The sequence below is a fragment of the Vicia villosa genome, linkage group LG2 (genome assembly GCF_029867415.1).
Source record: "Vicia villosa cultivar HV-30 ecotype Madison, WI linkage group LG2, Vvil1.0, whole genome shotgun sequence".
Lineage (NCBI taxonomy): Eukaryota > Viridiplantae > Streptophyta > Magnoliopsida > Fabales > Fabaceae > Vicia > Vicia villosa.
Window position 1 is genome coordinate 168,653,845 of NC_081181.1, and position 125,490 is coordinate 168,779,334.

A 125,490-nucleotide genomic window follows, 5' to 3' on the forward strand; every position below is an offset into this window, starting at 1 on the left:
AGAATTCGGATATTGTGTGTATATGATAACAAAGGTGAATCTAGATTTCAATCTCTCAACAAATCACTAGAACAATATTACCTATATTGTTTATGTGTGTGTCTATTTGTGATAACATATAGGTGAATCTAGATTTCAATATCCGGACAAACTCCTAAAATAAATTACATCTATTGCTTGTATATATGATAACATAAGGGTGAATTCAAATTTCATTCTCCAGACATTCCTCTAAACAGTATTATAAATCCTTGGACAATATTATAACCATTCATTATTCACATAATAAACAATGCATAAGTCATTCATAACCAAGAACAAATTATCATAAATCATTCATAATTCATAACTCAGTTATTCATAAACCATACATCAGACATTCATAAATGATACATAATTTATACATGATTCATAACTCAACAATTCAAAATATTTACATCAAAATACAAATTAAAATACAACTACTAGGTCTAACACTCATATTCCTCCTTTGCCTCTTATACTGCAATGCATTTCGTGCCTCTAATAATATTTTCTATAAAGTGATCCTCTTATGAGTGTCTTCCTAAAACTCTCCTCTAGCTATGACATCTCTCCCAATAGCAACAATACAGGGACTTATAAGCAATACATCTAAGACATATTTCGCCCTTGTTTGAACCTCTCCTAGTATCTTCAGGTGAGTTGGTATCCTTTTGGCACTAGTTTCATATAAGAATGAGAAACTCTATAAAACCAAGATAGTTCATAAAAAATCACACCAACATCTCTACGAAGGACAGTGGCAAGAGCAACAATGCGGGTTCCATAATTATACCCAAATACCTAAACTGTCGTGGTACTCACTTAAGTAGACACGGGTATATAATTTGAGACGCGTGAACCAACCATCCAGGATGCCAATATATCACTTCCAAAGTTCATCTCTCTTTAGAGACAATGTTATCTCTTTCCAAAGGATTCTAAGGATTCTTCCTATCACGCTTCCATCTCTTTGTGAGGTAGAAGACTAAGGAGATTGCGATACTGTTAGCTGGAAATTTTGACCCTTGACCGAAGAAGATTTAAGAATGTCATATTCTGGATAAGTTAGCATGAAATGTGGCTTCATAGAAGCTATCTCTTCGTTAGATTCACCTTTGTGAACATTTAGTATGTCGAAGTGAAATACAACTTCAAGTGCGTAATTGGAATATTTTAGAATATGGAGGAAGTGCGCTTCGACAGCTGCGTTGGATGATTTCAAAAAGGGCTTCGAGCGAGAAAAGTTTGAAATTTGAACTTGTGTTTGTTCGCCAAGAAAATACGAGGTATCATCAGAAGATTTTTTTCGTTTGAAATATCGAACGTGGCACTCATTTGTGTAAAGACCGTTAGGGTCGAATCATTATAAATAGGAGTCTTAGGTTTTAAGATTGGTGTGTTTTGCATTGTATACAAAAAATCACTCAAATACTCGAAGTATCGGAGCGAGAGAAAAGAGTCTTTTGATTATGTATGTATGAAAACACCATTGTTTTCTTTATTTTAAAGTTATTTACAATTTCATTAAGCCAGTCTGTGGTCATTCGTTTCGCTTTACTTCAAATCATAACCTTTTACATTTCTGTCGAACCTTTACTTTTCTGCACTTTACAATTTCTGCAAACCTTTAAATTCAACCTTTATAATTTACTTAGTATTTACAGTCGAAAGTTTAATCTTTGTACTTAGACAATATTAGTTTCTTTTACAAAGGAATCTTATTTACCTTGATAAGTTAAAATCATGTTCATTTATTAAATGGACTTAGAGAAGACTAAAACATTAAGACACATGTCCTAGGGTCAATCTAGTCGATCATGTAAGTTACCAAATTATAAAATTTGGAAGACTAGCGGTTGTTTGTCAGAAATTACTGGTAAACAGATACAGAAATACTATAACCAATAGGAGAATCTTTACATCCCATTTTATCTTGAAGAGTATATTTGCTAGTCGTCCATGATTCAATAAAAAGAAACTAAGTAATAAAGGGAAGGAAGGATACCTAACACCGCATTACTAGAAACACATCAAAGTCAGCTTAACATTTGTCCATTTATGTACAAATCAACATTGAAGAATCGATAAGGCGCAACAAAGCACGCATAATCAAATAATTGGAGTAACTCTTAATCTTCTAGCATATAACTAAAAAATTGTTAGACAAGTGACTCCAAGCACAATATGGGGAAAGGGGAGGTGAATTGTGCTATTCAAAATTCACGATTCATTTCAAGTTTTTGTTACTTAAGAAGCACGATGTGTTAGTATTTTTAAGATCAGGATAAAAAAACCATGGAAAGAAAAAAGTGATAAAGTAAATAGTGAAAATAAAATACTTGTGTTAGAGAGATGACACTAGATAATTATCCAGGTTCGGCCAAATGTTGACCTACTCTTGTCCCAAAGAGATCTTCTTCTTGACATTTAACTATAATATTTGTGATAACACTTGCCAGTTAGATGTTTTGCATGATGTCAAAACTAGAAAAACTTTATCATTTCTATATATTGGACAGTATCTCTGAGTAATTATGTGCACCTTTGCATTAGGGATCTTAGAATGCATTCAAAACATCTTTGAAAAAGGTATCATGCATCAAAAATCAGTTTCATGGCATTAAAGATTAGTTTCATGCATTAAAAATCAACTTTTGCTCAAAACACAGGTCCATGTGTCGACACATACGTTGTATGAGTCGACACATGTGCTTCAATAATAAAGCATGTAGCTTAGAATGCATTCAAAACATCTTTGAAAAAGGTATCATGCATCGAAAATCAGTTTCATGGCATTAAAAATTAGTTTCATGCATTAAAAATCAACTTTTGCTCAAAACACAGGTCCATGTGTCGACACATACGTTGTATGAGTCGACACATGTGCTTCAATAATAAAGCATGTAGCTTTTGTTTTCATGTGTTGACACATACAACCTTTCAAGTCAACACATGCTGTAAATACTCCTATGTATCGACATATACGATTTACGGGTCGATACATGTGTTGCAATTTGAAAGCATGTAGCTTATATTTATATGTTAACACATAACCTTGCACAGGTTGATACGTGAATTAACATGAGTCGACACATGACTTATATGTGTCAATACATGTTGTAGTTATTTTTTTTTGAAAAATTGCATTCTTTTTAAAACTTCTGGGTTTCCCTTTTGCCTCCAACTTGTACACCTATAAATACTTCATACATGCATCATTTTCAACTTGATGAAACTATAATCACATACAAAGATTGTTCTTCATCTTCAACCTTACATCTGTGCATAAACAAAAACAAAATACACATAATCATTTTTTGTTTGAGTGTCATCTGGACTAGGTTGATAACATCCAATTTAGGTCAGTGTATTGGAATGCAAATCTTTGGGGGTTTCATTGGAACAATGTGACAGTTTATCCTCCAAGATCATGGTGTTGATTTGGAGGTTTTGACAAGATCTTTACAATTCAGATTTGATCGAGTGAAATCTTTGAAGAATGAGAGGTTCTTGCAAAGGAGTAGCATGAGACGGTGAATCGATTGGTGATATTAGGTGACAATAATTTGCAATTTGGATTCGACCGAGTGAAAGCTTTGAAGAACGGTGGTTTCTTGCAAAGGAATAGCGCGCGACGGTGAATCATATTGGTATTGTTGGGTGACTTAATCAAACTCAGATAAAGTGAAGATAAGTGTTACGATCAACATCAAACATAGGGTTTGTAGGGTTGGATTGCTACATTTCTATTGTAAACAACTTTTTGCAAAGTAAGATTAATATCTCAATTCCGATTGGAATTGGAGGCAGACGTAGCCATAACAAGGACGATTGGTGATCTACCTAAACAAATCCTTGTGTCCTCTCTCTATCTCTCTCATTTATTTTTCATAAGCAAATTATTAAAGTCATTTATTGAGTAATCGATTCCTAGAGATTTATCCTTTGATTGTTAAACATTAAATTGGTTTGTTGATTACATTACGATCCATTTAATTATAAGTGGTAATAAATATCAACAAACTCAAAAGAAAAAGCAGAAAAAATCAATCGCACGCCAAGTGTTCGACAATTTTCTATTTTATGTTTTTCTCACTAATTTCATTGAAAATAGGTAACCGTAGTGATCCTATTAAAACTATTGTTGGATAACTTGGTGTATTAGTTTTTTATCATAGTCATATGTTCCCTATGATATTGCACATATCTGAATTTCCAATAATCAGGTTCGATTTAGACGACTTGTTCGATCTAGGCTAAGTCTTTTGCTTGCCATAGTTTTCGCGTGTTTCAAAAATAGGTTTTAAAAAAGGAATTTTAATTTGGGCATATATTCACCCCCTATAGATAAGTTCTAGCTGTCTAACAAGTGGTGTCACGAGCTCCGGTTAATTCCGTGCTTCAAAACACTTACTAGATAATGGCTACCAAACCTAAAGAGGCGTATAATAGAGCGCCTATTTTTTCTGGTGAAAATTATGGTTATTTGAAAGCTTGTATGTGCATTCATATCAATTCATATGATAAAGGTGTGTGAGATGTCATTATGAATGGTCTAACTAAAGTAACTGTGATTGATGATAATGGTATTGTCACACCTAAATCGGAAGCACAATGGGATGATAATGATAAAAAAACTGGTCTTATGATTGGAAAGCACAAAATATTCTCATATTCGCTCTTGGTGTTGATGAATTTTATCGTGTTTCCCATTGCGAAACCGGTATAGCAAAGTGGAACGCATTGAAAGTTGCCTATGAGGGAATTAATGAAGTCAAACTAGCTAGAATTAATACAATGAATCAATAGTTCGAACTATTTCGCCTGAAGGATGGTGAAAACATTTCCGAAATGAAAAAGAGATTCTCTCGTTTCATAAATTGTTTGAATGCACTTGGGAAACCGGTTTCCAATGAAATTGCTACTTATCGTCTCTTTTTCCTTAACTTGTGCGCGAATGCGTACGTTTTCATTATATTTTTACATATTATATATTCTTCGAGTTTTATATTTATTTATGTACTGTTTGATAATTTTCTATTCATTTTGTAGGTATTCATTTTGTAGGTATTGATGCGTAATTGGAGCATGAGCAATAAAATGTCTAAGACACCGCTTCCACTAAAAAAACCGCCTAATTGCGGGGGTTATTTTAAGGAGGTTTGCAATAACCCCCTCAAATTGAATTATAATTTTATATTTGTTATTTCATGAAAAAATATTAGATTATTTTGGGACGGTTTTAAAAACCCCGTAATTTGTTGAAATCTCACCCTCACTATGTACGATACTTTAGCCATTTTTAGGGGCACACATTTTTTTGGAAAAATTTGAAAAATAATGTTTTTTTTTTCTTTTGACGTTTATTAACTCTAGTAATTTAATTAAAAAAAGGAGAAACTCTTCGTGTCTCAAAAAAACTCTTCAATGAAATTTAGCCACCACTAGCTTGAACCCTGGTACGTTGCTCTCTCTACCATCTCAATCTCTTCGTGTCACGCCACCTTGTTTGCCATCTCCATCTACCGCTTGTTGTCAATAACTTTATCACGATTAAAGTTTAGTTTCTCTTCTCCAATAGAAATTAGGGTTTTTTCTTAATACTTGAATCCTCTTTTGCATAACTCTCAGATTCTCGTAAAAATTGGATTTGATTTAATTGCAGAGCTTTGTTGAAAATTATTCAGAAAAACTGTTTTAGATCTCCTTTAAAAGTTAGTATTTTATGGGTTTCCTTCACTTTCTTTTATTCATTTGAAACATCATGTTATGTTTGATGCATTTCTTGCTTTGTATGCTTAGCTTATGTTTTTCAGCTACCTTGACACCTTTGTTTTTTTATGTGGCTGCTGTTATAGATTCTTGGGACATTGGTCAATATTATTGTTTATCATATTTCATTTGACTCTATTAAGCATCAAACAAAAATTTAGTAGGAAATTTGTTCAAGGTACCAGCTATTGTTAAAACAGATGAGTCTTGCGATTTATGTATGTAACTTGCTGGTGCAGAAATTAAATCGTTGCAATCTAATTTAACACTGGAACAGATCTTTGAAAAAGAAGTGGACCTGAGAATGGAGGTAGTTAATGTGCATTTTGACATTATTGAATTGGAGTTGGAGATTTGGAATGTTTCGACTAAGATATAGTTTTTGTCTGTTATCTTCTGCTTCAGGTTCAAGAATTGAAGAATAAGTTGAACAAGTTACGCAAGTGTTACTTTGGTGAAGCCAGAAGAATGTGAGTTAGTTGAAAGAATGTTGTCAGAGAAAATGAGTTCGTGGAGAAAGCGCAATAGAATGTTGTCAGAAAAAATGAGTTCATGGAGAAAGTGCAAAAGAATGTTGTCAGAGAAAATGAGTTAGTAGAGAAAACGCAAAAGAATGTTTAAGGATCACCTAAGGATCCCAAGGAATATTGCAGGAGGAGCTTGGAATAGAATATGATGAAGATATTGGGGTTAGTGTGCAGTCATACAATGGCCTGATCCCTCGAGGTAAGAAGTGGCCAAGGGGACATTGATATATTTATTGAAACTATGAAGTCTGTCCTTAATCAATAAACATAGGTACATAGATTATTTGGAGTTCTTAACTTACTGAACATGAACGCAAATTACATAGCCAATGTAATTAAGTCTTTATAAGTTAGACTCGGTTTTTGGGGTTTAAAACACTTTCCGTTACAAATGTAATACACTTGCGATTTCATTAGACATTGTACTTGAAGACTATAAAATATAATGTCACCTTGCATTTACGTATGTAACTTGCGATTTCATTTGACATTGTACTTGAAGACTAGAAAATATAACATTGTTTTGTGAACTTCATTCAATGTTCTACTTTTGTGAGAGGCGAGGATGATTCAAACTGCAATGTTTGAAAATTCTAACTCACTATTAATATGCAGTGATAAAGAGAAAATTGGGGCTGTTATGAAAGATGAGATTCAGCCTGATGTGATTTGGGAGCAGAAAGTGAAAGATGTTGAAGCGGAACGCAATTGGAGTGAAGTGAAAGATGAAATTTATTTGGAGTTCTTCTCTGCTACAGGTCTTCTTTTTTCCTTATCATCTCTATGTTTCTCATTTTCTTATTCAGAGTAGTTACAGTAAGGTTTGTCCATTTTTTAATTCTAATAATTAATAATGATTTAGTTTTAGTTTTGTTTATAAACACAAGCTTATAATCATTCAATTTGCAGATTAAGTTATAATTGTGATAAAAATAAAATAAAATTGACCATGGTAATAGAATTAATTTTTGACCATGGTTTCATGAAATTTGTTCACCATATATCCTGTTAATTTTTAAATGATTTGTGTTTTATGCCATCTAAAGTTTAAAATTGGAATATGTTTTTGTTTGGTGATAGCTTCTAGGCACTTTTGACACTGTATTTTTCTGTTGACATACTATGCATGTGTGTCTTGTGATTGCTTCTGCAGCTAGTATGTTAGAAGCCTTGAGTGCTCTGCTAAAACAATGCCTGAAGAATGTCTGAGTCTGGAGACTTTATTTTGGCTAGGGGTATGCCTTTGTTCTTGAACTGAAAGTACTTCACTTAGTTGGTCAATTCTTGTATGCCTCTGGTTTCTTGCCCATCTACAAGAATCCTACTTGAAGTGTGGGTAGTTTAAAATCTAATTTACTTTGTTTTTATTTTGTAACTTGAAATAAGGTCATGTGAAGTTTTGGAGAAACGAGTCTTGATAGATTAGGATTTTGTTATTTGTATGATTTATTAATTTGTTAACATTTCAATAGCTCAATAAAAATCTTTTATTTGTTTTCCGTTTGAAGAGTGATATATATATTACGATTTCATTATTGTATTTTATATGTTATTTGCTTAGCCTTTATCTGCAGGAATATAGATAGAAGTCTAAAGAAGTGATCTGTCTAAAAAATTCAGTTCTCTAATGACCATAGTAATGAATTTTTTTTTATTCAATTTAAACAATTTGCGGGGGTTTTAAACCTCTGCAAAACCAAATCCCGCTGTATGACACGATACCAGCGGTTGCTAAAAACTCCCGTAAATAATTTGTGGGAATCGTATAAGCGGCCGTTTTCATAACTTCCGCAAAATAATTTGCGGAGGTCCAAAACCCCCGCAAATTGGTTTTAAAACCCCCACAATATAGCGCAATTTTTTGTAGTAATTCAAACGGGCAATTTTGAGCAATTCATCAACGAATAAGGCTCAAATCAAAGAAGAGGAAATCATCAGTTTTGTTGATATTTAGTAATTTTTAGATAGGAAATTGAATAAGCTTTCCAACGCTTCGAACCGGGCGCAAATCGGAGTTACGGTTCTCAAGTTATGTCAAAAACACTAGTGTTGATTTTTTTCATGACAACATAGACCGCGCGAAGTGCCCTCTGAGAGCGTGAAGTATGCCTTGCGACTTTGGAATTCAATAAATAGGGGGAAATAAGATTTTTTTAGGTATGGGTTGAGTATTTTTGAGCCCCAACACCATCACAACCATTTTTTTAGTAGAGAGAGCTTGTAAACAACAATGGAGCTTTCATTTTGATGATCCGGAGTCAGATTGCTCATCAATCAAAGTTGACAATTTGGAAGATTTGTGATTCTTCTTCTCTTATCTCTATGTATTCTCTACTTTTGGGTGTGTTTGTAAGTTTACTCCAAAACCTATGTATAATTGTTACTCTATTTTTGTATAAAGTTTGCTTTACAAATCTTTGTCGGTGTTTCCTTGATCTTTTTGCTAAAATGCTTTGGATTTGTGTTGTTATAGACATATAGCTCATGAATCTTGATCAGGGGAATATCAGTTAGCTTTAAATTCTAGAGATAGGTTTAGGGTTAACATCCACATAATATCAGAATTTAATGCCTCTGTGTTGTTCGACTGGTTGAGACATCATCGAAAGAGCAATATGGTTGAACTCTCGTTGGTGTTTCAAAAATGGACATTGATGTGAGAGATATGTGGTGATTCTGATGATGAGTATTGTAAGTTGAGTGCGACAGAGTAATAGGTTTAAGTTTGTGACGAGTAGTTTACATTCGTGTCTGATTAGTTTTTCCTCTTGAAAGTGCATTTATTTTCTATTTATAATTTACTTTTCCGCACTTTACTTTAAATTCCATTTAACCCGAACTCAAGAACTAAGAATTCGTCGAAAGACAATTCTTTCCAACCAGTTCCTGTGGAAACAATAAATTCCCGGATAAATTTTTCTAAAATTTTTGTTGCTTGCTCTCTACCGCTTCAACAAAATGGCGCCGTTGTCGGGGATCGATTTTGGTATTGGATAGCATTGCGATAGTTTCTTTGTTTTTGAGTTTTGTAGATATCGTATATATTGATATTTGTATACTTGTGTCTAGTTATACATACTTCAACTTTGTTTGGTGAACTGACGAAACAAGTTGAACTTGGATTAGCTATTAAATTACAAATCTTCACTTTTCAACTTGTTTATGCATTTTCACAATTATGTTTTGTAAAACTTGTGTTTTTATTATTGTTCAAGTATGTGCACATATGTGTTGTTTACGTATTGTTGTAAATTATATTGTTTCGTAACGTTTGTTCAAGTGTGTGGTTAGGAGATTTTCTTTAGGCTGCGTTGATGCGAAAAAATTGGCGTGTTGTGGAGGAAGTTACTACCCGGCCACAATAAAGGCATCAAGCTAACGACGTAAAACAAACGCTTGTTGGGAGGCACTCCAACTTTTGTAAATTATGTTTAGTTGTGTAAGTGAGATGTGTAGGTGTTAAGTGAAGTTGCATCAGAACTGTTGTCTACTGGACTGATTTTTCTAGTTTTGATGTAGCGCGCTTAGCACGCCCTACAATGTAGAGCCAGTGAATTCTTTTTATTTTTTTCACTTGGCTCTCCTTTTTCTCACTTCCACCAAGACTTTATAGTATAGTAATTAGTAGTAATATTTTTAATTCTTTTTTGTTGTTGTTTGGACTCAAATTTTAGTCTGATCACTTAAAGTCGCATTTGGTGATTCTCCGAGTTTGGTTGTTTCAACATTGGAGTTGAAACTAAATTTCATTCTTATTTTTCTTTTTGTATTTATTCTTTATTGTTATTCTTATTCATTAGGCCATGGATTCAAATTAAATTTCATTCTTATTTTTCTCTGATTTTTTTTTGCATTTGTCAATTTATGCTTTTCTCTAAAGACAAGAGCTTTACTTGATTTGATAAAAACTTTCTCTGTGTTCATCAGAACAAGTTTCTTTCATCAGAGTTTTTTAATTTATTTCATGCCACAAAACTAGAAAAAAAACAAACAATGCATTACCATATAAATGACCGTGCATATACTAACTGGATAAAGAATATGCTAAGTGCATGAAATCATTGTAACATTGTTTACAATTAAATTAATATATGAAACGCACCAATTCTTCATAAAATAAAGTCATTGTAACATTTTTCTCAACTCTAACATTGTTCTCAATTACTTTCAAAATACATAAACATAGTCATTGTAACTCAATTACTTTCAAAATACATAAACTATAGTCATTGTAAAATTGTTCTGAATTTCTTTAAAAGTAACCATTAGGGGTGGAAATAGGCTGGGCCGAGCTAGGCTTTGTTAAGCCTAAGCCTGGCCTGTCAAAAAAACGGAAGCCTAAGCCTGGCCTGTAGCCTGTCGTAGGCTTATTTTTTAGGCCTGAGTCTGGCCTTTTCAAAGGCCTGGTTAGCCTGTTAGCCTACATAAAAGCCCATTTGTTTTAGACATATGTAAATAAGCAATTAAAAAATTGCTTAAATAGACTAATTAACTAAAAGAACTTATGAGAACAATGTTCATAATGTGTTTTCATCTTATTTTCACAAGTTCTTTAACATAACCAAGTTTCATTAATGTATTTTAATTCAAAGTACAAAACATAACATAATAATAATAAAAAAAGTATTTATATTTATTTAAATAGGCCGGCCTGATAACCTTAAAAGGCTTTTTTTTAGGGCCTGAGGCCTAGCCTTTTTTAACTAAATAGGCTTATAAAAAAGCCTAGGCCTTTACTATTTAAAAATAATGTATAGCCTGGCCTGAGCCTATATAGGCTAGCCTGTAGGCCCCTGTTATCGGCCTGGCCTACTTCCACCCCTAGTAACCATAAACAGTTCACTCTCTCAACACTTCAACCTCTGCTATGTAACCACCACAGGAGATTAGTCATTGAATCTTCAAACCCCTTTAAGGTTTTTATATTCTTCATTGCAACTTTTTTGTCAAAAATTCCCTGCAAGGCAAACACATACCCTTTCCATCCTTCATCAACACCTTCTCTTTTCAAAGCAGGCAATGCCCATTCAACAAGTTCCTTCACATACTCAACATCCGAAAACAAAACTTCCGAAATAGGACACAATGGTAAAACTTGAATACCAATCCTAGCTTCTCTGCACTCAGCTGGAGCAAACCATAATCCACTGTCTCTCTTATTAGACCAAAGAACTCCAATGATCCTATTCTCTTTTGTAAAACCTTTTTCATAGATATTCCCATCCTTCTTAACGTGCCACCACATTTTGGTGGCACAAATTTCCAACGCTGCAAGTGTTGATCCAATGGACACAACTTGAGCATCACCATATGCCATTCCAAACAATGCTGCAGCATAATATGCAAACACGGCTTCACTACTTCCCATTTGATTTCTTCCATCTGCAAATTCAGTTAACCCTCCAGCCCAAGAATGCAAATTATAAAGATCAAAACACCTCAAACGCGAATAGTTGGAGTTGAGACTTGTGCTCAAGTTCATAAAGTCTTCCAATAGTGCATAGGCTTGAGCCTTATACTTCCTGCCCCAAGCCGGATCAATCTTAACAAGCACTGCAATTGCGTAAACAAAAAATCCTAATGAATAATGATGATTGTTATAAATTCCAAAACCATACTCAGCATTAACATCATTACACCCTTGTTTAGTAACAATGCCTCCCCACTTTTTATCATACAAAAACCCATTTCCTTTGAAAGTTCCTTCAAGCCAAGGCTCAATAGTTTCCTTCAAAAACTTCTTAACCTTAACCTTTGGAATCACATCATAGAAAAAAACCTCTTCAGCAATCAAAGCCAGCCTTGCAGCTCTTGCAATCAGCTTTCCAAAAACATGACATGAAGTTGTTTCTATTGAGGACGAGTTCAAACCCTCAACATCCTTAAAAAGTGATGAAACAATTTCTTCATGATGTTTTTCTTTCACACCATTTTTAGAGTACCAAGTTACAGAAACAGGATCAGTTTTCAAAATCCATGAATCACCAACAACACCAACAAGGTCTCCATCAATGCTTTTATACTTGAAATCATTCAAAACAGTAACATTATTCAAATCATTCTCAGATAAAAGCTGTAGATGAAGAGGGTGTGCTAACATCAACAAATCACCCCAACCTTTTTTTTCCCATTTATACTCAACACAGAATGGTTCTCTAAGTATAGCATCACCTGACACAGGATAACAGAAACTGCACCTGTCAAGAACAGCCTCATGTTTCGAATCAGAATCCGGCAACAAAGCTATGCGAATGTTGCCTGAAAAGGCCTCAGAAGTGATCTCAGAACGGCTATGAGTCAACTTTATTTTGATCGAAGTGTATAGTATCCATGCTTGATTGTTGTTAAACCGGATAGTAAACTTTGTGAATGAATCATTTGAAGAGAAGTAAATGATATCATGGATGGTTGATATGGAAAGAGGGGTTGGTTTTGTTACAGAAAGAGTGACATAAGGACTTCCTCTAACAAGAAAGAAACTTGTATTGATACAAGGAATGTCTAAGGTGACACTGAGGTCACTATAGGAAGAGATGACATGTTTTCCATTGGAACCTTTTTGGCTATCTTTTTTTGATGAAGTGATTGTGATGTCGGGTTTGAAGACCTGAAATATCACTTTGGAGTTTGAAGAGTGGTTAGGATAGGAAATGGAAAGTGATGAGTTTGAGGATTTGATGAGGTAAGGGTGGATGTATTCAGGTTGATCACCATTTTTTAGAACAAAGTTTTGGAAGAATGAGTTAGTAGGGAGGGGTGTGGATAGCAGATTTGATGAGAAGAATTTGGAGGGGTCAGGGAGGACAGTGGAGTTAGCATGAGGGAATAGAAAAGGTTTGTTATTAGCCGTAGACATTGCAACTGAAAAGAGTGATGTTGTTGTTTTAGAAAGACTAAGAATGTTGTTTAAGGTGGTAATGGTTATGGTGATGGAGAATTTTTATAGTAAAATGTTTGAGAGGATTTTGTGGTTTGGAAGGTGAAGGGTCTGTCTTTTGTGTTATTGGATGGATTAAGAGGTTGGATGTAACGTGTATAGATAGGTTGAATGATGATTATGTGTTACTAGCTGCCCATAGGAGGGGCTATGCTTCAATTCAAGAGTTTCAAACTTGCTTTTTTACACTTCACGATTGAGTTTCTCTATTTTCCTTCAAATGTTATGCTTCAAAAGTTAGTACTCTGTCTACGAAAAATCTCTTGGAAAACACAATAAAACAGAGATATAGTACTTTGATAATACTTCAAATATTATGCTTCAAAAGTTAGTAAAGATTTACTACTGTCTTTGAAAATAGTTACAGTATTTTTAAAAAATTTATAGTTTTATTTATTTGTAATGTTTTTATAATTTATTTTAAGTATCTTAAATTTAAAAATTTATTATTATTTTTTTCAATGTTATTATTGTTTAATTAAAAAAATATAATAATTTTATAAATAAAATTGATTAAAGATATTGTTTGGTATATATCCTATTTCGTAGAATTGAGTTAGTATTGTTGACTCTTGTTGTGAATTTTTTAACTATGTTTACAAGTTTGAAGGAAAGAAAAATGAAGGTTTTACATTGTTAGGAGATCGGTATTTGGATGAATCATAATACCACAAATATTTTTATCGGAAACACTTTTTGGATATTAGAATTCGGACATTGTGTGTATGTGATAACAAAGGTGAATTCATATTTCAATCTCTGAACAAACCACTATAACAATATTACATGTATTGCTTGTGTGGGTGTCCGTGTAAGGTAACTGATTGGTGAATCTAGATTTCAATATTCAGACAAACTCCTAGAACAAATTACATCTATTGCTTGTGTGTGTGAGAGATAACATAAGGGCAAATAAATTATAAATCCATGGACAGTATTATAACGATACTTTATTCATATAATAAATTATACATAAGTCATTCATACCCAAGAATAAATTATCATAAATCATTCATAATTCATAACTCAGTCATTTACAAACCATACATCAGGCAATCATAAATCATATATAATTCATAACTCAACAATTCAAAATATTTACATCAAAATACAAATTAAAATACAACTACCGCATATATCTAACACTCGTATTCCTCCTCTTCCTCCTATACTGCAATGCATTTCGTGCCTCTGATAATATTTTCTATAAAGTGGCCTTCTCATGAGTGTCTTCCTTAAACTCTCTTATACCTATGACATCTCTCTCAATATCAACAATACGGGGACATATAGACAATACATCCACGACATGTTCCGTCTTTGTTTGATCTTCATCTAGTATCGCCCGATGAGTTGGTTTCCTTTTGGCACTAGTTTCATATAAGGATGAGAAAATATATAAAACCATGGTAGTTCATAAAACATCACATCAACATCTCTACGAAGAACACTAGCAATAGCAAAAACGTGGGTTCCCTAATTATACCCTACAGATACCTGAACTGTTGTGGTACTCAGTCAAGTAAAGGTGGGTACATAATTTGAGACCTGTAAGTCAACCATCCAGCGTACCAACCTATCACTTTCAAATGTTGCCTCTCTTCGGAGACAATGTTATCTCTTTCCAAAGGATTTTTTATCACACTTTCATCTCTTTGTGATGTAGAAGACTAAGCAGGCTACAATATAAAAATATTAATCAATAGGAGAATCTTCACGTCCCATTTTATCTTGAAGAGATACTTGCTAGTCTTCCATGATTTAATTAAAAGGAAGTAAGTAATAAGGTGAAGGAAGGATACCACGCATTGCATGGCTAGAAACACATCAAAGTTAGCTAAACATTTGTCCCTTTCCGTATAAAGCAACATTGAAGAATCAATAAGGCACAACAAATCACACCTAACCAAGGAATTAGAGTAACTTTTAATCTTCTGATATATAACTAAAAAATTATTAGACAAGTGACTCCAAAGACAAGAGAGAGGGGAGGGGGAGGTGAATTGTGGTATTCAATATTCACGATTAGTTTCAAGTTTTTGTTCTTAAGAAGAAAATTGTGTTAGTATTTTTAAGATTAGGATAAAAAAACCACGAGAAGAAAAAGCGGTAAGATAAATAGTGAAAATAAAAGATAGGTGTTACAGAGATGACACTAGATAATTAACCAGGTTTGGTCGAACATTGGCATACTCTTGTCCCAAAGAGATCTTCATGAGATTTAACTATAATATTGAACTCTAACAAGTTACGCCCCACAAACCTTTGATACAAGAAGATCTAGAGATTTTACACAAGCTTATCCTCAACCAAAAGAAAGCATTTACGTGGGCTGACCTAACAAACCGATTAGAGATTTTACAATTTGATATAAATAAATAAACAAAAAATTTCTAGGCTAAGTTCTAGAACTAAACATATTGGTTAATCTCAATAATCAAACTCTATTTTTCAAGAGTATCACATTCTTGAAAGTATCAATAGTGGCACGACACAAATACAATTCCTTCCTCAAAAGCAATTTTCTCTCACAAGTCACTAAGACAACTTTGGTGAAAAAAATATTTAGAGAGAGAGAGTGAAAAGATATAAATTGCAAAGAAATAGAGAAATTCTGAATTCTAGTGTGAAATGAAGGGAGGAGATGCCTCCTCTTTATAGAAGAAAACTTGGCTAAAAAAGGAAACAATCCATGTGACAACTACCTCACCTAATCGATTAGGTCTTAAGTCTATTCTAGGTGCCATGAATAATCAATTATTTGTGCTCATTTCAGAAAGTTTGTATTGAGAGTTATTACCACTCATTAAGACACTATCACAGTCGATTGTATAATTGATTTTTCTTCTTCTAATTGATTAGATCCTAAGGCTAATCGATTAGGTAGTTCAAAAATATCTTCAAATGAAACTGACAGTTTCCTAATCGACTGGCTAGAGCTTAAAATCATTTTTAGGTGATTTGTTATGAAAAAATGAGGTTTCAAAAAGTCTTTTGTGTGTGTGTGTGTGTGTGTCTATGAGTTTCCTTAGTATTTTAGGAGTTTCTCTTCTACTTTCACAAGAATCTGGTCAGTTAGACACAACTAGGCAAACTTTCACACTTCATCTCTTTCATAACTCTGAGGCTTTCATAATCCTTTACTAGATACAAAGATCATTTAAGCACTTCAATGGACTCTCGAGTCTCTTACTTGATGAGGCTTGAGATGTCTTCAAGTTAATCACCATCGTCAAGGAGTTGGAAGGATATTACTACTGCTTTCAGCAATCATTAGCTTTGTCGTCATCAAAACATTTAGGAAAGTTCTTATTCTGGGTTGGTCATATCCCTTTTCAGTCCGACCGCCACAAGAGGAAAAATCCTAGATTCAGAACAAGTGTTCACTAAAATTCTAGAATATTCTCCAGATCACTAGACCATCAGGGACCCAAAAGAAAGAGATATGTACCTCCAACGCTTCCAACAGTCCTCCGTATTCCACGTCAGAAACATAGCGAGACAGTTATTCCTCTTCCCTATATATACGGGATGACGCCATTTCAGGTAACAAGTTTCAAACATAATTTGAATACTCTTTCATCATTCACATACTGACTTGAGCGTTGGAGTTCTAACCTTACAAGTACACCCCACACTCTATCGCATCAGAATCTCTCCTACGCTGCAACTTCCAGAATTCTACAATTTTTTGTTTCTGGAACGGAACTGTTGTGTCGTATGTGGGAATCAACTTCTGATTCCTACATATCCATCAAGGATAACTCGTTCTCAACCTGAATAATGTATCATACCAAAATCAAGTGAGCATAGACGCTGACATTGTCAAAGATGTTCGAGAAGACATATCTAGAATCAATTCATCATGTATCATCGTCAATTGATATGTTTCGAAGTATCGCTGCATCCAACACTTTGTCACCTTTTGATTGCTTCTTGCTGAACATCAGTCCAAAATGATGATTTTTGATAAGTTGTTTATCAAGTTATGGTTCTTGGTATGTTACTTAAGTGATGGTGATTGATGTGTTTACTCAAGTGATGGTGTTTGAAAAATTGTTTATTAAGTAATGGTGCTTGATGTGCTTTCTTAAGTGATGGTGATTGATGTGCTTTCTCAAGTGATGGTGCTTGACAAGTAGTTTATCAAGTGATGGTGCTTGAACAAGATGGTTGATCAAGCTATCCTTTTAAATCATTCTAGACATGGTTAAAGTCCACACTGTAGTCCAACGACTCTCAAGTGAAGAATTAGGTTTCAAGGAAGTCTTTTGCGATAAATTTTTTTGTGAGTGAGGATAATTTGTATTTCCAGAAGGGTAGAACTGTAAAATTCACCTAGGGAATTTTTTGTATACATTGTGGTTGAATATGATCCTTTTCGGGATTATTTACGGGTTAGAAGCTAAACTCGTAAAAAGCTTTGGTTTGAGGATTATGTGATTAAACCCATGGTTAGGTTTGAGATAGCCCGTGGTAAAATCTCTTTAGGTTCTTGGTAAGCCCATGCTAAAACCAATATTAGGTTAAATCTTAGTCCGTGGTAAAAGCTTGGATAGGGTTCGAGATTAGCCCAATATTAAAATCTCCCAGGTTATTGGTTAGCCTGTGTAAAACCAAGGTTTAAAGTTCATGATCTCAACCCATGGTAAAAGCTTACAAATTTTGTTTAGAATATTGAAGACTAACCGCTCCAAGATTCTCGTGGAAAGAATACTGACCTCTTCGATCTTCCGTTTGTACAAAGAGGACTAACCGCTTCAATCCATCGTTTGGAAGAGAAGACTCAACTTCTATATTCCAAGTCTATTGTTTGGTTGGAAGTCAACCATTTTCCTTATATAAGGGGATTCGTGAGTATTACCTACTAAAATCTCTCAAAGTTTATTGGATACTCTTAAGATCAACTCTTGGGGAGAGGAGTAGGTCCTTTTGTTTTGACCGAGCCTCTATACTTTCTGCATTTGATATTCTGCAATTTATTTTCAGCTGCTTAATATTTAAAATATTTTTAAACTCTAATTTTTATCCGCAAAATTTTTCTGAACCACATAATTCATCCCCCTCTTGTGTGTGAAGTCACATGTACTACATTATAATCTATGAGATTCTAATCAAGTCTATAATTAATGATCGGTAACAAATCTATATCAAAACCTTTCATTTTTTGTATCAATAACCGGTTATTTGATTTGCCTAATTGATTAGATGAGTTAAAGAACCCATAGATTGCTTCCAAATTTATATCACACCTTGGCCTATAAATAAAGAGTTTCTCTATCACTTTTTTATATCCACAAAATTTGAAAAACTTCAGTTTTCATTTCTCTCATTACCTTTATAAATCGTCATTGTTTTGTCACACAACCTTAGTGTTTGGAAAGGGTTCTTGAGTTTTAGTGAGAAATTCTTTCAGATTAGGGTATAATTGTAAATTTATCAATTGTAAATTATTTTTTCTTGAATTAATCATTCTTTCTTAGGAAGTGATTATTTTGGTTGGGAGATAAGCCACTTAAATATCTTTTATTTATATTTTGGGAATTAATCTTAAGTGTATGTTTGATTCGTGAGCTCTACTAGTGAAAAAGCTCTCTTTTGGTTCGTGGAAATCAACCAGTAAAAATCTCCATAACATATCTTGACCTTAGCCAGTTAAAAGCTTTATTGGTTCAAGATTAGCCTTGTGGTAAAATCTTTATTGATCTATGAGTTCATCCCATTATAAAAACTTATTAGGTTTGAGAGCAGTCTGATAATAATCTCAATCAGTTTGGGGTCAACCTATTTAAAATCGCAGTTGGTTTGGAGGATAGCCAACTAAAAACTCTATATTGGTTTGAGATCATCCTGTGCAAAATATCAATTTGGTATGAAGACTAACATCTTCTAGTCTGTTCGTTGTTTGGATTAAAGACTAACTGTTTCAAGCTTTTTTTGTTGTTTGGATAGAAGTTATCCTGAAAATTGCATTTCCATGTATAAGGGAGTTCGTGAGCTTAACCTTTTAAAAACTCTGAAGTAATATTGATTATTGTCAATATCAATCATTGGAGAAAGGATTAAATCATTTCATTAGACCCGACCTCTATAATTTGTTGGTGTTATTTCTCTTCCCTTATCTCTTTTATTTCACTTAATTTCTTCATTTTGAATTCCCACTACATACTTATTCAAACATTTTTTATAAAATATTTTCAAACTCTAATTTCGAAAATAATTTTATTTAAATAAACTATTTTCAAACCTCCACAATTCACTCTCCGTCTTGTGTATAAAGTCACATGTCCAACAATTTCAACTACAAAGTCATAAGTTTTCTTAAAATATACTTTTGAAGATAAGACGATCTATTTTTTTTTTTGCCAAATCAACAATCTCGTTAAAACCCACCATCTCATTAACCAAAAGACAACCTTTAATAAAGGAAGACTGAATAGTTCATATTCATCACACCAGTTAGTCTCGATGTCAACACTTTAGCTACCAACAATGCAAATGAGTCTAAACTCACCTATAGAGGACAAGCACTCCACCTTTGAAATCAACGTAACAAAATAAGAAGTGAAGAACCTAGGTAAGGTGTCATAAGAAGAAAAAACCAATAAAACATTACCCCAACATCACCCCTAAGAATCTCCCAAAATCGCTTAAGAAAAGTAAAATTAAGAACATATCGACCCAAATTTTTATTAACCTTAGACTGAACTACAACTATGTCAATCTCTAAAAGGAGGAATGGGAAAGAAATGTCAATCAGATTCTCGAGAGGGATAATGTGAAAACTAACCCATCTAGAGTCTGTCTAAAGAGAAATCAAAAAATTAGTTGGTAAAAATCTAACTACCTCAACACGCACTTCGTCCATCTTTTCCAACCAATTATTACCTACATGAAAATTTTGAAAATATTAGGATCAGAGAATGGGCCAAATATTTCCAAGGTCTCTACTTCTGGAGGAAACATCTTCACCTAAATACGGAAAGGGAACTTCTTTCAACTTTAAGATCAATGACCTAAGATTCTCCAACAACATATTAAACTTCTCTTTAAGGACAAAAATCTTTCAACCAATAGAAACAGAATTACCTCAAAACTATTCAAAATGACTTTGTGGAAGACATTATGATCAAGCTAGCGATTGTTGAATTAAAAAAAATTTAGGACTCTAAAACTGATTAGAATACCAACAAACAATGACCAAACATCTCATGAAGTAAAGTCCAGTGAGAATCTACTTTTCATACACTCACCAACCCTCCAACACAAGAATCATATCCAAAGACTTTGCATCCTTAGATTAGTACCAAATAAAGCATCTACCCAAAAAGGTTAATCAAAAAGCTCCGTCTAATTACAAAAATTAGAAAATTCAATACTTAGATAGCTGGCAAGGTGTTGAGCTAATTATATCCATAACTATGATATACTCTTATATACTTTGTCTAGTTTAATAATCTATTTTCAACCCAACAATGCCTACAATCATGTGTTGTCATGTGTCACATTTTATATTTTCTTAAATCAGCATAATACTCTCCAAATATATACAATAATTAATTTCTCCATGAAATAGAACAAAAGCTACCGAGTAGTACATTCTACTAAGGCTCCTACTTCCTATTCAACAAAATCACATACATTTTGTTTCATGAATAAAGGACTTGTTGTGTCTATTATGTATTATTTTGTTCCTATTAGAGAATTAGTCACATTCATGTACCTTACTTACCTTCTACTTCAATCATTCATTCATTTCTCTTTACACATACCACCTTGTTATCTCATTTTAGCCGCCATCAACTTGTGCTATAATTTAATTCTCAATTTCAATATTATATTAAGCAAGTTGTTGATATAGTAGTTGCAAATGCTGATAATAATAATAATAATAATAATAATAATAATAATAATAATAATAATAATAATAATAATAATAATAATAATAATAATAATAATAATAATAATAACACTAAAATCAAAGTAAGAAAGAAGTTAACTAACACATACTCTATAAAACTCACAATTCATCACCATAATCATAAACCAATAACATTTCTATCACCAACAATGTCTACTATCAACAACAACAAACCTTTTGTGTTCCCACAAGCTAATTCAACTGTCCTCCCTGACCCCTCCAACTTCTTCTCTTCAAATCTTCTATCCACACCCCTCCCTACAAACTCTTTCTTCCAAAACTTCTCTCTCAAAAATGGTGACCAACCTGAATACATTCACCCTTACCTCATCAAATCATCTAACTCATCCATTTCTGTTTCATATCCAACTCGCTCTTCGAATTCTGCTGTCATCTCACAGGTTTTCAACAATGATCTCACCATAACTTCCAACAACAAACAAAGTACTGATGGAAAACACATAATCTCTTCCTATAGTGATCTTGGTGTTACCTTAGATATCCCTTTTGCAAGCCTCAGTGTCTTGCTTGTTAGAGGAAGTCCCTATTTGACTTTTTCTGTATCACAGACCCCTCTTTCCATTTCCACAATTCATGCTATTCTTTCTTTCTCTTCAAATGATTCCCTCACAAAATTCACCTTTAAGCTTAACAATGGTCAAACATGGATACTATATGCTTCTTCACCAATCAAGTTGACTTCTTATCATTCTGAGATCATTACTGACTTTTATTCCGGCATAATTCGGCTCGCTTTGTTGCCCGATTCCGATTCAAAACACGAAGATGTTCTCGATAGGTATAGTTCTTGTTACCCTTTATCAGGTAATGCTAAACTCAGAGAACCATTTTGTGTTGAGTATAAGTTTGAGAAGGAAGGTTCAGGTGATTTGTTATTGTTAGCACACCCTCTTCATCTTCAGCTTTTATCTAACAGTGAAAATGATGTAACTGTTCTTGATGATTTCAAGTATAATAGCATTGATGGTGAGCTTGTTGGTGTTGTTGGTGATTCATGGATTTTGAAAACTGAACCAGTTTCAATAACTTGGCACTCAAGCAAAGGTGTGAAAGAAGACTCACTTGATGAAATTGTTTCATCACTTTCTAAAGATGTTGAAGATTTAAACTCGTTAGGAATCACAATAACTTCGTCGTATTTTTACGGAAAATTGATTGCAAGAGCAGCAAGGCTTGCATTGATAGCAGAAGAGGTTTTTCACTTTGATGCTATTGAAAAAGTCAGAAACTTTTTGAAAGAAACCATTGAGCCTTGGCTTGAAGGAACATTCAATGGAAATGGTTTTCTACATGATAGAAAATGGGGAGGAATTATAACTCAACAAGGCTCTAATGATGGCGGTGGCGATTTCGGGTTTGGAATTTACAATGATCATCATTATCATTTAGGGTACTTTCTTTATGCAATTGCGGTGCTTGTTAAGATTGATCCATCTTGGGGTAGGAAGTACAAGGCACAAGCCTATTCACTACTGGAAGATTTTATGAACTTGAGTATAAAATCGAACACGAATTACACGCGTTTGAGGTGTTTCGATCTTTATAAGTTACATTCATGGGCCGGAGGGCTAACCGAGTTTACAGACGGAAGAAATCAAGAGAGTACTAGTGAAGCTGTGAATGCATACTATGCAGCAGCATTGATGGGAATGGCATATGGTGATCCTCATCTTGTGACAATAGGATCAACATTAACATCATTGGAGATTCTTGGAGCTAAAATGTGGTGGCAGGTGAAAAAAGGAGGGAAGCTGTATGAAGAAGAGTTTACAAAAGAGAATAGGATAGTGGGAGTTGTGTGGAACAATAAGAGAGATAGTGGATTATGGTTTGCTTCAGCTGAGGCTAGAGAAGCTAGGCTTGGAATTCAGCTTATACCATTGAGTCCAATTTCTGAGGTTTTGTTTTCTGATGGTGATTATGTGAAGGATCTTGTGGAGTGGACATTGCCTGCTTTGGAAAGGGGTGTTAGTGAAGGATGGAAAGGTTTCTTGTATTCATTGGAAGGGATTTATGATAAGGAAAGTGGTTTGGAGAAGATAAGGAGTTTGAAGGGTTTTGATGGTGGAAACTCTTTGACTAATCTATTGTGGTGGATTCATAGTAGAGGTCAAGGTGGTGATGATGATGAGTAGGAAAGATTTGTTTTACTACCATTTTGGTTTTTAATGCCAATAAGTAAAATGAGAGTGATGTTGTTTTCATAGTTTCATTTCATGAAATGTATCTTACTTTTGTCTTATCAATTGTTGTCTGGCTTTGGTGCGTCTGGATGAGATGGTTCAGGTCTTTTCAGTTTAATCTGAGATTTTTTAGTTATAATAATTCATGATATAAATAAATAATATTTGTGTACCTTTCATTCAATTTTGGTGCATGATGAGTTTTGTATTGATTTCATTGCCAGTTGTTTGTGGGGGATAACCGTGTAAGAGGAACAAGTTGTAGCTACCTTTGACTTTTTTGATGCTTTTTTTTTTTTTTAAATATTGATTTTTTTAATTAAAGCCAGCTGCTAGGGATATAAATAAATGCAACTCAAAGATATTGTTTAAAAATATTGAGTCAAATTGAAGAAAGGAAAATTCACAATAATATAGTATTTGATACTACTATGTTTACTATTACAAAAGAAATATCTTCAATTCCTAATCACTGCCATAAATAAAACTTAACTGTTTTTTTTTTTAAAATTATAGAGAGGGCCGAAGCCAAAATAAAGAAGAAGAAAAAATACACTACACAACTATTTTCAGAGAAACACAATCCCCTTTACATTCTTATCTATCAATTCTTTGATGAAATAAATATTTTCTTGAAAGACTTTGTCCTGCAAGTTATAAATACTCGTTTTAGCTAAAACATCTGCACAAGAATTCACTTCCCTATATGAATGATCTACTCTCACGTCCTCATGTAACTCCATGCATTTTTTAATTTGCTTAACCAGTGTGTACCCTTCTGTATCTTTCAAAGCTCCTGATTTTATAACTTTAACAACTGATTTGGAATCCACACAAAGCTCAACCTTTAAAAACCCAAACTTCTTGGTTAGCCTCAGTCCTTTCAACGCTCTCCAAAGTTTCTCTTGAAAAGAACTACACTTCCCAACACTTTTATAGAACCTTCCTTTACACTCCCCCTTCCTATCACGAATGATACCTCCACACCCTGCTCCTTTAGTAGCACAACAGGCTCCATCCATATTGAGCTTAATAAACACATCTTCTGGAGTTTTACACCCCTCCAAAATGGAAGTTCTCTCTCCACACATAACTACTTCTTTATTCCTTAAGACATGATCATACTCCTTAATTTTATCTTGCACAAAGTTGACTGGACTATAAGGTCTTTCATACGACTTCTTGTGAAATTTCTTATTGCGCGACCACCACAAGCTATGACAACCGACTGCCCAGAATATGCTCCAATGGTTATCCTTCTTTAAATTTAAATTAACCCAATCATTGAGCTCCATATTATAAATCTCCGACTTAATATCTTCAGAAATTATATTACTCTAAAGTTGTCTCAAAACTTAACTACTTTTGAGCCATGTAATAATATTATTTTTAATATACTATTTATTTAATTTAATGATGTTTAGTGCAAGGAAGGACCTAACTATCTACATTATCTCATCTTCTTCTAATGCTTTTTCCTCGGTTGATATTGGTGACTCTCCTTTAGGTGTAGGAATCAGATAGAGATGTTATATGGTCGCCCATTCGAGCAAGATATGATTGTCTTGATCTTCTGCCAACAACACATGATTTCATTACTCAACATATTTCTCGTCAATCTGATCTCTAGTAACCGGGGGCCCAAAAGAGACAACTTAGTATGTTGGAATAGTTTACGGATGCCTGAATTAACACAAAGCTCACTAAAAAAAGTAACAAATCATACATGATCCACATTTTACCCAATAAAAGTAGAAGTGTATCTCATCCAACAAGTGTGTCTCCCAATGATCGATGTAGGATTGAAAGAATACATCTTGCGATAGTAGACGTCCAAAAATTCTTGATACAATTATGGAATAAGATTTTGTTAAATCGGAATGAAACAATTAGCACGCAGCTCAATCTTAGTGTATGTCTCCTCATATTGTCGTCCTCTAATCCCAAAACAATTCTGAAAGATTCATGCATGCAACAACATATATTAATCAATAAACAACATTTAACATAATATTTTAAATAAATAATTAAATAATCATATGAATATGTTACCTGAAGAATGTCATATATCATGCCTATTGCTTCATCTTGAACTTAGATGTAGCCTTAAACTCCCTATATAAGAAATTAAGAGAAACAATGTCATAGACAAAGTCATCTACCATATAGATATCACTTAAACACTACGAACACACCACAAGAGTGTATGTGTGGCTCTAGTTTCAGAATATGGTCGAGCTCATCAATTATAAGAGATGAAATTGCTTTATCGGTAATAGTGAAACTCATCTGTATTTTGATGTTTTTGTCGCATTTTAGATATTGTCGATTTATCATTTTATCATTTTACTGTAGTATATGTACCTTTTAGCTATCCCTAATTCAATCTTAAGTTGAAACCTTTTACAATATTTTTTTTAAGCAATTGATAAAAAGTCAAATTTAACAATGTATGACTCGAGTCACGAGTTAGAAGGCTTAAAAACAAAGTACTTTTTGAGCTTGATCAGAGTTTTGGATTATTCGAACTAAGAGTAAAAGTGGAATTTGGAATTTGGCGTTGTGAGTATGATTCAAATCAAGGTTTTGTCTGATTCAAATCAAAGACACATTGATGTGAATCACAACTATGGTTGATTCGAATCATGCGTTAACAAATTTTTTTAGAAATCACATGTGATTGTGTGATTTGAATCAGGTAATTGATTGACTCGAATCATATGATTCAAATAATTATTTGAATCAAACAAGTCAAACCCAAATTTTATCATCTTAATTCAAGTCACTCTTTAATTTAGTTCAAATCAAGAGATATGGTACCATTAAGAACTTTGACATTCCCAACATGACAAAGAGGCCTAATGTGAACCTTATCGCCATACTAATGACATATAGCTTTAGATGAAATATTCTTTCTACTTCTTCTAGCAAATCGAGGGTTTATCTCAAAGCCAATACCTCTTTCACTTGAAGACATGGAACTAGTAGTAGATAGAAAAATAGCTTGTGTCAACTGTCCTTTGAGATTTTCATTTTAAAATTTTAAAATTGGACAAGTAACACAATCTATCTTTACTATCTTTTCAACTAAAGAATTAGAAGTACTAAAACGCTCATCTACGAGAGATACATGTTTTTCCTTTAAGGAATCTAAAGCACTATTAAGATCATTTATCTCATTTTCAAGTTTTGAAATAAATTTTATTTGGAGAGAAATTTTCTTAAAAGCATCTATAGCATCGACATGCATTTTTCTAAAAGCTTTCGACACTTGCTAATAAGATGGTTTAACTTTATGATCAAAAGTAATACCTCAAAGTCTTCACTTTTCTTGTGTGCCATTATCGGATATTCAAGATTCAAGATGAGTGTAGTGAAAAGGGGAGATCAAAGAAATATGCGGAGATATGTCATCCAAAGACATCATCCTTTCATATGTCCTTTGGTGAAATGTGTGGAGTTATGTGTTTACAGGTATAATTGTGAATAGGAATTAGTTTAAATGTAATTATTTAGTGTAATTACCGATATAGCCCTGTAACCTTTATATATACGAGAAATAATAATGAGAAAAGTATGACGCCAAGAATTGTTGACATGGTATCAGTAGGTTTTCGATCAAACCTGTGAGTTTTAGGATAATCTTGGCTTTATTCAGCGACAACCCACTGGGTCGCTCTTGAAATCGTCTCGGTAGATCTCGTTTCTCGGTAATTGCAATCATCTCGGTTCTCGGTAATCTCTTCCAAGATTGCGATTCTAATCTCGGGTGCTTACAAATCGTGTTTGCTTTGATCGTGTTATCGTATCGGTGTCGGCAAGTATTCTGAATTAGGGTTTTGACTCGGTGTCGGCAAGTATTCTGAATTAGGGTTTTGACTTGGTGTCGGCGAGTATCCTGAATTGGGGTGTTGATTTGGTGTCGGCAAGTATTTTCTTCAGTGTTCCGTTGGTGTTTCTTGTTTCACGTTAACAAAATTGTTACGTTAACAAAATTGTTCTTAAGTCATCTCTGATATTATGGCTTCCGAAGAAAAGATAGATCATATTTGTGTTCGTTTTACCGGAAAAAATTATCTTGTTTGGGAATTTCAGTTTCGGATGTATGTCAAAGGGAAAGGATTATGGAGTCACTTGGACGATGTCTCTTTGGCACCGTTAGAGACAACTGACTTAGATGCATGGGAAATAGAAGATGCTCAGATTATCACTTGGATTCTCGGTACTATTGATCCTCACATGATTAATAATTTGCGATCTTTTTCCACTGCCCAAGAAATGTGGAACTACTTGAAGCGTATCTATAACCTAGACAACGCGGCCAAACGTTTTCAGTTAGAGCTAGACATTGCCATTTACAAACAAGGCAATCTGTCTGTTCAAGAATATTATTCTGGTTTTTTGAATTTGTGGACAGAACACTCTGCGATTATACATGTTGATGTTCCCAAGAGTTCTCTCGCGGATGTCCTAGAGGTCTACAATACTAGTAGGCGAGATCAATTTCTCATGAAGCTTCGTGCAGAATTTGAGGTTGTCAGAGGTGCTTTTTTGAATAGGAATCCTGTTCCTTCTTTAGATACATGTGTTGGTGAACTTCTCATAGAGGAACAACGTCTTGCTACTCAAGGATCCATGTCTCACGATGTTGTCATTTCCGAGTCTGCTATGTTTGCATATGCTCCTCAGAGTAGAGGTAAAGGTCGTGATATTCGACATGTCCAATGTTTCTCTTGCAAACAATTTGGACATTTTGCTCAGAGTTGCAGTAAGAAGTTTTGTAATTATTGCAAGCAGCGGGGCCATATTATCTCTGGTTGTCCCACCCGTCCTCCATGATCAGCACAACGTTCGGTGCAAGCATTTCCTGCTAGTACAAGCTCTGCAGTTGGTCCTTCCATCACCAATCCATCTAATGGTGGTGCTCTCCAACCTGAAATAATCCAACAGATGGTACTTTCCGCTCTTTCAACCTTGGGAATTCAGGGTAAGTCTTCGAATGTTTCCTGCCCGTGGTTTCTTAATTCTGGTGCATCCAATCACATGACAGCCTCTTCTGAATACTTGCACAATTTACATTCTTACCATGGTAATCAGAAAATTCAAATTGCGGATGGTAATGCTCTCTCTATCACGAATGTTGGTGACCTCAACTCGGATTTTCGGGATGTGTTTGTAGCACCTGGACTTGCTTCCAATTTATTATTTGTTGGTCAATTGGTTGATAATAATTGTAATGTAAACTTTTCTCGTGATGGTTGCCTTGTGCAGGAACAGGTGTCGGGGAAGGTGGTTGCGAAGGGGCCTAAAGTGGGAAGACTGTTTCCACTTCAGTTTATTTCTAGTCATTTATCTCTTGTTTGTAATAATGTCTTGAATTCTTATGAGGATTGGCATAGAAAATTGGGTCATCCTAACTCTGCTGTTCTATCTCATTTATTTAAAAATGGTTTATTGGGAAATAAAAATGTTGTTTCTAATGCCTCTCTTTCATGTTCTGTTTGCAAATTAGCTAAAAGTAAAACACTTCCTTTTCCGTCTGGTGCTTATCGGGCTTCCTCTTGTTTTGAAATGATTCATAGTGATGTATGGGGTATGTCTCCTGTAGTTTCTCATGCTCTCTATAAATATTTTGTCAAATTTATTGATGATTATAGTCGTTTTACTTGGATATATTTTCTTCGGTCTAAATCTGAAGTGTTTTCTATGTTTAAGAAATTTCTGACATATGTTGAAACTCAATTTCATGAAAATGTTAAAAATTTTCGCTCTGATTCTGGTGGTGAGTACATGTCTCGTGAGTTTCAAGAATTTCTTCAACAAAAAGGCATTTTGTCTCAACGATCTTGTCCCAATACCCCCCAACAAAATGGGATGGCAGAACGCAAGAATCGTCATTTGCTTGATGTGACCCGCACTTTACTTCTTCAAGCTTCTGTACCACCCCGATTTTGGGTGGAGGCTCTTTCCACAGCTGTCTTCTTGATCAATCGTCTTCCTTCTACGGTTATTGATCTCGATTCTCCTTTTTTTTCGTCTTTTTAAAATTCAGCCTAATTATAATGATTTACATACTTTTGGATGTGTTTGTTTTGTTCACTTACCTCCATTTGAAAGGCATAAGCTTGGAGCGCAGTCTGTTCAATGTGCGTTTATGGGGTATAGTCACTCTCATAAGGGATTTGTGTGTTATGATGTCACTAACCATCATTTTCGCATTTCTAGGAATGTGACATTTTTTGATAATCAATTTATGTTTCCATGTGTTTCTCCTGTCATGAATGATATTGTTACTCTTCCTAAGTTTTCTATTATGCCTCAATCTATAGAACGCTATAAACCAGGTCATGTATATGTCAGAAAACACAAACAGCAGGTTCCCACACCCCTTCCCGACGCTGAACCGCCACCTGATCCTGTAACGGTTGAACCACGACGTTCTGGTCGAATATCTCGAGCACCAGATAGATATTCACCAGACAGGTATGATTCCTCACATACTTCTCTGACTGCCACACTCTCTAGCATATCTATTCCTACTTGCTATTCACAGGCTGTTAAAGATGTACGTTGGATAAAAGCAATGGATGAGGAACTTCAAGCTCTTCAAGAGAATTTCACATGGGATATTGTCTTTTGTCCTCCTGATGTTAAACCCATTGGTTGCAAATGGGTGTATTCTGTGAAATTGAATTTTGATGGGTCGCTCAACCGTTTCAAGGCTCGCTTGGTTGCCTTAGGAAACAAGCAGGAATATGGAATTGATTATGATGAGACATTTGCACCGGTTGCCAAAATGACATCTGTTCGTACGGTACTCTCTATAGCTGCTTCTAACGGGTGGGCTCTTCATCAATTAGATGTGAAAAATGCTTTTCTTCATGGTGACCTGGCGGAAGATATTTATATGACTCCTCCTCAAGGTTTATTTTCGTCATCTAAGGGTGTGTGCAAGCTCAAACGCTCCTTATATGGTTTGAAACAAGCGCCTAGAGCATGGTATGAAAAATTTTTCTCCACTCTACTTGGGTTTTCCTTTACTCAGAGTCAGTACGACTCTTCTCTATTTATTCATAGAACATCTACTGGAATTGTCCTACTTCTTCTGTATGTTGATGATATGATTATTACTGGTTCTGATGATGCTTCCATTCAAAGCCTTAAACAGCAGTTACAAGCAGCGTTTCATATGAAAGATCTTGGTAATTTGCATTATTTTCTTGGTCTTGAGGTTCATTCTACATCCAAGGGCATATTCCTCCATCAACACAAGTATGCCACAAATTTAATTTCTATGGCTGGTCTGCAATCGGCTAATCCAGTGGATACTCCTCTTGAGGTTAATGTTAAATATCATCGTGATGATGGTGATCTGTTGCATGATCCCTTATTGTATCGTCAACTCGTGGGTAGCCTTAATTACTTGACTATTACTCGCCCTGACATATCATTTGCTGTTCAACAAGTAAGTCAATTCATGCACTCTCCTCGCCACCTTCACTTGGCAGCAGTTCGTCGTATAATTCGTTACTTGAAGGGAAGCTCTCATCGTGGTTTATTCTTTCCTACTGGAGTTCCTCCTAAATTGAGTGCTTATAGTGATGCCGATTGGGCAGGGTGCCCTGATACTCGACGATCTGTCACTGGTTGGTGCATGTTTCTTGGCTCTTCATTGATCTCATGGAAAAGTAAGAAACAAGCGAGAGTCTCTAAATCTTCTACTGAATCTGAGTATCGTGCCATGTCTGCTACTTGTTCTGAAATAATTTGGCTTCGTGGTCTTCTGGCTGAACTTGGATTTCCTCAAATAGAGCCAACTTCACTTTATGCTGACAATACAAGTGCCATCCAAATTGTTGCGAATCCTGTTTTTCATGAACGCACCAAACATATTGAAGTTGATTGTCACTCAATCCGTGACGCTTATGATGACAGAATAATATCACTTCCTCATGTCAGTACTCAGTTGCAAATTGCAGATATTCTTACCAAGGCTGTTCCGCCTCCACGTCATCAGTTTCTTGTTAGCAAATTGATGCTCATTGACAAGCAGCATCAATTTGAGGGGGGGGTGAATAGGAATTAGTTTAAATGTAATTATTTAGTGTAATTACCGATATAGCCCTGTAACCTTTATATATACGAGAAATAATAATGAGAAAAGTATGAAGCCAAGAGTTGTTGACAATAATAAATGCATCAAGCAGTTGACCTATAAGGTTTTGATGATGACAATAGTAAGATGTGAAGTATTCATCTGATGTGATGATCGAGTTACCGTGCATGAAGATTAAGATGTCAAAGACAATCTCTGAAAAACAACACCTAATGTCAAGTAGTATTCAGTGAAATTCCTGATGGTCTTAGTCAAGCACTTTTTAAAAAATAAAACCACTTTTAAAATTTATAATAAATCAACATACTCACAAATTTTTGTCAGCGACATCTATTTTGATTCATTTATTGTTGTACATTCTAGTTTTTTCATAAAAGCATACCGCTCTTTCAAGTCTCGTTTTTGAAAGATTGTGTAGATTCAAATCTCTCACTCAAAGTATGACGCCTCTTCAGACCTCGTGCTTAAGAGATTATATACATTTAAATGATCTGCTTTAATCTAATTCATTCACAGGGAAAGACCAAACCTGATCACTCCTAATGGATCAGGTCGAGCAGACCGACCCGAGTTTAAATACAACTCAGTTCTGATCAATACCCTTTATACATGCAGACAAAACAATTAAGATGTTAAACAATCTTAAATGATCGGTTAGACAAGAAGTCATGTATCATACTGACTAATAAATTAGTGATAAAAGACTCAATGCAAATGAGACCTTATATAAATTGACAAGCAATAGACGAACACTTCTCATACTACTCATCCTCTGATAAATTATTTGCTACAATTACTGATTCCGCACCGGTGGAGTTAATAATTAGTGTATCTTACACTGCCTATGTATTGATTGTTTATTGACCTAGTGGCCACCTAAGTGTCGTCACCCTTAATTTTATATTTTGGACACATAAAGGAGTATAATTTAGAGGTTTTGGTTTATTAATATGGTAGTCTTCAAGTATCTAACTATCTATCTGGGACATTGTAATATATAATATGATTCACTTCTCTTAAACTTTAATCAGTCTTTCAATCCTCTTTACTCCCACACTTCCTACTTTCCCTCCTTATTAAATCCATTTAATTGCCTATCAACAAACCAACACATTACTTAAGCAAAAGTTTAGTTCACAAACCCATTAATACATAGCCATCTATTCAACCATTCAATAAAATATTGCAAAACTCAAAGTCTTAAACCATACTCACAACAATTCAATAGTTAAACATGTTATAGAGATTGAGTAGCTTCAATTCAAATGTTGATAACAATCAAAGTTAATGTTGATTAGAATTGCACTCACTACATACCCTCAACTACTATAAAAACTCCCAAATTCATCACCATAAATATATATTCAACATAACTACAATCATTCATATCAACAAAATGAGCTCTCCTTATCCCTTTCCAATGACAGATCCAAGTACCACAGTCATACCTGACCCTTCCAACTTCTTCTCTCCTAAACTACTATCCGCACCCCTCCCTACAAACTCTTTCTTCCAAAACTTTGTTCTAGACAATGGTGACCAACCTGAATATTTTCATCCTTACCTCATCAAATCATCTAACTCATCACTTTCTGTCTCATACCCTTCTCTTTCCATCACCCCTTCTGCTATATCCCAAGTTTTCAGTGCTGATCTTACCATCACTTCCTCTACAAAAACTTCCAATGAAAAAGACCATATAATATCTTCTTTTAGTGATCTTAGTGTCACCTTGGATATCCCTTCTTCTAATCTCACCTTCTTCCTTGTAAGAGGAAGTCCCTTTTTAACTTTTTCTGTCACACAACCAACACCTCTTTCTATCACTACTATTCATTCCATTAACTCCTTTTCTTCAAATGAAAAATTTACTAAATACACTTTTAAGTTTGACAATGGTCAAACATGGCTCTTATACGCTTCCTTGCCGATCAAGTTAACTCATGGCCTTTCTGATATCACTTCTAAGGCCTTTTCCGGCATAATTCGGATCGCTTTGTTGACGGATTCAAACTCCGAAAACGAAGATGTTCTTGACATGTTTAGTACTTGTTATCCCGTGTCTGGTGACGCTTCGTTCAAAGAACCATATACTATGGAGTATAAGTGGGAGAAGAAAGGTTCAGGTAATGATTTGTTGATATTAGCTCATCCTCTTCATATTCAGCTACTTCAGTCTAATGGTACCGACCACAATGTCGTTGTTCTCGATGATTTTAAGTATAAAAGCATTGATGGAGACCTTGTCGGTGTTGTTGGTGATTCATGGCTTTTAGATGCTGATTCTGTTGATGTTACATGGCTTTCAACCAATGGTGTGAAAAAAGAGTTTCATGATGAAATTGTTTCGTCACTTTTGAAAGATGTGGAGGGTCTAGACTCATCAACAATAACAGCAAAAGATTCTTACTCTTATGGTAAGTTGATTGGAAGAGCGGCAAGGCTTGCATTGATAGCAGAAGAAGTTTCTTACTTAGATGTGATTCCAAAGGTTAAGAAGTTTTTGAAGGAAACCATTGAGCCTTGGTTAGATGGAACTTTAAACGGGAATGGATTTCTACAAGATGATAAATGGGGTGGCATAGTTACCAAACAAGGTTCTGTTGATTCTAATGCTGATTCCGGTTTCGGAATTTATAATGATCACCTTGATCATTTGGGATACTTCCTTTATGGAATTTCAGTTCTTGCTAAGATTGACACTTCATGGGGTGAAAAATATAAGTCTCAGGCCTATTCACTTATGAAAGATTTTCTCAACACGGGGTCGGGATCGGGCTCAGGATCGGGATCAGGATCAGGATCAGACTCTGACGACGACGACACGCGTTTAAGATATTATGATCTTTATAGAGGCAGCATGGTGAGTTCAGGGTTAGTAGTGAATAAAGATGGAAGAAACCATAAGAGCAGAAGTGAAGCTGCAAATGGATGTTATTCAGCAGCATTGATGGGATTGGCATACAATGATGCAGATCTTTATATCCTCGGATCGACACTTTTAGCATTTGGAATCAAAGCAACTCAAATGTGGTGGCATATAAAAGAAGGAGGGAAACTATATGCAGAAGAATTTACAAAAGAGAACAGGATCATGGGATTTCTATGGTCCAACAGAAGAGAAAGTGGACTTTGGTTTGCACCGGCCGAGTTTAAAGAAGCTAGGCTTGGAATTCAATTGCTACCATTGTTGCCTATTTCGGAAGCTTTGTTTTCGGATGTTGAATATGTGAAGCAACTTGTTGAATGGACATTGCCAGCTTTGAAAAGAGAAGGTGTTGATGAAGGATGGAAAGGGTTTGTATATGCTTTACAAGGAATTTATGATAAGGAAGGTGCATTGAAGAATATAAGAAGTTTGAAGAGTTTTGATGATGGAAACTCAATGACTAATCTATTATGGTGGATTCATAGTAGAGAATGAAAAACATGGCTGGTCTTGGTTTGATTATTACAACCAAAATGTATAAAAATAAATATTTCATTGTATAAGAAGAAAACTATGATAAAGTTGCAAGAAGTATAATCTTGCAGTATTGTATTTTACATCAATCTATATTTCTTTTATGAACTATTACACATTATATGGTGAATCATGTTAATAAACAGAAATAGCTTTATTAGAAACCATTAAGAATGAGTAAAACCTATTCTTTATCACTTCTGCTATGAATCCACCATAAGAGATTAGTCAATGAATTTCCATCATCAAATCCATTCAAGCTTCTTATATTCTTCAATCCACTTTCATTATCACAAACTCCTTGCAATGCATACACAAAACCTTTCCATCCTTCTTCAACACTTTCCCTATTCAAAGCAGGTAATGTCCACTCCACAAGCTCCTTCACATAATCAGCATTTGAAAACACAGCTTCCGAAATTGGAAGCAATGGCAAGAGTTGAATCCCAAGCCTACATTCTCTCCAAGCAGGAGGAGCAAACCACAATCCACTGTCTCTCTTATTTGACCACAAAACTCCCATCATCCTATTCTCTTTTGTGAAATCTTCTTCATAGAGATTCTCTCCTTCTTTCACATGCCACCACATTTTAGCACCAAGAATTTCCAATGATGTAACTGTCGTTGCATTCGCTACGAGTTCTGCATCGTCATATGCCATACCGATCAGCCCTGCAGAATAGTACGCATTCACAGCTTCACTAGTACTCTCTTGATTTCTTCCATCTGCAAACTCGGTTAGCCCTCCGGCCCATGAATGCAACTTATAGAGATCGAAACACCTCAAACGTGTATAATTCGTGTTCGATTTTATACTCAAGTTCATAAAATCTTCCAGTAATGAATAGGCTTGAGACTTATACTTCTTTCCCCAAACTGAATCAATCTTAGCAAGCACTGCAATTCCATAGAGAAAGTATCCTAAATGATAATGATGATCATTGTATATACCGAACCCGAAATCAGCACCGGTATCAGTAGAGCCTTGTTTGGTTATAATACCTCCCCATTTTTTATCATAGAGAAATCCATTTCCATTAAAAGTTCCATCTAGCCATGGCTCAATGGATTCCTTCAAAAACTTCTTCACAGTTGGAATTGCATCAAGGTAATTCACCTCTTCAGCTATTAATGCTAACCTTGCAGCCCTTGCTATCAATTTTCCATAAAAATAAGATGATGATGTTGCTATTGGTGATGACTTTAGACCTTCAACATCTTTCATAAGAGCTGAAACAATTTCATCATGAGATTCTTCTTTCACACCCTTGCTTGAGTGCCAAGTTACAGAAACATGATCGGTTTTCAAAAGCCATAAATCACCAACAACACCAACAAGCTCACCATCAATGCTTTTATACTTAAAATCATTCAAAACAGTAACATTAGAATCATTCATTGACAAAAGTTGAAGATGAAGAGGATGTGCTAACATCAGCAAATCACCTGAACCTTTCTTCTCAAACTTATACTCAACACAATTATTTTCTTTGAGCATAGCATCACCTGATAAAGGGTAACAAGAACTAAACCTGTCAAGAACAGCCTCATTTTTAGAATCGTAATCTGGCAACAAAGCGATCCGAATTAGACCGGAAAACGCTTCGGAAGTGATCTCAGAAAGTTCATGACTCAACTTGATTGGCGAGGAAGCGTATAGAATCCATGTTTGATCATTGTTAAGGCGAAAGGTGAATTTTGTAAGGTTGTCATTTGAAGAGAAAGAAATAATGGCATGAATGGTGGAAATAGAAAGAGGGGTCCGTTTTGTTACAGAAACAGTCAAAAAGGGACTTCCTCTAACCAAGAAGAAACTCATGTTTGTAGAAGGAATATCCAAGGTAACACTGAGATCACTATAGGAAGATATTATGTGATTTTCATTGGAATTTTGATTGGCTTTCTGTTCAATAGAAGTTATGGTGAGATCAGCATTGAAAACTTGGTATATGAAAGCTGAGTTAAAGTGATGAAAAGGGTACGAAACAGAAAGTGATGAGTTAGAGGATTTGATGAGGTAAGGGTGGATGTATTCAGGTCGATCACCATTTTTGAGAGCAAAGTTTTGGAAGAAAGAGTTAGTAGGGAGGGGTGTGGATAGAAGATTTGGAGAGAAGAATTTGGAGGGGTCAGGGAGAACAGTGGATTGAGTTTGTGGGAATAGAAAAGATGTGTTGTTTTTGGTGTTAGACATTGTAGTTGATAGGATAGTTGTGAGTGTTTGAATTGTGGTTATTGTAGTAATGGTGATGAACATGTATTGAGTTTTTATAGTTTTTTAGCACAAGTTATAGTTTTTTAGCCCAAATCACACTAGTTGAATTTTTGATTTGGGCTGTTAATGAAAATTGAATAAGATTATCAGGAGGAATTCGAGGAGCATGAAGGAAGTGTGGGAGTAAAGAGAATTAAATGATACACTCAAGTTTAAGATAAATGAATTTTGGGCAAATATGTTACGTAATGGGACCATGTCTAGAAATAAAACCAAAGTTATCTCCATGAGAACAAAATATCATAATTAAGTATCTTTCTGAAAAATAGTCTTTTTTTATTTATTTAATAAATCACCTTAACTTATGTTAATATTAGATGTGAATCATTAGATTAACTAAGAAAATGATTACTGTGAAAATAATATTACATTTGCTTGTGTGTTATGAAGATTAAAGTTTCATAATAATTTTTTTTAAGTTTCATAATAATTAATAATACAACTCATGCTAAGACACTTTTTCTCTTTCTATTTAAATAAATAAAAATTGGGAGTGTGAGAAGTTTTGTGTGTAGATAGAGATGGTAATAGCCAATTTTTTTATTTTTTTATTTTTTTATATTAGAATAAAAATACTACCATCTCAAACCGTGTGTAGGACAAAATCCAACTTCCTTTCCTTAGATCTTAATTCCTTAACTAAGAAGTGTTCCATAGATTTTCTTTCCTCTTGTTCTCCCTTAGACAAGTCACATCTACAAAAATTCTAACTACTCGTCATCATGCCATCCCTTCCTTGCAACTTCATATCCTAAAATTGATGTCTTTCTTGAAATGGCCACATTCACATACCTTGTTGGCCTAAGATACCTCTTTCTTCAACTTCAACCAAATCATTCAATTCAATCTTCTTTACTCCTACACCACAACCCCACCTTCCTAATCTCATTCATCAAATTCAAGTCCCCATCTCAACCCTAAAAAAAAAAACTCATCATCCTGTCTTCATCCTTATAAACTATTCAAACATAAAACTACGACTAAATTTCAATAAAACATCGGTAAACTGCGAGCTATCACGTCTAAACTACGAGTTGCGACATTTCAGTTGAACAAATTTCTTATCATATGATCAATTTTTATTGACTCTAAACCCTACAAGTTCACTCTACTATTTAACCATAATCAAATCAAATTAATAAGTTGATAAGGTAACCATATTTTCATCATTATCATAAGATTGAAATATTTTTTATGAGTTAATATTTTTGTCTTCTAGTGTAACACCAAGCAACAACAAACAATTTCGTGTCACCAAACCCAACATTATAGTCAACAAACTCACAAACAAAATGATGAAAAAACTAAAACACAGATTAAACACAACCCTTAGCATAAGAGGATTGAAAAAACCAAAATCCTCCAAATCCAAACCCTATAAAACCTATGAAACCGAAACCTCATCAACACAACAACCACCACAATTAACACCACCATTCCAATCACCACCACCATTTCAATCACCATCTTCAACAATGCATCATCAAATCATCAAAAACAAACCTTTTCAATTCCCACAGACTCATTCATCTGTTCTCCCTGACCCCTCCAATTTCTTCTCTCCAAATCTGCTATCCACACCCCTCCCCACAAACTCTTTCTTCCAAAACTTTGTTCTCAAAAATGGTGACCAACCTGAATACATTCATCCATATCTCATCAAATCATCAAATTCATCACTTTCTCTTTCATACCCTTCTCGTTTCTTCAACTCTTCTTTCATATACCAGGTTTTCAACCCTGATCTAACTATCTCCTCCATAGAAAAAACTGATCTTTATTCAAATTCCAATCATAAAATCTCTTCTTACAATGATCTCAGTGTTACTTTGGATATTCCTTCTTCAAATCTGCGTTTTTTTCTTGTCAGGGGAAGTCCCTTTTTGACTTTCTCTGTAACACAACCAACCCCTCTTTCAATCACTACAATCCATGCCATTCTCTCTTTTACTTCCAATGATTCTCTTACGAAACACACTTTCAGCTTTAACAATGGTCAAACATGGATTCTGTATGCTTCTTCACCTATCAGGTTGAGTCATGGTGTTTCTGATATCACTTCTGAAGCATTTTCTGGCATAATTCGGATTGCTTTGTTGCCTGATTCTGATTTGAGGCATGAGGATATTCTTGACAGGTTTAGTTCTTGTTACCCTCTGTGTGGTGATGCTGTATTTGCAAAACCATTTTGTGTTGAGTATAGATGGGAGAATAGAGGTTGGGGTGATTTGTTATTGCTAGCACACCCTCTTCATCTTCAGCTTTTATCTGAGAATGGTTATAATAATGTTACTGTTTTGAATGATTTTAAGTATAAAAGCATTGATGGAGACCTTGTTGGTGTTGTTGGTGATTCATGGATTTTGAAAACTGATCCTGTTTCTGTAACTTGGCATTCTACCAAGGGTGTTAAAGAAGAATCTCATGATGAAATTGTTTCGGTTCTTTTGAGAGATGTTGAAGATTTGAATGCTTCTGCAATAGCAACAAAATCTTCTTACTTTTACGGTAAATTGATTGCTAGGGCTGCTAGGTTAGCATTGATAGCTGAAGAGGTTTGTTTCCTTGATGTGATTCCGAAAATAAGAAAGTTTTTGAAGGAAACCATTGAGCCTTGGCTTGATGGAACTTTTAATGGAAATGGATTTCTCTATGATAAAAAATGGGGAGGTATTATAACCAAACAAGGCTCTACTGATACCGGTGCTGATTTCGGGTTCGGTATTTATAATGATCACCATTATCATTTAGGATACTTTCTCTATGGAATTGCGGTGCTTGCAAAGATTGATCCAATTTGGGGTAGAAAGTATAAGCCTCAAGCTTATTCACTCATGGCAGATTTTATGACCTTGAGTAGAAATCCGAACTCGAGTTACGCACGTTTAAGGTGTTTCGATCTTTTTAAATTGCATTCATGGGCTGGAGGGTTAACCGAGTTTGGAGATGGAAGAAATCAAGAGAGTACTAGTGAAGCTGTGAATGCGTATTATTCAGCAGCTTTGATGGGTTTGGCGTACGGTGACACTCATCTCGTTGCAGTAGGATCGACACTTACATCATTGGAAATTCATGCAGCTCAAACGTGGTGGCATGTAAAAAGCGGAGATAATGTTTACGACGAAGATTTTGAGAAAGAGAATAAGGTAGTTGGTGTTCTTTGGGCTAACAAGAGAGACAGTGGACTGTGGTTTGCTCCTGCTGCATGGAAAGAGTGTAGGCTCGGGATTCAACTCTTACCGTTGCTTCCTATTTCTGAAATCCTGTTTTCAAATGTCGATTTTGTGAGGGAACTTGTGGAGTGGACATTGCCTGCTTTGACAAGAGAAGGTGTTGGAGAAGGGTGGAAAGGTTTTGTGTATGCATTGCAAGGAATTTATGATAATGAAAGTGGATTGCAGAAGATAAGAAGTTTGAATGGTTTTGACGATGGAAACTCATTGACGAATCTCTTATGGTGGATTCATAGTAGAGGTAATGAAGATGAGGAGTTTGGTCATCATGGAAAACATTGCTGGTTTGGTCATTACTGTCATTAGGATTTATGTATTGTTTAATGATTTCAACTATTTAGTTGAAAATAGTTATAATAAAATTCATGCATTGTTATGTAATTAACAAATGTTGGTCTCTTATTATTTCATTGTGAATAAAGTGTGTTGTGTTTGCTTTTTAATTCATTCTGTGTTGCTTTATGCTGTCTAAAGTCATCGACAACAACGATATAGAACAAAAACAACCCAGCCTTATCCCACTAAGTGGGATCGATTACATGGATCAACTCCATGATTTTCTATTAATAGTTTATCCAAGTCATAGAAATTCGACAAAGCTTTACATTCGGTGTCGATAGCCTAACACAACCCTCTCTTTTTATCCGGGTTTGGAACCGGCTATGCACAAATCAAAACTACACTAAAATCCCTTTATTTAAAATCAAAATTATCTAACCTTGTTATGTAATACCTATAATAACAGAAACGGTAAGAAATTTTTATATGCTAGAAGTCATATATTAAGGTCAACAATCAAGTTTATAAGAAAGTTGGAAATTGGTGGATACATTGCACCAATGCATTGTAACAAAAAAAAAAGTTTATACTTCATGATCCAAAATCCTAAAGTACAATTTCTTTTGTAACGGATGAATCACCGACACTTCAAATTGAAGGCGTGTTTGGTTTCTAGTTGTTTGTGTCTTACATGACATCGACACATATGGTTATATTCAAATATTTCATTTTTTTTCAAATTATTATCACCATTAACGTGTCAGTGGTGTATTTAATATCTTAGTCTGAATCCATGCTTTATAGTTGGGATGCTTTTGTGCACTAAAACAGAAAATATTTTCCAATCATCTATTTTATGATGTTTTAATCAGATTATTGATTCTGGTTGATTCAGATTATATATTTTAATGTCATCTATTTTGATCATGCCAAGCCCTGGTTCTTGTCTTAAAAATAATCACAAACTTATATTTCAAATACTAGCTTTTGTCTTCAATCTATTTTCTTACAAAAGAAGATTTGATGTTGAGACTTTTTGCAGAAGCACACAAGGAATAAAAGATGAGGATGTTTATAGAATATTTGAAAGTTAACTTTTCCATAAAAATGGAAGAATAAGAAAACAACATTCTTAAAACTACAAAAAGATATATTTTTTCAAACAAGTAACCTCATAATATGCTAAACAGTTTCTTCATGTCATCTCTTCCTTGAACATTCAAGTACAGAAACAGATTTTCTTTCCTAGATTCTTTTTCTTAGGACTATATTTTCATGTTTTTGTTGTGAAATGCATAACTCATAAAGATCCTTTCCTTTCATTTTGTTCAATCAATTCCTTTCTTCATACAATTCCAAATTCTTTTCTTTTATGCTTAACTTTTATCTTCACTATAAAACACATTAACCAACCTTTCTATTTCTCTCCAACTAACTTTAACTGTCACATCCAAATCCAAACTACTTTGTCATATTCGAACTCACCATGCTGAAAAAACTTGGCAAAACTTTCAAAGGAAAACAACGGCTAAGACCAAGACCAACCCTTCTACCTCCACCTCCACCTCCACCTCCTCCTCCTCCTCCACCACCACCTCCACCTCCACCTCCACCTCCACCACCACCTCCTCCTCCTCCACCACCACCACCACAACAACCACCTCCTCCACCTCCACCTCCACCGCCTCCTCCTCCAAAGCAACCAACAAATACTCCTTTTCGCTTTCCTCAAGTCAACTCCACTGTTCTGCCTGACCCCTCAAACTTTTTCTCTCCAAACCTTCTCTCGTCACCACTCCCTACAAACTCTTTCTTCCAAAACTTTGTTCTGAAAAATGGAGACACGCCTGAGTATATTCACCCTTACCTCATCAAATCCTCAAACTCCTCCCTCTCCCTCTCTTATCCTTCTTGCACCTCCAACTCTTCTTTCATAGCCCAAATATTCAACCCTGATATAACCATTTCCGCCTCCACGAAAACCAACCAAGATTCACATCAAAACCATGTGATCTCCTCCTTTAGTGATCTCAGTGTCACTTTGGACATTCCCTCGTCTAATCTACGATTCTTCCTTGTAAGAGGAAGCCCTTTCGTGACAGCATCAGTGACCGGTAAAACGCCACTTTCCATCACCACCATTCATTCCATCCTTTCATTCTCGTCTAATAACTCCCTAACCAAGCACACCTTGAAACTCGACAATGACCAAACATGGCTCATATACACATCCTCCCCAAGTACATTCAATCATAGTCTTTCTGAGATTACCTCCGAAAGCTATTCTGGCATAATAAGGATGGCAGTATTGCCTGATTCTGATCCTAAGTACGAGGTAATCCTAAACCGGTTCAGTTCTTGTTACCCTACTTCTGGTAATGCAACATTCACCAAACCATTCTGCGTTGAATATAAATGGGAGAAGAAAGGTTGGGGAGAGTTGTTAATCCTTGCTCATCCAGTTCATCTTCAACTTTTAACTACAGGTGATGATTGTGATGTAACTGTGCTTCATGATTTGAAGTATAGAAGCATCGACGGCGAGCTCGTTGGTGTTGTTGGAGACTCATGGCAATTGAAAACTCATCCTGTTTCTGTTACATGGCATTCAACCAAAGGTATCAAAGAAGAATTCTATGAGGAAATTTGCTCAGCACTTTCAAACGACGTGGATGCTTTAAGTCCCTTAGGAACAGCCACAACGACATCATGCTACTTTTATGGAAAATTGATAGCACGAACAGCAAGGTTGGCATTGATAGCTGAAGAAGTGAATGACCTTGATTCCATACCGGCTATCAATAAGTCCTTAAAAGAAATGACCGAGCCATGGTTGAACGGAACTTTTAATGGAAATGGTTTTCTCTATGATGGTAAATGGGGAGGAATTGTTACCAAACAAAGTTCAACTGATTCCGGTGCAGATTTTGGATTTGGCATTTACAGCGATCATCATTATAATTTAGGATACTTTCTCTACGGAATCGCAGTGCTTGCTAAGATTGATCCGTCTTGGGGAAGAAAATATAAACCTCAAGCCTATTCACTTATGGCAGATTTCATGAACTTAGGTAGAAGATCATCATCAAACTCAAATTATACGCGTTTAAGATGTTTCGATCTCTACAAGTTTCATTCTTGGGCTGGAGGGTTAATCGAATTCGCAGACGGAAGAAACCAAGAGAGTACTAGTGAAGCTGTGAATGCATACTATGCCGCAGCATTGATGGGAATGGCGTACGGTGACACACAACTCATCTCAACCGGATCAACACTTGCAGCGCTTGAAATCCATGCAGCTCAAATGTGGTGGCATGTGAAAGGAGGAGATAAACTGTATGTTGAAGAATTTTCCAAAGAGAACAAAGTGGTGAGTGTTGTTTGGTCTAATAAGAGAGATAGTGGACTATGGTTTGCACCTTCTCAATGGAGAGAATGTAGGCTTGGCATTCAGGTTTTACCGCTGTTGCCGATTACGGAGGCATTGTTCTCTGATGTTGGTTATGTGAAGGAGCTTGTGGAGTGGACATTGCCTAATTTGAATAGGAAAGGTGTTAGTGAAGGGTGGAAAGGTTTTATATATGCTATGGAAGGGACTTATGATAAAGAAAGTGCATTGCTAAAGGTGAGAGGATTGAAAGGTTTTGATGATGGTAATTCAATGAGTAATTTGTTGTGGTGGATTCATAGTAGAGGTTATGGTGAGGAGGAGGAGTTTGATCATGGAAAACACTGCTGGTTTGGCCATTATTGCCATTAAGTTGGAAATGGTTTGGCTGTTATTTGAGTGGTTAAACTATGATTCGTACTGGTGTGGTTTTTAAAATATTGGCTAAGTATGTAAAATATATGGATTTGTGTGTTTAATTTTTTGTTGAGTTATTTGATATTAGTTGAAGAGAATGTGAGGTTTGTTATTTGATATTATTCAAAGAAAATGTGGGGTTTGTTCAATTATTTTTACATAGATTCCTTATAATGCACTCTTTATTTAAATTTTCAAATGGTGGATTTTTTTCTTGGCTTTTGTTCAACATTTACCATCAAGTTGCTTCTGATGACTCAATTTTTTATTGGTACAACTTTGAAATTGAATGGTTGGATTTTTTTTTTTAATGATAGACAAATTGAATTTACTAGTGACTCGTTGTCAAAACATTAAGCTCAAGATGTGAAAGTTTAGCATCATAGGTGATGTTTAGTTACAATGGAAAAATAAAGTAAAGAAAAATTAATTATTATATATTAGAAATTATAATATTAATAATTATTATTTTTTAAATGTAGTACTATATTAATAATAGTAATTTATTTAGGAAAATAAAAAACTCATTTAAATAAATCTAATAATTATCCTATTAAGTCAGCTGATATATGTGCGAAAATTTCAATTATGAATATATTTGTTAGAATTGCATATCTCAAGTATACATCTCACAAATTTTAAATTGAATCCATTAATGAATACTCACAATTGTGTGAGTTTTTAATGATTAATATAACTTTGTCCGAAAAAAAAAGTTTTATTTATGTTTATAAAGATATTACAAAAGAAAGAAATAATATTTAGAAGACTATGTTCTAATTTAATAGAGGTGTAGTTTAAAAATATCATTAGCAGTGTGAAAATTTATAAATAGTCATAAAAAATGATTGAATATAAAATGTGAGTCTTACAATTGAGGAAACAATAAATACATAAAAATTATATTTGTTAAAAATAAATAAGTTATAAGTTTTACATAAAAAGTTAAATTGAAAAATATATGATATTTTAAATTAAATTTTAAAAAATAAAACACCTTAGTTTAAATTTTAAAAAATCACACTTAGAGAAGAAGTGAATAGTGTGTTGAAAATTAGGTAGCAGAAAGAACCAAAATGGGGGAAGAGAAAGAAGATCCACAGAAACTGAAGCGATTAGCGGCGGATTCTTACGATTGCGACAACGACTCTCGATGGCCCGATTACTGGGCCAACGTTCTCATCCCTCCGCGTATGTCTTCTCGCTCCGACGTCGTTTCCCACTTCAAACGCAAATTCTATCAACGCTATGTTATAACTAACTATCACACGTGCTAACGCTATGTTCCTTCCAAACTATCACACGTACGGTACATCCATGTCCCATCTCCCCAAACTCAACCCTTTCAAACACCCCTTTCCCTCTATCACCAAATCCTTCTCGTTGAACCCGGTCCACTTCTCCCTCAAAAAACCCGGTTCACTCCCATTCTCCTCAACAACCGGAATTCTATCCTTCTGCGCCGCCACTAAAAACCTCCGTTTAGGAAAAACAATTCACGCTTCAATCCTCATCAATGGATTCAGCAAACCCGCTCTCAATTCCCTCATCAACATGTACTCCAAATGTAACCGAATCGAAACCGCGAGGTATTTGTTTGAGTCTTCTCATAATCATTTACTGGATGATGTTTCTTGGAATTCAATTATTAATGGTTATGTTAGGTTAAGTAGTAAGACTAGTTGTAGTGAGGCTTTTAAGCTTTTAGTTAGAATGCATCGATTTGGATTTGGTTTTAGCGATTATACTTTGAGTAGTGTGCTTACCGCTTGTTGTTATGTTGATGATAGTTTTTTTGGGAAATTGATTCATGGATTTGGAATTAAGCTTGCTTTGGATTTGAATGTTGTGGTTGGAACTGGTTTAGTTGATATGTATGCCAAAACCGGATGTTTATCGGATGCTGTTAGGGTTTTTGAGAGGTTTGATTGGAAGAATGATTTTATGTATAATGCTATGATTGCTGGGTTTTTGCATGACAAGAGTGGTGTGTGTTATGGAAATGCACGGGAAGCGCTTGGTGTTTTTAGGGAGATGAGGAGGGAGGGATTGAAGTGTTCGAAGTTTACGTTCTCGAGTATTGTGAAGGCGTGTGTTGGTGTTGGAGATTTTGAGGTTGGGAGACAGATTCATGGTCAGGTTTTTAAGCATGGTCTACAGGTTGATGAGTTTGTTTGCAGTTCGTTGGTGGAGTTGTACTCGTTTTTTGGTTCAATTGGAGATGGATTGAGGTGTTTTGAGATGACGCGTAAATTAGATGTTGTCTTGTGGACGTCGGTGATTGCAGGCTGTGTTCGGAATGGACGGTTTGAAAATGCTTTGTCTTTGTTCTATCGATTTTTGGCTAACGGGAGAAAATTGGATGAGTTCATTGTATCATGTGTGATTGGTGCTTGTGCCGATATGGCTGCCGCAAGGACTGGAGAGCAGATCCAGGGTTATGCATTGAAATTTGGTGTTGCAAATTTTACCATTGTTAAAAACTCACAGATTTGCATGTATACTAAGGCTGGGGACATAGATTCCGCTCGGATCACCTTTCAAGAGACAGAAAATCCTGATGTGGTGTCATGGTCTGTGTTGATTTGCAGCTATGCACAACATGGTTTAACTAACGAAGCTCTTAGACTTTTTGAGTCGATGACTATCTCTGGGATTGAGCCGAACCAGGTCACATTACTTGGAGTCCTAACTGCTTGTAGCCATAGAGGTTTCGTTCACGAAGGATTAAGGTACTACAAAACCATGAAGAAAGATTATGGCATTGCTGCTAATGTAAAGCACGGTGCTTGCATTGTTGACCTCTTAGGCCGTGCTGGAAGGCTAGAGGAAGCTCAGAGATTTATTATGGATTCCGGTTTTGAGGATGACCCAGTATTGTGGCGGGCCTTGCTCGGTGCTTGCAAGATCCATAAGGATACTGACATGGGAAAGTGTATTGCTGACAGAGTAATAGAGCTTGAACCTCATGAAGCAGCGTCTTATGTGCTTCTTTACAACATCTATAATGATGTGGGGGAAAAGAAACATGCTTTAGAGGTTCGGAAGCTCATGCAAGATCGAGGAATTAAAAAGGAACCTGGTATAAGTTGGATTGAGGTAGGAAATACAGTTCATACGTTTTTGGTGGATGATCGTTCTCATCCAATGAGTGAACTGATTTATTCAAGGTTGGGAGAAATGTTGGTAAAGATAAAGAAAATTAGCTTCCACGATGAGAAGCTTCCTTTGGGCATCTCTGAAACAAAACAAAGTGGTGCCATCAAAATGAACCACCATAGTGAAAAGTTAGCCGTAACTTTCGGATTTATATCTTTACCAAAATCAGCACCAGTGAGGGTGATGAAGAACTTGAGGGTTTGCTCTGATTGCCATACAACAATGAAACACATCTCCAATGTGGAGAAGAGAGAAATAGTTCTTCGAGATTCTATTCGTTTCCATCATTTCAAAGACGGTTTATGTTCTTGTAAAGATTATTGGTAACAAAAAAATCATTTCCGTTGATAGCATATTTTTTACAAAATATTTGGCTAATTAATTGAAGGAACATATTACCAAGCTCCTAAGCCATTATTCTCAAATCTCCTCTGCAAGACAAGATTGATTTCTAATGAAGAAAGGTATTTATGTTTCTTTATTGTTGTTTAGTTTTGTTCAATTATTCAGTTATTTTTGTATTTCTAATAAGTGTTAATAATGAATACATTGACAGGCATTAAAAAAAAAAATACAATTTGTAAGGTGAGGGGTGTCCTCCTACATAAACTCTTTTCACGCTCTATTTGTAACTAATGCGAGACTTTGATTCTCTTAATACCCCTTATTTGCTGCATTAGTTCTACAGACATATTTCTAAATTACTTTGCATATTGTGCAGATAGCCGGGTTTTTTTTTTATCTCAACACACTCATATAAAGAACAGAGCCAAGGTACTGAGCTCATTACTAATGTAAGTTGTGCTTGTCTTGTTTTATGTTTCTTATACAGTGCTTCTTATTGTGATGGCTAGTATCTAGTGCTTGACAGACATGTGAAACTTGTACATAAAAATATAGAATGAATTTGAAAACAAGATTACAGAGCTGAGTGTAACAGGTGGTTGAACACAATAAGCCATGTACATATCAGTGATGTCTTCACTAACTTCGGAAATTGGTTGTAACTATTGGATACCGAACAGGATCCTGATCTTGTGGTAGAACCGATGTCTTTTGGCAGTTTATCTCAGCCACCACGGCCGACGCCTACGCCCTCATCATCATCAGCACCACCCCGGTCAAATGAACAAGCTCGTGCTAGAAGCACTGGTGAATATTATATTTCTGCTAATTTCATATTTTTTTAATTGATTAAAGAGCTTGTGATGGATGGAGCACACCTTGGTTATCATATTCATTTGGTTTATGTTTCACGCTGTGTTGAGTCTACTATATCCGTTGGATTTTTATGCAGGATCGACTAATAGAACTTCTGGGACATCTGCAACTGCGGGTTCTAATCCAACTCCTCTGCGTTGGGATCGACAAACAATTCTATTCTCTGTTAATGCTTGGGTAAAGTCTTTTCACTGTTGATCATAACTTCCCACATAACATATTCTGGTTAAGATATGCCCTATTGGCGTATTGACAGTTTTGATTACTGTATTTGACTCTTTGTTTCTTCAGTTCTACTCTCACTTTTGTTTCTGATAACTTGATGATATTGTATTTATATTCTAATTCTAAAATATCTTTGTTCTTAAGAATTGTACATGTCAATTATATGCTGGTATGCAACTGCTGATTGTACTTGTTTTGATCACTATTCAGATTTCCATGTTGAGCACTTGTTATGATGGAAAGAGAGATGTAAATTTTAATTAGGGAGAATCCATTGAAATTTTTAATTTGGCAAATATACATGATAAATGATTCTTTCTATTTATGTTCTGAGTCACTTTTGTTGTTATCCATGAGGTGTCAAACTCAGTGGTAACGCAACATAATACAAACATTCATGTACTGGCAGGTTTGTTTCAATTTGATCTACACATATACATGCCGAGTTTTTTTTTATTGGTTTGAGTAATTTTAGTTGGATCTATTAAACTCCTTTCCACTCATGCGTCTGAAATTATCTCTATTGCTTGGTTAGGCAAACCATATTTAATTTGCTAGGCGGAAATATCTATAATCTGCTTGATACCTAAATCGCTGTAAGACTTGTGTTTCCAAAGAGTGTTTGGAAGAATTTATTTGCATTTGTACAAATATTCCGAAGAAAAACTTACAAGAAATGTCTTATGGTATGACCAGAAGCTGTTTTCATAAACCCTTTAATATACCTTAGACAAATTATTTCTTCAGGTCTTATACCAAGTTTACCTTTATTCACTTGTTAATCATAGAAATAGGTTTATATACAGGCTTTCATATGATAAGTGTTTATTGAATTAGCGTTTATTTAGCAAGTATTTAATGAAGTTGTCTATCTAAATATCTCCTTAATATGAATCCATTGCATAAATGTTTGAGAATAGAATAGAAAGTAAAACAAGAATTCAGGTGAGAAGTCACCTTAATAGATGAAAATTTTCTTCGCAACTACATGTTCATATTGAAGTTACCAATTTTATTTTTTTTTTTTTTTTGGTATCAATGAGCATTGTCCTTACTATAATATACATCAAGAAAAAAAACTTATTTGTGCTGATAGAATTCTCCTCACAAGTTAAATATTTAGATCCTTTATTGCCGCTGCACGGTGCAACAAGTTGTAGAGCTGTTTGATTTTGCGAGAGAAATATTTTTTTTCTCTTAATCTATCGGTTCTACAGGACGTTGTACTGTGCAGCAGCTCTAGATGATCCCATACATAACCTCTAATTTGAATTAGTAAAGTATTACCTCAGACATCCTGCAGCTCTAGATGATCCCATACATATTTAATTTATGAGTTTTGTCTTTCATCCTGCAGCTTTTGAAGCTCATGTATCACGTTCCTGTTACTGCTGCATACCATCAGAGTGTTTGGGCTAAAATTGGGAGGACGGTTCTTGAAGACTCCTCTATATGCAGTTCAAAGATGGTGGCTAAGGTAGAAGTTTGGCTAAAGTTGTTATTTTTTAATTTGAACAACACCAAGAGACATTTTTGTGTTTTCACCTCCAAATACAAATTGGTTACAGTGAACTGTAGTAGATATTGGGATGAATAATGATTTAGTTGTTACTGACTATTTGATTAAGTATTGTATGCATAATTACACTAGGTTTATTCCTATTAACCAATCATATCTGATAAACAATCTTTTTTTCAAATTGCTCTCTCTAAAAGCTGCACATTTGCAAGTTGCAAGGAAATGAGGAATTTACAAATCAATTGAACCATAAAGTTGGGTCTATGTACTTTTGTAAACATTGTTTGATTTCATTTTTATTTTTTAGAATAAACAATTTAACATTTTAATAAAAATGTGAGACTTTTGAAATGACTTATTATGATAGACAAAAGATGATTGCTAGTTAGGGATGATGCATTTCATGAAATAATTAAGTTGAGTACTTTGCTAAAAAAAACTACAATGAGGAGTAGCCCTGTCACCCTGTGTAGGGTTGTTCGAGTAATTAGGATGTTTAAGTGTGTTTAGCCTCTGCTCTCGTAGGATTTTGATGTGAGAGGCTCTCTGTTTTATGGAGAATTGGAGATCTCCACCTATGCAACTTGCAAATTCGGAAAACCATTTTGTGTTGAGTATAGATGGGAGAATAGAGGTTGGGGTGATTTGTTATTGCTAGCACACCCTCTTCATCTTTGGCTTTTATCTGAGAATGATTATAATATTGTTACTGTTTTGAATGATTTTAAGTATAAAAGCATTGACGGAGACCTTGTTGATGTTGTTGGTGATTCATGGATTTTGAAAACTGATCCTGTTTCTGTTACTTGGCATTCTAACAAGGGTGTTAAAGAAGAATCTCATGATGAAATTGTTTCGGTTCTTTTTGAGAGATGTTGAAGATTTGAATGCTTCTGCAATAGCAACGAAATCTTCTTACTTTTACGGTAAATTGATTGCTAGGGCTGCTAGGTTAGCATTGATAGCTGAAGAGGTTTGTTTCCTTGATGTGATTCCGAAAATAAGAAAGTTTTTGAAGGAAACCATTGAGCCTTGGCTTGATGGAACTTTTGATGGAAATGGTTTTCTTTATGATAAAAAATGGGGAGGTATTGTAACCAAACAAGGCTCTACTGATACCGGTGCTGATTATGGATTCGGAATTTATAATGATCATCATTATCATTTGGGATACTTTCTCTATGGAATTGCTGTGCTTGCTAAGATTGATCCAATTTGGGGTAGAAAGTTTAAGCCTCAAGCTTATTCACTCATGGCAGATTTTATGACCTTGAGTAGAAATCCAAACTCGAATTACACGCGTTTAAGGTGTTTCGATCTATTTAGATTGCATTCGTGGGCTGGAGGGTTAACCGAGTTTTGAGATGGAAGAAATCAAGAGAGCACTAGTGAAGCTGTGAATGCGTATTATTCAGCAGCTTTGATGGGATTGGCGTACGGTGACACTCATCTCGTTGCAATTGGATCGACGCTTACATCATTGGAAATTCACGCGGCTCAAACTTGGTGGCAGGTAAAAAGCGGAGATAATATTTACGGCGAAAATTTTGAGAAAGAGAATAAGGTAGTTGGTGTTCTTTGGGCTAACAAGAGAGACAGTGAACTGTGGTTTGCTCCTGCTGCATGGAAAGAGTGTCAACTCGGGATTCAACTCTTGCCGTTGCTTCCTATTTCTGAAATTCTTTTTTCAAATGTCGATTTTGTGAGGGAACTTGTGGAATGGACATTGCCTGCTTTGAAAAGAGAAGGTGTTGGAGAAGGATGGAAAGGGTTTGTGTATGCATTGCAAGGAATTTATGATAATGAACATGGATTGAAAAATATAAGAAGCTTGAATGGTTTTGATGATGGAAACTCATTGACGAATCTCTTGTGGTGGATTCATAGCAGAGGTAATGAAGATGAGGAGTTTGGTCATCATGGAAAACATTGCTGGGTTGGTCATTATTGTCATTAGATGTATTGTTTAATGATTTCAACTATTTAGTTGAAAATAGTTATAATAAAATTCATGCATTGTATGTAATTAACAAATGTTGTGTTCTTATTATTTCATTGTGAATAAAGTGTGTCGTGTTTGCTTTTGAATTCATTCTGAGTTTGCTTTATACTTTTTGGCATTTGCAATATATAATATAAGAAAATAAGTGGCTTTGGTTTTTACAAAATTACCCTTTCTTACTTTTTGTACACCTATTAAAATTGTTGGTTTTTTGGTCTATCCACACAATTGTTCATTATATCTTAATATTTTATTCACCTATTTTTGTACCCTTCCTTACTTTTTGTACCCTTCCTTACTTTTTGTACACCTATTTTCACCATTATTTCTCTCTCTTCACCTTTTTAGTTTTCTACCTTAATCTCTCTATACTCCATTTACTCTTTAAAAAAATGGTATTTATGATCCCCAAAATTTTAATAAAAAATAATATAAGGGAAAAAATTATTATTGATCTAAATATTTTTGTATACAAAAATTTACTATTCATTCATATATTTTTGTAAATGATACATAAACATAAATAATATATGTATCAGAAAAATCTATTATTGATTTAAATACTTTTATATAAGAAAAATATTATTTATGATTAAAAAAAAATTTATTCAAAAATGGTATATAGGAAAAAATCTATTATTTATATAAATATTTTTTATCCGAAAATTTACTATTCACTCAAATATTTTTATAAAAGATATCTAAACAAAAATAATATTTATATACGGAAAAAATTTATTATTGATCTAAATATTTTTATATACGGAAAATGATATTTATGATCCAAAAATTTTTATTCAAAAATGGTATACGGGAAAAAAATTTATTATTGATCTAAATATTTTTATATACGAAAATTTACTATTGATATAGATATTTTTGTAAACATTACTTAAACATAAATAATATTTGTATACGGGAAAAATCTATAATTGATCTAAATATTTTTCTATATGAAAAATGGTGTTTATGATCCCAAAAAGTTTAATTCAAAAATGATATGCGGGAAAAAATTTATTATGGATCTAAATATTTTTATATACGAACATTTACTATTGATCCAGATATATTTATAAACGATACCTAAACATAAATAACATTGTATACGGGAAAAAATCTATAATTGACCTAAATATTTTTCTATATGAAAAATAGTATTTATGATCCAAGAAAATTTAATTCAAAAATGGTATACGGGAAAAGATCTATTATTGATCTAAATATTTTTATATACAAAAATTTACTATTGATCCAGATATATTTATAAACGATGCCTAAACATAAATAATATTGTATACGGAAAAAAATCTATAATTGACCTAAATATTTTTCTATATGAAAAATAGTATATTTATGATCCAAAAAAATTTAATTCAAAAATGGTATACGGGAAAAAATCTATTAATGATCTAAATATTTTTATATACAAAAATTTAATATTGATTCAGATATTTTAGTAAACGATACCTAAACATAAATAATATTTGTCTACGGGAAAAAAAATTTATTGATCTAAATATTTTTCTATATGAAAAATGGTACTTATGATTCAAAAATTTTAATTCAAAAATGGTATACAGGAAAAAGTCTATTATTGATTTAAATATTTTCATATAAAAAAATTTACTATTGATTCATATATTTTTGCAAATGATAATGAACATAAATAATATTTAAATACGGGAAAAATCTATTTTTGATCTAAATATTTTTATATACGAAAAATGGAATTTATGATCCAAAAAAAATTTATTCAAAAATGATATACGGGAAAAAATATATTATTGATCTAAATATTTTTTTATACGTAAATTTACTATTCATTCAAATATTTTTATAAATGATACCTAAACAAAAATAATATTTGTATATGGTATATGAGAAAGAAATCTATTTGTATATTTGTATTTGTATTAGGTATTTAGATCCATAAAAAAATTTATTCAAAAATGGTATATGAGAAAAAATCTATTATTGATCTAAATATTTTTATATACAAAAATTTACAATTTATCCAAATATTTTTGTAAATGATACCTAAACATAAATAATATTTGAATACGGGAAAAAATATATTCTTGTCTACATATTTATATATAAGAAAGATGAGATTTATGATTCAAATATTTATGATCCAAGAATGATATAAGAGGAAAAAAATTATTATTGATTTAAATATTTTGATATACGAAAAATTTATTATTGATGTAAATATTTTTTCATTTTAAATATTCTATTTAAAATAAATATATTATGTAAATAAATGCGTGTATCAGACCAAAATCCGTGCGTATGCACGGGTTTGTTACTAGTTTAAGAGTAAAGGTAATGGTAATGCATGCTATCTGAAGTCATTGACAACAATTATATAGAGAATATTATATAAGTGAAGCACGGACACACCGAAAACATGACACCAACACAGACACATCGACACTAGTAATAATTTTAAAAAATAAATACATTAAACATAATCACAAATGTCGGTGTCAATTTCAAATGCGGACACATCTTTTTTTCAAAAATGTCGGTGTTGCATACACACAAAAACCAAAATTATCTATTCTTGATATGTAATACCTATAATTACATAAACATGAAGAGGTTTTTTACTATCTATTCTTGATATGTAATACCTATAATTACATAAACATGAAGAGGTTTTTTTTTTGCTGTCATGCATTAGTCATCTGGAAAATTGGTGATACATTGCACCGATGATATTTTGACAAGAAAAAATTGTACTTCATGATCCAAAATCCTAAAGTATAACTTCTGAAAATCTATATAGGAGTGACACTTCAAATTAAATGTTTGATCTCTAACACTCACGAATACTGACGCATGTCGTTATTTTCAAATATTTCACCTTTTCAAATTATTATCAAATATTTCACCTTTTCAAATTATTATCAGCGATAACGAGTGTCAGTTGTGTCTAGTATCCGTGAAACGTGTGTCAGTGTTGTATCTTGTATTCATGTCAGTATTCATCTATCCATGCTTTATATAGTAAGGATGCATTATGCACAAAGACAGAAAATATTTTTCAGTGAATTAGATGTTGGCTTCAATTCAGTACTGGTTTTTATATATTGTGCCACAAGCCACTCAATAGAAGTTTGAAAATTTCAAAATAATAACTATTGTCTTAAATCTATTTTCTAACAAAAGAAGATTTGACGTTGAGATTTTTTGCAGAAGCACACAAGGTTTTATATGTGCAATGGAAGGGACTTATGGTAAAGAAAGTGCATTGCTAAAGGTGAGAGGATTGAAAGGTTTTGAAGATGGTAATTCAATGAGTAATTTGTTGTGGTGGATTCATAGTAGAGATTATGGTGAGGAGGAGGAGTTTGATCATGGAAAACATTGTTGGTTTGGCCATTATTGCCATTGAGTTGGAAATGGTTTGGCCGTTATTTAAGCGGTTGAATCATGATTCGAAGGTTTCTTCGATTCGATCTCCGGTTTTTTTAAATATTGGATAAGTGTGTAAAATATATGACTTTGTGTGTTTAATGTTTTATTTTGAGATATTTGATATTAGTTGAAGAGAATGTGACGTTTGTTACTTTTGGGTGGAAAATAATTTATTTAAGAATATTATATGATTTTATAGACATTTAAAAGCCAACTTCAATTTATTTAAATTGTTTACTTATAATACACTCCTTTATTTAAATTTTCAAATGATGATGTTTTTCTTGGTTCCTTATCAACATTTACCATCGGTTGCTTCTGATGGCTCAATATTTTATTGGTACCACCATTTGAAATTGAATGGTTGGATTTTTTTTATTTTTTATTATGATAGACAAATTGAATTTACTAGTGACTCATTGCCAAAACATTTTTTTTATTATGATAGACAAATTGAATTTACTAATGACTCATTGCAAAAACATTAAGCTCAAGATGTGAAAGTTTAGCATCATAGGTGATGTTTAGTTACAATGGAAAAATAAAGTAAGAAAAAAATTAGTATTATATTAGAAATTAAAATACTACTAATTATTATTTTTTAAATATACTATATTAATAATAGTAACTTGTTTTTTTGGTAGCAATAATAGTAACTTATTTAGGAATATAAAAACTTAATTTGTTAAAGTATAATAATTGTCCTCTTAAACCAACTTAATTGCTAGATGCGCAAGAATATCAAATATAAATGTGAGTTTGAATGGACACATTATACATCTTACAAATTTTACATTGAATCTATTAATAAGGAACCAACTTTATATATGACTTTTAAGGATTATCATAACTTTGTTTGCAAAGAAAAAAAAATATTTTATTTGTGTTCTATAATAAAGATATTATAGAAGAAAGAAATAATATTGAGAAGACTATTTTCTAATTTAATAGAGGTATAGTTAAAAAAAATCATTAGCAATGTGGAAATTTATAAACAGTCATATAAAAAAATGAATATAAAATGTGAGTTTTACAATTAAGGGAAAAATAAATACTTAAAAATTACATTTTGTTAAAAATAAATAAGTTATAAGTTTTACATAAAAAGTTAAATCGAAAAATATATGATATACGACTACGGAATAAGTTTTACATAAATCGAAAAATTTATAAGTAAGTGCGGCTACGGAATAAAATAACGTTAAACAAAATAAACAGTGCTTCCGGAAGTATATATACGGAAGCACGAGAGTAATTTAGTCAATTCAATGGTAATTCGTAAGAGAGTCGTGAGGGTGAGATGAAAAATTGTCTTTTTTATTTATTTAATAAATCACCTTAACTTATGTTAATATTAGATGTGAATCATTAGATTAACTAAGAAGATCCCTAATTAACCCCCCGCTGGCAAACGACACATGGTTTTGCGTTTAAAAAGAACAGAAAAATATTCCCCCACTTGCGTAGAAAAATCAGAGTGAGAGAAGAAGTGAATAGTGTGTTGAAAATTAGGTAGCAGAAACAACAAAAATGGGGGAAGAGAAAGAAGATCCTCAGAAACTCAAGCGATTGGCGGCGGATTCATACGATTACGACAACGACTCTCGATGGCCCGATTACTGGGCCAACGTTCTCATCCCTCCGCATATGTCCTCTCGCTCCGACGTCGTTTCACACTTCAAACGCAAATTCTATCAACGCTATGTTGTAAGCCTTCTTTTTGCCCTAATTAGGTCACCATAGCAGAGCACTAATTCATTCTTGTTTATTTTAAATTAGTATTACATTTATCTTCACTTCAAACTTAGTTAATAGAATTCCATATAAAGTTGTGTATATCAAAACAGTGCACAACTGTTTTTTCTTTATGAGATTTCGGTTGTGTTAGTTTTATTGTGAGTATTTTGGAGGGTTGCATATTGTGTATTTTATATCAGTGATGTCTTCACTAACTTCGGAAATTGGTTGTAACTATTGGATACCGAACAGGATCCTGATCTTGTGGTAGACCCGATGTCTTTTGGCAGTTCATCTCAGCCACCACGGCCGACACCTACCTCATCATCATCATCATCAGCACCACCGCGGTCAAATGATCAAGCTCGGGCAAGAAGCACTGGTGAATATTTTATTTCTGCTAATTTCATATTTTTAATTGAACAAAAAGCTTGTGATGGATGGAGCTCATCTTGGTTATCATATTCATTTGGTCTTTGTTTCACGCTGCACTGAGTCTTACTATATCCGTTGGATTTTTATGCAGGATCTACTAATAGAACTTCTGGGACATCTGCAACTGCGGGTTCTAATCCAACTCCTCTGCGTTGGGATCGACAAACAATTCTATTCTCTGTTAATGCTTGGGTAAAGTCTTATCACTGTTGATCATAACTTCCCACATAACATATTCTGGTTAAGATATGCCCTATTGGCGTATTGACAGTTTTGATTACTGTATTTGACTCTTTGTTTCTTCATTTCTACTCTCACTTTTGTTTCTGATCACTTGATGATATTTTATTTATATTCTAATTCTAAAAGATCTTTGTTCTTAAGAATTGTACATGTCAATTATATGCTGGTATGCAACTACTGATCATACTTGTTTTGATCACTATTCAAATTTCCATGTTGTGCACTTGTTATGGTGGAAAGTGAGATGTAAATTTTAATTTGGCAAATGTACATGATAAATGACTCTTTCTATTTATATTGAGTCACTTTTGTTGTTGTCCATGAGGTGTAAAACTCAGTGGTAAAAGTTTGACCTTATAAAGTTATAACCTCTAGGGACACTGTTCAAATCACCTCAGATACGGTTGAAAAATGTTTATTTAGTGCCAATTTAATATATATAATAATTTTTTAAAAATCAATTTACACTTCTGTTGCTGATGTTTTTATTTGAACATTTTCTGCAGGTGTTTGTTGTGGCTTTCCTTGCAGCTGTTCCAGTGATACCTAAGCATCTTTCTCATAGGGCTTATCGTCTTTCTTTTATGGGTACTACATGTTCTTCTCTATACTCATTGTACTCACAATATGGGGTAAGTTTTGGTGTTTGATTTTACATCTAACATTATCTTCTTGATGCTTTGGTTCATCTATCTTTAATATGTTGTATGTTATTTTGTGCAATTGCAGAAACCAAGAGCGTGGAATATGCAGGCCTTGCAAGTTTACTTTCAGTCGATAATTGCTTCAAAGGATTTTATATACTTTGTGTACTGCCTTACATTTGTTACATCGCATCTTTGCCTTAAATGTGAGTATTCCTTGGTCTAATCCCACCATATTCTTATTTGTTTTCTCCTGAAGGGATGTAATATTATCACTCCTTTTTGTCAATTCCCCATCATGTATTCAATAACACGTTTTAATTATGTTGCAGTTGCTTTGATCCCTATCTTATGTTGGTCATTTGAACACGTTGCCAAGTTCCTTAGACGTAATTTCAGTCGCTCTACCTTGTACAGGTAAAAATAGCGTCACAGTTTTATACTGAAATGTAGCGACCCACAAACTGTAATGTGTCTAAAAGAGACATCAGCACTCTCCTTAAGCATAGGAGTGTAACGCCCTCTATATATGTTTATCATCACATCTATAGGCGTTATAATTGTTTATTGTTAGTCATTTTTCTAGACTTCAACCTAGCTCAACTCCCAATAGTGGATTGCATGCAATTTTTGTTTGGGGACACTATTTTTTGGTATGCATCAAATATTAAATATCTAACCTAAGTAGTTTATATTTTGCTTGAATAGGAAGTACTTGGAAGAGCCTTGTGTTTGGGTGGAGTCAAACAATACTACTCTCAATATACTAACATCACACGCTGAGATTGGACTTGGATTCCTACTCATCATCTCGTTGTTCTCGTTAGTTTCTCAAACTTTTCCTTTCCAACTTTTTCCTTAATATTCCCGTGACATATCATTTTTCTATTGAAGTTGTTGTTTGCTTCATGTAACCTTTATTTTCGAACAACACTTGCAGGTGGCAACGCAACATAATACAAACATTCATGTACTGGCAGGTTTGTTTCAATTTGAACTATACATATACATGCCGAGTTTTTTTTTTATTGCTTTGAGTAATTTTAATTGGATATATTAAACTCCTTTCCACTCATGCGTCTGAAATTATCACTAGTGCTTGGTTAGGCAAACCATATTTAATTAGTTTGGTGGAAATATCTATAATCTGCTTGATACCTAAATCGCTAAAAGACTTGTGTTTTCGAAAGAGTGTTTGGAAGAATTTATTTGCATTTGTACAAATATTCTGTAGAAAAACTTACAAGAAATATCTTATGGTATGACCAGAAGCTGTTTTCATAAACCCTTTAATATACCTTAGACAAATTATTTTTTCAGGTCTTATACCAAGTTTACCTTTATTCACTTGTTAATCATAGAAATAGGTTTATATACAGGCTTTCATATGATAAGTGTTTATTGAATTAGCGATTATTTAGTAAGTATTTAATGAAGTTGTCTATCTAAATATCTCCTTAATATGATATCCATTGCATAAATGTTTGAGAATAGAATAGAAAGAAAAACAAAAAATCAGGTGAGAAGTCACCTTAATAGATGAAAATTTTCTTTGCAACTACATGTTCATGTTAAAGTTGCCAATTTTATTTTATTTTTTGGTATCAATGAGCATTGTCCTTACTATAATATACATCAAGAAAAAAAACTTATTTGTGCTGATAGAATTCTCCTCACAAGTTAAATATTTAGATCCTTTATTGCCGCTGCACGGTGCAACAAGTTGTAGGGCTGTTTGATTTTGCGAGAGAAATATTTTTTTTCTCTTAATCTATCGGTTCTACAGGACGTTGTACTGTGCAGCAGCTCTAGATGATCCCATACACAACCTCTAATTTGAATTAGTTAAGTATTACCTCAGACATACTGGCATTTATTTATGAGTTTTGTCTTTCATTCTGCAGCTTTTAAAGCTCATGTATCATGTTCCTGTTACTGCTGCATACCATCAGAGTGTTTGGGCTAAAATTGGGAGGACGATCAATCCACTCGTCCACCGTCATGCACCGTTCTTGAAGACTCCTCTATCTGCAGTTCAAAGATGGTGGCTAAGGTAGAAGTTTGGCTAAAGTTGTTATTTTTTAATTGGAACAACACCAAGTAGACATTTTTGTGTTTTCACCTCCAAATACAAATTGGTTACAGTGAACTGTAGTAGATATTGGGATGAATAATGATTTAGTTGTTATTGACTATTTGATTAAGTATTGTATGCATAATTACACTAGGTTTATTCCTATTAACCAATCATATCTGAGAAACAATTTTTTTTCAAATTGCTCTCTCTAAAAGCTGCACATTTGCAAGTTGCAAGAAAATGAGCAATTTACAAATCAATTGAACCATAAAGTTGGGTCTATGTATTTTTTAAACATTGTTTGATTTCATTTTTATTAGGGGGTTAGTTTTTCCACCCTTAGGGGTGCTCTCCCACCCTTAAGAAAAATCACGATTGTTCTTATCGTTCAGAGGTCTCCGGTCGCATTTAAAATCACACCAACAAAGATATTGCAAGTTAGATTCCTCTATTTTTATCCGAAAACATGTTCGGAGATGTCTCTCCCACCCTTAAGAAAAATCACGATTGTTCTTATCGTTCAGAGGTCTCCGGTCGCATTTAAAATCACACCAACAAAGATATTGCAAGTTAGATTCCTCTATTTTTATCCGAAAACATGTTCGGAGATGTATCTCTGAAAAGGGTTATCATATCATCTCTGTAAAGTGTTGTCATCCCTAAAATGTCATTCAAGCATATGGAAATAGATATATTGTCAAGCTTTGGAACCAAGTCAATGAATGAATGTATGAGGATGCTGTAAAACTGAGATCGGGAGTAGATGGGTCAAGCTTTGAATAGGTTTTTTTTTTTATGTTGAGCAAACCATGTCATGAAGGTGATTAATTTCACAATACAAATACAAATTTATGAATATTACACTTTATTATTACTTTTTCTTTAATTTATAATTAAGTTAAAATTTTAAATTATTGATTCACTTATAATATTATATTAGTATATATATGTCGTGTATATAAATTTAATATTACTTTAATATGAGATAAACTCTATGATTTTATATTTTAATTTTAAGTTTTGATATTATCTAGACAAAACGAGACAAGGTAAAAACTCAATTCTGACAACCTTTATTGTAATTCAAGATGTTTGTAAAACTTGGTAGGTAGTAGGGTAGAATGAATATGTGTGCTTAGTTGTCTTAGACCATTTACAATGGGGGTGTTGAAAAAATTATTCAATAGTTGAATAGGTGCAAGGTGTTGAATAAAGAGTTGAAAGTGATGTGGATTAATATGTGTTGAAAACATTCAACATGTTGAATGAGAAAGTGTGGACCCACATATATTACTTTGCAAATTTTATTGGTTATTGTGATTGTTTAAAATAGTGGGATTGAGTGTTGAATTTTACTAAACAAAACCATTGTAGTGGGTAAAAATTAAATGAATGTTGAATTATTATGTGGAAGAAAGAGAAGATGATGTGGAGAATAAAATGTGAAAAAAGAGGGTGTTGAATATGCAAACCATTGTACATAGCCTTAGACTATTTACAATGGTTTCCAAATTCAACACCCTACTTTTTCACTTTTTATACTCCACATCATCTTCTCTCTCTTCCACCTAATAATTCAACACACATTCAACTTTTACTCACTACAATAGTTTTGTTTAATAAAATTCAACACCCTACCCTACTACTTTTATTTCATATTCTTATTTTCTTTTATATTTTTGTTTTATGATTATATATTAAAATTAATTATATATTAATATTATTATCAATTGAAATTATGAAAAATGATGAATTTTAATATTACTAATTATATATTAATATTATTATCAATTGAAATTATGAAAAAAGTGGAATTTTTTGGTGTGTCCAAATCAAATGAAACAAATCTCTATTTATAGACAAAAAAAATGATGAATTTTGGTGAAAATAAAAATAAATAAAAAATTTATTTAATATATAAAATATATGACATTAAATAATTATCATGAAATAAAAATATAAACACTCACACAACCAATAATAATTTGCCAAAAATATTATGTGGCCCCACTAATTTCTCATTCAACATGTTGAATGTTTTCAACACTAAATAATTCACATCACTTTCAACATATGATTCAACACACCATTGTACCAATTCAACTATTGGAAAAAAAAATTCAACACCTCCATTGTAAATAGTCTTAGACTATGTTTAGTTATTCAACACCCTACTTTTTCACTTTTTATGTTTCACATCATCTTCTCTCTCTTCCACCTCATCATTCAACAGACATTCAAATTTTATCACTACAATGGTTTTGTTTAATAAAATTCAACACCCTACCCCACTACTTTTATTTCTTATTCTTATTTTCTTTTATATATTTATTTTTATGATTATATATTTCTACTTCTCAATTATCAATTGAAACTAAATTAAAATAATTAAGATTTAAATATTTGATTTTAATTTTTTTTTTAATTTTGTAGAATTTTGGGTGTTAAAAGGATTATTGTTGGGATCTATTTTACTACAAAGATGTCTAGAGCTACAAACAAGAATTTTTTGAAGGCTAAATAGAAAAAATTGAGAGAAAAAAGTGAATTTTTTGTGTGTGTCCAAATCAAATGAAACAAGTCTCTATTTATAGACAAAAAAATGATGAATTTTGGTGAAAATAAAAATAAATAAAAAATTGATTCAAGGGATTTTTTATGCACATAATTGTTGTATGATTCAAATATAATGATTTTACATCAAGGATATTTTTTTTCTTTTCCTTCTTCTTCTTTGCCTTATTATATCAGTAAAGTTGTATTTTTCGTTTAAAACTGTTTGTCTTGTCGTTAATAGATATTGGCTTTATCATCGTTTCTTCTTGTGGCGGCGTTCTACAATAAGGACGTTCCTGATCAAGAATTGTCCTTTGGCTATCCCTAATTCATCATTTGGCCTTGGATTATGAATGGTTTCTTAACCTAGCCACAATTTTCAGATCCTCCCACTTTAGTCTTAAAATCGTTGAGCTGAGTTAAGAAGCCCTTCGGCTAAGCTAGTTGTGTTTTTAGTATAAGACAAAGATTACTACTATCGATGTTTAAAGTTTAGAAAATGATATCGCTCAAATTCAAGTATTGAACCTCAAAATCACTTTGGAGACGCGGGTCTAAATGTTTGTAAAATTGTGATAGATGGTAGGATCAAATGAATAGGTGTGCTTAATTTCTTTTTGGTAAACCTTGAAGATCCTTTTATAAGGTGCTTTATTTAGTATCTCGAACATGGTCCTGTGAAACTTTTTCAGGTTTATATTTGACATCTTACTTTCTTTTCTTGCATTTTTTTTGCACATAATTGTTGTACGATCCGACTTTTATGATTTTCCATTAAGGATATTTTGAGTCTGTTTGGTAAAACAAATTTTTGAGCTTATAGCTTATAAGCTCAAATGACAATTTAGACCCGTTTGGTAACAATATTGTCATCACGAGCTTATAGCTTATTTTGCTAGCTTGTAGCTTATTTTTCAGACGCTATTTTAAATAGCGTTTTAGCTTATAGCTTATATTTTTTCTTCCTTTTTTATCCTTATTATTTTAACAAAAATTCACTTTATCCTTTATAATTTATTTTAATTTAAAATAAAATAATTATGTATTAAATAATTTTTATGTCATTTTACATTTATAAGTTAGTTGAACCGCTAATTTCACCAAACACTTCAATTAGCTTATCAGCTATCAGTCTCAACTATAAGCTATAAGTTATCAGTCATCAACCATAAGCTTTAAACTATCAACTAACTTATCAGTTAACCGTTATTTTTATCAAAAGACCCTTTACCTTATCATTTTTCTTCCTTACCTTATCTTTTTATGAATGGTTTAGTGAAATTCAATCAAGTTTATTTTCATAACCTTTTAGAAATAACTTTTTCCTATATCCTCGTCACTGCAAGAGAAAATCTCTGACTTTTCAAACAAATAATCTTCACATGAATTCTATTAACAAATGCAAATTGATAATCCTATTTTAAAATCCTATCTTATTGTTCATCCGTCTCAAGATATTCTTTTTGCACGAAGACATTGAAATACTATGTTTTCTAGTTTTTTTATTTTGTGTGTGTGAGAAGTATCTAGTGTCTATAGAAAATAGAAATAGAACAAATGGATAATTCAAGCGGATTAAAAAGTTATTTAAGTGATTCTTCCTTTTTTTTAATGATATTTTCTAGTTAAGGATTTTTCCAAATGATTTAGGTATCTAATTATTAACGAAACAATTTAATTTGTAAGGTTTGTTTGTTTTAAATCATTTATACTATAAATAATTGCATTGCTAACAACATTATTCTATTATTACTACCCAAAAAAACACTGTTCTACTATTGGAGTAATATTTAGATCCACACGAATTTAACTTAAAATTATAGTGAATATTAATAAAACAGTATTAAAGTAAGTGTTAAATTGTTGGAAGTAACACTCATATTTAAATCATTGTATGTATTCGATCAATAAAATTAAATCTCGGTCATTAAATCAAAGTTGTACTTTGTTAAACGATTGAGATAACATTAAAAAAAACAAAAATTCACACGATGTATACATTTTTTGTTTCCTAACTACACTAAGAATATTAATTATTTGAGAAAAGACATGTTGTATAATTTTTTTTTTCTAACTATTGACACATATTTTTTTTATAGAAAATATGAACATTCAATAGATATGAAAATCCTAAAGTTTCACATTGGTTAGAGATAGAGCATTGAAAGAGTATATATAAAGGGACTGATAGAGAGTGGTTATTAAATATTAGTTATATATTTAGTTAGTATTTTAATATAATAATTAGTATTATTTAAGTTAGTTTATTAGTGGTACTTTTATTATATTTTAGTTGGGCTTTTCAATTATCAATTAAGTGGGCTTTTAGTGTTTAGGCCTTTTGTTAGATTATCCATTTGTGACATTATATAATGTAGTGTCTTTGACACATTCGAGATATCAAAGAAATCAATGAAGTTTAATTTTATTAGTCTTGTTTATCTTTTCTGTAGTGTAGAATTTTAAAGCTTTCTTAGGGTTTTGATAGTGTTCTCTTTTAGAGCCTATCAATTTGGTGCTTTCATCATGTACTCAAATCCTCCTATGGATTATCATTATCACACACCTTCATATCATCTATGGAGTATTCCTCCTACCTATCCCACAAACCCCTCTTTTGCATCTCCTACCACACCTTATTATTCCAACACTCATGTAGCTTGTTCATCACCAAGTTTGTATTTTAATCATGGGTATTCACCACATACACATAACTCATATCCATCGGATTTCTATACCACAACATCACACACAAACCCTAACCCCACATATATCAACACCCATCCCTTTCAACAACAAGCATATGACTATCACACATCTGACTCATTGGATTCACGGTTTCAACCACAAATGCACCACACATCTGAACAACTTTTGACCTCACACCAATCATTCACCCAACAACAAACTCAAATCTATCCAAATCATTTTCAAGAAATTTTTCAAGAATGTCTTTCGAAATTATCTCAAGCAGAAGAAAAGTATAAGAATGAAAAGAGAGCTATTGAAAAAAAATATCAAACTACTATTCTTTCTATCAAGCAAAAATCTCAAGAAATGTCTGATGTACACAGAAAATTGAGAGAAAAATATTCTCTTAAAAGAACTACAACAAATCAGCCAGAAAAAGAAAAAATTAAAAAAGTTTCAGATTCACAAAACCCATATCCGGCGACATTTCCGGTGACGATTCAGGCATCACTTCCGACAACTATTCCGACGACAAATCCGACAACAAATCCGGCGACTATTCCGACAATAAATTCGACGTTTTTTCTGGTGAAAAGTTCGGTAACACTTCTGTCATCATCTCCGGAATCATCTCTTCCGACGAAACTTGCAGATTTGCGACTACCTCCAACCAAACCACCCGATCAAAGAAAATTTCATCATTTCCGGCGCCGCCTCCGGCAAAATTTCTGGCATCACTTCCGGCGGAGTCTCCGACATCAACTCAAAACTTTTCACCAGAGAAATCATTAGATCTACTGTTTTTGTGGTCACCGGAAAATCTACTAGATAAACAACGACCACCGCCGAAACCACCACCATTGGATTGCTTCTATCATTTTGCTTTTTATTTAGTTTTATTTAAAAAAAATAAAGAAAGAAGAGAAACTGAAACAAGTTGGTGTTGAAGAAATAATGAAGAAGCAGAAATGAAAAGAGAGAAAGAACGGAAAAGAAAGAGAAAAAAAAAGAGAGAGAAAATAAAATCTGTCATTATTTTGTGCATCCCACTCTCTTTCCAATATCATCATTCAACGGTCGCAACACACAGCTGTCTTCAATACCACCCATTACCCCCACCACTTTCTCTCTCCCATCATCATCATGTGCTAGTATGTTTTTTATTTCAATTTTCATAATGAAAAAAAAAAGTGTCATAGCAGCCACTATTAAATTCAACTCTATTACAATTATAATTTTAAGAACCTTGAGGACAAGGTTCAAGTGAACCCCGCGGCAATGATAGAGAGTGGTTATTAAATATTAGTTATATATTTAGTTAGTATTTTAATATAATAATTAGTATTATTTAAGTTAGTTTATTAGTGGTACTTTTATTATATTTTAGTTGGGCTTTTCAATTATCAATTAAGTGGGCTTTTAGTGTTTATGCCTTTTGTTAGATTATCCATTTGCGACATTATATAATGTAGTGTCTTTGACACATTTGAGATATCAAAGAAATCAATGAAGTTTAATTTTATTAGTCTTGTTTATCTTTTCTGTAGTGTAGAATTTTAAAGCTTTCTTAGGGTTTTGATAGTGTTCTCTTTTAGAGCCTATCAGGGACACTCCTCACCTTACCAACCGGTTTTGTAAGGATGAGTTAGGTCAAACTCTAATATGGTATCAAAGCCTATCGATCAGACCATGGGCCGCCCACCGTTAATATCCACGCACCAAACCCAAAAAGAGTGTTAGGCGTGAGGGGGTGTATTAGGAAGATCCTAAAGTCCCACATTGGTTAGAGATAGAGTATTGAAAGAGTATATATAAAGGGACGCTCCTCACCTTACCAACCGATTTTGTAAGGATGAGTTAGGTCAAACTCTAATAAGATAGAACAGAAGTAGTAAATCAAAGTGAGAAACATATAAAGGGTATTTTTCATCCTTTTACTAAAATCAACACTAATAGTTTAGTCTGTTGAGATTTGGACAATAACAAACTTTGAGAAATTAGATTCTAATCAATTATTACTAATCAAATTCCTTAATCCAAACAACCAAACAACATTCTTTCACAAAAAAATAAATGAGTTTGGAACCACAATTTTTAACTCTATTCAGTTACAAATCATTTCTTTGGCTTTATCACACACAATTTAATTATACTGATTCTTCAAATTGATTAAACTCATCATCTCTAAAAGAAGCCTTTGTTGAAAGGAATAGAGAGTCTAGTTAGCAAAGACCGCACTTCAAAAACCCATTTCCATCATCCAATCCTCTTTGAAGCATTTTATCAAACACCATGAAGACACACTTAAAATAGGCTAAATAAAAGCACAACACACACAATTGAACCAAACAAAAACACAGTATCTCAGTAATTTCGAAATTTCTGGTGGTAGAGGTCTTTTCCATGATGGTTGTTCCAAAACATTGACCTATTGGTTGGGGAAGATGGATTCAGAAATGCGACTGTGAGCACATGGTAATTTTTGGTGGAGAGAATATATGATGGATGTTGAAGGTAGAATATGACAAGAATCCAATAAAGATGGATGGTTCAAATTAATGGAAATGATAGAAGGAAACCTACAAAGGGATAGAAACCTTCGCTAGGAATGAGGGAGCCTCCGTGTTAGGAGAGAAACTCTGAAATTAGAGGGGAGACAACGTCCAACGAACCCCTAATTTTAGAAGGAAGAGAGAGCTTCTCTCTCTAAACATATCTTTTAAGAGTGTAAGGTAACTATTGATACATCATTGAGAGAAGGTTAAACTCTAATATTTGTTAGAGCACTTAACAAATATTGAGATTTTAACTTGAATGAAAAGAATTCAACAAATATGACCGAAAAAATTTGATGTGACTCTTAATACGACGTTTGACGTGATGTTAAATCTAATGATTATAGTTCAAAAGTTAACACATGAATTGGAGATCACAATTTTAAACTACCCCGAAGAGGCTAACCATCAAACAATCAAAATTAAGAGATAACAATATAATTTAACAACAAAGGAACATTTTTCATGCAAAAACTAAAAGCAGATAAAAATAGTTATTCATAATAAAATATAAATTTTACATTTGTAAATGAATAAAAAAAACTTCTTTACAATTTTATATGAGATGTCTAATCCATATCTCAATTTCAATGCCTGGATGGAGTATACATCAACTTTCCGTTTACATGATTCAAAATCCTCTTAAAAATGTGGCTAATGGGCAACCCTAACTTGTAACAAATTATCTGAGCGAACTTTACTGTTAATAAGTCTCAAAACATGCATAGATTTGAAAGGAGGTCCATATACCAAATAGATTTAGCCCAATCAAAATCAAGAGAAATAGGAGATCCGACAACATATTGAATATGCCACTCAGCATTGATTAAAACACTCCTTAAATAGAAGAACTAGATTAAAAAAGTAAAATAGTTTGAAAATATTAAATAAGAGATCTCACAACATATTGAATATGTATCATTTATATATTTTTTTGGCTTTATTTATAAGTAAAAAAAATTAAATCTTTTTTTACTTCAAATATAAGTAAATGTTAAGAAATTTAGACACATTTAATATTTTTATTTTAAAATTATCCTTACTTTAATTGTGTTATCTCTCTTACATAAAATCAAAGAAATTAAATATATTTACCTATATTTTTTAATGAAAGTTGTGTTTTTTTATTATAATCAGACTAGAGTAGTAGTGTTTTTAAGATATTAATTTAAAAATATTTAATGATTTATTAAATATAATTTTAATTATTCAAGGATAAATAATTAATATTATATTATTTGAGGCGTGCCATAATTTAATTACAATTTTTTCATATTTTGCGGCTATATTTATAAATACCTATCGAATACTAAATATTCGCGCTACACAAAACGAGGCATGCAATAATTTAATTTTTTATTTTCTCGAACAAATCGAATCTCCTATTTCGTAGCCGTCGCCGGCGATGGCATCTCCCAACAACCACCGTGAACATCTCCGGAGACTAGCCGGCAAAAACAACCACCGCTCTCGCCCTGCTCGACAACGATTTTTCACCGGAGTTATTGAACACGTCGCCGCAGAGGCTTACTTGATCACTCACCTCGCCTTCACGCTTCTTCGATATCTCGGGTATTTTTATTGTTTAGTTTTTCGTAAAAATTATTTATTAAGTTCTTAATTTTCTTTTTTATGGTTAATTTTGGTTTTACTGTATCACGAAATTACCAAATTAAGTTCAGGTTTGAATATTTCACTTTTTTTTAAGAGAAAAAAAGTTGTTTTGTGTTTGGATAAGTTGGTAAGATACTAGTACTAAATTGAATTTATAGTGTATATCAATTTTGACTAATCTTAAAAATTGACTATTGTTAGATTCGAGGTCGATGTTAGGCTTTAGAGTTCGAACCCTGTACTTCACGTTTATGTGTGAATTTCTAATGGTTATTATATTTTAGTCTATCAATAAAAATATATGAAATGTCATAAAAAAATATTTTTAATTACTATTTATTTTTCGAATGTGAGATTAGAAATGACAATATTGAGAGAGTGTGTTGAGGTAGCACCCATAATAGAAAAGATGATGAAAAATAGAATTAAGTGGTTTAGGCATACAGAGAGAAAACGTATAGATTTTGTAATAAGAAAAGTGGATTAAATGGAGAGTAGTTAAAGAGTTAGAGGTAGAAAAAAATCTAAAAAAACTATAAGAGAAGTTATTAAAAAAGATTTAGAGATTATCAATTTGGAGAGAAACATGGTTTTAGATAGGGGTGGCAAACGGGCATGCCCGTCCCATTTAGGCCCGCCCCGCAAAAGTCCGCGAAAAAACGGGGCGGACGGGCTTTTTTAAGAGTGCGGGTCTAAAACCTTGCTCCGCCCTGCAAAAAAGTGAGGGCGGGGCGAGGAAGCTCGCGGGCATTCGGCTTCCTTTTGAAAATTCTATGAAAAAACAAATGCCCGCAAAAGCCCACAAAAAAACGGGGCGGGGCAGGGCGGACACATTAAAGAGAGCGGGCATAAAACCTTGCCCCGCCTCGCGAAAAAAGTGCGGGTAAAACGGGCTTTCCCCGCGGGCCGAGCCCGTTTTGCCACCCCTAGTTTTAGATAGAACATTATGGCAACAGTTGATTCATGTAGCGGTCTCACTTAGTGGGATAAGGCTTGTTGTATTTATTTTTATATTTTCAGTTAAACTTCAAGTAGCTCATGTACTATAATCTTATTAAAAACTATAAACTCATGAAAAAAATGGCTATTAAACATGTTTATTTTGACCCTATAAGCTTTCAGTATTAAGTTTAAAAGTTGATCTTGCCAACACTCTTGCGAAAAGAGTGTCTGCTTGAAACTCCCAAAACAGATTAACAGAAGTAAACGATCCTTTCAAAGGAATTAAGATTCCCCACCGGATGCACCAAAGTCCTGGTAGGCTCACTCTTTATAATGATAAGCATGAAGATTTTCTTGTTGTAGCAGAAATTAAATTCTGATTTGTTATCTGTATTCTGTGGTGTGTTTGATTTTCTATTGAAATTCTATTCAGGGTTGGTTACCGTTGGATTACAAAATTGCTAGCTCTTGGATGTTATGCCATGCTTCTTATGCCCGGTTTTCTACAAGGTTTGTTGAATATATTGTGCAGTTCTGCTGCTTTCGAATCTTTAGTAATGGTAAATGTTGGACTATGTTAATTTACTTTGGCTGCTTCACCTTCAGTGTTTTCTTACTATTTATTTTCTGCAGTTGCATATTACTATTTCTTCTCAAGCAAGGTAAAGCGAAGCATTGTTTATGGAGATCAACCTAGAAACAGGTTGATTAAAACACTAGTAAATCCGTCCTATAATATCGATCATTCCATGTGTATTGAATACCCAATTTAATGCAAATTATGGTTTTGCAGGTTGGATCTGTATCTACCTGCTGATGTCAGTGAACCTAAGCCAGTTTTGATTTTTGTAACCGGGGGAGCATGGATTATTGGGTGAGTGGATTGAAATATAAATATGGTTTTGCTTGAATTTAGGTGTTAGGCAAACTTAGTACATCCTTTTCCATGTTAAGCCTTCCCAACCCATCTCTGCATTGCCACACTGTTGATTTTATACGAAAACCATCCCAAACTTACCATGGACTTTGAATGTCAGAATCTGAAGAAAATTTGGGATAAAATTTTGAACGATTTCATCGCCTAGGCTATAGTGCAAAGATTTCTATATTGTTGGAAATGCCCTGTACCTTAAAAAAGTGGCATGCACTGTTCTTTGTGCTTGAAGTCTTTAATTGAAAATATTATAACTACATGTTATAGATGTCGATTTAAAACATACAACAGTACTCTTGGGTGTACACAAAACAACATAATTTAACTGGTTATGATTGTATAGCTTCTTCAATTAAGAAGTGTACCATGCCTGGTGGTTGAAATTGACTTTTGAAAATTCTAACAGACTTATGGGATGATTTAGTTTATGTAACAGTGAGTTTGAATTCTTTTGCACTTTCTCATACCAAAAGTAATTGGTTTGAACTTGAAGCACCATGACATGACAATAATTTAGTTTTGTATATGCATTTTTAGCTATGTTCATCTAGCTATTATCATTTAATATAAATTGATTTTTGTTGGATTTTGATTCAGGTATAAAGCATGGGGCTCCCTTTTAGGACTACAGTTGGCAGAAAGAGACATTATGGTGGCATGCATTGATTACAGGTACCTGGTCTAAGTCAAGAAGTGCAAGATTGAGTCTACAATTTACCTTTGGTCCGACTTCCTCTATGTTTGAGGTATTCTGATGGACAAATTGGGTGCTTTGTAGTCCACTACTATTTTAGGGCATCGAGTCCAGACTATTCATAAATTTTTCCTCATACTATTTCCTAAACTTAATCTTGCTCCGTGGCATATAAGTGTTATAAAGCATAAAGGGTAGAAACAACATATTTGATAGAATTAATTTGAAAAGCTTATGCTATCTTTAGCGGTTAAAATATTTTCTTTACTTTTGAATGCAGAAATTTTCCTCAAGGAACCATCAGTGACATGGTAAATGATACTTGTCAGGGAATTTCCTTCGTCATTAACAACATAGCTAGTTATGGAGGTGACCCTAATAGGTGAAATTCTACTACCATGCATGATTCTTTTTCATATGATATCTTTATACATTGAGATTGATATTTCCTTTTTGTTGATAACTATGTAATAGGATTTACCTTATGGGACAATCTGCCGGTGCACATATTTCGTCTTGTGCTTTACTGGAACAAGCAGCCATAGAATCTGAAAATCGAGATAGTGTTTCATGGAGCATTTCACAGATAAAAGCTTATTTTGGTTTATCAGGAGGGTAAGATACTATTTCAAAAGTCCCTGTCGGCATCTTCAGTCTTCTGCAATAATACTAGAAAATGGTCAATTTCAATAATATATCTCAGTTCTTTTTGGTTTGTCTAGAAAACAGACTCATTTCTTTCATATAATTTCATGTTATCCATTATTATTGTTATTTGTCTAGAAAACCTAGTTGGGGAATAATTGCTTACATGATCCAGTTGTTTGAAAGAGAACCTGACATAAAACGACCACGAAATTTAAACAAAAAAAGGAATAGAAATGACGGAATATTAGGTGATAAAGGACTAACAAGTATTTGAGATATAAGTGCTGTGGAGAAGAGAATATTGAGTTGGATAAGTGGCCACATTAAAAAAGATAAAATCAAAAACAAATGTATCCGAGAGAAAATAGAACTGGTTCTTATTGGGGAAAAGATAGTAGATTATGCCTACCATGATTTGAGTGCAAACAGAGTTTTAGTTAGAAATGTTGGTCAAATAGAGGATAGCCACATTGGGTCTATCAAGAACTAGAAAACTCTTATATCAAACAAATAGAAAGGATTTAGATCTAAATAAATTATCTGAAAAATTAGTTTGACAGAACACAACAACATTTGGACAGAACAATGAAGAAACTAGACATTAGCCCAACAACATCATGTGATCCATGAGCTAATACCACCTACTGGGAAACTTATTTGTTTTTGTCGTTGAGAAGTTTTCTGCCTTAGCTGACCATATTGCTGATTTGATACCCCTTTTCCTCTGTGAGCAGGTGTTTCAGATCCTGAATATATATTCAAAATCCCTTTCCACGATGGGAAACACTCGTGGTGACTTTTAATATCAGACCATTATGTTTTGCTGGAGCTGGTCGATTCTCCAACCTCCTATTAAGTTACTCTCACTATAGCTTGTTACAATCTATAACTAAGTGTTTACAGCATATTTGCCATACACCTAGATGTTCTAGAGTAGGAGTTTGATGCACCATATTTTAGCCGACGACTATCCTCGTCGAGGTGCTTAATACTGCAAAAGAAATCTTTAAGGGAATTATATTTGGGGACCATAACTTTGAAATAAATTTGCTTCTTATTGTAATAATCAATAGCATGTTACATGTTGCAACATCTTCTATAACTTTTAGACTGCCAAACTTCACCGAGTCCTTTTGACAACTGTCCTGCTGAATTTTGTTCCCTGATCAATTTGTTTATATATGGCAAAGGATCATTAGTTAACCCTTTCAACATATGTGCAGATACAACTTATTGGATTTAGTTGATCACTTTCACAATCGTGGCTTGTACCGTTCCATCTTTTTAAGGTATGTCCAAAATAACTTAGTTTCATTAAGACTGCGTGTTAAATTATTCTTCAATCCTAGTAACTTATTATCACTGTAGTATAATGGAAGCTGAACAATCTTTGAAGAAATTTTCTCCCGAAATCAAAATTCAAGACCCTTGCATCAAAGATTCCATTCCTCTATTGCCCCCTATGTTTCTTTTCCACGGAACTGGTGATTATTCCATACCACCAATTGCCAGGTGAGTATGCAGACTTGAACTTTATTGACGTCATGCGCTTTTACTTCATTTGAAAAACTATCATATTCATAGGTCTTAATGATGAATTTTTTAGCTGTATTTTCAGTGACATTGGTTTCACTTATTGATATTACTAAGTGATTGTTTGCAGTAAACGGTTTGCTGATGCTCTTACGAAGGCAGGGGCAAGAGCTGAGCTGATTCTATATGATGGAAAAACACATACAGATTTGTTTCTTCAAGTAAGTTGAAAATTATGCCAAATTCTTTTTGTCTAATTTTAAAATAAATAAAAATTCGTTGTCTTATAAGCTTCTTCTTTTCAACTATGCTGTACAGGATCCACTCCGAGGTGGTAAAGAGGACCTATTTGAACATGTAGTTTCTATAGTACATGCAAATGATAGTGATGCTCTTGCAAAGGACGCCGTCGCACCGCCGAGGAAACGGCTTGTTCCTGAGATTTTATTAAAGTTAGCTCACAATATCAGTCCCTTCTAAGATTGTTACTGGATGGATTATCATCCTCTATGTCTTAACTTTTTTATATTCTATTTTTGTATTTCTTATTCATAATCTTCTTCTCTGGTTTTAGTGTATATGTATACCTCAGACTCTTCATGTATTCTGTCACACACACCATATTTATTGGGAGATATAGGTTGAGATTCCTTATTAATGTAGCCTATCAGAATGCAGGGTGTTGCATTCATTTACTCTATCCACTTTTATATGTTAAATTTATTTACTAATTTGAACATAAAAAGTTTATTGTTGAAAAGTTTGCACTACTATTTTTTTAATATAGATATAGCAATATGTTGTGATTCCTTATCTATGTTGTGTTTCAAATAACTTTTATCTGATTTTCAATTTAAAATATTACAAAAGTTAATGCTATAATGGTTTAAGAATTTTAAATAGTTATCTTCTACCCATCAAGATTCCTCAAAATATATGTACAATGTATAACTTCATTTTCTTCGACGAAAAATATACAGCTGACATTTCTTTCGGGTCAAATTAAAAGAAAGATTTTTATAATGTTCTCTCATGCATTTATACTTTCAAAATTCTCAATGAGTTAATAATTTTTTTTCAAATAAACTTTGGTTATACAGTGGTAGTTTTGTTTTCATTTCTTTTTTAAATACATTTAATCAAGTTATTTGTTCATGGTTTAGTAACTTGGTTAAGAAAAAAAGATTTTGGAGATTTAAAGTAAGAAAAATTAATACACCTTTAGCATTTGACATGTTTAGACAATCAACATATTTTCATACTATTTGTATTTGACAGTTTGACTTTCTAGTACCAACTAGTAGTAGATCTTTTACAAAAGAAATCTAAAAATTCATGCATAATAATCTTGTCTCTCCATAAATATGAATGCTACATGTATATCATAACAAGTTTTTTTCATAAAAAAATTTAAATATAATTTATATTTACAAGAAAATTATCATATTGCTACTTATTAGTTACATGTATGATATTTATCATCTAAGTACATGGCTAACTACAGTATGTTACATGAATATATTTGCTACAACTTCCAAGTCAATTCACATCTAAAGCATTTGTGAAATACTCATCATTGCTTGAAGTTGATGTAAACTCTACCATAGGTGTTTTTCCTTTGTCCTTATCACATAAGTCTATTACCTCAAACATGTCTGTCTCTCCTTCAATGCTGCTTTCACTAGATGTATCACTCAATGTGTGAAACATTGTCACCTTCTGCTTCTCTTCACCTTGAAATGAATAGCTTTTTGCTTTTCCAATTTGTAAAGGAAGCATAGATTTTTGTTGTGTGTTAGTCCTCCTGTCCCTGCCTAAACTATATGTAGTTGATAGCTTCCTATCTATGTATTCCTTTTTTCTTACTGTATCACCCAACTTTTGGTAAACTTCATTGTCTACTGATTCCTCTGCAGCTTTTTTCTCAAGCTCAGAAATTGTCTTAACCAAAGCTTTCTTTTGGAGCTGAAGAGAACACTGAATGGTCCAAAGGGTACAAACATGTGAGTTATGAAAGAATTTGTAACTTGGTCTTTGAGCTCTAATTGAGTCCAAAAAGCTTAAAATACTTTTCATAGATCTCCAAAATTTGTAATTGAGTCCTTGATTTTGACCGATCCAATCATTAATTACTTAAAAATTCAGGATCTCAATTTGAAATTACAGACAAGTTCAAGGACTTAACTACAAATAATTTTAGCTCATGAAACTATTTATAATTCACAAATAATTTAGAGAGACCAACAAAGTAATTAAACTAAGAAAGAGCGGGAAGAAGGAGGAGAAGAACAAAAACAGAAGGATCTCGACTTACTCGCTTGTCAAGGAAACTTCCAAGGCCTTGATCTCGAAGTTTCTTTTTTGACCAAAATGTACAACAGAATCTTACGAGTCCAATTAGTAGCACCAACATAAATGACTCAAACAGCAGAAACAGTTCTATAGTCCTTTCATTGCCTATCCAAAAAAAAAAAGTCAAGTTATACTCAACATTTGTTAAAAAGATGTACTTACTCTCAAACTCTTTAATTTACAAAATTGTACATTACCTGAATAGATGTTGACAAGCTTATTCCTTGCTTGAGAGCAGCTAGATGCGAGCTTCTGACCTATGAAGTGATAAAAAACTACTTATACATAAATTTGTGTAATGTGTGTTTGGAGATTTGTGATTAAAGTAGTGGTGGTAAAAAACCCGACTATTTATCGAAAGGCAGTGTAGAAAAATCTTTACCAAAAGTACGGCATGGCAGCGGGGTACCCACCTCTGCATTGAATGTCAGGACCAAGCTGTTAGTTCATTCAAAAAAGAAAAGAAGAAATACAGACAACTTAAATCAGTGTTTATAGATTAAATGTTTATTGTATAAGTGTTTGTGTATTCGCGCGCTATTTCTATAACAAAAAGAAATAAATAAAGTCCAATTATGAATATTTAAGAGATTGGACTCTTACTTGAGGCAGCAAGAAATGTGAGAAGAATTTCCTCATTCACAACAAATTGGCTTAGATCACTCTTGGATAATAAAGTTGAAACTTGACCTGAATTGAATCAAATCAATCACTATGAAAATAAGAAAGGTTTCTTCTTTGCAATGAGGAAATGAAAACGAAAAACATGTACCAGGATAGACTTCAGACCAATAGATTGATCCAGTTGCAGGAACCAACATAGTGAAGATTGCAGCTTTCGGTCGAATTGCCGAAACAGAAGTGTATTCGCCAATACTGTGGCTAACTTTTCCTTCCATCTCTATCTGTGAACTGTACACAGCAAATCCGGAACAATCAAGAAAAGGACCAACTTGAACAATAGAGTTCTCCGTATTTCTTCTAGAGAATTTCTTGAGTACCCCAGTTGGCGAAAACGAGTAAAGGAATCCATCCAATGAACCAATAGATATCCATCCTGCTTCATGAAGTGTGCTTCAGTAAAATAAGTTGTTTATATACCAGTGTTCTCAAATTTATAGCGCTATATCGTAACATAATTTCAGCAAATTGTTATTGTTCTGTGATAAGCTATTCAGTACAAAATATTGTCAAATAGCGCTATTTTTAGCCACTCGCTGTTGGTAACACTATTATATACTATGAAGCATGGACTCCGACACGCATACAGGAAGTGGCTTACCATTAGAGTCCACAACAGGAGCACAGTCAACTTTGCTTAATGGCCCAACACTACCCTGCCACAAGATATTACCCGAAAAGACGTCGATAGCTAGTACAAGAGCTCTTGTTGGCACTGTTACATACAGATGACCATTGTTTCCAGGAGTTATGGTGAAGTTTTTGTCTAATGAACTAAAATCTTGTATCCATCTAAAGTCACGGCCACGGACCGATAAACAATATAGTTGTCCTTCCGTGTTCGCGATCTGCAAATGAAAAAACATATTCTTTCAAAGCGGTCATACCAATAAACCAGGGAAACGACATGAATGATTTCATATTTAACATGCATAAGCCTTACATAAATACTGGCCTCGCATTGATCAAGCACGGGAACTGATGCAAACGAACAATCTGTGAGATTTTTCTTGCATCCTTGACGGTAACCAAACTGGTAAAGCAAAGGTCCAACACTCCAAAGTAAACGTCCGTGTGGTAGATACGCAAAGAGTCCGTGATTCTTGATATTGATGAATACAGTTGAGCTTAATGTGCTTACTGAGAGTCCAACAATTTCAGATTCTGCCTTTTGTCCTGGTTCTGCGCCAAAGAAAACTTCTACTGTAGGCTCAGCAGTTTCTATGTTTCCATAATTAATCTTCAATATTCTATTTTCAGCTACCAAGTAAATCTGCAAGTGCCTTCCAATAATTAATAACCACCACCTCTCAAACATTAACACAAGCATCTTGCTAGTTTGATGTCCGAATAGATTCTTAAAATATTGGCCGCAAAAATTGAAGCAGACCCGAACATAACATTGACACGGAAACATCAGTAATAATTTTTAAAATAGAAGCAACTGAATCTAATCACACATTTGATGTTCGACACTAACACATTATTGGAACTTCGAACACGCTCCACAATTAAGAGAATCAAATCAAATGAAATCTAAATACTAGGACCATATTCAAACCTAAATTTAAATAAAAAATAAAAAGTGAGTCACCTTTCGATGACCAGCATGAACAGGGGCCATATCAAGATTACATGTGTAGTCAACACGAATAGACCAAGCAATAGTTCCATTGGTTTCGAATGCGAGAAAGGTTTTATGAGAACAAACGTAGATTCTTCCATCATCTCCAATGAGAGGTTTTGAAAGCCAATGACGTGTGGAAGCAGAACGCAGAGAAGGAACAGATTGTAACAATGCGAGGAGAAGAAGTAACAGAATCTTTGACATCGTGGTAATAAAGAACCGAAAATTTTCAACTCAGGGGAGAAATAATAGTTATGAAGCAGTTTCATAACTGGAAAAAAACGGTTGAAGAGAAAAATTCAAATATTTAAATAAATGGGTAAAAAGGGAAGGAAAAAAATGAAAACCTTGTTTCAAATGAGTATCGGAAGAGGGGGTGTCTTAATGAGAATTCGGGTGTGGGAAGTAAGTAGTGAAGTGGGAATGGATGTGTGCGATTTCAATTCAGTTAGAGGGTGCAAGGAGGGTTGTAATGAGAAGTTGGGAGTGGGAAGCAAGTCGTGAATGGGCCTTGATGACTGCAATTCCAATCCAGTCAAAAGTGCGAGAAATCTACATGCTACTCTCTAAATTTAACATATTTTTTGTTGCATAATCTTTTTTGTTAGTACATGTTTCGATTAGATACAAAAAATAAAATAACATCAATAATAAACAAATATAGTTAACAAACATCAAATGACAAACAACAAACATAAACAGTACTCCGAAACATGAAATCCTAGGTACTAACGGATGACTTCGGACGTTTAAGACACTTCATTATGTCGTCCACAGATCTTCGGATCTGCGCGTCCAACTCGTTCGGACCTTTAGTTATCCTACGGCGAAATGATTTCCACATGGCCTTCACATCTTCATCATTCTTCAACTCGATTAGGTTGTATTTCACCCTTCCATTTGTATCAATCCAGTCCTCCCGAAACTCGATCTTTGTCACCCTTATGTTATTAGAATCAAGCAGCAAATTATTCAACGTTTCTTTCAAGGTGGCGAAGGTTTCAGGCCCATCTAGAATTTCGGTTTCAACAGCAGGGTTGCAGCCATTGAAATACACTTCTACATTAATCAAATACTAAGGAAGAGACATTTTATTGAAATGATATGTTATCCAATAACCCTAAGACCCCTATTAATATATATGGTGGTGCATTTTGGACCACACATATGTGTCGGTGCAACCAATACCCTCCAAAAGTGTCGACAAAATTTCAACCATTGAAAAAAATCAAATGTTGAAACATACCAGAAATTTCAGTTATACCGGAAATTTCAATATAACTGAAAGTTTCGGTATCTTGTACCAGAAATTTGGCAAGGTATATCGAAAATTTCGTCCGGAAATTCTGTGTATCTCACCAGGGGTAAAATTGAAATAAAAAAATATGGGGGGTGTCATGTATAAAATGAGGGGTGGCATGTAGATTTCTCGAGGGTGCAGGGAGGGTTTAATGAGAATTTGAGTGTGGAAGTAAGTGGTGAATTAGGCCTAGATCTTTGCAATCTCAATCCAGTTAAAGGAGTGAAGGGAGGTGTTGAAGAGTACTTTTAGTGTTGGAAGAGATGCGCTTCGTGTTAGGCCAAGTAATGAAAGTCTAATTAGAGTTTTGTACTTATAGTTTCACATATTGCTCCAAATATTTTGGGAGTTGCTCATCCCAAATTTAGTGGTGAAAAGCTAACTTATGTAAATTCAAAATTTTCCTTCATGAATCAGGAACTATATTTCTTGATGCACTCTTATATACACCAAATGCATATGTAAGTGAGTCGCACTCATATTTTGTCAAAAAAGATATTGGAAATGCATCTCCGTAAAAGTTACGAATACTTTCGTAATCACATTTTAAACAGTAAAACTGGACATTTTAAAAAAATACACTGATGTAATAAACCATGTATAATAAGTATATTATCATAATAAATTTGTTATCAATTAAATCACACATTCATGTAATAAGATTAAAATTCCATATATTAAAATCACTCCATAATCCATATTACTATCAAAATGATAAATTATAAACCACAATATTATCAATAATTCCTAATCCAAATATTAAAAAAAAAGAATATACCAAAATCTTTATTCCCGCTCTGCCTTCTGTACCAGAATGTCGTTCGTGCCTCAAATTAGAATGACATATATAGTGGCTCTGGCAGAAATGCCTTTTGGAAAGTCTTTTCTCTCTACTCTCGCTCGCACAAACGCCTCAATACAACGACATGCAGGTTACACATCAACGACATGATCTTTCCTAGTTTGCTCCTTCTCTGATATCTCCTGATGAGTTGACCTAGGTGGATCTTTGTGAGCATCCACTATCATGTAAGGATGTGACTCTCTAAAACCCCATTGGATGTAGTTGAATGCATTATTCCATTCATGAAGAGCCATCACGCTTCGTGCAATATCTGGTACTAAATTATTATAGAAATCATCGAACATAACATCTACATCTTTGCAGACCATAGTGGGAGGAGCTGACACAAATGGGTCTCTTTGAACAACCTATAGATACCCAAACTGACACGTGACCCGCTCAGGCAGATGCAGATACATCGGACGTGACCCATAAGTCAACCATCTAGAGTAAAAGGTTATGTCATCCAAGGGACGCGTCTGACGGTGATCTTCATATAGTGTATAACATATATCATTTGTTGTAGTACGGTCAAGAAACACTTTGAATGGCTCGGTCGCCTGATTCGTTCTAAGTAGGATGAATGCACATGCACGTGGTTGATCCTCGAAGTAGTCGTCAACATATGACCAACCAAATATCTGTGAAAAGTGTTTGAGGATTCATGTCTGAAAATGGTACAAATGAAATATTAGTAATGGTGTAGCACAAGTGTTGTGAAAATGGTACAGTAACAATAAAGGTGCAAATATATTATCGTAAATAGTTTGCACCTTGTTCTCATCTGTCAGGTATTCCAAAGACAACCTTCGGGTAACTTAAAGTACATGTAAAATAAATAAGCGGCCCCCTAGTTGTACTCATGAATCTGCTTGAAGTCAATAAATTATGTGAGGTAATCCACATCGACTTAATAAACACTTTTGTCCATAATATCGACGTGCCAACCAAGTACATGAGGTGTGATCTTACTGCACATGCTCTATGATGCATAACATATGTATCATCACCATCAGTCTCCATTGCCGCAACCATGTGGTGTATATACAAATTCTCCGGGAATGCAAATATAGCATGACACTCTCTGTTGTCTTTCAGCTCCTTTAGGGCATCCTCTGGGTCACCCCTCAAATAAGTCACCATCATAATCCATTACATCAGGTCTGGTTATTTTAGAGTGGTCTAATAATCTTCCCCTGATCGAAAGATGTATGAATGACCTGTCAACTATTGTGATGAACATCTCATTATGCAGAAGATGAAAAGATGATGTCTCTGTTTATTAGTATCTTTAGTAAACAATCACGATTTTAGTTCGCTAAAGAGATTAACCCGAAAAAACTTAGATACATATTCTGCAAAGATGGGGTAATGAGAAAAATATGTTTGATTAGGATTTATAACGTTTGAATAATAAACAACTGGACGTAAACAATAAACTTTGAATAAAGATAATAAACAAGAGACAAAGTAAATGAAGTAAATGATATTTAATGTAAATGCTTTGAATACAAAAGGTTTGCAGAATGTTTAAAGTGTGGACGCATACTCACATATCTCATAAAATGTTTTGCTCAATGACTTGGTTATTTTAGTTCTATAGAGAACTAGTGAGGATCCGCGACCCCAGATACAATGTATAAGCCTGTATTATATACTACTATAAATATAACCATTGACAACGGTTCGATACTATGGATTTGACGCGTGTCCCACTACTTAAGCCTTCATGTTCTAACTTGTTTTCCACGCGTTTTCAAGGATATAATTGTTGATACATCAAGTATCATGCTGACAATTGTGTACTACTCTGAGTTTCCCAACTATTGTCTATAATATCTAATTCAGCTCTCTAGCACTTTGTCGAATCATATCTTTATTTAACTAATAGAAAATATACCAAGTCCCGGACACCTAGTGACCTCGTCGAATCCAACCATTATGTAGGAACCCCTTTTTGAGATTTTGGACATGTTTTGAAGAGAGAGTAATTCTAATCTTGTTGATTTGTTCTTTAGATTCTTCCAAATTATGCCCATCACGCTAGTCAAAATACTATGGTAGACGTGGCTAGTCAGTTGAAGCTTTTAGTTGAGATTTCTCGACACTTAGCATTTTCCAACGTGGCTATCAGCATTCTTCGTTGACTTTTCTCCATGTAGAATTTCCAAGATAATAGATCCCCCCCAAATGCTATTTTCGATCATATGTGCCGGATGGAAGAAAGATGGTGTTTTTCTTAGTCGCCTTCATAGCCATCACGACCACTTTCTACCAAAATTGTCACGTCACAGACATGCGTGTAGTTCATAATCATTTTCTTTGATTTCCAAGGATTTTAATGGTCCACTATATTAAATGGAATTAAGAGATCCATTTAATTTTATTTTTCCCAATGTTTAAAAAATTCATCTTGCAACTTGGACGTGCCACTTGTCCCAAGTTAAACGTGCTTCTTTTCTAGAACTTTTAAGACCCAACAGTGACTTCTAGTCGTATCATCAAGCTTACTCCATACTTTCCTTTTGCTCCTGACATCCTTGACCCTATTATCACAGACAATCACACCTATGTTCTAAAGCCTTCCATGTAAGAAAAGAAGAGAAAGCTTTAGTATTCTCAGGTACTGATTCCCTATTCCATTTCAGGTACTACTTTTGCTTTTATGGGACCCCTTCCTATGCACATTAAGAAACCCCAGGTTCTAAAACATTTCTTTCTCAGCTATCTCTCATGTGAACCCTTAGTATTCCTGCATGAACCCTTTGATTTTAGCTTTATAAAGAATTGTGTGTTTCGGTCATCTCCCTCGAGTGACAACAACTTTTCATATATTAATTGGATGGATATGGTTCAACAAAAGAAGAAACAAGTATGGAACAATCATCTCCTATTCCAAAGTCCCATTCCAAAGTCCCATTCCAAATCTCCTGAGAGCCCCATTACTACTTTAACTTTAGACACTTACGGGTCGACCCTTAGTCCAAAATAAATAGGGGATAATCAGGTAGAAACCCTAATCGAGGCTTTCAAAAAACTTTTGGGTAGACATTAAACCTTTTTTTCATGAATCTCCTGCCTCGCCTGATGCATGCATAGAGACTTCTAGTGACGATTTCCTGATTTATTCTAGTAATTAAAGTTAAAATTGGTGACATGGTCCTTATTTAGACCATTGAGAACAAATTGGTTGCCATATTTGAAATCCAGGGTTTGTTATTGAAAATGAAAAAACCGGCAGCGCAAGATATATTGTCGACTTTGTCTGGGATTTTGAGCCTTTCCTTGAATAGAATGTTGAAGTTGTCAATCTTAAATTGAAACCTGCTAGCCAAGTTAACCAAAAGACTAAACTCATGCTTCAACAATGGGATTTAGTTTATTAGTCTCAGCGGCGTAATGCTGAATGGGAGACAAAAACTAAAGATAAAGATGGGCTGGTGAGTCTCGAAGCAAACATACTAACCTGGACTCAGCAAATGAACTAGATGCAAATGAAGATTGTAGCAGCAAAGGAGGAGACAGTTGGGATTGATGTTTTTGGATTATCTTATATTGAGGAAAAATTAATTGAAGAAGCCAATGCTGGAATCAAACATGCTAAGATTGCTCGCGACTTGGAGAAAGATATGAGCAAGATAAAGGCTGAAGATATAATGAATGATATGAAGATTCCACGTTCTAGATACGCTTTGAAAGCATAAAGAATGAGTTGAAATATTGAATTTCTTGTTCTCTATGACTCTTCCATTTTGACACTTCTGAATGAACACCATTTAAGCAATATAACTTCCTGCATATCATCATCCTTCTGATGTCTTAATTTCTTGCAGCATAGGCTTGTACTTCTTCAAGAATTTTCCATTTACTCTTAGAATTCGATTCTCAATACCTAATTCCTCAATCTCATAAGCTTTATTTGAGAATACTTGGTTAATTTGAAATGGTCCTTCCAAGATTGGTGACCATTTTCCTAAGACTCTGTACTTTCGATCCACATGTAGAATTACCTTTGAGACATAGTCACCAATTGCAAAAACTTTTGCCTTAACCTTTTTGTCGTAAGCCATAGTTATCCGCTCTTTTTGTCTAGTGAGAACATTTAAAGTAAATAACCTCTCTTTTCTAGATCGACCAATTCGTCCATCATCATACTCCAATAATGGTGGACTGGAATTTCACCTTGCCTTTGAATTCTTATTGACTGTAAATATATCTTAGCAGACAAGACTGCATCATGGCCAAATGTTAATCGAAAGAGTGTAGAGTTAGTTGCCTCCTTATGAAATGGTTGACAAGCCTAAAGTGCTTGGTCCAAAGTCTTATGTCAGTTCTTTGGCTTTTGACCCACATGTTTCTTAATTAGGCCAATTATAATCTTATTCGCAGCATCGACTTGACCATTTTCCTGAGCATAGTAAGGGGTAGAAGTTAGAAGTTTGATTCCTGGTTCTGAAGCAAACTCAACAATCTTTCGACTAGTGAACACTGAACCTTGGTATGTGGTTATATTTTCAGGAATTCCAAGCCTACACATATTATGACTTTTAATTAATTGATCATAGCATCTTTATCAACATTTGTCAAAGGCATTACTTTGAACCATTTGGTAAAATAATCGGCGCCTACTAAGATGTACTTATGACCCTTAGATGATGTAGGTCAAATTTCCCCAACTAATTCTGATGCCCAACCTCTAAATGGCCAAGGCTTAATAATTGCATGTAACTCATTGACATGAACATGTTGGATCCCTGCATGCTTTTAACATTCTTGACAGCCTTTGGCAAACTCTATGCAATCTTCTATCATAGTTGGCCAATACACACCTTGTCGAAATAAAAGTCGCTTGGGCTCCAAAAGATCCACTATGGACATTGAAAATTTCCAAATAGGTTTCAACATCACTAAAACATTTCAAAAAATTCCTTCTGGAATCTTTTTGAACAACTCGTTTCTAATAATGGTGTAACTAAATGCCTTATATTTGATCTTCTGATCTGTTGTCCTTACTGGATTTTTCAAAAACTCTAAAATTGCTTTTCACCAATCATTTTTCGACAAGTTGTCAATGGCTAAAATTTCGGGATTTTGGAAATCTTCTAACCCTTTTGCCCCATCAGTTTTGACGTTTGATGATTTTAAGGGTAGAATACTGGGTGAACTCAACTTTTCTTTGACTTCAATTATTTATTCCAGTTTTTTCTTTTGAGACCTTAGATCCTGAAGCAATCTTAGCTAAGTCATTAGCTTCTTGATTCTTCAGTCGAAGCACGTGTTTGATGTTCATTGAACCAAATCTCGTAAATAGTGAATTAGCCGTGACAAAGTACATAACCAAATTCTCTTTGATGCAGTTATATTCTTTTGTCTACTTTTTCACAACCAATTATGAGTCGCCCTTAATTTCGATTGTTCTTGCCCCCAAGTCTAATAGTATCTTAAGGCATGCTATCAAAGCTTCATATTCAGCTTCATTATTCGAGCAACATCTTTGGATTTTGAAATTTAAACTTGGTTGAGATTTCTTTAGGGGAAATAACTAGAATTCCAATAGGAGTTCCATCTTTATGTCGGGAACCGTCGAAGTACAACCTCCAAGGCTTAAATTCCACATAGTTTTATGGTACTTCGACTATTGCATGATCTACAATAAAATCAACAACATTTCAACTATTTATGACCTTTAAAAGCGCATATGTTAAAGAATACTCTGTCAAGACTAAAGTCCATTTTCATACTCTACTATGCAAAATAGGCTTCGACAATATATGTTTAATAACGTCAAATGAAGACTTTTGCATAAAACTCAACAAATCCAAAAAATACATATTATTAATTCAAATTTTTATCCTTAAATCCATCACAAAAATTTAAAAAGAAAAATAAAGCCCAAATACAAAATATGAGAAAAAAATTGTTTTACGCCTATAATATACGACATCAACATTGACTAACGATCCTTTTAACTAACATAAATACTACTAAATTAAAAAAATTCATGAATTTGATTACAACTTTTTAAAATTTAGTAATTTATTTAGACAATATCTCAATCTATCTTATAATACTCTCAGATAATTGGCAAAAATTTATTTTTTTCTCTCCGTTTTCGGAGTTGTATTTTCAAAAACATATTTTTATTTAACGTTGAATTGTTCTGTAGATGCATGTACGAAATTGATTCCGTAGATGCACATACAAAACAAATCAATATTAAATAAAAAAGTGTTTCTGGAGATACACCTCCGAAAACAAGGAGTATTTTTGAAAATACACATTGTACGTGAAAAACCCAAGGGGTGTGTGATGAGAGAATTTCTTCGTTTATTTCATCGTGTATATTATTATTATTATTATTATTATTATTATTATTATTATTGTTATTATTATTATTATTATTATTATTATTATTATATATTCTTGATAATTTAAAATATTAAATATGTGTTTGGGTTTGGGGAGGTAATAACCGTCCCCGACCCACCCCGTTGCCATTCATATCCGGCGCAATTACATTTATGCTCTTTGTTTCCGCAGATATATCTCCGGAAGCAAATTTTGTTCACAAAAATTTAGATTTTTCCGGAGATGCATCTACGAAAGTATTTGAAATTGAGAAACATTTAAGAAAACTCCCAAATAATCAAGTTAAAAAAAGTTTCCTTAGATGTATCTACCGAACAAATCAACTTAAAATAAAAAGAAGTTACTTCCAGAGATACACCTCCAAAAGCACATTGTGTGTGAGAAACCTATGAGGTGAGATAAAATATTTTTAAAAAAATTAATTAAACTTTATTCTAAAACATAATATTAATTTACTTAGGGGTAATTAATACTAATATACTGAGAGAACTATAGTTAATTACCCCATCTAGTTCAATTTTTTGGATCTCACTTACCCCCCAAAAATTGAATTAGACAGAAACCAAAAACTGCGCAATCTTTCTAGGGTTCTTAACCCTTCACTCTCTCAACTCCGAATTTCACTCTCTTTGCTCATCTTCAGGTATCTTTATCTTTCCAATTTCACTTTCTTGTTCTAATTTCACTTTATTTTCTTGCATGTAACTGTGTATTAGAGAAACTTCACTGTGATTAACCGATAATCTTTCAATCTTTTAGGAATTATCGTTTGTGTGGAAATGGACGCGGAAGAGCATGTGAATGATGTTCCTTCTTCCGTGGGAATTTCTGGTTCTGAAGGTGAAAACAACAGTGTCAAGAACATGGAAATAAGTGATTCTGTGGTTGAGGTGGAAAAGCTGGAAGCTGAAAAGTCAGTTCAAGCTGAAGAAGAGAAGGATTTGGATTTGCAAGTGGATTTGGAGTTGGCCGAGACGGTTGTGAAATTGGAGGAGGGAGTAAGAGAAACAGTGCATGCTGCTGAGACTGTTAGCCTTTCTATCAAAGATGAAAGTCCCAATGAAACCGTTGAGATTGGTAGAAGAGGTATACTTTCTTTCTGTGAGATTCTCTTTTGTCTGTGCTGTTTTCTTTTGTGATTTGTTTACTGTAGTCTCTTTTAATTAGTTCCGCGATAATGGTGTTTGAGAATCTATCAGAGCAACAAGTCTGTAATTTCAGTGAAAGCAGTAGTTTGCTTATAGTTAACTACAATTTATTATTTCTTCCTCTATCTGAACTATGTAGGCGTCTTCCTAGTTCTACTTTGGTGTATTATGGATTGAGTTTCACAACTACTTTGGAAAAGTTGTATTGTATCCCTGGTTTTCATGTTACCCCTACTGTAGTCTGTTTCATTTATATGACATATATCTGTTTCAGGTGTTAAAAGAGCCCGGATTACTGTTGAGGATGAACACGAGCCTTCTGTTCATTTTATTTACAAGTCTTTGACAAGGTTTGTGGTATTGCCTTTTTCTACAGGTTGCTGCGAACAAATTCAAAGCAAGGGACATTATTGACTCCCCAAAATAATATGTATTTTAGTCCCTACAAAATAATGACGAGCTTTCGAGTTTGGTCCCTGTTAAATTTCAATTGAAATTTCGGTCCTCCATGATATTGCAGTTTGTAAAAATAATTATTTTGAAAACGTTTTACAAAAAATGGATATTTTTAGCCCTCAAAATAGTCCATATAAAATGCAAATAGGGACTAAAAGTGAAAAAGTTATTTTGAGGAACTAAACTCGAAAGCTCATGATTTTGTAGGGACTAAAAATATATTCAACCCTTTTATATTACAATAATATCCAACCTTTGCTGTTTGGTTTTCACTTGTTGAAATTTGGACTTGTGTTTGAACACTTTTCAGAGCTAGTAAAAAGAAACTTGAGGAATTACTGCAGCAATGGTCCCAGTGGCATGCTAAACATGTTTCCTCATCCAATGTAAGTCCAATTGATTTAAAATTTTTCAGTAGAGAATATTTCCTTTCCCTAGTAATAAATAAGTGAGTAAATAGAGGATACCAAATAAAATAACATGACAAGAAAACATGCAATTACAGTGGAAACGTGAAGAGTGAAGACAAGGATTTTAAATAAAGTTAGAGTCTGCAGTTGTTGAGCTATAATCCAAATACCTATGAGCGGCTTCTCTTGAAAAACCTTAGTACCCATGATTGACTTTCTGTTTCTAACCAAGCATGAAAGATCATTGAATATTTGGTGTTTTGTCAGATCAAACAGGCCCACTTGCGCTATTAAGAAATGGCTGAAATGCAATTTATGCTGTTTTAGTTATCCACTGAATTATAGAAGTTGAGAATGTTTTTCTGTGCAGGATCCTAGCACCATGTTGGAATCTGGTGAGCAAACGTTTTTTCCTGCTGTGTGTGTTGGACATGAATCGACATCTTCCGTGGTGAGTATTCTTGGTCTGTTTTTGTGAACTTGCATAGCTTCAGGCTGTGAACCTTTTAATTCCATTACTTGGAATTTTTGTTCTCTATCTCTAGTTTCAAGGTCTTAGATTGCTGGAGTTGTAGGGATGGTGTTTACAGTAAACATTACAGAGTGAAGCATGCATACACTGAATTTTGTAATATTTCCTTCATCTGTTATTAATACTATCTCTTGCTTAACTCTTGTTCAAGTTTGACATGCACTTTATCATTCTATTCATTTTCAGTCAGTATTCATACTATTGTATTTGTTTTCTAAGTGCCTTCATTTCTACATTCTAGTTAATGCATTTTATGAGATTTCTAAGGTAGTTGTTTGAAGCCTATATGCGACATAGTTATGCCAATAATCATTACAAGGATAATAAGCATGATATTATGTACTGTCTCCTCTTGAGGAAACAGTTATTGTTCACGGCATCAAATATATAACTTCCCCCCATTTATTTAATTTGCAGTCGTTCTGGATGGAGAATCAGACAATGAATGGTATTAACACAGATGTTAGTCCTATAGATGATAGTTCCGTGCCTCTATATGATCGCGGATATGCTTTGGGATTGATTTCAGCTGATTTTTCAAATAAAGCGGACAGGTATGCGCATTTACGTTGTATTATTTAAGGATGAAGTGGCATGGCTACTGGAAATATCTATTTTCTATTGGTATTAATACAAACGAATTTTCCCAAAAGCTTAAGCTGTTATTGCAATTGATTGAAAGTGTGTGGATGATATATACCCGCTCACACAAGATCCCTTTGGGCTTAAATCATGGACAATATGCACAGTCTAACTTGTGCTGAAAATTTACTTTTATCTAGAAGAACTAGAAGAATGGGGGTAAAAAGGATTGAATTCTAAGCCACAAGGGATTGTCATGAAAATACTATCCAAAAAGCTTTATTATTAGGCAAAAGATAAATGAATGTTTTATATTATATCGCTATCACATCCCCTGATACAATGTCCTTTGGGATCTGAAACATGGACAGTGCTGCAGGGTAAAAAGATCGAACTGGCAGTAAGGCTTTTATTAGAATAATGGTACGGCAATAATCAAACTGTAAAACCCATATTATCCCAAAAGCTTCTGCCATAGGGTGAAAGCACATGAATGGTTTATATCACAATTTTCCAGCCAGGTTGTATCTTGTCTGTCAGTAATTGCAATAATTGGTTTTCATGGAAAAACATAGTTTAGATTACGTGATGCAAACGCTAATTCTTATTTCTAATTTCTACTTAATGTAGATTAAACATTGACTAATCTATATATATCTCATTAGTACCTTATATTTTGGACAGTTGTGTTGACTATTTTATTAGGATTTTAGAAAGAAAGCTTGTTTTAATTCTTTATGGAAATGTTAATTCAGGTTCTATAGGATCTGGTAACTAATCCCACATGCTTGATATTATTAGGTATATGGTTATTATGGGAAAGTGAGAGAGGACATGCATTTAAAAATGGGAGGGAATAATAGAAGTGGTCTGGAAAATTAGTCATGGCTTGTGGGAGAGGCTAGAAATTCAAATTCTCTGGAGAATGTCTTCTTTTCTTTATTTTGTCTAAACTGCCAGGACCTAATATCACTTTTATACATGCTTTAATCTTTTTCTGTTAATGTGGTACTGGTATTTGTCTCTATTTATTTTTTTAAACGGCCAAACTTACAATTCTATGCAAGTCTACCTGAGTTTTAGTTTTTGTAACCAGACTGGACCGGACTAGAGTACTAATCACTTCCCGTGGAAGATCCACAGGGAGGTCCAGTGACACTTTTTTTTTTTTTTTTAAAATTTGTATTTTGAAATTGCAGCAACTAGGTGGCATGTTGTGTTTGAGCAGAGAAGGATATAAGCATTATCCGTGTTGTTGTTATGTGGTTATTGGGGCACCATAATAATGTTGTGTTAAGAGCACCCAAATATAGTTTTTGGATTATGAATGTCTATTATGGATTCTTATGGTCGGATATATTTACTTCCTTCATACTCCCTCCGTCCCACAATGAGTGACCCTTTTGGAATAAAATGATGTCCCAAAATGAGTGAGCCATTTCAATTTTCAATACACTTTTTCCAATTCTACCCTCTAATTATTAAAAAGTTCACCATTTCCAATACATAATAAGGGTACTATAGTAAAACCAATATTATCTCTCTTACTTTTTTACATTTTTCTTAATCTGTGTGAAATGGTGTGCCGGGTCACTCATTGTGGGACGGAGGGAGTATTTTGTATGTTTTGTTCTATCTAGTGTCTCAAAGACTCAAAGTACCTTTTTTCATGCATCTCTTGTTATGGTGGTATGTTTCTAATAGATATGGATAATTTAATTACGCATAAAAGAGTTCCTTTTCATTCATTTACTGTAACTGCCATTGCCACATTCCTATCTGGGAACAAATACCTCTTGCTTGCATCACAGTTTGTGCCGTCTTTGATTTTTTCTTTTTCTAATACTGCAGTGGTCTGGAAATCATAGATGCTCCTTCCAGGTGTTTCAATTGTGGTTCATACAGTCACGCTTTAAGTAAATGTCCAAGGCCTCGTGACCCCACCGCTGTCAATAATGCTCGCGATAAACTTAAATCCCGACGCAACCAAAATTCTTCTTCTCGTAATCCTACTCGATATTATCAGAATTCTCCTGTTGGAAAGTATGAAGGTTTGAGGCCAGGCGCTCTTGATGATACCACACGTCAACTCTTGGGCTTAGGGGTAAGAGTTATTGAAAATGTTATATATTTTATGTATTAGAATTTAGAATACATTTTTAATCGTTAATTCTTAATTTTTGAATGGATTGAGAAAGTTGTTTTATAGGAAAAGGAAAGATGCGAGGTAAAATTTAACTAGGTGATAATACTACTAATAGGATATCCTTAATAGTCCAAAGTAGTTAGAAAAATGATATTACTCAAGAACAAATCAACAATACACCAAAGCTGCACAATATCTACATATTGGACATATCATCTATGTTTAGATAATGGCATAATGCAGAACACTAAAGAGGATCTATGAACAGTTGAACTCAGCCTGCTGATGCCGTGTGTGTGTACACAAATATTGGATTAAATATATAGTATCATATGTAAAATATAGTAGGTTTAGCAGTGCAGGTGGTTTATGGTTCAACTGATATCTTGCCATTCTACTACTTTTATCACCAACTTATTATTAGTAATAACTAATAACAAGTTAGTAACAAAAATTTTCTTTAAAAAAGTTAGTTGCAAAATTGGTAGAATAGCAATATCGGTTGTATCTTTTTATTTGGGTGTTATACAGTTTGGATTTTGAAAAATGCTATATTATGAATTTCATAGTACTAATGAACAGTGAAGGAAGATATGTTTTGAGATTAATTGATTGAGTTAGATGAGTTCTACACATGACGAATACATGCATTCCCATGATTACTAAGGTTCGAATGCTTCTTGGAGTTAGTTATCTATTTGTTGATGTGTTAATTTCAACAATTACATTTAAACTACTCTCCCTCAAGCTGAAGCTTATATATACAAAATATTCAACTTGTCACCGATGTAAGCTATTCTTGGTCAGTGCCTCAGTGGATTGATAAGGAGATCAGCCATTGCTAATTTGAACTAACAAAGGAAGTAATAGTCTCTCCGAAAATAACGTTTTTTGGGATTAAAGACCGCTCAATCTCAACATGTCTGGTTTATCCATTGAAGACTGAATTTGAAGAAACATGAAGTATCTGCGTGATTATCTCACTCACTAGCATGATAGGGCCAATTTCACAAAATTTTAATACCTTCAATAGCCGCTCTAACCATGGGTTTATAAGTAGTGAGATTCATGGGAAGCATCTCACCCCAACACTAGATCTAGCTAGAACATTTTAAATATTAGATCCAACCCAATCAACATTAGAGTAAGCAACAGTATTCTCACTTTATTTGCTTTTTCAGTTTCTCTTATAAACAGTGAAGGAAGATATATTTTTTGATGAATTGCTTGAGTCGAAGTCAATATAAATACATTCAATTATTTACAAGAAATAATAAATGAATAGAAAATTTCCTAGACTACTAAGATTCAAATGCAAATTGGAACTAGTTTTCTATTTATCAACGTGTTAATTTAAAAAATTCCAACTGTTGTCTTACGATTTTACGTATGGTGGACTATAACTAAACTATCGAGAACAGAATTCTGTGGCAGGATTTTATCTTTATAAATTGTTCTTTCCGTGATTATGCAGGAACTTGATCCGCCTCCATGGCTTAACAGAATGCGTGAACTAGGATACCCACCAGGATATCTTGGTAAAAAACATTTCTTTGATCCTTAACTATAATTTGTTTGTGTGTTTTTTTAATTATTGTTGGAAAGCTAACTAAGAAAGCAACAATGCATAATAAATCCATTAGGCTAAGCTGTTTTTTTTGAGTTAAAACGAACACGAAACTTCATACGCAAGAGAAGTTTAAATGGTTGAATTGTTGTATTTAAATTGCATCTGATAATCTTTTATAGCTCTGAAAAATGTTGATTGCTTCTGACAGTTATTGAATTAGTCTTTAAACACTTACAGAGTTGTATTGTTATTTCTATATTGTTGTCTTTCCTATTTTTATTGTTTTTGGTTGATATTTGCTGTCTTTATATACCCGTCTTTGCTTTCCATTTTTCTTATTTGGTATTGTTATCTTAACTCGTATTGGAATTCAGATGCGGATGATGAGGATCAGCCTTCTGGCATAACAATATTCACTGATAAGGACATGGCTGAAGAGGAAGACGGTGAAATTGTTGGAGCAGATACTTCAAAGCCAAAGCAGAAAATGAGCGTTGAATTTCCAGGAATAAATGCTCCTATTCCAGAAAAAGCCGATGAAAGATTGTGGGCTGATAGAGCTGTAGTACCCTCAATCTCGTCAGATACATCAAGGAACTGGTTACAGCAGAGATCACAGAGTTTTGGTAGCCGAGGACATCATCATGAGCAGAGAATAGGCGACTTAAGGGATGATGGTCCTCCAGGGGACCCAGGACTCAGGTCATCACAATTTAGTTTTCAGCCTAGGTTTGGTAGTGGCCATGTTTCTCCGAACTCAATGGCAGACTGGAGTAGTAGAAGAAATCCTTTGCATGAAGAAGAGTCACCAATGCCATTTTCATTCCATTCTCAATATTATTCAACCCCAGAGAGGCATTTTTCTCCATTTGAACGAGATTCTGGTAGTAGCAGACATGGAAGCCGGAGTTCTGGTAGCGTGTATGACAGAGAGAGAGATAGAGATCTTTCATCTCGATTTAATGATAGGCGTCCGGAAGACCGTCATTATCATAGTCGAAGGTGATAGTTGAAATTGCATTAAACATAGCTATGCGTGAGTTCAGATTAGCACTTGTAGAGCAACAAACTTGATCGACTCAACTGGATAGATATATTCTTTACCATTTCATCCCATAGGATAAAGTTTCTAACAAACCAAGCATATTGGTAGGTTATGAAGATGCATTTTATCATTTTCAAACATTGGAATTGTTTACACACCTGTTAGGGACAATGACGTGTGCAGAGTTCTAAGCGAATTTTGGTAATTTTGTGTGCACTATTTTCTTTTGTGGTTAGTTGCTTACTTAACTCTCATTTGCTTATGCAATGAATTATCAGTTCTAGAACTGATGACTATATGATTAGCGGTTTATGTGTTTAGGCCATGTAGTTTGTGAGATATTTTTGCAACAGAATATGATTTTATTTGTGAAAGAAGAATTATAACTATGCTGTAGTTTTCTATGCTAGTTATGTATGTTAGCGAAGAATTTTTTTTTTAAATATCCAGTTTTTTAAAAAAAATTTCAAAAATAACAAAGTTTTCAAATAAATTACAAAAATGTTTTTTTTTTTTTTAAGATTAACACGTTGTCGCCTGGGGGGTGGCGACAACGTTTTGGGCCTAAGAGGTGTCGCCAGTGGGCCTGGCGCCTCCTTTGTATTGTTTTGGTGTTGTCGCCACCCCCCCGGCGACAACACCCCCCTTATTTTTTTTTCTTTTTTTTTTGTTATTTTTTTCTTGGCTATTTTTTTTTTCTAATTTTTTATTTATAATTTTTCCAACTATTTTTTTCAACATTATTTGTTTATATAATTTTTTTTAATTTATTTTCCATCCGTATTTTTTTAACTAATAATTTGATTTCATTTCATTGAAAAAATAAATTACAAAGACACATAGCACCTAAATACTATGTTGTGGAGCTAGCACCACGATTGGGACATTTGTTTCTATTATGTCCTACCTCACGACATATACTACACTTCCTCTGCATTTTTTCAGTGACATCCATCTCGGTTCTAATACGCATGCTGTTTGGTCGACCGCTTTTATTCCGACGCATTAAATCGTTATGCCAAACTGTTTCCCCCTCGTACACAGGCCAATATGCTTCCATTGCTACCACCGGAAAGTAATTGTCGTATACGTTGAGCAACGTTGATACCTTGTAAATTTCGGATACCAAAGATAATGCATCAAAGTGAGTATGTGAACATGCTGCAAGGACATGGGAGCAAGGCATGCGATATGCTTGAAATTGGCCACAGTCGCACCAACGATCTGGGATATTGACGCGATACTGTTGTCGTGGAAGTCCCTGGTTGTGGTCAATTGTTTCCTTTACACTGAAGGTGTGGCCATGACGGTCGAACTCGGTCACTCGGTGAGTGTTACCCTTGGCAGATTCTTGTTGTATATATTTCATACACACATCGCTGTAGACCTGTTGTGTTTGTAACACTGAAATCCACCGCTTACCTCTTGTGGCGAACAGAGTTGCCATCCGAAAATACGTAGCACTAACCAAGGCAGTTACAGGTAGGTTTCGAATGCCTTTGAAAACCCCGTTCATTGATTCCACAAGATTTGTAGTCATGTGACCCCACCTAGCCCCATCGTCGTATGACCTAGTCCATCTCGCTCTGTCAATGCTGTCAATCCACCTCCCTGCATCTGGATTTGTCAACGCTATTTCTCGGCGGTAGTATTGAAATCCAGGTTGGTTTAAGGCATACCCCGCGTTCACCAAGTGGTTCTTCAAAAATTTATCTTTGACCTCTCTCATAAAATTTTGTGCTATATGCCTAATACAGTAGACATGCTTAGAGGGGGGGTTGTGCCAACCATTTGCCGGATTGTTGTATGCGCTGTCAATAGAAGCGTGCCTGTCTGAAATCAAACAAAGATTAGGTTGTGGAGCAACTCTAGCTCGGAGATTCTTCAGAAAGAAACTCCAAGCAGCAGCTGTTTCTCCTTCTACCAGAGCAAAGACTATTGGAAAAATGTTGCTGTTTCCATCCTGCGCGACCGCCATCAGCAAAGTTCCCTTGTATTTCCCATATAGCCGTGTTCCATCAATTTGAATAATCGGCTTGCAAAAACCAAAACCGATGATGCATGGTCGAAACGCCCAGAACAGTCTATGGAAGATTCCATTACCTTCGAGAGGGGTTCCGTCTTGGGACTGTGCCGACAGTGTCTCCAAAATAGTAACAATCCCAGGTGAATACAATTGCAGTGGAGCCAGGTAGCGAGGAAGTTGTTGGTATGATTCCTCCCAGTTGCCGTAGACTTTTTCAATTGCTTTCTGCTTAGCTAACCAAGCCTTTCTGTACGAAGGTCTGTATTTGAACACAGAAACGCAATGAGAAATTATTGTCTTCACCTTCAGTGATGGGTCAGTTTCGACAAGAGGAATGATGGTATGACATATCATGTCATGACTGAGTTTTCGATGATCTTGCGCCATATTAGTGGTGACGCAGGTGTGGCCTTGAGATATCGAACGTATCACCCAAGCATTAAATTTCTTTCTGAATGATGCCTTCAGCATGTATCCACACTCCGGGTTTTTACACACCATAGTCACTCTCTCTGGATTTGAGCGATCAGCTTTAAAATCAACACAATTTGTTAAGTGCCAATTTTTTATAACCAACATACAATCATCCTTCGAGCGAAACGTGTCACCCTCTTTTAACTCCTCGTTTGACCGCATATATGGATTGTAGAACATATCGGACGATGGCTCGTCCTCTCCCAAATTAAGTGTTGTGAAATGTGCTGGAGGTGAGTATGCATGTGTATCTGGTACTGGATCCGGTACTGGAACTTGTTCGTCATCTTCGGAGTCACGATTCACCAACTCGTCAACAACATCTTCTATTTCAGTTTCTTCGTCCATGACATGTTCGGGCTGTTGTTCGTCATCAACAACAGGATCAATAATCTGTGACTGAGTCATTTGTGAAGGAACAATTTGTTCGACCACTATGTACAGTTCCAGATAATCGTAGCCAAAATACTCATGGGTAAGGAACATGTTTTGAACCTCTATGTCAGTTGTTATCTGTGATTGATAAAACTTGACCGAGTTGTTAGGTTCAACTAGGGGTTGTTGGTAAAATATTTGCGAGATTGGTTCTCTTATTTTGGATTCGATTTTCCTTTTTAGATAAGAGAAGTCCGCCTGTCTATTTAGAGCAAAACGTGTTGAGTTGGTGTTTCTAAAAAGAAAACCGTTTGTGTCGCACTGGTAAGTCTCACCGTTCATATGAACACAAACTTTGTATTGTGAGGTGGATGCCATAATTTTGATATGTGTTTGTGAGAAATAGGAGGGATGAATGTTTGTGAGGTTTAGGTGTGAAAGAAGAAATATTTGTGAAGTTTAGGTGTGAAAGAAGAAATGTGAAGTTTAGTTCTTATAATAGATGCACCACATCTTACACAAGACTAATGCATGCAAGAATACATGCAATAATTCTGCACAAGATTCAAACATGACAAGACTAAAGCATGCCACAATGGAATCTCTTACACACATCTTACACAAGACTAATGCATGCAAGAATACATGCAATAATTCTGCACAAGATTCAAACATGACAAGACTAAAGCATGCCACAATGGAATCTCGTCCCCACCTCTTACACAAGACTAATGCATACAAGAATACATGCAATAATTCTGCACAAGATTCAAACATGACAAGACTAAAGCATGCCACAATGGAATCTCTTACACACATCTTACACAAGACTAATGCATGCAAGAATACATGCAATAATTCTGCACAAGATTCAAACATGACAAGACTAAAGCATGCCACAATGGAATCTCGTCCCCACCTCTTACACAAGACTAATGCATGCAAGAATACATGCAATAATTCCTTTTTTTAGACCTAATGTACACAAGACTGTACGCAACAATACCTTTTTTTAGACCCACTAATATTATAAATTAGGGGCTCCTATGGTTGAGTTTACACACAGATACACAAACTCCAAATACCAAAAAATCACACAAACACAACCATGCCTCGCTGGACAACCATTAGGCCAGACGGATGTCACAGGACAACAGAGCTGCCGCCCCGGAGATCAACATGGCGTGCCGAACCTGAACCGGAGTATCGCAGAAGGAACGGACATGTCATATTCTCACCCGTCAAACCTCCCATGTCGGTTCTGTTTTGGAATATCTCTTCCGTCGAGCAACTCAAGAGGACTCTCATGACTTTTTTAGAGGGGGAGTACGAAGCCGGCGAACAGATAAGAAGCATCAAGAGGCTTAAAACAAGGGCCGATGCTGTGACTGGAGCAATGATAGATTTCTGGGATAAGGTGGAATACGACATTGATGCCATTCAAATGATGCATGGACCCAATGACATTGTTTTAACCGTAGTAATTTCTTAGATGTTTTATTTTTTTTGGAATGATTTAATGTTTTCCATGTATTAATGATTTGCATGACCTTTTAATGTACCTTTTAATTAATTAATGAATTAATGTTTTCCATGACATCTTTGCTATTTTAATATATATATATATATATATATATGTAGTTTAAATATGTTAAAATAAAAACAATTAAAAAAAAACAAAAATACATGCATGCAAGAGTACACACAATACAAAGTCTGAAAAGCAAATAACCATGACAAGAATACATGCATGCCACAATGGAATCTCTTACACACCTATGCTATTAAGGAATCTCGTCCCCACAATGGAGTACACCAAGAATACATGCATGCCACAATACACACCTATGCTATTAAGGAATCTCGTCCCCACAATGGAGTACACCAAGAATACATGCATGCCACAATGGAATCTCTTACACACCTAGTGCATGCAAGAATACACGTTATACATAGTCTGAAACATTTAAATGTGACAAGACTAATGCATGCAGGCTAGGGAATCTCTTACACACCTATGCAATAAATTCATCTCGTCCCCACATTTTACACCAGCATGCATGCAACAATACAAAGTCTGAAACATTTAAATGTGACAAGACTAATGCATGCAGGCAGTCGCCAGAGGGGGTGGCGACAACATTGATTTTTTATAGTTGTCGCCAACGGGGGTGGCGACAACATTGATTTTTAAGAGTTGTCGCCAAAGGGGGTGGCGACAACATTGATTTTTAAGAGTTGTCGTCACCGGGGGGTGGCGACTTGCTTCGTGTTAAGTGTTCAACCGTTGCATGCACTTGTCTTCTCACAATTAATTGTGGCAGACTTTTATTGCACCAAACACATTTAATTGTGTTTTGTTTTGGCTATAAATAGGTCCCCATACTTGTTCATTTTCTTCATCACCAAAGAACTATCATCAAACTTACTTTCATCAGAACAACTAGTTTTCATCATCAACAAAAATGTCTCTCCTAACAATGGGTGAAGAGCATCGAGGAACCATTGCAAACATCGCCGATTATGTAAGTTTGAGTAAATTCAATTTATTTATGTTCTAAACACTTAAATTTTCTAATAATATTTACTAATTTCAAACATTCAAATACTTATGGTTCATCGTTTTTTTATAGGATTTCACGAGATTTAGAACCCGTGCGGGATCGATAAGTCCACCGGACCCTTGGATTGTGCCTTATCTTGAGCGTGCGGGGTTTGGGAAGGTAATTAATTTAATAAGCACCTCAATCGATATGAAATTTATATTAGCATTGTGTGAGCGTTGGAGGTCTGAGACCCATACTTTTCACCTTCCAATCGGTGAATGTACCGTCACTCTAGAGGACGTGTACATGTTATTGGGTCTCAACACAAATGGAAAAGCTGTGTTTGGAAATGTCCAACAACCAAACGCTCTATGTGTAGAATTGTTGGGTGTTGATTTAATAGAGGGTGAGGGGCGACAAAGAGGTAGGGGCCAAGGTATAAAGCTTTCTGGCCTTCAACTAGCTTATCAAGGCCTGGTGTTGAATCGAGACTCTAGCGAGGAAAGTAAACTACAAAAAACTAGAATGTATATTATGTTGTTATTTGGTAGGTTTCTATTTCCCGAAGGCACGGGGAATAGTGTTAATTTTATGTACTTGTGTCTACTTGAGGACATCGATGCAATTAAGACGTATAGTTGGGGTTCGGCGGTGTTGGCGTACCTATATAGCTCTTTGTGCAAATGTGCAAAAAAGGATAGCTGCACATTTAGTGGATGTGCATTCTTGCTACAAACATGGGGATGGTGGAGAATGCCGGTATTAGCCCCAGCAAATCCGCACATTTACGTCTTCCCTTATGCGTCAAGGTAACTTAATGATCTTATTTTAATTACTTCATTTTTTTCCATTATTAATTGTAACTATATTGATTTTTATTTTTGAATGTGTTTAGGTTTAATGCCCTCGGGATGGACTACACCAAAACGCCAGTAAACAAAATCATTTTTTACCGCCAACTATTGGATCGATTAAGACCCCAAGATGTAACACCACTAAATATTTCCATCTTCTAAATATATTTGTAAAATTAACTATTTTATATAATTTGAAATTAATATTTTTTTTGTTGCAGTTTCTTTGGAGACCTTACTTGGGTTTGGACCACGTACCCGACCGTAAAGAGGCAGCTGTTTGGACGGCAAAAACACCCATCATAAGGTTCACCACTGTGGAGATGCACCCAAGTGACCGTGTGAAGCTCCAATTCGGCATGCATCAAGGTATCCCTGACCCCCCTGAGCCTGACTCTTTGGGACGTTGGCATCTGGCGAAGGTTAGCGAACAGTGGTACGTAAAACATTGGCAGACGTTTGCTAGAGATCAACGTAAAATATGGGCTAAACGTTCCAACACTATTTTACAATTTCCTGTGGCGCCGGAAGAAATGAAACCAACGCCTGAATATGTAAACTGGTACAGATCGGTCACAAATCCCGAAATGTTTGTGTCTGCCCCTTTCTATTTGGCTGACCCGCGAGAACAACAACCATATTTTGGAGGCCAACAACAACAACCACCTATTTACCAACAACAACAACGACAACAAAATTTCCATCAAGAACAACCACCACCGTCTTTCCAACATCATCAACCACCACCAAATTACCAACAACAACATTACCCACCACAACAACAACCACAACAACAACAACAAAATTACCACCACCAACCAATCCACCAACAAACGCCTTTTTACCAACAAGAACAACAACAATCCCAACAATACCATGTCGGTAGCTCTTCTAGATCACAATTCCTAGACCTCAATGTGGGGGGTTCTTCCACATCACCACCACTAACCCCCGACATGGGCATACAAGAAGAATACCCTCCTTACAACACATTCGACCAACAAACATCACAATACCCCAGCCAACCATCTAACTTCAATACACCACCACAACCAATCTATTTTAACCAAACCGAATCCACCACCAACTTCCAAAATCCAAACCTCCAGGCCGCACCCACTAGGAGAAATTTCAACCCACATAGACAAAGCTTTGACGGGCATGCGGGCACCCGCCTTTCCTATAGCGGGAATACTAGAGGTCAAGGACGGCTCACAGATTTTGTAGACCCGGAATGCATTGAGGGGCCGTCGACTCAAACACAAGAGGAACCAAATAGAGGGGGGCGTCGCAGGAATAGGGGAGCACTACCGACTCGTGACCCTTCTACGCGACCTATTAGACAACCTGATTGCGGATCGTACCATGGTCCACGTGGCGCTAAATAGGAATTTTATTTGTACCATTAATGTATTTTGTGTGGTTTTTCATTTTAATGTATTGTGTGTTGTTTTCATTTTAATGTATTTTGTTTTTTTGGTAATGTTTAATTTATTGCTATTATTTTTCCAACTTAAAAAAAAATTAAAAAACAACTAAAAAAATAATATAAAACAATTGGAAAAAAAAATAGCCAAGAAAAAAGATAACAAAAAAAATAAGGGGGGGTGTTGTCGCCAGGGGGGGTGGCGACAACACCAAAACAATACAAAGGAGGCGCCAGGCCCACTGGCGACACCTCTTAGGCCCAAAACGTTGTCCCCACCCCCCCTGGCGACAACGTGTTAATCTTAAAAAAAAAAAACATTTTTGTAATTTATTTGAAAACTTTGTTATTTTTGAATTTTTTTTTAAAAAACTGAATATTTAAAAAAAAAATTCTGTTAGCGAATGTCTCCAAGGAAACTAGTTGAAATACACAAATTGATAAAAATAAAAATTCTTATTTTTAGACTTTTAATTTTCTTTCATATCTCAAATTCATCACCAATTCTATATATTTTGTTAAAAAAACTAGTGGTTGAAGGATTATGTGAAATAAAATTGACAAGATTTTTTTACTTTTTGTTCTTATCACCAATTCTAAATATCTATAAAATAATAAAATCCAATCATTTAAAATAACGTTTTTTTGGACAAAACTAGTTAAGTAAGGTAAATGATGAATTAATACTTAAAATAATCCGTGTGTATTTTTTTTTTTTAATTTTAATAAATTTAAATACAAATTTACTTTATAATGACATGGTTTTAGTATAGTTTTTTTTCTTTCGAATTTGTTCTTTCTTTAAATTTTTTATTTATCATTTGATCATTGTTTATATAATTAAATAAATGTATTCAATCATAATTTGAATCAAATAACTTTTGATCAAATTCTAATTTAAATTTTAGTTCAAATAACAATTTTGGTCTTTTATTTTACTTTTTTTTATATAATTTTAATAATTAAATTTAAATAACTTCGATAATGAAAATTGTTTTTTTTTTTCCAAATAACCATGTATTAAAAAAAATTATGCAAATAACCACGTTTCAGAGAAAATTACGTAAATAACCATGTTTTAGAAATGGTTAACAAGAAGGCGCCATCTAAGATAGCGATTTCATATTTTTTTGGCCTTAGGCGCCATCTGACATGGCTCCTGCAGTACAAATAAGCCATGTAGGATGGCGCCTTCACTATCTTATGGGAAAGAGATCTGAGATGGCTCCTCCTTGTATATGTGTTTTTTTTATAAATGATACCCACTTTCTCCACCATTATTCACCCTTTCACACTATCTCATCTCATTTCCTCCCAAATTTTGTCATCATTATGGCTTCTGAGATTTTCACAAGAGATGAGTATGTATTTTTCTCGCCCCACAAATGATTGATTAAAATGAAACTTTGGCACATCCATTTCATGGAGCGTCTTAAGAGAGAGTTGAAACGCTGGTTAGACGGGGACATCCCAAATGGCGAAGAAATTAGAAGAATCCAGAGAAGAACCACCACCTTACTTGCAACTGAAACGTCTCACACTTGGTTGGAGGAAGTTGAGAGAAACAGAGACATAATGATGATGATGCACGGTTCTGATGACATTATTTTGGTGCTTGTAATTTCTTAGATATTTTGTCGTGTTGTTGATGTTTTTTTTATCCACCGTATGTTTTTTTTAGTCGTTATATCATTTTATTTTTAGCAAGCACATGTGTTATAACAAAGGTTCTTGATGAAAAAAGCCATGTTTAGATCTTACAAGAAGTGTGCATACAAATTTTAATTGGTTGAGCCACTAGCACGAGTGGGACAATTTTTTCGGTTGTGTCCGACTTGACGGCATAAACCACACTTTCTTTCTAGCTTGTCAAGCTCGTCCATTTTAAATGTGATACACTTGCTTTTGGGACGACCCTTTTTATTTCTTCGCATTTGGTCGTTGTGCCAAACAATTTCCCCTCATACGCAGGCCAATAATCTTCTTTTGCTACCACTACAAAGCCATTGATGTATACATGGAGCAAGGTCTCGGACTTGTAAAGGGGAGACAGAAGTGTTAATGCATCTATGTGAGAATGCGCACATGCTGCAATGACATGGGAGCAAGGCATACAAAATGCTTGAAACTTTCTGCAATCGCACCAATGTTCATATAGTAGAACCCTATACTCTTGTCTTGGTAGCCCCTCGTTGTGGTCGATTGTCTCTTTGATCATGAAATTTTGGTTATGACGGTCAAACCTTGTAACCATGTGTGTGTTAGCCTTCACACTTTCTACCTTGACAAATCTTCTGCAACATTCACTGCACAATTGTCCATATCGTAACAACGTGTCCCACCTTTCACCTCTTTGTGCAAACAACGAAGCCATTCTAAAATATCTTGATTTTACCAAAGCAGTTACAAGGAGTTTTCATATGCCTTGGAAGACACCGTTCATTGATTCAACAAGATTTGTTGTCATATGGCCCCATCATTGTCTATTGTTGTATGACCTAGTCCATTTCTCCATTGGAATATTATCAATCCAACTACATGCATCTGGACTTGAGAATCTGATCTCTCTACGATAATGTTTGAACGATGGTTGAGTTAATACATACCATGCATTCATAACCAATTTGCGAAGAGCTATGTCTTTAATCTCTCGCGTGAAATTTTGTACAATATGTCTAATACAGAAGACAGGTGTAGAAGGGGGGTCATGCCAACCATTAGTCGGGTTATTGTATGCACTTACAATAGAAGCATGCATGTCAGAGATCAAATAGAGACCATGTTGTAGAGCCACATGTGTTCTGATAATTTTGAGAAAGAAACTCCAACCACCACCGGTCTCTCCCTCGACTAGAGCGAAGGCAATTGGGAATACGTTACTGTTTCCATCTTGTGCAACTTCCATAAGTAGGGTGCCTTTGTATTTCCCGTACAACCACATTTCATGTATTTGAATAATGGGTTTGCAGAACGCAAACCCTCTGATGCATGGTTGGAGTGCCAAAAACAGACGACATAATATTCCATTTTTGCTGACAAAAGTATCATATGTGGCATACACTGGCAATGTTTGCATCATATAAACAGTTCCAGGCGCATATGTGCGAAGTGCATGTAGGTAGCGGGGTAACTCTTTGTATGATTCCTCCCAGTTACCGTATACTTTTCCAATCGCCTTGGTTTTTGCTAACCATGCTTTCCTGTATGAGGGCGTTTAATTGTAGACTTTAGTGATGTGAGAAATTAAAGTTATCACCTTCAACGACGGATCATTGTTGATGAGAGGTAAGATTTCTTGACATATAAGATCATAATTTAGTTTACGAAGATCTTGCGAATGACTAGAGTTGATGCAAGTGTGGGTTTGAGAAATAGAGTCTATCACCCATGAATCCCTTCTCATGCTGTATGAAGCTATAAGATTGAAGATACACTCATAATTGGTACATTTGTACCGTTCTGTTTTGATCCACTTTAAAATCCACGGAGTTTAACATGTGGAACTTTTTTATAGCTCGCATGCATTCATCCTTTGAATGAAAGATGTCTTTCTCTTTTAAAGTTGCATCTGACTGCATGCATGGGTTGTGGAATATGTTTGATGACGGTTCATCTCCTCCCATGTCAATGTTTTGACACGTGCGAAGGTGGTGTGTATGTTCCAGTTGGAAGGATTGCACCTTGAACATCGTCTTTAGAATCATCATTCACCATGTCATAAAATTCTAACTCTGGATCTTCTTCGTGTTCATCAACTACATCGACCTTAGCTTGTTCTTCTTTGATGGGATCAACAACCTGTGACTCGTTTGGTTGTTGGAGTAGGATGTACAACTCAATTGAATCATACCCGGAAAATTCATGATTACAAAACATGTTTTGTAGATCTTCGTGTCATACCCCAAAATTTGCCCATCATATTTATTCATATTTCAGTCCATCTGACTTTCAAATGCTCAAAGATACACAAGTAGGAAGCATGCAGTCTCTCTCCTAAACAACAACCTCTAAACTAGGGTTTTGTATTTCTCAAAGAAAAATCAACTTCATATGCCTCAAATGGAACACATGGTCTCTCATATGCCTCAAAGGATCCTCATGCCAGGTTTCAAACTCTGATTCACAAGATTGATCAGTCAACTGCTCAAATGGTCAATAGTTGACCAATTGGACCTAAAAGTCAACTATGGTCAAATTACAGTCAAAACTCCTAATTTTTTGGTCAACATCAATATTTTAAAGTCACATTCATCATTTGATCAAGGGTTGATCATGATTCATCAAGGAAAGATCAGAAATCCACAAATGTCCAAGTTACTAAATTAGGGTTTATAGAAGAAAGTCGACCCAACTTTGACTGATCATATCTCTTTCATACTTTATCAGAAATTCCCCAACCAAAGCCTATTCTCAAGGAAATTTCATTCTCTACAACTTTGATGTTGGACTCAAGGTCAAGAAATGCTTCCGCATAAGAGATATAAGTCAAAACATTACAGGTCCTTCTAGGAGCGCGCAAAAAGCCGTTTTTTCTCAGGAGCCATATCATAAGGATAAAATCCTCAAATGCAAAAAAGCTTCCAAAGTGGCTTGTAAAGGACATCTTGGACTTTCCAAAAAGTCCTAAAACACCTCCATATGATAAAAATTGAGCGAGTTATAAGTGGCACAAGTTGATTGATTTCGAGAAAATTCATGAGGACCAAATTAAGCAAACTTGGAAATTTGGGCTTTTGGGCCTAAAGTTTAATGTCCAAACATGTATGTGACCTCATATGGGCCTTCTAAGTTGACTCATAGTTTATCATGATTTTATTCTCCTATCTATTAATTTATTTTTGATTTTTAGGCATAAAATTCAAAGATAAATTAGATAAAATATGAAGTAAATTATTTAAAATACATGGGCTTAGATTCAAGTTGTATTTGAGGTCCAAAACAAGCAGCAAGTCGTGTGAAGCTTAGTCTCTAGTGAATCTTGGTCAAAATTAGCAAGTTTTCATGTGATTTGCAAATCAAATCTCTCTACCATAATCACAAGGATTGATCTCACAAATACTAACCTAATTCACTCCTAATATATATACCTAACATGCTTAACTGAAAAAGGGGAGGAGAGGAGGATTTTGCAGACAGAAAACTTGAACCGAGTTTCACTTTTTTTCAAAGAAACACAAAATCGTTTTGCAATTGTGGGAGGTTTAAAGGACTTTCGATCATATAAACGTGACCTTTGGGAAGTGGGAAAATGATTCACGTCAATTTCCAGAAGAACAACACGCTGAACCGCACACATAAGGTCACGGTTTGTCTCGACCAAACTCAATCTTGTTTTCATATATTTGTGCATTATTAATATGTTTTGATTGCTTGGTATGCCTAAGATGCTTGTTTCTAATGTTTCTGGATACTTTGATTTGCGATTCGTGGCAAGGATGAGGATCCACCATTGTTAGGTCACAAAAGCTTCGATTTAGAGCTTTAAGGTGCAGGCGAAATTGGACAAAACTAACGGTACCATTGAGTTTGGGAGATGATTTCTAGTCGAACCGTGTCATGAAACATAATTTATTTGATGTTTTCGTTGAGATAGAGTTTAACAGGTTTTAACTATGAAGGAGTTCGCAGCAAACTCAAAGCCAAATCGTAGCAAAGAAAAATCAGAATCATTGGAAAGGAAGAGCAGTAGATGGCGCGCTATGTTTCGTTTTAAATTTAAAAGGCTTTTGTTTAATATATATTATTTGGCTCTTGTTCTATTGACAACAAGCGAAACATGGTTCAGTGGCAAAAGGGCGCGTTTAAAGGTCTTCGTGTGCAAGGGCAGGGGCTCGATCCCTGCCTCTTGCAGATTGTTTTTTTCATAATTTTCTTTGAGTCATTTCCATTGCAGATCCAGTGTTGTGCACATACGCTAGCCCAAAATACATTTTCATCTCCCCACCACGAGATCTCGTGCAACGCATATCTAAGGGCCTTGAAGGCGCACGCCCACTGTGGACTCTCCTGAGGTCACCATAGAGGATCATACGCCCAGCCCTTGTTAGTTTTTCTCTTCTCCTTTTGTTTTGCGTTATTTATATATATATATATTTTTTTATTATTATTGTTTTTTTAGCCAATAGATAAAATTAGGATTAATAGTTTCAATTAACTTAATTAATAGATTTAATTTTAATTTAGGGTTCAGTTAGTATTCTCAATTAATAATTTTAACTAATTTTAGTTTTAATAATTAATTTTAGGTTAATTAAGTTAGGATAATTAGACAATTAATTTTAGGATAATTAATTATAATTAGGTGAATTAATTTTAGGTTAATTAAAAAAACAAATTAGGGTTTGTACAATCAATTTAATCAGGATTAGTCGAATTAGAATTAGTTAGGTTAAAAACCAATAATTAATTTTTAGGGTTTGTCTAACCTTTATTAAATTAAAACCTTAGTAACCCTAGAATCCTCAGGTAGGTGTTGTCCACGTTTTAAACCTCATAAACCTTTTGGGTCATAATAAGTTTTCTTAAATAAACCTTTTAGGTTCAGAATTAGGGTTATAAGTTTTTTGCCTTTATTATTTGTGCTTTTTACCTTTATCATTTTTACCTCCTTATTTGATTTTTTATTAATATGTAACTGCTTCGAGGTTGTAATAGTTTAAATTAGGATTTAATTTTCCGCAAATATTTTTATTTGTATCCGCCCCAAAGCCATGTAATAGTGATTAGGTTTATTTTCTTGCCTTTAATTTTCCCGCCCACAGGTGTTTATTGTAATATTGTAGGACTTTATATTTTCTGCCTTTTAATTTCCGTATGATATTAACTGCGTGGTTAGTAATCCTAGGGAGTGCAAGATAATTAATTGAATGTAGCTAACATTATTTAAAAGATAATTATCTGATTTGAATCACGTGATTGTGCACCCACACACCTTTTATGGTAACCCCTTTTGTTGCCTGTTTCCTGTTGCCTTGTCGCCTTTTCAGTGCAGAATAGTCAAGTCCCTCGGATACGAGGACGCCTCAGCAAATGTTGCCCTCAGTTCATTCTCATCACAAAAGATCATAAGTCCCAATGATGCTATCTTCGGTCAGGTTATATGATCTTGTCCCTCGAGGTTGCCTACAAGATGATGTGATAGTCCCTTTTGATTATTGCTGAGGTGTCCTATTGGTTGCCTAATAATGACTATTCTTATTCTTCCCTTAGACTACCTTCCCTCTCTATGGCAAGGGACAACCTTGTGGCGAACGATAATTTCGACGACCCTTCAACCTCCAAATAAAAGGACTTCCTACCCTCTTATGGTATGGATAGCCCTGAAAGGCTAAAAGAACTCTTTTACAATGTTAAGGTAGTTAACCCCTAACTGCTTTGCTCTGGCTTAAATCTTTTTCTTACACTTTTTCATAAAACCTTCAAAAAGGCTACGCTTATTTTACAAGCTAAAGTCCTTATTCAAATCTCTTCTTCTATACATTTCTAAACCTTTGAAAACTAAAGAGCAAAGCAATTAAGAGCCCATGAAAAGCCATGGATACAAAGGGTGCCTTACACCTTCCCTTTGTATAAATTACCCCCCGAACTCAAAATTTCTTTAAAGGTTTTTTTCTGTTCTTTTAGCCTTTCTATTTAATTTGGATAAAATAAAAGTCGGTGGCGACTCTTGCTTACCGCGACATTTCAAAAAAAAAATCAGTTCACCGTATTACACTTCGTCACCCTTAACCTCCACCTTGTAAAATTTTATTTAGTCTCCAGAAAAGACAGGATGTTGATAGAAGATGTGTACCACTGTATCTCTATTGAGTTTGATCTCTAATCGGATTTTGAAAATACGAAATTCGCTTTTCTACTTAAACAAAACTGGGTAAATGCGATGTTTCGAAATAAAAATCCGGATACACCACATTGGTAAGTCTCACCATTGGCGTGTGCATTAATAATATATTGTGGTGCAAAGGTCATGTTGTTGTTTGAGTGTTTGAGTGTATGAGTGTTTGAGAGTCTGAGAGTTTGCATGTTTGCATATTTCATCTGATATAAATAAGTGCAGATGAAAATATTCACTCAAAAACCATGTGCCACGCATAAGCCATATCGGAAGATGCCTCCATACAAAAAATACCCTTAGTCGCCATATGGTATGGCGCCTCCCAACTAGGTTTGTAACCTAGGTCTGAACCCTAGGCCCTACACCTAATATGTACACTATCTGTCACATAGTCTGCACACTAGCTGTCAAGCCTAGCCTTTCACAAGCCATGTTGAATGGCGCCTATGTGTTATTTTTGAAGGGAGGCACAGTCTCATATAGATTATGCATGACATGTGTTTGGCATGTGTAATACGGTGAATTGACTTTATTGAAATGTGCGGATAGCAAGAGTCCCCACCGACTTTTATTTTATCCAATTTATAGAAAGGCTAAAAGAACAGAAAAAGACCTTAAAAAGATTTTGAGTTCGGGGGGTAAGTTATACAAAGGGAAGGTGTAAGGCACCCTTTGCATCCATGGTTATCCATGGGCTCTTAATTGATTAACTCACTTTTGTTTTTCAAAATGTTTGATTTGTTTAAAAGTAGGGTGTGAACAGAAATTTGAACAAGAACTTTAGCTTGTAAATAAGCGTAGTCTTTTTGAAAAGATTCTTTGAAAATTAGTGGGAAAAAGAATTTGAATTTGAATTGAGCAAGCAATTAAAAGCTACCTACCCTAAGTTTGAAAAATCGTTCTTTTAGCCTTTCGGGCGAAAGGGTCTATCCATATCATAAGAGGGCAGGAAGTCTTTCAATTGGATATTGAAGGGTCATCGAGATTATCATTCGCCATAAGACTGTCCCTGCCATAAAGAGGGCGGGTAGTCTTTAGGGAAGAATAGGATAGTCATTTAACCTTTAGGCAACAGGCGAGGATACCTTAGCAATTGGGACAATCGTTATATTTTTATAAGGCAACCTCGAGGGAGTTTCAATAACTTTAAAGGCAACATTGCTTTAGGTATCCTCGGAATCGAGGGACTTTGACTATTTAGTATACTTAGAGGCAACATAATTATAAGGCAACAGGCAACAAAGGCAACAAGAGGGATTACCCTAAAGGTGTGTGGGTGCAACAATCACGTGGTTAACTTCGATGATATTTATCTTGTAAGTTAGTGATCTATATTCAGTTAATAGTCTTGCACTCCCTAGGGTTACTAACCACGCGGTTTAAAAATGCAGAAAAAATAAAAGTTCCTACGCTATTACAATAAACACCTGCGGGGATGGGGGAATTAAAGCAGAAAATAAGAGAGATGCATAATTAATTTAAACATCCTTGAATGCCTTGACCTTCCTTGAATCCTAAAAATTAAAAGGAAAATAACAAGGGTTAATGTATTACAGATTCCATGACTATTGAGGTAAACCCTATTAAAAGGCAAAATAAAAATAAAAATAAAATGATATTTAAACCAAAGAAATTAGAAACTTAGCTTTTGATCTGGTAGGGTGCATAACTGAAGGATCTTGGCCAACCCTGAAAAATGAAGAAGAGAAAGGTAGAAAACTTTTTGTGGCAAATAAAAGACATTGATAAGAAATAAAAGAGGTTCTGAAAAAGGAAAAGGTTTTGAAAACATTCAGGGTAAACCCTGATTTTTAGGGAATGAAGGTTTTATGAGAAAATTCGACACACTAAGTTAATGCACAACACCTACCTAAAGATTTCTAGGGTTATCTATGGTTGTTGAAATTAAAGGCTAAACCTAATTTGTAAACCTAAAATTAAAATTAAAATTAAAAGTAATTCTAATTATTTAACTAAAAAGATTAATTAAATTATTTAAGAAAATGATAATGTCAATTTTAAAACTTTTATGTTAATTATCTAATTGATCTAAAAATTAATTGTTAATTACCTAATTATTTGTCCTAAATAGATAATAACAAAAAAAAACTAAACTAAATAAATTTAATTCTAGTTGCTAGTATGGTTGAAATAAATAAAAGAAATAACATGAAAATAACTAAATAAAATTGAAAAGAAAAGAAAAAGGGAAAAGAAAAAAAAAGACTTAGCTGGGCGTTTGATTCAAGGGATGAGGTCCCTGAGGGTGTATGGTGTGCAGGCGTTACTGTAGTCGTTGGATCTGAGGATGATGTGATCCAATGGCGAGGATGAGAGGCGCATCATGGATTGGCGTTGATGGTATGCACTGGATCCGTGTTCAGATAATTTGAGGAAAAAATGTCACACCTGGGGATTGAACCCAGGACATTCAAATGCCGTCATCCACGCCCTCTGTGCCAAATGTACCAAAGTTTCAATTTTTTATTTAAACAAACCATAATATACTAATATGAAAGTAATGAATGAGTTGGAATGTCAAAGCTGGGTCCCAGCGTGCCATGCACGTCCAATGATACGGAGAGAGAAAATCATGGAATCGTTCACCATCCAACGAGATTCCCACACGCGTGAGGAGAGGGGGATTTAAGTTGACCATCCAATTGCTCTGCGCCATTCGTGATCAGTGGGCCAAGTGTTGCTGTTCATCATCTTCTACAAATCACATGCGGATTTTCCTTCAGCATTTACTGCAATTTTTCCTGCGAAATTTCATGGATATCCCTGTACAGATTTAAACTCAACATAACACGTTAGAACAAATCAAAAGGGGCACCCAGATCTACTAAACAGCATGCCACGAATCTAATGGTGGCCTTGGTTTTGGCTGAAAAGGCCCGTAGATAGGGTTTTTGGAGCTTCACGACCTTGAATCCCAACCATGGTGATTCACGATTTGCGCGTCCAATCCTTGGTTTAAGGGTTCATATCTTCTCCAATGCATGCCATAGACTCAAACACACGATCAAACAATCATTAAAACGCATAAAAACATAGTTATGAATTTCAAGAATGCATGTAAATTATGGAACTTCCATGTGTGCGTTTTGAATACTATTAGACTTGGTTCAAGAATGCATGTAAATTAGGAAGATGATGGGAGTGTTTGTTGGCCTTGAAATCTTCTGGAAATAAAATATTCTCATGCCCTACTTTCTTTGAACTTTTGAAACCTTAAACCCTAGTTTTTCTCCTCCAAAAATCGTCCTCCCCTTATGCTGATCTTGTAGAGTGTATATATGGGAGAAAATTAGGTCATGAGTGGGCTTGGGTTTTTAGGTTATTTCATGAGTTGGAAATTTTATAAAAAAGATATGATTTTCTTTCTATTTTTGTTCAATCTTTTTCCAATCTCTTTGAACGAATTTTAACCATACATTTAGCCCCTTGAGTGATTGATATTGATTGGGAAAATTAATCTTTTGATTAAATCTATTTATTTCATATTTTATTTAATTTATTTAACATTGTAATGAATAAAATTTCAAATAAATAAAATAAATATTACAAAAATGAAATAAATAGATTTATAAGTCTTAATATGGTCCATGGATATTTTGAGATCCAAGAATTCAAAATATCAAAATTCTCCATTTTGTATTAGGTGTAATTTCTCAAAATCGACCAACTTGTGCAAGCCATAACTCATTCAGTTTTGATCATATGAGGATGATCTAGGACTTTTTGGAAAGCCTAAGATGTCTTCTACAAGCCACTTTCGAACATATTTTTCATTTGGAGATTTTATCTTGATGATATGGCTCCTGACAAAAAACTGCTTTTTGCGAGCTTCTAGAAGGACTTGTAATGTATTGGCTCATATCTCTCAAATGGTGCGTCTCTTGACTTTGGACCCAACATAAAAGTTGTAGAGAATCAAATTTCCTTGAGAACGAGCTTTGGTTGGGGAATTTCTAAGAAAGTATGAGAGAGATATGGCTGGTCAAAGTTCAGTTGAATTTTACCTTAGGAACCCTAATTTAGCAACTTGTCCTTTTGATGATTTCTGAGCTCTACTTGATGAATCATGATCAAACTTTGATCAAATGGTGAATCTAACATTAAAATGTTTATGTTGACCAAAAATCAGGAGTTTTGACTGTAATGTGACCATAGTTTACTTTCAGGTCAAACTAGTCGACTATTGACTATTTAAGCTGTTGATTGACCAATCTTGTGAATCAGAGCTTGAAACTTGAGGTGAGGATCCTTTGAAATATATGAGAGGTCATGTGGTCCACTTGAGGTATCAAAAGTTGATCTCTCCTTGAGAAGATCAAAACCCTAGTTTGAGGGTTGTTGTTTAGGAGAGAGTCTGCATGCTTCCTTCTTGTATATCTTTGAGCATTTGAAAGTCAGATGCACTGAAATATGAATAAATATGATGGGAAAGTTTTGGGGTATGACAGCATGCATCCAACTCTCAACCACCTCATTAAAACTATCATCTCACAACTCCTTTATAAATACACTTGTTTGAATTTGTTATTCATCATCAATCCTAACACTCTTTTACAATCTCATATATCATTTCTATCACATTTTCAAGTATGGCTCTCCTCACCATGGGTGATAAACATAGAGCCACATGAGAAAACATTTCTCCATATATATATATATATATATATATATATGTTTAGGATCCGTCGAGATTTCGATGCCGTGGACACGATTTTATGGCTCCCGATCCGTTGATCATACCATATCTAGAATAAGCCAGTTTTGGACATGTTATAAACATTACAAATACCACGATTAATATGAGGTTCGTACTTGCATTGTTAGAAAGATGGAGAACCAAAACACACACGTTTCATCTCCCAATTGGTGAATGTACCGTCACCATAGAGGATGTGTACATGCTGCTGGGTCTCCTTATTGATGGTCATGAGGTGAATGGTCCGGTTCAACAACCCAATTCTCTCTGTGAGGAATTGTTGGGTAGAAATATGTTAGGTCAAGCAGATGCGAGGGGTCAAGGTATTTTTCTATCCCAACTTAAGGCACATTATGAGAGTCTTCAATTGAATAAAGATTCTTCCGAGGAACAAAAAAATTAGAAATTACATCAGGATATTATTTGGTTGTCTGTTATTTCCTGAAATTACAGGTAACAGTGTCAATATGCTGTATTTAGCATTGCTTAGAGATTTTAACCAAACAAGAGAGTATAGTTGGGGTTCCGCTGTTTTAGCCTTTCTATACGCTTCATTATGTAAAAATGCAAAAAAATACAGTTGTACTTTTTATGGATGTGCGCTCTTGCTACAAGTATAAGGTTGGTGGAGAATGGAATCCCTTAACCCCATGAGCGACATTCTATTCTACTTCCCCTACGCAACAAAGTAAGTCCACAACGCTATTGTTTTTCTCAATTAATGATAAATATTTGTAAATAATTTATTAAAATCTCTTTGCTTTAGGTATTGCATAACAGGCCTGGATTACACCAAGAATCCTAGATGACATCTTTCGACGTATCGTAATCTTTTGGATCACCTTGGGGAAGTCGGTGTATGTATTAGCTATACAATTTCTTCTTTTAATTTATTTATCTTTAAAGTTATTATCAATTTAAGTTTATCTGCAGTTTATTTGGATACCATATTTGAGTTTGGAGCATCAACCCAACCTTGAGGATGTATAAATTTAGACTGCAAAAACTGCAATCATATAGTTCAACGCTGTGGAGATGCACCCGAGAGACCGTGTTAAAATGCAGTTCGACATGCTTCAAGATATCCCGTTTGATCCAACTTGCTTGTCACCTTGGCATAAAAAAAGGGTCGAAGCCCAGTGGAATATTCATAATTCGCAAGATTTTGCACCAGAGTGGTGTAGGATGTGGAGGAGACGGTCCAACATGTGTTGGAATTTCCTACTTTTCCCGATGACCATCGTATGCAACACACACGTCAATATATCAGATGGTACAAGTCGGTTACTAACCCTGAAATGTTTGTGGCTGAGCCGAGGTATTTGATCGACCCACGCATACCTTGGGCATCGACATCAAATAAACAACAACAATACCAACCACCATACACCACCCAATAGGAATACCAACACCTGTTCACCACCCAACAACAATACCAACACCAAACCCAACACACATCAACCTCCCATCAAACACAACGCCGACGGAGATCCACGAGCACCCAACCCCAAAGCCAAAATCAAAACCAATACACCCACACGCCCTACACAGAATCACAGTACCAAGAACTAATACAATACTTCTGACATCCCGATGTGGGCCTCTCATCATCTCACCTTAGCCCAGACATGAGTATATCTGAAGAATATTCCCAAACCGACCCAACATACATTCAACCATCACAACATAGCACCCAACAAACATATGTGTACCAAACTCCACAAAATCCAATTCCTACTTACCCCACTTTTCGGATGAGCAATGCCATCGAGTTCTGATGGACCTCACACCCACCGATGCGACCAAACTTTGACAACATGGATCAATGATTTTTTGAAAGCGGGACTTCGGGATATTTTGATCTGAAATATTACATGGACGCTAAACGCATTGGCTTTGCAGGTCCCTCGACCCAACCACAACAAGAAGGTCCAAGAGTGCCACAAGGAGTTAGGCGAGGACGCTCTAGTCGTTATCAAAATCCGGGCGACCAATAAATTCTATGTAACTTTTATTCCTATGATGTAATCGTTTTGTATTAATGAAAATCAAAGTTTCAACTGGCTTTCAGAGTTTTCATTCAACATTTTAGTTACATTTTAGTTACCATTTCAGGATTTCAATCAACATGTTTGTTACAAGTTTTTTTCCATGTCCTTTCCAATAAAATGGGTTTAGTTTTACTTATTTCAGTTTGGGATTTTCTTTTTCTTCTTTTAGTTAGGTTTTTCTTCTATTTAAAATCTTTTATTTCTATGTTATTTTTGCAGCTAAGCATATAACTTTCACTTTTCAAATCTACTTTGGTAAAGGAAGTACTTGCTTTTACCTGATCTCAATAAAAGTTTGGTCTATGTGTTTTCTTACTTGTGAAAGTGTTATAAATAATTAATTAGTTTATTATTCTTATTAATTTTTCTTTTATTAGTAATTTAAGTTTGGATCTTTATTAAGACCCATTAGGCAGAATACTATATTTAAAGAGATTAACAGTTGTATATTCATCATAATAATAATATTGAATTATTCAGTTCTCATATGGTATCACGACCTCTCATTCGAGAGGGTCTCGATTCCTCATAAAAAATTATAGCCGCCTTAATTGTGGTTCTTTTTGTAAAAAATCTAGCCATTTTCATTGTGGTTACTGTTCACAATTTGTGTTGTTAACACTGTTCCATTACTGTTATTGTTCATCGCAACAATGTTACTATTCACCGTGCACTATTCATCGCAACTGTTAGAACAACCACACGTATCTCCATCAACTTCTTAACCTCACACTCGCTTGTGGTGTTTTACTTGCATTTGTTTCTAAATTTCTTCAATGGTTTGCGGTAAAGATGAAACAGATGGGTACAAGTCTGAATCAAAATTACCTATTATTCCTCAGGTTTAGAGTTTGAATGGAAAGTATTATTTGAAATGGTTTCAACTCATGAAAACGACCTTGAAATGTAAAGGAAAATCAAAACACTCTACATACACAACTCGTATAGAGACAAATCCTAAATTTGAAAAGTGGGATACTGAAGATTCAGCGATCATTTCATGGTTATGGGCCTCAATGACTCCAAAAATTAATGACACTTGTATGTTCCAAAGTATGACAAAAGAGATTTGGAAAGCATTAGAAGAAACTTATTCTAAAGCCAAAGATGCTGTCCAAATATATGATGTGTAGGTGAAAACATTGGGAACTAAACATGGCAACAAAACAGTTACACAATATGCTAATCATTACAAAGCCTTGTGGATGGAGTTAGACTACTACAGAGTTATCAAAATCGAGTGTGCAACAAATGCAATAACATTTAGGGAGTACATTGAGCAAGATAGAATCTACAAATTTTTGGTAGGACTCAACTCTGACTTTGACTATGTTAGAGTACAAATTATTGGCAAAGAAAAAGTACTGAACATTAATGAAGTACGTCTATAGTAAGGAGTGAAGAAAGTATAAGGGGATTAATTTTGATACCACCACCTTTGGAAAGCTCAACAATACTTGTTGAGAAGAATTGAACCATGTTATTTAATCAAAAGAAATTGAGAGAAACCTATAACTAGAAGAAGGGCGAAGAGGTGTGGTGTACTTATTGCATCAAGCCTCGTTACACTCGAGAAAAATGTTGGAAATTGAATGGCAGACCTTCTAATAGAGAGTGGGGGACAAAAAAGAGGCTTATCTAGATAGGGAGAATGTGCACACGTGGCTGAAAGTACTAATAGAGACAGTCTAGAAGGAGGGGTGCACCTTAACATAAGTGAAGTAGAAGATGTGAGATCTCTACTTAGTAAGTTAGAGAAACCAATATGTAATTGTTCTTTAACATGTTTAGGTATGTTTCTATTATCATTTACATTTGGAAACATTCCATTTTTTGTTTGGACTTAATGCTTCAGATATACCCTTTAAACAATACTGGATACTAGATTATGGAGCCACTGACCATATGATACCCTTAACTACACACTTCTCCACTTATTCACCTTGCCCCGGTAACAAAAAATATCCACTGCATATGGCACCCTTAAAACTGTAGCAGGTGAAGGAACAATTCAACTTAACTCATCCATGACTCTTAGTAACGTCCTTCATATCCCAAAGATTGACTAATATCCTATTTTCTATACATAAACTCACAGAAGACCTATCATGTAATGTTGTTTTCTATAATAACTCTTGTGATTTTTAGGAAAAGAATATGGGGAGGACGATTGTAAGTTCTAGATAATGGGATGGTATTTACTACTTGGATAACAAAGATTCAAGCCTAAATTTTCTCAGCAACAATTCCTTTTTTCATAATCAATAAATACCAACAGGGAGAATGTTATCTTATACCATTTTCGCACGGGTCATCCTTCGTTCGGAGTCATTAAGCAGTTATTTCCTGTTTTATTTAAAACATTAGACGTTGAGAGTCTTCATTGTGAGGTGTGTGAGCTTGCTAAACACAACCATGTACCTTTCTCCGTTAGTAATAAAATGAATACTTTTCCATTTTATCTAGTTCATACAGATGTGTTGGGTTCATCTAATATTCCAAATATTTTAGGCGCCAGTTGGTTATCACCTTTATTAATGATTGTACTCAGGTTACTTGGGTCTACTTACTTAAACAAAAATATGAAGTTAGTCATGTGGTTCCTCAATTTATCTTTATGGTTAAAAATCAATTTGGTATATATGAGTATTAAGAGGATTTGGTCTGATAATGCCAAGGATTATTTTAATCATAATCTTAAGTCTTTGTGTCAAAATGAAGATATCATTCATGAGTCTTCATGTGTTAAAACACCTCAACAAAATGGCTTTGTTGAACGAAAAAAAGAGCATTTGTTAGACCAAACACATGCTATGATATTTCAAAATGATGTTCCCAAGAAATATTGGGACGATGTTGTTTTAACTTCATCATATCTCATAAATTGTTTTCCTTCTAATTTCCTTGCTTCCAAAACTCCTATGGAAGTCTTATCATCGTTCTATCCTAATGTACATACCTTTAGTAACCTCACTCCTGGGATATTTGGAAGTATATCGTTTGATGATAGAGGGAAACTTGATCCTAGAGTTTTACAGTGTGTCTTTATAGGACATTCTTCCATCTAAAAAGGCCACAAGTGTTATCATCCAACATCTCATAAGTTCTTTGTCTCTCGAGACGTCACTTTCCATGAACAAGAAAGCTACTTCGTTCTAACTAATCTTCAGGGGGAGAATGTAATAAGGAAGATGCATCCCTTATAATTCCCGACCTTACTCTTGGACCCGAACGCGATTATGAAAAAGATAATGAGAAGAATTTAGTATATACAAGAAGGAAGACCATTCTTGAATCTACTCATATCCAAAAGTCTAACCCGACATTACATGAGGTAAATTTTAACTCTAATGATTCAACTTCTGAATTTTCTCATGAACAGTAGGGATGACAAAAATATCCATACCCGCGGATATTCACGGATAAAATCCGCCACGGGTACGGGGCGGGTAGTTTAATAGATATCCACGAATAAAATAAATGGATATTTAAATACCCGTTTATCAATGGATATGGATATGAGTTTAATGTTACCCATACTCGCGGATATCCGTACCCGTTAATAGAATATAAAAATTACTTAAATATTATTAGTTTATTATACTTTAACTTTTCATCTTCTAAAAAACTGGTCTTCTTATATATATTTTTTTAGTTTTCTTTGAAGAAAGCCTCTATATTACATACAAATCTTATTGACCATTTTATAATTAAGCTTCTTCTATACTCCTTACTTCACTTCAACAATTCCACCGCCCAATCCAACCTACCAGTACCGCTCTTTTCTCATCCAACCAGTGTCATCCTTTCTACTCCTCTGTCGTCCGCTCTTCCACCATAACTCACAATCACAATATCATTACTTTTTTTTTGTTAAAAATGAAATGTATGGATATTATGCTTTGGTGAAAATGAAGGAAATTAATGTGATCAAATTTTATTGTTAAAATAAGATAGATTTGTATGAATGTTATATGATAATAACGTTTTGTGTCTTTAAAAGAAGTTTAAAATATTTTTTTAAAAAAGTATAATTTTAAAAAAATAGTGTTATCCATGGATATCTGTAAATATTCGCGGATACCTTAAAACCCGCAGATTACCTGTTTAGTGGATATCTGGCGGATATGAGACGGATATGGATATCATATTTATCCAACGGGACGGACACAAATATCATACTATCCTCCCCCGTGTATATCGATTTACATCCCTAATGAACAGGAACCAAAATCCAATTCAACTCCACCACCAATACCATCACACTATAAAGATTTACACTGACAACGTATAACAATTAATCTCTTTTAAATATAAAAATCATCAAAATTAAAAAATTAATTGTGATATTAGATTGATTATTAATTAACATTCTTTATTTAGTTTATACCAAAATATTAAAATCGGATAAAATATTTGAATTTGTTTAGGCAAATGTTTAAGGTTCAAAAAACTAAATAGAGTTACATAAATAATAAATCTCATTAATTTTAATATATTATATTAAATCAAATAAAATACTAATCATGAATATATATATATATATATATATATATATATATATATATATATATATATATATATATATATATATATTCATCCATAATCCAATGGTTCAGATTCATTCTCACATTCTCATATAAATATGGCATTCTCATATGATATATATATATATATATATATATATATATATATATATATATATATATATATATATATATATATATATATATATATATATATATATATATATATATAAAATTTGAGGGGCCCAAATATTTTTTTTAATTACAAAATAGTAGATTTTACACTTTTTTTTTTTAAAAAATAGGTGTAAAATTATAATTCATTTTCTAGCATCAATCATTTTATATTATTTTTTAAAAAATGGGTGTAAAATCATAATTTTTTAAATTGTATTTTCTTAAATTTAGTTGTATTTTTTAAAATTTGAACGGGCCTCCGGATCGATTGGGCTCAGGTTACTTGGGTCTACTTACTTAAACAAAAATATGAAGTTAGTCATGTGGTTCCTCAATTTATCTTTATGGTTAAAAATCAATTTGGTATATATGAGTATTAAGAGGATTTGGTCTGATAATGCCAAGGATTATTTTAATCATAATCTTAAGTCTTTGTGTCAAAATGAAGATATCATTCATAAGTCTTCATGTGTTAAAACACCTCAACAAAATGGCGTTGTTGAAAGAAAAAAAAGAGCATTTGTTAGACCAAACACATGCTATGATATTTCAAAATGATGTTCCCAAGAAATATTGGGACGATGTTGTTTTAACTTCATCATATCTCATAAATTGTTTTCCTTCTAATTTCCTTGCTTCCAAAACTCCTATGGAAGTCTTATCATCGTTCTATTCTAATGTACATACCTTTAGTAACCTCACTCCTGGTGGCGATTATGGATGAATATATATATATATATATATATATATATATATATATATATATATATATATATATATATATATATATATATATATATATATATATATATATATAAAATTTGAGGGGCCCAAATATTTTTTTAATTACAAAATAGTAGATTTTACACTTGTTTTTTTTAAAAAATAGGTGTAAAATTATAATTTATTTTCTAGCATCAATCATTTTATATTATTTTTTAAAAAATAGGTGTAAAATCATAATTTTTTAAATTGTATTTTCTCAAATTTAGTTGTATTTTTTAAAATTTGAACGGGTCTCCGGACCGATTGGGCCGGCCCTATTATATATATATATATATATATATATATATATATATATATATATATATATATATATATATATATATATATATATATATATATATATATATATATATATATATATATATATGAGAATGCCTTCTTTATATTAGCATGTGAGAATGAATCTGAACCATTAGATTTTAAAATAAATGGTGGAGATTATGTGTGAATCTTTTTTTTCTCTCTCCTACATCATTTATTTTAATAATGGAGGACCGAGAAAAAAAAAGATTCACACATATTCTCCACCATTTATTTTAAAACTAATGGTTCAGATTCGTTCTCATATTCTCGTATAAAAAAGACATTCTCATATATATATATATATATATATATATATATATATATATATATATATATATATATATATCTTTATTATATATATATATATATATATATATATATATATATATATATATATATATATATATATATATATATATATATATATATATATATATATATATATATATATATATATATATCTTTAAACTCTATTTATAAAATACGTTTTTTTTAGTATCCTTTGCGCCGCTATTATTGATGGTCTAAGGGATGAATTGAAGGAAGAGAAGTTGAAAGTCGAGAGAAGTGATTAGAAAATGAAGACATGCACTTCGAGTAAAAGAGATCTGATTTTTTAATAGAGAAATTCAATTGAAAAATAGGAATCAAAAGTCAATTCCTACATACGGGGGTCAATGTTCTGTTGTGAAATTAAACTCAATTTAAAAGTGAAGATGTTGAGCTTACTGCAGTGATTCTAAGGTTCTGATGTGGTGGAAACCAAAACTGATGTTTTAATGAAAAATGACGCGTCTCCTTTAAATTGTAAAAAAAAAGTAACTATGTTTTAAATATTAGTTAAATAAACAAAATGGATAAATGTGTAAAATATTTAAGATAACAACAAATTTAAAATATAAAATTAATTATAGAATAGAATAAT

General features: G+C 34.1%; 11 protein-coding genes and 1 pseudogene across 12 annotated transcripts; 9 read left to right on the forward strand and 3 right to left on the reverse strand.

Annotated features, from left to right (window-relative positions):
- Positions 1-11,149: 11,149 nt before the first annotated feature.
- LOC131647374 (glucan endo-1,3-beta-D-glucosidase ARB_01444-like) lies at positions 11,150-13,205 on the reverse strand. Its single transcript, XM_058917273.1, has 2 exons — positions 12,763-13,205; positions 11,150-12,684 (listed from the first exon to the last, which is right to left on the reverse strand). Exons 1-2 carry the CDS (start codon positions 13,177-13,179, stop codon positions 11,179-11,181), a joined length of 1,923 nt encoding a protein of 640 aa, XP_058773256.1. The 5' UTR covers positions 13,180-13,205; the 3' UTR covers positions 11,150-11,178.
- Positions 13,206-21,271: 8,066 nt separating this feature from the next.
- On the forward strand, positions 21,272-23,662 carry LOC131652903 (glucan endo-1,3-beta-D-glucosidase 1-like). The gene has a single exon (XM_058922894.1). It carries the CDS (start codon positions 21,331-21,333, stop codon positions 23,335-23,337), a length of 2,007 nt encoding a protein of 668 aa, XP_058778877.1. The 5' UTR covers positions 21,272-21,330; the 3' UTR covers positions 23,338-23,662.
- A 9,148-nt stretch (positions 23,663-32,810) lies between these two features.
- On the forward strand, positions 32,811-35,047 carry LOC131652905 (glucan endo-1,3-beta-D-glucosidase ARB_01444-like). Its single transcript, XM_058922896.1, has one exon. It carries the CDS (start codon positions 32,898-32,900, stop codon positions 34,923-34,925), a length of 2,028 nt encoding a protein of 675 aa, XP_058778879.1. The 5' UTR covers positions 32,811-32,897; the 3' UTR covers positions 34,926-35,047.
- LOC131652904 (glucan endo-1,3-beta-D-glucosidase 1-like) lies at positions 35,023-37,337 on the reverse strand. Its single transcript, XM_058922895.1, has one exon. It carries the CDS (start codon positions 37,219-37,221, stop codon positions 35,149-35,151), a length of 2,073 nt encoding a protein of 690 aa, XP_058778878.1. The 5' UTR covers positions 37,222-37,337; the 3' UTR covers positions 35,023-35,148.
- A 646-nt stretch (positions 37,338-37,983) lies between these two features.
- On the forward strand, positions 37,984-40,915 carry LOC131652906 (glucan endo-1,3-beta-D-glucosidase 1-like). The gene has a single exon (XM_058922897.1). The coding sequence runs from the start codon at positions 38,532-38,534 to the stop codon at positions 40,776-40,778; it is 2,247 nt and encodes a 748-aa protein (XP_058778880.1). The 5' UTR covers positions 37,984-38,531; the 3' UTR covers positions 40,779-40,915.
- A 1,252-nt stretch (positions 40,916-42,167) lies between these two features.
- LOC131647376 (ascus wall glucan endo-1,3-beta-D-glucosidase-like) lies at positions 42,168-44,705 on the forward strand. Its single transcript, XM_058917274.1, has one exon. It carries the CDS (start codon positions 42,238-42,240, stop codon positions 44,509-44,511), a length of 2,274 nt encoding a protein of 757 aa, XP_058773257.1. The 5' UTR covers positions 42,168-42,237; the 3' UTR covers positions 44,512-44,705.
- An 874-nt stretch (positions 44,706-45,579) lies between these two features.
- On the forward strand, positions 45,580-48,184 carry LOC131652907 (pentatricopeptide repeat-containing protein At3g13880-like). The gene has a single exon (XM_058922898.1). It carries the CDS (start codon positions 45,838-45,840, stop codon positions 48,040-48,042), a length of 2,205 nt encoding a protein of 734 aa, XP_058778881.1. The 5' UTR covers positions 45,580-45,837; the 3' UTR covers positions 48,043-48,184.
- On the forward strand, positions 48,038-52,768 carry LOC131652908 (glucan endo-1,3-beta-D-glucosidase ARB_01444-like; annotated as a pseudogene).
- A 4,724-nt stretch (positions 52,769-57,492) lies between these two features.
- LOC131652910 (uncharacterized) lies at positions 57,493-61,407 on the forward strand. The gene is made up of 9 exons (XM_058922899.1): positions 57,493-57,812; positions 58,095-58,224; positions 58,369-58,469; positions 59,027-59,152; positions 59,250-59,370; positions 59,497-59,581; positions 59,873-59,986; positions 60,105-60,144; positions 61,069-61,407. Exons 1-9 carry the CDS (start codon positions 57,636-57,638, stop codon positions 61,219-61,221), a joined length of 1,047 nt encoding a protein of 348 aa, XP_058778882.1. The 5' UTR covers positions 57,493-57,635; the 3' UTR covers positions 61,222-61,407.
- Positions 61,408-70,345: 8,938 nt separating this feature from the next.
- Positions 70,346-76,066, forward strand: LOC131652911 (isoprenylcysteine alpha-carbonyl methylesterase ICME). Of its 2 annotated transcripts, none has more exons than XM_058922900.1 (11): positions 70,346-70,615; positions 72,033-72,109; positions 72,233-72,302; positions 72,393-72,473; positions 73,131-73,205; positions 73,508-73,609; positions 73,702-73,842; positions 75,099-75,164; positions 75,244-75,387; positions 75,539-75,629; positions 75,727-76,066. In XM_058922900.1, the coding sequence occupies exons 1-11, from the start codon at positions 70,449-70,451 to the stop codon at positions 75,886-75,888; spliced, it is 1,176 nt and encodes a 391-aa protein (XP_058778883.1). In that variant the 5' UTR covers positions 70,346-70,448; the 3' UTR covers positions 75,889-76,066. The 2 variants fall into 2 exon arrangements, with proteins under 2 accessions (XP_058778883.1, XP_058778884.1); XM_058922901.1 differs by lacking the exon at positions 70,346-70,615 and adding an exon at positions 70,644-71,914.
- A 796-nt stretch (positions 76,067-76,862) lies between these two features.
- On the reverse strand, positions 76,863-80,479 carry LOC131647377 (protein GAMETE EXPRESSED 3). Its single transcript, XM_058917275.1, has 9 exons — positions 80,036-80,479; positions 79,385-79,714; positions 79,043-79,289; positions 78,533-78,817; positions 78,364-78,450; positions 78,143-78,175; positions 77,958-78,017; positions 77,723-77,865; positions 76,863-77,385 (listed from the first exon to the last, which is right to left on the reverse strand). The coding sequence occupies exons 1-9, from the start codon at positions 80,270-80,272 to the stop codon at positions 76,948-76,950; spliced, it is 1,860 nt and encodes a 619-aa protein (XP_058773258.1). The 5' UTR covers positions 80,273-80,479; the 3' UTR covers positions 76,863-76,947.
- An 8,601-nt stretch (positions 80,480-89,080) lies between these two features.
- Positions 89,081-96,782, forward strand: LOC131652912 (uncharacterized). The gene is made up of 9 exons (XM_058922902.1): positions 89,081-89,224; positions 89,341-89,667; positions 90,004-90,079; positions 90,496-90,571; positions 90,966-91,046; positions 91,545-91,681; positions 93,561-93,813; positions 95,330-95,393; positions 95,800-96,782. The coding sequence occupies exons 2-9, from the start codon at positions 89,361-89,363 to the stop codon at positions 96,429-96,431; spliced, it is 1,626 nt and encodes a 541-aa protein (XP_058778885.1). The 5' UTR covers positions 89,081-89,224; positions 89,341-89,360; the 3' UTR covers positions 96,432-96,782.
- The last annotated feature ends 28,708 nt before the right edge of the window (positions 96,783-125,490 follow it).

Coding starts and splice junctions, on each gene's coding strand:
- LOC131647374 (XM_058917273.1), bottom strand. CDS start 13,179: ATGTCTACGGCTAATAACAAACCTTTTCTATTCCCTCATGCTAACTCC. Junction 12,685..12,762: donor GTCCTTATGTCACTCTTTCT/GTAACAAAACCA, acceptor TCATTCACAAAG/TTTACTATCCGGTTTAACAA.
- LOC131652903 (XM_058922894.1), top strand. CDS start 21,331: ATGTCTACTATCAACAACAACAAACCTTTTGTGTTCCCACAAGCTAAT.
- LOC131652905 (XM_058922896.1), top strand. CDS start 32,898: ATGAGCTCTCCTTATCCCTTTCCAATGACAGATCCAAGTACCACAGTC.
- LOC131652904 (XM_058922895.1), bottom strand. CDS start 37,221: ATGTTCATCACCATTACTACAATAACCACAATTCAAACACTCACAACT.
- LOC131652906 (XM_058922897.1), top strand. CDS start 38,532: ATGATGAAAAAACTAAAACACAGATTAAACACAACCCTTAGCATAAGA.
- LOC131647376 (XM_058917274.1), top strand. CDS start 42,238: ATGCTGAAAAAACTTGGCAAAACTTTCAAAGGAAAACAACGGCTAAGA.
- LOC131652907 (XM_058922898.1), top strand. CDS start 45,838: ATGTTCCTTCCAAACTATCACACGTACGGTACATCCATGTCCCATCTC.
- LOC131652910 (XM_058922899.1), top strand. CDS start 57,636: ATGGGGGAAGAGAAAGAAGATCCTCAGAAACTCAAGCGATTGGCGGCG. Junction 58,225..58,368: donor AGCTCGGGCAAGAAGCACTG/GTGAATATTTTA, acceptor ATTTTTATGCAG/GATCTACTAATAGAACTTCT. Junction 59,371..59,496: donor ATCGCATCTTTGCCTTAAAT/GTGAGTATTCCT, acceptor ATTATGTTGCAG/TTGCTTTGATCCCTATCTTA.
- LOC131652911 (XM_058922900.1), top strand. CDS start 70,449: ATGGCATCTCCCAACAACCACCGTGAACATCTCCGGAGACTAGCCGGC. Junction 72,110..72,232: donor TATGCCCGGTTTTCTACAAG/GTTTGTTGAATA, acceptor TATTTTCTGCAG/TTGCATATTACTATTTCTTC. Junction 73,206..73,507: donor GTGGCATGCATTGATTACAG/GTACCTGGTCTA, acceptor TTTTGAATGCAG/AAATTTTCCTCAAGGAACCA.
- LOC131647377 (XM_058917275.1), bottom strand. CDS start 80,272: ATGTCAAAGATTCTGTTACTTCTTCTCCTCGCATTGTTACAATCTGTT. Junction 78,018..78,142: donor GCTGCCATGCCGTACTTTTG/GTAAAGATTTTT, acceptor ATCACTTCATAG/GTCAGAAGCTCGCATCTAGC. Junction 77,386..77,722: donor GAAGTTTCCTTGACAAGCGA/GTAAGTCGAGAT, acceptor TGGACCATTCAG/TGTTCTCTTCAGCTCCAAAA.
- LOC131652912 (XM_058922902.1), top strand. CDS start 89,361: ATGGACGCGGAAGAGCATGTGAATGATGTTCCTTCTTCCGTGGGAATT. Junction 91,682..93,560: donor TTTTCAAATAAAGCGGACAG/GTATGCGCATTT, acceptor CTAATACTGCAG/TGGTCTGGAAATCATAGATG. Junction 93,814..95,329: donor GTCAACTCTTGGGCTTAGGG/GTAAGAGTTATT, acceptor GTGATTATGCAG/GAACTTGATCCGCCTCCATG.